General features: G+C 37.4%; 2 protein-coding genes across 5 annotated transcripts; one reads left to right on the top strand and one right to left on the bottom strand.

Annotated features, from left to right (window-relative positions):
- Positions 1–34,803: 34,803 nt before the first annotated feature.
- PSPC1 (paraspeckle component 1) lies at positions 34,804–92,810 on the top strand. Of its 4 annotated transcripts, XR_008435940.1 has the most exons (12): positions 34,804–35,246; positions 36,862–37,163; positions 39,662–39,757; positions 40,752–40,948; positions 44,539–44,623; positions 45,523–45,631; positions 62,054–62,111; positions 66,143–66,312; positions 87,998–88,099; positions 90,960–91,067; positions 91,320–91,598; positions 92,193–92,810. XR_008435940.1 is itself a non-coding variant. In XM_053971596.1 (9 exons), the coding sequence occupies exons 1-9, from the start codon at positions 34,866–34,868 to the stop codon at positions 69,665–69,667; spliced, it is 1,584 nt and encodes a 527-aa protein (XP_053827571.1). In that variant the 5' UTR covers positions 34,804–34,865; the 3' UTR covers positions 69,668–69,952. The 4 variants fall into 4 exon arrangements, 1 of the variants encoding a protein (XP_053827571.1); XR_008435942.1 differs by lacking the exons at positions 62,054–62,111; positions 66,143–66,312; XM_053971596.1 differs by lacking the exons at positions 87,998–88,099; positions 90,960–91,067; positions 91,320–91,598; positions 92,193–92,810 and adding an exon at positions 69,482–69,952.
- A 3,746-nt stretch (positions 92,811–96,556) lies between these two features.
- Positions 96,557–118,515, bottom strand: MPHOSPH8 (M-phase phosphoprotein 8). Its single transcript, XM_053971595.1, has 13 exons — positions 118,196–118,515; positions 114,310–114,465; positions 112,627–113,463; positions 109,601–109,697; positions 107,782–107,907; positions 107,606–107,694; positions 106,370–106,510; positions 105,480–105,566; positions 103,364–103,518; positions 99,869–100,023; positions 98,457–98,584; positions 97,741–97,824; positions 96,557–96,866 (listed from the first exon to the last, which is right to left on the bottom strand). Exons 1-13 carry the CDS (start codon positions 118,457–118,459, stop codon positions 96,825–96,827), a joined length of 2,361 nt encoding a protein of 786 aa, XP_053827570.1. The 5' UTR covers positions 118,460–118,515; the 3' UTR covers positions 96,557–96,824.
- Positions 118,516–130,946: the final 12,431 nt, after the last annotated feature.

Raw genomic sequence — 130,946 nt, 5'->3', positions numbered from 1 at the left:
GGAGGGCGCCTGATCCGCGTCCCCGCAGCTTGCCCCGCCGAGCAGCGCCTCCTCAGCCGAGGACGCCTTGCTGCCCCCGCCTGCCGCGGGGGAGGGCGCCATATCAGCCGCCGATATGGCTCCTGGAGGAGATGGTGGTGGTGGTGGTGGTGGCAGTAGTGGTGGCGTCCTCCATTTTGTAGGAAGCCGCTGAGGGTACCAATTCGAACCAACATGAGGCGCAGCGGGGCGTCCATTTGGACAGCCTCCGTCTGGCTTCCCCACGGGAAAAGGAGCCGGCTACCCCCGGCAGTGCCGCGGGGTGGGGACGACTGCTCCGGCCAGGCGCCGGGAGCCAACTCTCCGCCCGCCCTTCGCCAAAATGGAGGATGCGCGCTTCACTTGCGCGGCTCCTTCCCCCGCGCTGGCCGTGGCACCAGCGCCCGCTCCTTCGAGGACCGGGGGAGCGCAGCCGCCCGTCTGGCGCGCTGGACCCGCTCTTCTCCATCTACCCATCCTCCTCTGCCCAGAAGAGGGAGAGAGAGAGCGCAACACCCGCCCTGCCTCTTCTAGCCAGGATCAATCCGTGGCAACCACGCGCAGCAGCGTCCCCCGGCGGGAGAGAGGCTCTTGTGTGCGCAAGGCGCTGGGTTTCACCGGCTGGCGCCATTTCCAGGCGGGAGCTGGAACCTCCCGCGGGATCAGCCTGAGGGACAGCCTTCCTCACGGGCGGCGCAGGAGTCATTGGAGGGATGTCTCCTCTCTCCACCACCTCTGATGTGTTTGGCTAATAATTTTCATGTGTGGGAGAGACGAGAAATTTTCTATCATCCATTGTCACAACAATACATCTAGTTACATCCCAATATACATCCCAATGATGCCACCCAGAAACACTGGCTCAAATCAACAACTCAAGCCAAAAGCTTATCCAGCACTGTTACTCTATGTTGTTGAATGGAATTAATGTGGGTTTTGTTTTTTTGGTTTTGGGGTTTTTTTTTTCAAGACATACTGCTCATCAGATGAAGCTTGGAAGGGCTACTTGGTGTGGAGGGACAGTTCCCTCAGGGCTAGCAGCAGCTTGCTCATGCCTGCAAAAACTTGTGAGCTGATGGCAAAACATCTCTAATACAACCATTGCCAAGGAGGAAAGTGCCATATCTGCATGCACCCATTTTGAAGGTATCAAAGTTGCCCTATAAATTGATATATATTTGATCTGCAGTATCACACTACCAAACTAATTATGTAACCAGAAAGCTGTTGAAATTTCAACATTGAATCCCATTCACTCCATCAAGTCAGCTAGCTCCTGACCATCTTCATCATTAGCCTGGAATATCATTTAGGTTGGTAAAATTCAAAGCTGTTTTAAGTTGTCCTCCATATTACATATTTACCAACATTCCTAGTCATATGTCTCGGGAAGACGATTTTGTTCTACAACAGTGCTTATCCATAAGTATTTCAGTTCTCATGGAGTTCAGAAAGAAATTCAAGAGGACTGAAGCACTAGAAATGGATGGTAGAAAACAAGTGTTTTTCTAATTAAGAACACATTAAGAGAAACCTATCACTCTTAGTATTCTGGAGTACTAAAAGTAACTGGAGAATACTTTGCATCTTACCACTGCATTAGCAAGAGACATTACCTAACTGTGTTATCTAAGACTGTTGCGTAGCAATAGAACATTTTCATTAATGTTTTAGATTATACAGGTCAAACAAAATTTAATGGTTTTGCTTGCACTTTTGGAACCATATGAAATGTTTCTATATAATAAAGTTTATCATTCCAGAGAACTGTTGTCCCCCTATAGACATGTAACCTCAGTTTTAAATTCATGTGTTGAAATATAGCCAAAAATAATTAAATACACCATAATTTTTCCTTTATTTTTTCAACTGACATCAGGAAAAGGGACAAAAAGTTCAGGCAACCATGTAAATTCCTCTTCCTCTATAGAACCATGTATAATTCAGATTACTTTTAAGAATAATTCATATAGAGTAATTCTTTTTATGGTTTGAAAGAGTTAGCATTAACTCAAACGCTAAGCAGCAAAATCTCTTCACGAGCACCAGAGAACTGAAGCATATATAATTTATAAGCTTCACACCACTTCTTTCATGGACAGGCCTGATGTCAGTAAAAATGTCAAATGTATTGACTGGGAGTAGATAAATTCAACAAAGCTGAGCCAACAGTTTGTTTATCACCTTATAAGAAGAGTGACATCCTTCTGGCTGTCATGGAGGACTATTTTCTCAAAAACCAGTCACCTGTATTTGAACTGAGAAGGAGTAATCTGATATATTTTGGAAAGTTTATGTTTGAGCAGAAATCTTAAAAGCACTTACCAAGGCAACCTTCAAGTGATGCACATTGTATTGTAATAACAGGATGAACATAGTTTAAAGCTACCTCCTGCTGTCAGCATTATTTATCTATGATATAGTCGCATTTATTCCAGGCTTAGAACAACTTTTCTTTTTTCTCCTACCATTTCTTCCAATATTTCTCTTACTTTTCTGTCCTTAATCTCACTTCTTTATCTACTTATCCTCAATCCCTCTCAGCCATCACAAAGAAGAAAGATGTGAACAAAGTGTATAGGTTGATGGAACATGTGTTCTCATAGTCATGGCATAATGGAATTGTGGTCTACTAGTGTTTGGTCAATACAACTTCAAGAAATAGTAGTGGATGGAAAAGAAATTAAAAACACAAAATCAAAACAAAATAAAGCAGAATCTTAAAACATCTATGATCAGTAACAGCTTCATCATTTTGGTTTTACTTCCTCTGATTTTTGAGTTTCATCAGGCATAGCAGTTATTCTTTGTAGACTAAAGCTCTTAATGAAAAGATACTTAGGAAAAAACTCTTCACTATGAGGATTCTGAGGCTCTGGAACAGGTTGCCCAGAGAAGCTGTGGATGCCCCATCTCCAGCCATGTTCAAGGCCAGGTTCAATGGAGCTTTGAGCAACCTGGTAATGGAAGGTGTCCCTGCCCATGCTACAGGGGTTCGAACCAGATGGTCTTCAAGGTCCCCTCCCAACCCAAATCAATCTATGATTCCATTATACCATATCTGTGTATTTTTACTCTGCATAACAGAACCCATAGAATTTTTCTAAATTACAAAAAAATGCTTTGTATAGAACATTACCTGTGGTTTTCATTATGGTTGTTGGACTATGCATGCATTTTGTAATATTTATAAATAAATCACTACATGTCTATAAGCAGATTGTGTAATTTGCAGTTTAATTAACCAAAAGTGATCTTTCCAATGGTTGAATAAGGAAACAATATATCCTATCCTATAAGATTATCATTCATTGCATAATATAATATGTCTTCAAATTACCTTTATGCTGCATCCCATATTTAAGTTTTGGAACAGTAAATAACAATTTGTGATCTGATCTGGGCAACTTCCCCACAGAAGACATTCCCATACTGAAAGAATAAGATTCCTACCAACTGTTCTTCTGTAATAATTTTAAGGGGGTTTACAATAAACAACATAATCTTTACTTGCAAAGTAATTTTTATTAATTTTTAAACATTTGAGGGTTTCAGTTGGATTGGTCTCTCGTGTTAATGGAGAAATGGTATTACAAAACAGAAGGTAGGATCTTAAAACTGAAAGAGACTGCTTAGGTCACTGAGTCCACTATCTTGCTATTAGAGGAAACTGTGTCATATAATCCCTTGCAGAAACTTTTCAAGCCCCATCTTAATAGTAGCTCCATCTGATATGTTTACCCCCTTCTTCTGTCACAAATCTGTTCCAGAACTTCATTGTTTTGGTGGTTAGAAACTTCTTTCTAATTTTCAGACTAAATTTATTCAAGAATCCATTTGTTTTTGTGCCAGTATTCATCCTTTGGCTTAAATAGCTCTTCTCCTTTCCTGGTGTTTAGTCCTGATATATTTATAGACAGCCATCATATTCCCTCTCAGCCTTCCTTTTGCTAGACTAAATACAGATTTTTTTAGTCTCTTCTTTCTCAACAGATCTTCAGTTCACTGTTCATTCTATTAGGCTTTATTGCTACGCATCCCAGTCTGAACTCATCTGTCTGAATGCAACTTCAAATTCTCATAATAATCCATTTTAGGCTAAATTACTACATTGTACAGTAGATCAATATTTCCATATCTCCATGAAATATTACAGTCTTGTGTGTGTAGTTGCGTTTTTGCGTAAGTACATTAGGTAACCACCTAGTGATACCTGTGTTCTTTTCTACCACTCAGTTACTGGGAAGGTTTTTCATTAACAGCAAAATTTTTGCTAGCCTCCAAGTGCATGACCTTGCATTTTGTATTATAGCAGTTTGTTTTGTTTCCATTAGTTCAGTCATCAAGGTCATTCATTGTTTTTCCATATGACATCCTACTGCAGCTCTGTTAATGATGCTGCCTAGTTTTGTGAAACCAGCCACTACAATAAACTCATTTTCTTTTCTTTGCCAAAAAATAAGATCAATCCCAAGAATAATTCCCAAAGAAAACTACTAGAAGACACTATTTATTTTGGTACTCTCCTGTTTGATACTACCTGCTGCCATTTCCTTCATTCTGCTCTGGAAAATATTACCTTATCTCTGGGATTCTCAATGTGTAGCAAAACTCTTCTGCTACTCAGTTCCTCTTTCCCCAAAAACACTCTACTTAATGATCCTTTTTATGAACTGTCTTAGCACCTGCCCCTTTAAGAAAGGGCAAATAATTTTAATTTCAAACTTCTGAGCTGCTCCATTCACTTGACTTGATTAACTAGGTCATAGTTTACCAAAATTTGCCTTTTGAAATCAAGGGCTTTAGATACAGACCTGCTTTTGTCTTCTTTCCATACAATTTACACAATATCAACTTTTAAGGTCATTTTCTACAACCAGTTTTCCTATACTGTCCTGTCCAAGTCTAAAGTAGTATGATTTCGTGTTGGTTTAGTGACATTTTGCTGAGAAAAGCTGTCAGCTATGAAATTCAGCTATTTTTGGGGCCCTGCCACCATTAATAACATTTGTTCTCCAACCTACTAAATCAATTAAGTAAAAAAAAAGGTGAATAGCTTTTTACCACCTTAGTGAGTTGAAGTGACTTATGTGTCAACCAGGTACCAAAGCCCCCACAAAGAAAGCACAGAAGAGTGTGCAGCCTGAAAGAGGAGAGAATGACTCCATTTCAGCAGGAGGGAGTTGTTGCATGAACCTAGCTTCTCATCTTACCATAACCTATCTTTGGAGCAGCATCTGTGTATGTATTCCTATATATAAAGAAAATTCCCTATCCTTTCTAAGTCCTATTTCTTTTAGATTTTCACTTGTGGATCTCAAAAACTATTTGATCACAGGTACTAATCAAGTACTGGATTTGGTAAGTTAAACCTTTTCTAGTTTCCTAAACAAGATCTTTCTATATAAGAGGTTGAAGATCTCCTCCTGTGGGGTGTGTAAGAACAGCGCTGAATGAAAGAGCTTCTATGTACCTTCAGCTTTGTTTCTTTCCATTGTTTCTTTCCATTAAATCTGGCTGATTTTATATATATATATATATATATATATTTTTTTTTTTTTTTTTTTTAATTTTTTTTTTCCCCCCCGGGTATTTCTCTTACTGAAGAACTTGAATAAGATCAGGCTCCATGGTTTCTCCACAGGCATGATAAAGCTGCCAAAAGTAGCAGTCCTATCCTCTTCTCAATGAGTAACTATAAATTTATGTCACCTTTCTATGGTGACATGAGCATTCTTGCAGATGAAAATTGGCCAATTTTCAGTTGGACCAACACGTTGATCTTTCTGTATGTGCAATCAGATGAGTGATAGTGCCTGATAAGAGGGTGCAGTGGAAAGCACAGGGGAATAATGTATATCCCATTTTTGAAATAGCACTACTAGGCTGCAGAAGTGGAAGTGATGCTACATATATATAATGGAATGACTCGTTTTTGCCTGATGACCTGGCTTCTGCTTTATCTCAGTAAGATGCACAATGTAGTTTTTAATTGGTTATTATGTTTGTTTAGAGCTGTCTGAGAGAAAAAAACAAACTTGAAAAATATTAAATTCTCAAGTGAATTTTATTTCATAATGCCTAAATTTGGTCTGTTTTAAAAGCATTCTTGAATATATTTCTTGTAATAAATTTAATTTTAAAATCAAATTATTAAAAATCATAAGAAGATTCTCTTACTGCAAATCAGTGTGACAATAGTTTGGCAATATTTTGACATGTGCTTCATAGACAAAACCTGGAAAAAAAAGTAACTTTTTTGTGAACTTTCTCATTTTCAAAGCAAAGCTATTTTTCTTCCATTTCATTTAGTGTCTGAACAATGAACAAAGTTGCTTTTTTAGGCAACTTGTCCTTTCCTGTTGGATGAGGACTGTGCCATAGTCAACAGGACCGTCAGGTTGGATTAATGCACTGCTCTTTTATATTCTAAAAGGCCATTTGGAAAAATTAGTTAGGGCAGGACACAGTCACACAGTCGTGGCATTTACTAGAGCATCTTTCCACAATGGCTTTGTTAAACTGTAAGGTGGATGGGTGAATATTCTAAACAGCAGAGTCCCTTCCTTGCCATGAGACTCAGAATATGTCCTGCACAGAGCCTTGCAAGTGGGAAGACTCCAGCCCTACTTCCTACAAAGAGAAGATTTTGTGATGACACTTTCATAAGACTCCTGACTGACCCAACCATTTATTCCTTTAAAAAGACTACAGACTTGGACTTTGACTTGTGACCCAAAACCCAGAATTCTTGCTCTTTAAACATCTGTCATCATGGTGCTGCCTCTTTTTCACATAAACACTAACAGTGCTTTATCCTCAATTTCAGATCTCTCACAAGTGCATCATCACCCCCAGAGCTGAATCTGTTGTGGTCTTTTTATTTTTGTGATCTTTCAAAAGTCCATAATTTTCTTCCAGCTTTCTAGTGTCTCTTAAGGTACCTTCCATTAAATCTCTTGCTCTTACTCTAAAACTATAATTTCTTTCACAAACTTTTCTTCGTTTAGTTCTAAACCATTCTTGCTCATCATAAATAAGTGTGTTATACATGAAAAAGTAATTGAAGTAATAGAAACTTTGCAAAGTCTAATGCCTGCAGATTAGGAAGTGCAATATTCCCTACATCCCCATTTAACTTCAGTTCTAAAAGGCCAGCTGTGAAAATCACAATGAATTTGTGACATGGCTTTTAAGAACTGCCTTCCATACTCTCTGCTCTCTGGAGCTGCTGTCTCCAATCCTTGTGTCCCACTGCCTATGTTCAGCTCAACAGGCAGTTCCTCGTCCAACTTCGTCAGCTTATGGTGATTCCGACTCAAAAATCCTCACCCTGTGATCCCACCTTCAAGCTGCATTGGAATAAATTCAGATTGGATACTAAAAATTTCTTCACTGAGAGGGTGGTCAAGCTCTCCAAGGAAGTGCTCCAAGCCTGTAGGTGTTCAAGAAGGGTTTGAACAAAACTCTCATATATATGATTTAAGTTTTCCTGTGTGCAGTCAGAAGTTGAACTTTATGATCCTCATGGATCCCTGCCAACTCAGGATATTTTATGATTCCACAGTTCTTTTGACATTTATCACTAGCACATGACAGTTTCACAAACATTAATGCATTTATCCCCATGTTATACACAGAGACCGTACAGTTAGTATCAAAAATATGTGTTATTTGGCTGCCTGTTTTGGATGGTTACATTTGTCAATGATACAGAATTTATTTCTACACTTTATTTGGCAATCCATCTGACATCAACTTTGTTTGCAGTTGAGAAGTCTTCACAGCATGAGGCTGGGTGCCCAGAAAGTGAAAAATACCTATTTCTCATCACCTGTCCCAAAACTGAATTAAATGAGATTCAGCCTCACACAGTATCCATTGAAACAAGACAATGAGATAATCCAGTTGTTCAGGAAACATTCTTCTGCCCAAAGAACACACTTTTTCTTCATGAAACCAGGTGCCTCAGTCACTGTACTATGTAGCTTTTGTACTAGAAAAGGTAAATTCAAAGAGTTATACAATCAGCAGGCTACTTCATGTCTTCTCCCTACTCTGAACACTAGATATCTTGTGTTCTGAAATAAGTAAGGAATGGCCTGTGGTTCAAACATGTAATCTCTCACAGATAAAAGACTGTATCTTCCAGGAGTTTGAATTAAGTTTCACAAGTAACCTGAGTTCAAGTGCTCTCTATTTTTTGTATATTTTAATGTCTGTATTCTTAAAACTTCCCAAATTACTTTTAGGAGTTAACTTATCTAGAAAAACAACCATCAGAAATTCTGTCTTGTTAAAGCAAATTTATATCCCTGGGGCTCATACAAAAAGTTCAAAACTCACAAGTCTATAGAACAAATTCTGGCGACATAAGCCAATAGCAAATGAAAGCAGGAGAAAAATATAATCCCTGAATTCTGTGTAGCTCGATCATTTGGCTAAAATGTTAGGTAGTCTCTTTACCAGCTAATTCAGGAATCCTGGACCCTGAGCTATGTTCAAAAGGACTATACATTCCCTTTTCTTCTGCACCACTACGTGCCCTGCAGCCTATGTCTCAGTCTTCCATTTTCTCACATCTTAACTTCCAGTTTGAAGATGCACATCCTGGCACATTTGAGGCTTATATCCTAGTCCCCTATTGCTTTGAAGTGTTGTTCCAGCTCCCATTCTTTCCTTATGTCAGTAATCATTCAGTCCCTTTGAGCATATCTTTTCACATTTATGTATTCCAGCACCACTTCCTTACTCTCAGTTCTTGGCATTGTAGCAAGCTATTCAGGAATAATGTCAGAATTTGGACCTCAGACTGCTGGAGCATGTCAGTGTGTATGTAATCAAGAATTTATCAATTACAAGCTAACTTGTACAAACAGAGATTTTTCAAACTTACAGGAACATAAAAACATAAAAGCAGTCAAACCAAAGGTTTGTTTAGCCCAAGATCCCATCTGTCACAGTGGCCAGTGGTGGACATCTAGAGAACAGCAGAAGACAGCAGTACAGTGATATGTCCCAAATATTCTCTCAGCCTTCATCTTACCACTTTTGCAAATATAGGTCAGTGAACAGAAATCAAGAGGGAGAGAGGTAGAAAACAGGTTGCATATATTATTGTGGATCATAGTTGTTAAATACATTGGTTTCAAGGTTTCTTTTGGAACAAACAGGACATTTTTGTGGGTTTCTCTGAGCTCTGCCCCATGGCTTTTGGTTAACATTATGTCACATTTTAAATATTTGAGATTTCAGGATGCCTAACCTTGATCATATTATCAAAACAACCTACCCAGCCCAAAGTCACTGTTCTGCTGGAGAACAGTTTACTCACTGAGATAAGTGGCTTGTTTTTCTACTCAATTAGATACAATTTCATTTCTAGACAAGGAATCGTAGAATCATAGAATAGAATAATAGAATATCTTGAGTTGGAAGGGTCCCAGAAGAATCATTGAGTCCAACTTCTGGCCATTGTGGAAAATGGACTGACTAGCTGGTTATATCAAAATAGAGAGATGCTGTGAGACAGTGGAGAATTGATGAGGCTGATTCAGCAAAACCACAAGCTAGGCCACTTCCTCATTTTGTGCCTGGGCTTGAGCAAGGCTTAACAACTGCATGTTGCCTGGGTGAAGCAGAGACCCCAGAGCCCTGTGTTGTCTCAGTGAAGTGCAGAAGCACCCATGTCTCTGTGCCAGCCCTCAGCCTCACTGCCCCTTCACTGTGCACAACAAGCCCTGGTTTAGATCTGTTCCTCTGAGGAGACAATGATGGGAGTAAAGACCTGGTGAAGGTCAGATGGCCACCACTGCTGCCTCAAGCGTGTGGAGGAGCACACTGATGTACCACACTTCTGTGCTGTCTATGTTTCAACTAAATAAATTTTGTTTGTACCTTCAGTCAAACTGCAAACTCAGTTTATCCCCTTATTTACATATTAAAACCACACTCTAATTGGTCATAAATCAGAAATTAAGCTCAGCCACACCAAGCCTTTCTGATGTCTAAGGACTACTCAGAATGCAAGGGGGTTTATTTTCTGCCAAATTTCATATACTTACTGCAATAACTGTGCACAGGACAACCCCAAGGATCACACCATGTGCCTGGGAGAATTGTTCAAGCAATTCTTGAACTGTGTCGGGCTTGGTGCTGTGACCACTTCCCTGGGGAGCCTGTTCCACTGCCCAACCATCCTCTGGGTGAAGAGTCTTTTCCTAATGTCCAACTCAAACCTCCCCTGACACAGCTTCATGCTGTTCCCTTCATTTCTATCACTGGTCACCAGAGAGAAGAGATTGGCACTGTGAGACAGTCTTTCCTCAGTCTCAGGAGGAGGTAGAACTTTGATGTAGTACATAGAAGAGGAAGCTTAAAACCATGTAACCTACAGGAGAAAGTTTCATCTGAACTTAAAATATCATTTCTGAGAAATCCCTTTATAACAATATCAAATGCCACAGATTTTAACTCTCTACAGTGTAGAGATCTTTAATGTAGTGGAAAAGTGGCAACAGATACATTTTACTGATTGAAAAAATTGAGTATGAGGCTCACTCTCTAATTACATTGGTAAAACAGAAGTAAAAGTGTGGAACAAGTAAAACTGTGAACACACCTATGAGGAAAGATCCTAGGCTGGAAACTGTTCTACAAAGACACTCTTCAGCACACACAATGTAAAATGGCTGGAGATAATTAGTGGAAAATCCCTATTGTGAAGAGCTATTCATCAGGAGATGACTAGGGAATCAGAAATTAATGTAATAATGTGTTTCATAAAATCTGGGAATGGGAAAGAAATGAGTTTCAGGATTTTCTTTACTCTGTACCTGATGGGCTACTGATAATAGCAGCAAAATTTATGATGGCATAATTTACAGAAACTCTTGCTTTAACTTTTGTAGGGACCCAAATATGAGATGAGAAGTCACTTTCCACTGTATACAGAAGCAGCACATGTGATCCAGTAAGACATTTATAAAATGCAATTGGAGGTCTTCCCTGGTTTTGACTGTAAGCCACTTTGTTAATGCTGCTATTCTGTAAGTACATGTCACTCTCAAAATGATACAATCATTTAGTAAGAGAGTGCAAGGAACAAACAGACATTTGAATATTTCTACATGCAAACTCATCAGCTGGGAAGAAATTTTACCATCTTTAGAGTCCAGGTGCTCTGTTCTGGCCAGGGTTAACTGGGTCACAGTGAAATATGATTCTTCAGCACAGTTTTGTAGGCAAGAGGGCCTTAAATGCATAAAGAATAATATATTAAGAGGTTGTAGGGAAGTTATATTACAGCTGTAGTTGCCAAAGTTGTGGACTAGTACTGAAGTGACCACTGACTGTTTAGAATAGTTGGTTTATTAATTGTAAACACCCAACTTTTGGATGTCATGAAGCCAATCTGTAGTACAGAAACCATTGTACTGAGAAGCTCAGGTGATTTTAGCTTTGTATGAATCCTAACTTTACTTAACATTTCTCCCATGGGAAACTTATGTTTGGTAGAACCAGAGCACCTTGCTCCTTGTTTTAATGTGGAGGTTAAGATAGAACAACAACAACAAAAAAGACACAGGCTGCACAGGAACTACTTATCAAGGCTTGATATGGATTCTTCATCACTACAACTGTTTTAATAATTTTTTCCCCTAAAAGTTGTACTATAACTCACATGGGAAATAATTCTGAGAAAGTCTTTCATTCTATGTTGTTCAGGCACCCGAAGGTCTATTCTGGAATCAATCAGCAGAGGAGAGACAACAGCCCTTCCTGTCCTTCTGTCAGTAAAGTCAACCTGGATATCCTTTTTTTTTTTTTTCAATAATATGGCCCAGGCAGTTTAGCTAGAATTAAGAATTAAGAAGACAAATGGAAAAATGTCCTGTAAGACTTAAAATACATGAGGTCTAATCAGTTCTTCAGAGGAACACTGATGAGTATCATGTTACTGTTTACTTAGATGTGATTATCATAAGTAGAATGCACATCAAGGAACAGCTGAAAAATTCAGAATGTAGAACTGCTAAAGAAGAGCTACAATCACGTTCTTCTGCTACAAAAGAAAAACTAATTTTTTTTGTATATTCCTCAGAATATGTATATTTTTATTTCTTTGGAAATAAGTGGGATTGTGTCAAGAAATAACTGACAGTGTTACCTGTTTTTCGTCAGGAGGAAACAAATCAACACCCAAAGTTATTGGGAAACCCACTGTCTAAACAGAGGTATTGTATTTTCCTCTAAGCGGCTTTCTGTTGCTGGTCTTGTTGTTTGTAGCAATTGCTAATTGTGGAGAGCTTTTCAAGCATGATTAAATTCTAAGAGAAAGATAGCAGGAAAAAACTTATGATTTACTTATAAAGATCAGTTAATAACTGTTGACCAGTTATTTCTCCCGAATTGGGTTGCATTTCTTAATTCTAATTTTCCTCCAACAGCAAACAGCAAAGGGCTTAACTTACTTTACAGTTACCTAGATGCAAGTTCAGATAGATATTTTAAATTAATAATTACCTTGTTGTCAATGTCTATATTTGCTAGACAAAATAATCTGATTCAGACATTTTTGTGTGGATTAATGGATGCATTAAGATTTCACTGCAGTTCTGTATCAAGTTTGTCACTGCTGTGAATATCATAATCACAGTAAACGTATAAATCCAATGTGATGCTTTCAGAATTAAAATGAAACTATTTTACTAGAGCTAGAAGTAGAGAGGTAAACAGGAATTTGTATAACAGAAATGAAATTCATGTCAAAACCTTTATTTGTTTATTGTAAGGTGTGCACTTTTGTAATAAACATTTCTTGCTGTATGGAATGGAATTTCAAAGTGCTTTAATTTTCTTTCTTTCACTGATACAGAGGTGGGTTCAGAAGCTTCACAGAATTCCTACCCCTCCCAATTCCTTCAGTTCTAAAAACTCTAAAGCAGGTGTTTCTCAGGCATTGATGACTTTCAAATTTCAGACTACATGTGATTCATGTAAAAAAATAGAGAGAAACTACAGCATTTTCCTGTTTTAGTGTTTTCACTTTCCAATTGTCACTTAGAAGCTGATGTACTGAATATTCCCAGTCATATACCAGCTGAGGTAGTGGTTTTCTTGTAGCAGTTTTCTTTAGCAGTGGCCCAGGGAACCATGATTACTCTTTGCAATGAAATGAAGGAATTACATACTGTTTGATAATAATGATTGTGAAATATTCAACCATGTTCATAATTTACAAAAATATTCCAGAGAAAAAAGGGAATTAGCTAACCTTTTTTGAAAAAATCACTATGAAATTTTCTGCATAGCACAGGATTTTTAAATGCAGGAATGGAATATTGTTAATCCAGTGTATTTTGCATTATAGAGAAAGAAACATAAAAGTTAAGTGCTTGGACAGTACTCATTTTATATGCAAGGTTAATAATACTGTCTTGAGATTAACCTTCTTTCCCTAAAATACTCGATGTCTTTTCTTTACTAGCTGTTGACAAGCTTTATTCCAAGATGAGTCTAGCCAAAGTCAATGGATACTGAATGTAGAATTTGTAAATTAAAACACTTAAAATAATATATATATATATATATATATATATATATATATATATATATATATATATATATATTTTAATATTTGAAAATATTTCTACATACTATTTCTTAACAAGCAGTAGAACATGCAAACAGGCCACAGCAAAACCCACAGGTTTTCACTGTAAGTAAAGACACTGAACTCAGGAAGACAGAACTGTCAAAGGATTTAACACATTAAGTAGTCAGTCAAGTGTATGTCCACTAACAAAGCTAAAAAGAACCAAAGGAAGTTCTAGTGCATGCAGAGGACGGCGTGAATTGGTCAAAAACAAGTGCCACTAACGGAGTGGCAGGGAAACAATACCGGAGCAGAAAGCAGATGTCAAGAATACCAGTAAGTGCTCAAGAACAAAAGCCAGGAGCATGATTACAACTTAAATGCAAAGAGCAGCAAAGAATTACAGTGCTCATTAAATGTATGGGGTGGATCTCCTGCAAAAACAGAGACAAAGCTCTGGGATCAGCTTCTAACTTGTCCACTTGTCAGGACTTGATGTGATTAGCTACAGGGCTGTTAGCCCAGGAAGTAACTCCCAGAGCAATCTGACTGGAGGATACAAAAGGATGTGAGCCGGAACACTACAATGTTACTTGGATGTCTCAGTGGCACAAGTGAGCAACAGCACCTCTCAGCTCCACAATGTACTTTGCAGCTGAGCGTGATTTTAGAGGGAACGGAGTAAAGAGTTTAAAACCAAACAAAGTAGAAATTCTACTGTGGACTTGTGGCAATATTTCCACTTGAATATGAGGAAGAACTTTTTTACAGTTCACCTACACTTTGTGCAGGTGGCCAAGCCCTGGAACAGATTGCCCAGAGTGGTTGTGGAGTCTCCCTCACTGCAGATATTCAAGAAAAACCCTGTGCTATGTGCTCTAGGATGACCCTGCCTGAGCACAGAGTTTGCATCAGATGACCCACTGCAGTCCCTTTCAACCTTACCTATTTTATGATTCTGTGAATACCACTTAAAAGGTTAATTCCATAACTGCTTTTAGACATTTTGACTATATAGTATGATTTGCTAAAGTTTGTTTCTGGCAATTGTAGTCGTTGGAGCAGCTCCATTGCCTAACACTGGGTCAAAATAGCTGCATTCAAATGACACGTTAAGCAGCAGAGAAGTGAGTTGATCTCAACAGACCAAAATTTTCGGTTGTCATTACATTTTTATAATCTGAAATGATCCTTTAATATCATAGTACATATTTGCACATAACTTGTCATCCTCCTCTAGAGACAAGAAAAGTAATATTTTTAAATATCTTAGGACGATATTGAACGCTTTAATATTTTAACTCTTTACCTGTGTAGAACAAGTCCATATGTACATGGACAAGATGTTCTGAGAACTGGAAAAGTGTCACCAGTATGGGTATGGACAGCAACTTACTTCACCAGAGGTAACATCTACAGATTTTAATTTCCATTGTTGGAGACAGCTCCTTTGTTGATCGACAGTTGCATCCAGATGAGCTCTTTTATCCACCACGTGACAGAAAGAGTGCCCCTCAGCAGGGGTGCGAATGTGAGAGTGGGTGAGCAGCTTGGGAGGGGTTCAACAGGGTTCCACCCTTCTTTGTAATTGAAAAAAGGGATACCTGAAATGGCAAGTGTCCCACTAGAGAAACAAATGTTTTCAAAGATTTGATGATAGAGAGATAAAAAGTAATGACCAGCAGAGTAGTGGACTTCTCACATTTTTATCAGCGATGGCAGGCGAGATTATCAAGATACACAACTAGAAGTGGCTCATCTGTTGTGCATGGGCCAAACGGAATCCTGTGAATCCTGTGGAAACAAAGAGATGCAACATGAAATCAGAAGTGTAATAGTGCCGGCTTGAGAAAAATGACTTGCTTAAGTGGAAGTGAACCAATTACTCCATCTTTATTTGCTTAAAATTACAGTTTAGAATATACAAAAGAAAGTGTAAAGTACCAAAACAGTTATTCCTAGCAAACTTTCCACTGTGAGTAGTAAAAATGACAGTCATTACAGAAGTAGTGTATTATCTTCTGCAAATAGAAATGATAAAGTCAAGGAGAATTACATCAGCAAGAACTGTCTGGCACCTTTGGGAATGGGTAATTACTCTGCAGCAGTCTGTGCACACTGAGTGATCAGAAGGGGTCAGCATGTGACAATGTGCCATACCAGCTCTGTTTAGAACTTCAGACAAATATTCTGGCACTTTCCAGATACTGATCAGAGAATGAATAATTAATTCCATTTCAACTACTGTGCTGTGTCTTTAGGTGCAAAAGGTCTAAAATAAACTTTAAGTATTCTATGCAATGAACTGTAAATTGTGAAAGTAATAAGGCCCACAAAGAGTAATTCCCTGAACAGACAAGTTGCAGTGGCTCAGTTCACATATGAATAGTTCCAGCTGCTTTTTGAGGAAATGGTATCAAAGTGACACATCAGCCTCTTACCCTTCTGCCATAAATGGATTAGTGAAACGATTCATTCAGCTGTTTAAGAAAGCAATCTGTGCTCCATTCCTGCATGGTATTAAGCTAGCTAGCTCAAGCTAGTTACCAGCACAATAATCTTCTGTCTGTAGAAAGGCACTCTGGCACTACCCTTTGTAGGACTTAATTTAAGACCTCACCGGGATGTTCTAATCCTTAATGTGCAGAAGGATACTGAAAATAAATATTATGACTGAATAGTTACAGCTAAAAACATCAGAGCTTTCATGTTACAAAAAAAACAAACAAACAAAAAAACCACAAAAACCAAAACAAACAAACAATAACAACCCCAACAAAACAAACAAACAAACAAAACTCCTACAAAACAAACAACCAAACCAAAACAAAAAAACAAAGGATATTATGGAAGCATTTGGAAAGGTGGAGTAATTAGGACAGAGAGTGATCCCATCCTCTGCTTCACTAAGCTGAAATCTCATAGAACTAATTAGGTTGGGAAGAAGACATGGAATCTTAAGGCTGAAAGAGATCTCTCAACGTCATGTAGCCCATTGCTTTGGCCCAAAGCAAAATAAATTCTATCTTTATCATCCCCAAATTGCTCTTTAAAATTTTAGTTAGCTTGGTTTTAAACAACCTCTACAGACTCATGAGTTTTATTCCAACACTTTAACACCTGAAACATTCAAAAGTTTTTTCTAACATCCAATTTGAATACTTATTGCTTTTTCAGAACAAATATAAACGCACTATATACCTAATTTCTTCCAGTCCTTACTTTCTACAACCCTTGTCATTCTTTTGGTTTTTTCTGGACTTGTGCTAGTTAATAGATGACTTTGTTCAGAGCCTTAAATTGAACATGACATTGCATTAGATGAGTCTTCAGAGTCATATATATGTGTCTATTTCCTGTGTCAAGTAGACTGTATTACTGTGCATCCACTCCACTATTGCTGGGGTGTTTGTAACACCACTGTATGTTGGCAATACACCAGGAGTCCCACATCCTTCTTAGCAGAACAGTCACCTAAGCACTTTATTGTTCTCCATCCTATATTTTATTATTTTTGCCTGAAGGTAGCATCTTTTCCCTGTTTTTTTCCCTTCAGATGATTTCTCTGATTTAATTTTTTGAATGCTAATTCTGACTAAACACAGCTAAAATCTCTCCCATTTTTGTGCAAAGTTGAATTTCTATTTAATTACTCAAATACCTTTTGAAACAGGGAATCATACTGAGCACTGACCTTGCAGGACTCCAGTTAATATGCTGTCCAAACAGTCAATAAAGTCTCTATTAGTACAGTTTTGCATTACAGTAGTTTCATCCAGGGCATCTTTCTCCAGGTTATTTATTAGTCTTTAACATACAGGAATATCAAACCCATTACTTAAGTCAGTATACAAAACATCAACCAGTTCTTCATCTGTAAAACCAATTAATCTGATACAGAGAACAATTAAACTAGCTTGCTATGATTTGTTTTATGCTGGCTATAACTTCTGTTCTTTCTGATTCTCACAAGTCGTTTGTTCCAGCATTTTTACAGGAAAAGACTGATTGGTTTATCATTTTGTGATTTATCTTTCCCCATTTTAAATGCTTTCCCATTTCTAATCTCTTGATACTTTTTAGAATTTGTCAAAGCTAGCTACTAACTACTTCACTCATATCCTAGACAGAGGTTTCTGGAGTTCAAACAGTTTAAGGGTTCAATTTCAAAGTATTTTCTAGTCTGCTCGTGCTTATTCTTGGCTGAATACTTAATCCTTTAGCTATGGGTCTTGTGCTACCATCTGCTTGCAACTGACCTTGATGGTAAAAGCTGATGCAAAAGAAAAGGCATAAAACTATCAGGTCTGTTAACAACTTCCTTGTGTATTGATCAGTGGGCTAATTATTTTCTTAGCATCGTATTGCAAATGTATTAAAATATTTTTTGTGGGCTTTGGCCTTTCTGATTTTTGTACCTTTATATTTATGCTATATATATATTTATTTCTTCTTTGATAATTTGACCTGTTTTGCACTTTCTCTGTGTTTCCTTGTTGTTTAAGAATTCATTGTTTAACCAGGTTGATCTCTGTACATTTATTGTCTCTCCTACACAACAAAACAGTTCACATTTCTGTACATACATTATTGAGGTATCTTGCCCCCAGTTTCTGACTGCTTTAACTTCCAAAAAATCTGGATTTCTTATTTTGTATTCCCTCCTTCCTAGGTGTCCCCCTAACTTCACATTTTCAACCAGTTCCTCAGTTGGTTAAAAGTATAATGTAGAAGATTCCTTTAAGGCGCTTTCTCCTGCTGCATGAAAAATTTTTCACAGCCTGGACAGTTTGTGTCCCATTGTGTTATTTTCCCAACAAATAACAAGCATAATTAATAATCTACTTTATTATCAAATAGTGGCTCTTAACCACTTGTCTACATGACCACAATTAGTTACAACTTTTGGTTTGCTGGCCTGTCCTAGGTTCCCACAGTGGTAACACCTATATTTCCTTTATTCTTTGTCCAGAGATCTTCAGCATAAGATGTCCCTCTAACAAATGCAGATCATAGCAAAGATAAGTCTTTGCTTACTTCATTATCTATGTGATATAACAACAGATTTTTACACCATTCTAGTTCCCTGAAAAATAATACAATCTCTAACTCCAATTTTATGATCATTTGAATAATGTGATAGGATTTAAAGGTCTTTAGACACAGTTGTATTTGAGTGGAGAAGTGAGAAAAGGGGGTGTTCATCTTCTAGACATCAAGTGGAGACTTAAGCTTCATGACTGCTTATACTAAGCATGAACTGTCAGGGGTTCAGTTTATTTTACGATATCCTCACCATCCTGTAAATTTTTATCCTGCAAAAACTCAGAGGATTTCCTCTGATTCAATGCTAGAATGGGGGTCAGCATGTTCTCAGTTTAAAAGACCTGTGTGACTAATCCCAGTGCACCATCCATAAATGTGTGCAGCATCATCTCCTAGCCCTTGAAGCAGTCTATGGACTCAGGTATATCATGACAGGGGATTCCAGCTTTGCTGTGGGCTCTCTGCTGGAGTAGTGGTGGCAGGAGCAGCCTTCTCCACTATCCTGGCAAGAACAGTATCACAGAATCATCCGAATATCCTGAATTGGAAGGGACACACAAGGATCATTGAAGTCTAACTGCTGGCCTCAACAGGTCACGCCCAAGAGTCATACACGTGCCTGAGCACCCTCTGTTATCTACTCCCAGACACACCTCAGGGGGTGACTCCACTCAGGAACAAAGAACTGACTAGAGGAATCTCCATTTCTCCTCGGAGCAGAAGCTGGAAGAGATATACATAGATAGCACTCCTTTATAGCCAAGCTGTTCATGTGCCTTAGTATGGAAGAAGTCATCTGTGAATTCTTTTGTCCACATAGTTCTTTCACTAAGTGTTTGTTTCTGCTCACAGTTCACATTTCTTGTTTAGGCTTAGAGATTACACACCCTCAGTCAGTCACACCTAATTTATGATTGCAGTATTTCCTTCAGAGCCACATGACTGGACATTTGCTTTTTAAGTTTTAAATACAAATCCGAGGTTTTTTAAAGAACATTTTTGCAGGAAGTATACAGCAGTCCCTAGGATATAGTATCTATGCTTTAATCCTACCCTAGATAAAGTTAGCTCTCAGTATCCCAGAAAAACTCTGAAATGCTTTATTCAGATCAGGTAGATTTTCTCTCATCTTGTTAGGCTAAGAATGAGATTCTAAGATAGACATTGAATAACCAACTGATTTTCAAACGTGACACCTGATAGTTCCTAATGAACTTACAGGCAGCTCCTAATTACTCTTGCCAAAAATGAAACTTTGCATTTAGAAAAATAAATATGGATAGAAGATGCTAATTTATATTTCCATTAGAAAACCAACAGTTTTTAAGGAGCTATAATGCAAGTAACAATCAGTTACCACACACCAAAAACTTATCTTGCACCCTAAGATTACATAATGAACTTTCCATGTACCATGTTCTATTATGAGAAGGAAAATTTACTTGAAACTGTCCCTATTTAAGTAATTTTCCCAGTGCACCAGCTCAGAAAGATTCTGGTTTCTTTAATCTTTCTCAGTCTTTATACAGTGCAGCTGGAATTGTTACTCAGGTGCTCCAATTAAAAGCAAACCCAAGCAAACCCAACCAAACCGTGCAAATTAAATGCATTAGGTGATTTCTGAAGACGTGCTTCCTCTGCTTGATTGTCAATGGATGCAGAGAGCCCAGGCCCAACTTCTGACCTTTAAAGACATTCTACACGAGAAGAGGTGCTAGGCTTCCTGAAGTTAGTACCTCTCTTTGGAGTGTTTGCAGGCTTTTATACAAGTGACAGCAAAGAAAAAGTTGCACAAAACTTGTTCATTGATCACCTTGACCAATGCATTTCTGCACATGCTCCAGCTGTTCACTACATAGAGGCAATCTGATAACAGCATGTCAAGGTTGGTTCCTCTCAGGGGTGTAATTTTTATCAAGGTAATTAATCTTTAGTTATCTTCGGACAACCTTGCTCTCTTCTCCCCATTCTCCCTAGACAGGAGGTGATGCATCTCTGGCATTAACACACCCTTGTAATTCTCGCGGTACCTTGCTGTGATTCTCCACTTTGAGGACCACAATAAACATTGAAGCCAGGTAATGCAAAGTCCTGAGCTCACACAAACCTACTCCAAAACTTCAAGTGTGTGTAAAAAATATGAAGGTGGACTCTGTCCTAGAGGATTTGAGACTGGATCAGGTATTATCAAGCTACTTTTGACTTCTTGCTGGATCAAGCATACTTTGGCCTCCTATAGACAGTATGAAAAATTATAGCATTATAAAAGAGGCTGTATCAAGTGCTATGGTGTGTGATGGAAATGCAGTGCTTTGTTCATGCTTGATCTATATTAAATCTGAACTGAAAGGTGATCCACTATGCACAAATTTGGAACCAGGTATCCCTTTCATTATTTTTCCCAGGACTTTTAAGGGTAGAAGATAAGATAGAAATAGATCCTTCTGAACTAGTGGATCTAGATACTACAAGGTATTTGGCTATCACATTATTGTGGCTATATAACTTGAATATTTTGTGTTGAAGCAATTTTAAACCGTATGTCAGTTCTGCACAACATTAGGGTTTTTTCTCCATCACCTGGAATTAGAACTAGTCTACCCAACTTTTCGAGTCAAACAAATTAACTAAAATAAAAAATACAGGGAATTTTGATAAAAGCTTAATTGTTCTGAAAAGAGTTATACAACAGTAGGAGATTGAACCAATTAAATTGCATATTTAACTACAGTAAAAAACCAGTGTATTCTAGTGAAATAATCACAATATTAGAAGACATGCCCCAGCTTCAGCTGAGTAAATGAAGATGCAATATTTTGCCACTTAACAATCAAGTAAGTGACCACAGTTACTTTTTACTTTACAGTTACTCCCAGTCAGTATCTGGAAGGTGAGTAGAAATAGATTTGTAATTGTGTAACTACGAAGGAATGTGGAACTTTAAAAAATACATTGTCTAGAACGGCTGGTATTTGGGATACTAGGTACATTGACCACAGTGTCTTTGTGGGTAGATAGATAGTTTTGTGACCAGTTCCATACAGATCTTTAAACCTGCTGAACTGGGACAAATGCAAAGGCAGGACACATACTCCTATAAAAGCAGCAGCAGCAGCTCCAGCCTCTAAGAAAAAACAGGTTGATGAATGTTCTTCCTTCACCATTATTTCACTGTGCAGCACAAGTAGCTGACTGTCTAGTGATGATCTCCAAACCACTTTTTACTGTAATTCCTGTCATTCTACATCAAATAACTCTGCATATCCAGAAGGCCTCTGTAATTTTTGAAGACATTTTTTCACTGAGACTTCATTCAAGCTTGATCTCTCTATGCCATTCACCATTCATTTAAGCTACCCCAGAGAGCAAGTTTCTATTGCTTTCCACAAGTTTAGAGAAAGAATAAGAGTTGTCTTTGACGGCTTTCCTGCATTTCTTTGTATAATACAGGCTTTTCCCACACTTCTACAATGTGCTGTTTTCCTCTCTGCTCTATTTATTCCTCTGATCCTCAAACATATGTTGGAAGAAGTAGCATATTCATACAAGAATATGGAATATATATTTCTTGATTAACCAAAACTTTTATCACGCTTTCAAAATTATTTGCATCTGAAGAAGCTGGGATAGGTTTCCCTGGAGTGATTCTGAAATACACAAAGAATATTTTATAACAGTAAATACAGTTCTTCTCACAGGCAACTCTTCTCTAGGTTAAACATTCACACTCTCTGGACAGACTGCAGTCTATGTTCACAGATTTATGTGCATTTTTCACCCATTTTGCACAGTATGGTCTTCTGAAAGTTCACTTGGCAAGAAACAGTTTTTGCTAAGAATAAACTGTGAAATCTGGCAAAAAAGATTTAAATTATACCCAGCATTTTTCAGCCTACATTCTGACAACTGCTATCTTACTAAACAGTATCAGTTTCTAGCCAGAATCTAGAATGCCAGAATGCCATGTCCACCACCAATTTTTCAGAGCAACATACAACCACTGAGATACCAGTTATCACAAGGCAACAAGGATGGGCAAGGATGACTACAACACCTCTATTGAAGATATGGTGAATGTGACCTGGAAGAAAGAATAAATTGAAAAAGAATGAGTAAAATGACATTATTGTATTTCAAATGCATTGCCTGTTGGATAAGTGTTTTGGGGGAATCCTGGCCAAGCTGCCATTCAGATAAGTGATGCTCAGTCCTGTTGGCAGAAGGGATTCTGTCTTGGGAGACTGTTCTCAGCCCTGACATTTCCAGCTGTGAACAGATGGATCAGTGTAGACTGAACCTCTTTACTATATATATCAAAAAGATAATATACTTCTGAGTATATTATCTTATTGAGTACAAATCAGTTACAGGATTGTGTAAATAAATTACTAGCTGACAAGTTAGAACTGATTGTGTTGAAAGTTATTTATACAATGTGTAGCCTTAGACTCCTAACTTTTTTTGTAATATGGAAAGGAGGTGGATCATTCAGGCTCAGGCACTGTTGAAAACCACTGGGACCTCCAGCTGCATTCTTCCAGCGTCACATACGGGGCTGTGCTCCGTCAATGGCCATTTCCCAGTACTCCCAGAGGCGAAGACGCGCCCTCTGCAGAGGGCAAAGCCACAGTGTACCAGCACTCTCCTTAAAAATAACACCAATTCCCATAGTTCTCAAAGGGAATGAAGCTACTGTTGCCCCCAGGACTCTATTTTGACAATTTTGTGGCCCTTGGGTGGGCTAGGCCTGCCCCTGTTGTAGGGTGGTGAGCTCAGTTCATTGGGAAAAGCAGCACGGACCTGGGAAACGGCAGATCAAAACAAATCAGCCTGGACTCTCAGGAAGACCAGGGCATGCTGGCATTGTGGAAGGGATCAGTTATTCAATAAGTTCCTCACAGGTGACTTTATGTACTTATGCCTCTGCTAAGCCTCCAATTATAGCGGAAAATAAAGTGATTAAGCAAGGAGTTTGATTATTGGTGCTAAATAAGCATTTTAAAAGGCAACCTATGGAAGCATATTTGCTAAAAGATTTGAGATTAGGATAAGAGAGATGCAATTATATGTGAGGCTATAGGGATATAGAATAAATGAGAGACTTGTCATATACATAAGAAAAAGTATGTGTGTTTCACACACTTGGAAAGGAATTTCCACTTCAACCTGGCCACTTACTGCAAGTGCAGCTAGATCTCTTTCTGTTTGTGTAACCCAGCTCCTTCTCCCAGCTCAACCTGCTACTCGCTCAAATACAGCCAATTTTTTGTGCTGATGGAAGCATTTTTTCCTTTTAACACTGTTCATCCTTCTGTCTTTCATGAGAACATACACTGACGTGAATGGTGTGGAGGATACTAGCGTACAACACATGCCAGAGATAATAGCTTCAGCCCTCAGTGTATTTTGGTATTTTGACCAGCTATCTCCTCATCATCCAAGCACTCTGCCTCAGACATGTCCACAAACAGCAGAAGCATGAAGCAGTGATGGTGATATTGCTGTTGAATGAAGGCTTTCATCTTGCCAGTGCACTTGCTCTGCAGGTTGGCACATCCTAGTTCCTCACAGATTATGTTGCATTTGGTTTTCTATCATCTGTGTTCTAGACTTGGCCTTATTTGTCTTGATGGGTGAGCTGGATGTCACTATTCTCCAGCTATTTTCCTTTTTGTTCCTATTGTTGATCTGTATCTGGATCCGTTGCTTCCTTACATTACCTGTATGACAATGCAGCTTGGAAAGGTTGCTATTCTTCAGTGTAATAAAGTGATGGTTGCACTCATCAAATGCTTAATTGTGTGTCCCTAATATCAGGTCTTTTGTTTTACTATAGCAGAAAATCTCCTTTGCATTATCTTATCTTAATTTAAACATAATATTCCTTGTTCTTTTTCTATTCTTAATTGAAAACAGAGACTCTATTCTCTAGTCAATCAATTGCTTACCAAACCAAAGCCAATCAAAGCTAATCAGTTTAGTTCCTGAAACAATATACATTGATGGCCCAAAATTGATTAACAGCACTCCAGGTCTCAACTTTTGATACTCAGTCTTGCAGCTGTCTGTATGGCCAATTTTACCTGTGCTCAAATTCTTTCCAGTGCAAATCCATTTACATTCCACTGATATGCATGGTAGTACCTTGTGTAAGTGTGGCCACCAGACAAGTTTAGGTAGCCTAGTTCAGGACCAAATCATATGAAGATCCCACTTGGTTAAATAAGAAAGTAAAAGTAAAAATAAACCTGAGGAGGTGATTTTAATTTTTTTTTTTTTTGAGACATGAGAAATACTGAGAAAGAATATATTTTTTGACACAGAGAGCTCAGGCAAAAGTAACCAGGTTATTGAGATATTCTAAGCAAACTTCTCTCACCAGGTCTATTTTCTATACACAGGCTCAGAGATCCCTTCACAGTTGGGCCCCAGCCAGTCTATTCTCTCTTCCCCAGACTGGCCTCTCTATTTTAGGGCTTCACTGAAACCTGATGTGTCTTTGAAAGTGTGTGCACATGTCTGAGGATGCTCTCCTCACTGTGTTCTGCATTCATCACACTCAGCATAGTGTGTCATGATTGGGCTAGTTTGAGAAAAAGTATCTCAAGTATTCTGGTTGCAGTTCTCCATTGAGTATCCACAAAGTAAGTTAATCTGCAAAAAGTTGAATTAGTGAGCTTTTGTGACCTTATAGTTCCAGGTTTGATTATGTCCAGAGGAACTGGACACAGGACTTAGGACATTCCAGGACCCTGGATTCCAGGTGCTTCTGCATCATCATAGTTTTTTCAAACGTCATGCCATTTCCCATATGTACTAACAGAGGCACTCATCCCTAGCCTAGCTAGGCTCAGGCACGTGGGTCCCACTGTGCAAACACTGTAGGCTGCTGGGTTTGCTCATGGTCTGCTTTGTACATTGTACATGGCAAAGTAGGTTGCATGCAGGATGCCTCTGTGAGCGCCAGGTGATCATGTGAGCAGATTTGCAGAGTTGTTGTATGGGTATCTGGCTTTAAGGTTGGATTTGACTTTCTAGTCCTGTTCCTACAAGGAGTACATTTGGTCCTTTGCCTTATAAAAAAAATTACCACAGTGTCCCAGTTTTTCTCAGAATTGGAACATCTAATGAACATCACTTGCTTTGGGGATTTGTCCTGCTCACATTTCTGTCATAGGAAATGTGTTGTAAGCACTTAAGGCTTCTACTGATTTTAGCCTCTAGCTTTTGTCACCAGCTTTGGAAAATACTGACTTAAATAAATTGCACCTGCATCGCAGTGTTAAATGTGTTAAACGTGTTCACATCAAGTATCTGCCTTTGGTCTGACATTCAAAGAGAAACCCTTCTTAAATTCCCTTTACAGTCATTAATATTAGGAAAAAATATACCAGGAAAACAAAACAAAACAAAACAAAACAAACAAACAAACACCCCAAAAAAACCCCAAAACCAAAACCAAACCCAAACAAAAAACAAACCACCACAACCCAAATCAAAAAGGATCTCATATATGTGTCTCATCTAGAAGCCGATAAGATGTATGGTTGTATTAAATTTCTCTATGGGAGAGTACAATTTCTAACAAATTTCTTTATTGCTGGGCAACAAAGCAATCTTGCTATGCTACAGATTTAACCAATGGCTTGCAGGAACTGTCACACAGTGTGGGAAGCACCACCAGGACCTGTGGGAGCACCTTATTCCAGTCTGTAACTACTCAGTCACTGGTGCCAGGAAGCACTCAAGGGAGCAGTTCCCTGCTACTAGGCTTAAATGGGATTCCAGCAGGAATAGAAGCTGGCTGGCTGCAGGAGGGTTGTTTTTAAGTGCAAGAGGTTTTCTCTGAGATCACGCTATTACTGCAAGGCTGCCTGACCTTCAGGCATGTATAGCAGTTTTCTGTATTTGTTTGCTGAATGAGCTAAACTGACCTTGCATTTACTAATCTCTCTTGCTTGAGAGATTAACTGGGGAGCTGTGGCTTTCTTTATTTTGGTCTGAAAAGAGATAAAATGGACTATACCATACAACTTTGGACTACAACTTTGGGCAAAAAAGTGAGTCTATATTTAAAGTTTTTTGCTCAAATTTTTTTGTTAATTTTACTATCATGATTCAGTGTGTGGCATTCATCAACTACCTGCTTGGTAGCTGAGCTATTCCCTTGACAAGGTAACTTTACCTTAATCTAAAGATGAGCTGGGAGCAAGAAATACATGGTCAGGTCTCATTTACTCCAACCTAGTATTTCAGCTCAAGTCCACTTTAATGAACAGTGTACTGGATAGCTGGCAACACTTGCCTGAAAGATGGCTGGCATAGGGATAGAAAAACTTTAAGCTGTAGCAGCATCTTATGAAATGCCTTAGGTGAGGATTTTACAGGGACATACACTTTGTCATGCTCATGAAGGTTGATACCTCCAAATTCCAGACATGGAGGGAGCTAGTACTTCAAGGAGTGTTTCTTTCCTAACAGGTACCAGGAAGCCTCTGTCAGGTGCTCTTTGAGATGAGGCTGGAATGGTAATACCACACTTATTAACCGCCAATGCTTGCTTAAACAACTTTTCACTTGCTCCTCTTCTCCCTCTCCCTTTATTTTTTCAGCTGGATTAGTTCCCCATCTCATTCACATGTGACTGTAAAAGCAGCAGAATAATATGTCAAAAAAATGCTGCAGTAAGAAACAAGACACTGTCAGTAAAAAATGTCAGATGAAAGAATGGAGCAGAGACTCTACAGAGCAGCATAAATGGAGCTGCTGGGCATGGCCACACTCACAAAAATTAGATTCTCAGAGCTTTGGGGAGAAAAAAAAAAGTAAAAATGTTTAAAATCTGATCTATGTGTGGTATAATTTTACGCATGCACCTGAATTTACAAATACTGAATAGCAACTATTAGCAAGTTAAAACCAGCTAAATGCCTTGTTACATAACGTGAAGTTAGACTTAATTTTCTGGTATCAATTTTAATGTATCAATTTAGGGATTATATATCTTGCATTATTTTTGTTGATTTTTTTTAACAGTAAAACTGCACATCTGCTTCCTACATTTACTTCCTAGACAGATCAACACTTTTCCCTTAAACATTTGGCATCAACTGTCAAAAATAGTATGATTAATAAGACAGGCCTTGAGGTTTCTCTAATATGGCAGTTCCTGAATTTCTGTGTGCTACACTACAGACAAACCACATTACACCTTAAAAAAAATCAAATTTAACTATTCAAAAAAGTGTCAAAACAATATTCCAATTTATTTTTTCATTATTTCCTAATTTTTTGTTAGGTAAAATTTTCAAGTTTTTGAGTTTTCAGGATGGTAAAATATTTTGAGCTGTAAAAAACTTTCAAAGATTATAAATACTATTTATTCTCTAGCTGTAAGAGTGATTGACAGATATGAGTGAAATCAAAGAGGTTTAGGTAAAAGTATTAGATAAACTCCTGAAAATTGAATTCACAAATTCCTAATTCAGTTTAAATTTCTTCCCTTGACAAATACAAAATTCAATCCTGGAACTGGAAAGCAAAAGTAAAGACCACAGAGAAATGTTTTATACCTTTCCAGATCACAGTCACTGTTCAGATTACAGAACATTTTCAGTCCCAGTGGCACCGTGGAAGAGTAAATCAATTCACAGAGAAATATCCTTATGCCCCAATTTGAAAGGAAAACCAAAAGAAAAAAAAATAGTGAACAAATAAGAAGAATGTAAGAAAATTCACAGAATACATTAGCTTAATTGCAGAGGATACAAATAATCAAATGCAAGAAATACATTTTGCTACAGATTGTAAAAGAAATTATTTGGAATAAAAGAGAACAAAACCCCCAACCATTGGCCATCTACCATATTCTACTGGATCCCCAAGTGAAGCCCTACAGCCTGATGTGCTGACAGGATACCAAATGGTTATTTAGATATAAATTAAGGGCTGAATATATTTGGGAAATGCTTCCTTAAATCTCTAAATTCCTGCTTGCCTTAGTACTTTACTGTCACTCATCTACAGAAGAGGTAAAGACAATATGCTGAAAAATATTCAAAAAGGAGTGCACTGTATGCATTGATTTTATTAGTGGAGAAAGTAGCTTTGGTAAGCTCAGGTAACATTTGTTGAGCCTATATGTCCATCTGACAAAGACCTTCACAAACACATATATTTTCATATATTTTCAATCCTTGTTTCCTTGAGACCAATGTTGTTTCAAAGAATAATAGTGACTATTCAAACATGGATAATTCCAAAATACAGGTCTTCATTCACATTAAAATAGCTATTGATGTGGCATGAATTTAGGTGACTATTAACCATATTAGGTTAGGTTGTACAGATTTTATACATGTGATTCATGTACATTTCAATCCATGTAAAAACAATGAAAGAATGTTGCTGAATTCTGCTAGTGTTAAGAAAATAAAACAGGAAAAGGCAGCCTTCCCATCAAGTTTAAAAATAGAAAATCCAATAGAATCATCCAACTTTAAAAATAGAAAATCCAAATGTGCTGTCCATCTGGGACCACAGAGATGGCATTATTGTAGGTTTGTCATGTTTATTTCCACTTGAATTATTCCATTAAAGTGATAATTCCAGTATTTGTCACCAGATGGCACTGCAACGACATGCTCCCGTAACCTCTCCTCGTACTCCATTAGTGGCGTCCTGCGGTCATCCCCAGGCAATCACAAAGAATGAATCGCTGTTTCAGATTGCATTAAGCCCCTCCTCCTCCACTCCCTTATGTTTACCACATCAGGCTTGCTGGCACAGCTATGACAGTTTTTAATGCTCCTAGCCAACTGGACTTGGTAAGAAAAGCTCGGTAGTGGAGACCAATATCTGCCTAAAGTTAATTTGCCCAGATATCGATTGCCATGAGCAATACTGAAGGCAAACGCTGTCTCTAATGGCAAGAGATGAAGGTTCCGCCTGTGTCAGGTCATGTACAGAGATTTGCATCTGTTCCCTGGCCTTGCAATTCTGAGTAGGATCCCAGCCTCAGGCTGTCAACCTATCTGCCTATCTCATTCCCTACTTTTTCAGTGCAGAATTTTGTGTTTTCCCCTGTTTCCTTTCTCCTCTTGAATAGAGCATCCTGTTCCATGCCCTAATTTGCCTCTCAATTCTAGAGCTCCCTAATAAATTCTGTCATGGCCTACCACTGCAGCTTGAATTACAAGTACTGATTCTGTGACTCAATGCAGATTTTAGGAAGTAAAAGGAAATAAACCTTAGAGTCCAGAGATGTTTTGAGCACTAAGCTACAGTTGCCTTTTGAGAAGTCAGTTTCAGCGCTATCACCACTGTCATCACTGGAGTGCTGGCATCTGAACAGTCACATTGAAGTAGTGTCAGATTTTTATTTGCAGATCAAGATGTGTAGCATTTTCAAGATTGCAGCATAAAAAGCTCTCGTGGTTTCCTTTTAGAAGACTGGTGCATTACTGGTATTCAGCAGGATGCTGATATTTGGTAAGAAAGTGATGCTATGACACAGAAAATGAAAGGCTAGGACAGTTCCTTCTGACTGTCTAATATGGCACATGGCTGGATGATGTGTATTTTGGAAATACAGCCAAATCTCTTGATGAGCACTTCAGCATACACCAAACATAACCTGTCTCTGTAGCAGACAAAATGAAAAATATGAAAAATACTGCTGATTTTCACAATTCTGCTCCCTTTTTCTTTTTTTTTTTTTTTTTTTTTTTTTTTTTTTTTTTTGCTAATAGATGTTCTTCTCAATAGTGATTGTACTATAGATACTCATATATATGCAGAATATCGTATTTATGGTAGTAAATTTAAATACAAAACTACTGGTGAGATGATAATCCAAAACAATACCTGAGTAAGAAAAGAGAGTCTGGCAGTACACGTAAAGACAGAAATGAAATTAAATCAAATGAAATTAAAAGACAGGAAAGGAAATATAATGACATTAAATGAAATTGCAAAACCCTAAAATTCCTAAATGAAGTGAAAACAATTAAATGGAATTGGAATGACAGGAATGAGCTGAAACTTCACAAACTAATTTGTCATTGAAATCTTGATATTTATTTTCATGAAATGAAGGACTTTCATCATATCAGGGTACCAAGATTGCTCTCTTCTCACTTTTTGAATCCGGTCCAGCCACAGTCTATGGATCTCAGCAGCAGCGACAAGCTAAGCTCAGGTTAGGGCTCAGAGAGCTGCAGAGCCTACAGCTCCTGGGACAGAGACACTCAAAAAGGCAGTGCAAGGGCATCAGGGCAGGGTGGCAACATTGCTGACTCAACACTTTTTAGTCTGTGCCACCTGTGGAGATGAGGACCTCTGCCACAGTGCCAAGCTGTCATTAGGGTTAGGGCTGTTGTTAGGGTTAGGGTTGAGAGAGCAAAAGAGCTTACAGCTTCAGGAACACGGGAGCTGGAGAAGTCCTGCCAAGCCTGTTCCAGCACTGGCCCCACCATTGTTGCTCTTTCATCTTTTCAATCTGGACCACCCATGGTGATGGGCATCTCAGCTCCAGCCTGGGCCATCAGGCTTAGAGTTAGGGTGGAGAGAGGAAAAGATCCTCCAGCTCCAGGAACACTGGGGATGGAAAACACATGCCAAGAGGATCATGGCAGAGCACAACATTTCTGCCTCAACAACTTTTAGGGCCATGCATGGTGACGGGCACCTCAGCTGCAGCCCCAAGCTTGTTAAAAGGTTTGTGTGAAAAAATAAGAAAATTCTGAAATGAAATGAAAACAATTAAATAGAATACAATGAAATGAAGTGCAGTGAAATGAGCCAAAACTTCATTAAATGGTATTGCTTGAAATCTTGAGGTTTCATTCCCTTTCATGAAATGAAGGATTATCATTTCATGAAAAGAAATTAAATGAGAAATCAAGGAATGATGGGAAATTAAAAGACAGGAAAGAAAATATAATGACATGAAATGAAATTGAAAAAAACCAAAAATTCTGAAATTATGTAAAAACAATTGAATGGAATGGAAAGAAAGGAAGTACAATGAAATGGGTTGAATCTTTGCGAAATTATTTTCATTGAAATCTTGAGATTTCATTTCCTTTCATGAAGTGAAGTCATGACTGTTTTAAGCTCTTAAAATAAAATCCAAGTCAAACTAAATTTTGTTAGTCAAAATCAGGGCTGTCTGTTGTGGCCTTTTGAATGCCAAGTTGAGTAAATTCAGGCTTCCATAAAACCCTTCAAGAATGACAAGAATCAATGTCAATTACCATGTGATTATAACTGTTTATCCCCCACTCTTCTGAATTCACTTTCATGTAGTTCAACTACATTCTAAATATTAAATATAACAATACCAGACTAAGGGAGAGTGGCTGGAACAGCCTAGGATACCTCTTTCAATGATATGAATTTGATTTAGTAAGCCACAAAGATTTCAGTGGATGTTTATAGCTAAAGGAAAACACTGGGACATGAGCATTAAGAGACCCTTTTTTTCTCCTTTCAAAATATTTTTTGGTTAACTGCTGTCAGTGGCAAGGTGTAGAAGTCACCAAGCCACCAAGACTCTAGGCACTTGGGGAGATAAACTGTCTGGGGCTCTTCTGATGAATGAGTAAATTATTGTGAAGTGATGTGTAAATGAAGGTGAGGAAGTGACTGAACGCAGCAGATATAAGGTTCTTTTTGTATGTTACCTTTAAATGCTTGACCATAGGGCATGTGCAAATAGCTCCTTCTCAAAAAAGCTAAAACAAGTGCAAGCATTATGGTTATACTGTGAATCTGACTAATCAAGAGAATGTATGTGTCCATGAGCACATTAAGTATATATATTTTTTTCAGATATATTTCCTTGTTTCTGAAAGGTGGAATTTTGTTGCTCTATTTTACTGAGGTATATTTTTTTTATTGAGATATTGCTATAGTTAAGGAAAAGTAAGAATAGTACGGAATTTGTAAACACTCCTTTCTCTTCCTATTTACAATTTTATAGTACACAGGAAATTGTGGTTACAATTTAAATGGTTGCAGCTTTTACTACTAACCCGATTTGGAAATCTCTGTTTGAAAACCATGACAATTTTATTACACCACATTGGTAAAAACTTAACAGCCAGACTACCTTGCATCTCCTTTTTCCCATCTACTGATAAGTACACATCTACAGTGTATAGTTACATCATTTCTAACATATATTTCACTCCCTTTTTCATGCTTTATTTATAAAGTTATTGGTTTGGTGTAAGTTGCTTCCTTTTTTAAACACGTATGTCTTAACACTTGTTATTGAATCCTAAATATACTGCAAAGAATTTTTCTTTGGACAGTCAAGATGATTAGGCTTTAGGGATCCCATACTGCTACTCTAATGCCTCCATCATGTACCTATGCTGCCTGACTTCCTGCCTTTTCTATGAGTAGATATCCTTCCTCTATCATCTGTATTTTCTGAATTTCAGAGGTTAAAATCTGCATTTAGCTTGATGCCCTACACCCACAAGTCTGCTTCAGAAAGAGGTGGATTGATAAAGCTGGGAACTTGTGTCTTCTCAAGCTCCTTGAATAAGCTCAGAGATAGGAAGAAAGGGACAGATCTTTGTTGTACCTCAAGTGCTACAAGACAGAGGAACTTAAAATATTCCACAACAGACAAAGTAACCCCCAAGCAACACATTCATGCATGTTGTAGATCTTGAATATCATGCTTGATATTGCTTTTTCCAAACAGCAGTGTATGCCACACACTAGCTGAAGTAACTACTGACCTCATAAGATGGTCTGGACTTAAATTAATGAAATAAATAATTCTGAGAAACCATGCTCCAGTTGTACTACTGGTCAAAGCACATGAACCAAGCCAAGCAGCTACAAATCTGGCAGGAGAGCAAACCACAGTCTGGTGCTGCAGATGAGGGACATCCACAGTCTTTGCTACAAGAAGGTGTGCCCGAGGAAGGAAATACTCGACTTCACACCTCTCAGAAGAAAGTCACCCCTTTATAACGAAAACTGTTGCTCTGTAAGAAGTTGTCCTGGAAGCAGTGTAACAAGGCCTCTCTTCACTCAGATTTGTCTCCCACATCTGCCTCGGTGAATGTTTTTTGTGCCCTGTCTGTTCAAAGGTCCTCCCATGCTGCACAGCAGTGCCTGGACAGCCCCTCCTGGCCTGCATCAGCACTGGTGTGGCCAGCAGGACCAGGGCAGTGACCGTCCCCCTGTACTCAGCACTCGTGAGGTGGCACCTCGAGTGCTGTGTCAAGTTTTGGGCCTCTCAATTCAGGAATTATGCTGATAAGCTGGAACTAGTCCAGAGAAGGGCAATGGAGCTGGGGAAGGGTCTGGAGCACAAGTCCTGTGAGGAGCAGCTGAGGGAGCTGGGGGTGTTCAGCCTGGAGAAAAGGAGGCTCAGGGGGACCTCATCACTCTCTACAGCTGCCTGAAAGGAGGGTGCAGCCAAGTTGGAGTTGGCCTCTTCTCCCAGGCAACAGCTCATAGGACAAGAGGACATAGCCTCGAGCTGCATCAGGGCAGCTTTAGGCTGGACATCAAGAAAAATCTCATCAGAGAAAGGGTAATTAGACATTGGAATGGGCTGCCCAGCGTGATGGTGGAATTACTTTCCCTGGAGGTGTTTAAGGAAAGACGACGTGGCACTCAGTGCCGTGGTCTGGTTGACATAGCTGCGTTCAGCCACAGGTTGGAGATTCGATGACCTCAAGAGGTGTTTTCCAACCTGATTGATTCTGTGGTTTTGTGACTCCCCCGGCTGTCCCCGCCGCCGCCGCCTCAGCGTCTCTTGTGTCACGCCTGCCTCCCTCTCTCGCAGCGACCAGACGCCCCCGGGCATCCCGCCCAGCTGCCTTTCCCTGGAGAGACCCCAGCGAGGGGCTCCTCTGCCTGGGCACGGGCTGAGAACACCACTGCTCTAACACGACGCGGCAGCGCAGCCGCGGACGCACATCTGTCTCTAGCTGGGGAAAGACGGATCACCGCGGGCCCGGGGCAGGTGCGGCCGTGTGCCGGAGCTGAGGGGGAGCGGCGGCGGCGGCGCGGCCGTGAGGGGGAGCGGGGCCGGGGCGGGGCTTCCCGCGGGGACGGCACAACTCGCCGGGGTTGGCGGCGGCGCCATTTTGAATTGGCTGAGGGTCGGAGGCACGGCTGCTGAGCAGGGATCCGCGTCCCCCGAGGGAGAACCCGCGAGGAAGAAGTGGATATGGCCGCGAATAGGAACTTGAAGCAAGTGCGGATCGAAAACAGCTCCCCAGCGGTGCCGCTGGGCATGGTGGGGGGCGGCGGCGGCGGCAACCTGAAAGGATTGCGCGGCCTAGAAGCGGAGAATGAGGCGGCGGCGGCCATGGCTCTGGTGCCGAGCAAAGAAGGTGGCGGAGATGAGGAACAGGAGGTTGGGTTCACTATCGATATCAAGAGCTTTCTCAAACCTGGCGAGAAGAGCTACACGCAGCGTTGCCGGCTGTTCGTGGGGAATCTGCCTACTGATATCACCGAGGAGGATTTCAAGCGCCTTTTCGAGCGCTACGGGGAGCCCAGCGAGGTCTTCATCAATCGAGACCGTGGCTTCGGCTTCATCCGCCTGGTGAGGATCCGGGCGGGCCCCTGGGCCTGCCCCGTCACCCTGGCGCTGTCTCTGAAAGCGGGAGGCTTCGGTCTCTTGCCCCCTGCCCCCTTCCCCTCCATTTCGGCGGGTGTAAAAAAAGGCACCATCTGCCTCTCTTCCTCCTCTCTGCTAGCACTGGTCCCTCCCGCCTCTTCTTCCCTTTTTCCCCTCCCGTGTTCGCCTTTACACATCCATGCCAGACCTCTGTATTCAGAGTAGTCCTCCCAGCCCCTGGCGTTTCGGTCCCCGCCTCGCCCCATGGCACTTAATACAGTTAATTTTAAAGAATGGACAGGATTGCTTCGAAATACATCTGCTCGCACATCGTAACACGGAACATAAAATCACGGAATTGAAAAGGTTGCGGACCGCGGGTTGTTTAAATTACTTGTGCCCAGATAAGACGAGATTTTTAGGGTAATACAGTATTTGATTAAACGTGCTCGAGTTAAGTATGCAGAAAAAACCGAATCATTCGAAAAGTTTATGATACTGTATTTAAATGGTAATTTAGTATGCGAGATTAGTTTTCACGATTGCTCTGTTTAAAATGCACAGATTTTTATCATTCTGGGATTAGCTTTAGAGTGCTTTAGGTATCTAGTCATTATTTTCCCATATCTTTTACTGGTTAGGTTTTTTTTTTCTCCTAAAATACTTGCGGCATTCTGCCATGCATCTTGTACCCTGAGAATTCCCCGGCCTCAAATAGCAATTTTATGGAGGAAGTGAGATATACGTACATCTCGTTACTCGTTTTTGTGTGTAATAGAAATTAAAGTTTTTATGTGAACTTCCCTTTCTCATTACGTTTAGGGAATAGCTATATATATATATTATAATAGCTTGCCTAGGCAGTTGAACTGTGAAGAAATATGTAAAGAATTTTCTTAAATGTCAGGGATTGCAGGTATCAAACGTGGTAAATATTTTTGAAGTGAGAAAAAAAGGTAGTTGTTGATTTACAACAACTGTCTTATGGATGTGGGTGCAGAAAGCCCATTAATGTGAGACAAATGACTAGATGAGCAAAGCAGGTAATTTCATAATTTGTTGATGAATGTTGAGTTGGACATCCATTGAGAGTAAGTGCGATATTTTCACTTATTTGAAAGCAAAACAAAACCCCAACCCAAAATACCTTAGATCCTGTAGTGTAATGTTTGAATATCGTTCCCTGCTGCTGTGAGCTAGCGATGCAGAATATAAACATTTGAGTAGGTAAACGTCAAAAGCATCAACTTTCCAGCTCTACTCAAAACCTTAATAGAGCAGCAGCATCATGATGAGAATTTGTTAAATCCTCTAATGTGCAACAAAAAAAATTTACTCCTGTGTTGGTTTTAGAACAAACCATAAGGGGTAACAAATGCTTTTTTTTTTTCAGTTAGAGGACAGAGGCCTTGTTGGGATTTTTTGTTGTTGTTGGTGTGTTTTGTTTTTTTTGATTGGGGGGAAACAAGTTGAATGATACTGGAGCCAATATGCTCAAGTGAAGGAAAATAACTTTTCTACTTTTCGGGGAGGGCACACAAAAGTGATACTTACTGTCTTTGAAAATGAAATATATAAAATATTTTATATCTTTATAAAGGAATCTAGGACCCTGGCTGAAATAGCAAAGGCAGAACTTGATGGTACTATTTTGAAGAGCAGACCACTTCGAATTCGATTTGCTACCCATGGAGCTGCCTTAACAGTGAAGAATCTGTCGCCTGTGGTTTCCAACGAGCTGCTGGAGCAAGCATTCTCGCAATTCGGGCCCGTGGAAAGAGCGGTTGTTGTAGTAGATGATCGCGGCAGAGCTACGGGGAAGGGCTTTGTAGAGTTTGCAGCAAAACCTCCAGCACGGAAAGCTCTAGAAAGATGCAGTGATGGGGCATTCTTGCTTACAACGTAAGTTCACAGGTTTTTGTTTGATTTTGTGAGTATATCTTCCCGATGTGAGCAAAAATTGCATTCATGGTATTCCCTAGTTCTTATTTTGTTTTCAAATTCTGAAAGCCAATGAGGGTAGAAATTTAAGTGTTTTGCATGAATACCACAAATACTCTTGATTTTTTTTTTTTTAAAGAAAACCGTCTTTCTCTGGTAACTTTATAAGATTTCTTATTACCACATGAAAGTCTGAGAGCAAAATTCTGGATTTTTTTCTTGTTCATATACAATATTACTTTTCCTTCTCTATTTAGTAAGGCATTTTCTGTTGAGACTTTATTTTAATTGATTGCACTCTTCCTGATCCCAGTAACAAAATAATATTCCTTTGTTTCTTAACAAATCAGTGCGTCACATTGCTGATGTTTCTGTAGACTAAAGAAAGTGTTTATATCCCAAAAATTATCTGTGGCTTGTAAGGCCAGGATTGTCTCACTGTTTTAAAATGAAGACTGAGATTCTGAAGAGGTTTATACTCTTGATGTTTAGAAAACAATCTATTTCAAGGACAACCAAGCTTGCAAATAGCAGCTCTTCTCTTGCATCTCCTATTTCTGTACTTGCCAAAGAGAGTTGTTAATTGCTGTACTTTACACAGTCACAAATGCCATTTTTAAACTCTTTCTTAAAAACGGTGTGAAATGATACATATTTATGATTTCTTTTTATTTCCGTGATTCTCATTGGGAAAGTAAGGCTGTGGTTTCACAGTTCTTTTCCTGCCCTGGCTGTGCTATTCTTGAACTTCATGACACTTCCATGAGCCACTTGTGCTTGCTAGAACAACAGAAAATTATTCATTTCTATGGGGGGCCATTGCAGTCTGTCCAAGCTCAGGAAGGTGCTTGCTAATGTCAGGTCCAGCAGAGAATAAGGCAGGAGAAAATGTTGCCAGGAGGAGTTGGCAGGTGAGTAAGGGGTCTGGAACTCCAATTCTTGTGTGCTACTGAACTGCTTTGATGGTTACATAGTAAATTTAATGTGAATACATCTTTACTGTTACTTGGAGGTGCCAGCAATTTGTTCTTATTCCCTGGTTTTTTTTTGCATTAGTAACGGAATAGAAGCCTGGTGAGCCAAACAAGGGAAGTAATGTAGTTCAGTGTTACATTAGTGCTATTCTTGGCATGAGAGATGTGGCAGGGAAAAAGAAGCTGGGATATGAGGGGAGGGTATTCTTGTTTTGCCAGCTGGATCGATCAGTTGTATTGAAATGACCATCTAACCATGGCCTGAGTGAATAAAAAGCACTTGATCGCTTACTTGCTTAGGTGACATGTTCCCTAATGCACAGATAATTAGCATGAATCTGCTGCCATCTACTTTGATGTTTTGCTTCAGAGTCTAACGTTTTACCTTTTAACTGAAAACTCTCATCTTAATCAGAATATCTTCCAGTTCCTGTTTTTAAATGTATCAAAACTAGACATTCAAAACATTAGTGTTTTAACATTGTTGTTTTACATCATAACTTGTTAGCACCGGTTCAGTTGCATTTAAATAGCAGAACTGTCAGCAATTGCCTTGCAGATGGCATCAGAAAAAACAGTTGCTGAGTTGTGGCCTTTGATTCTGGACTTAATCTTTTCAGTGTGAACTTGGTGCACAGAGTAAAATATATTGGGGGTCGTCGCTTAGGTTTGGTTTTGGTTGGTGTTTTTTTTTTTTTTTTTCCTGGTGAGAGACTGGGGCAGTAGGGGAAGATCTACAAAGTGAAAAAAAGGCATGGAACACAATAAACAAGTACTGGTGTTTTGAAAATAATGTCTCTAGTGCTCTGTGTTTTGTAAACTCTGCTCCCAAGACTGATGCAAAGAGCTTTTTATGCAATTCAGAGTTTTTACACTGCTCTCTTTGGCTCATACTTACCTCTGGTTACTACATATCAAGGAAGCTGTTTTCAACTTTTCAATTAGGATTCTGATTTGTGAGTATGTGGTTGTTCAAATAATGGATTTTAAATAACTTAAACAGAAATGTTTTTCTAATTATCGCTGTAATATTAATACCAAATTATCAAGCTGTTTTCAGTTGTAGAGTAACTTGCAGAACTAAGTTGTACAAATCAGTAGAAATATGAATAGGTTGTGCTGCTCTGTTTTGGGTTTGCTGCTTTCCCAGTACGATCATGGCCTCTGTGGTGCTTCTGACAAAAACAGAAAGGTAGTTCCTTCCTAGATATTTTGTAATTATTGGTAGGTGTTTTTGCTATTTTAAAAAAGCAAGCAGAACTATATCAAGTAAGTTGTGGTTTCTAGGCAGAATAGCTGGATTTCGGCATAAAAACAATTATTTTCTCAAGGTAGTTCTTAAGATTGGGATTCATTGGAATTCTGAGATTTAAGACAAGACACAGGAATTACATGTTAGCTTTCTGGAGTATTTATTCAAAATGCTAAAATAAGTTGTAACTACTTCTTTAATGATTCAGTTATTAAATTGAAAATGTTTTTCAGAACACCTCGACCTGTTGTTGTAGAACCAATGGAGCAATTTGATGATGAGGATGGACTCCCTGAGAAGCTAATGCAAAAAACACAACAGTACCACAAGTAAGTTGTGGTTAGCCTTTTTTAATAAAACATTATTTACGTATTTAGTTATCTTTGTAAATACACACTGAGTTTTATTTTGAGTTTGTGTAGCAGGAAGTAGTGCTTTTTGTATGTTGTGCTGTTTTGTGTCAAAGGATTAAACAGGACCTTCCCAAATTTCCTAATCATTGTAAAATTCAGATTTGGCTTTTTAGTCTAACATTCTGTACATTTAGTGTAGTAGAGAGATTCTTGGCCTACACTGCAGTCAGTAGGAGCTTGTTGCCATGGATCCATGTTATGGATTAGGGGTGTGGTCTAATCCTATAGAAATTTTGAATGCCCACAGATCTTTATGTTCTCTGAATAGCCCCTTAACTGTTGGCAGCCTCCCTGGTGTGTAAATCTTTGTAGCTTCCACTGTTGAGCTAAAATTTTGAGCATGATGTGAGAAAGTGAATAATGAGATAGAAGTCCCCTAATCTGAAAATACTAATTTTTAATATTGTCATTTGCCATTCATGTTGCTTGAATCTAAAATGTTTATTTTTATAAGATTGTAGAATACTACTTCTTAACAATCTGTAACTGTTAGATACAATATTAGTGTTAGAATGGGAAATGCGGGCTCATTTTAATGGTTACAGATCCTGGCTAATATTCTGGGCTGTCTAGCAGGCATTGACACTTATTTAAATAATTGGTTTAGTGAATTGACTGATTTAGAAGGCTGAACACTTAATCTAGTGTTGCAGCTTAGTATTTTGTATTGATGTCAATACAAATTTTTATCTTAAATAAATTGAATTTTTATTTGGGCAGTTTTTGGAAAATTGTCATTATTTATCGTAATGTCTGATTTAAGCTTTGTCTGGTTTAGAATATATTCATCTGACAGGTTGATAAAAAGCTAGATCTACACTTGAAGTGATTGTGTGTATGTTCTCTGGCCGTTACAGCTGTTGATCTAAACGTGTCCCTCTGTACATTTTTACTGCAAAATTTTTATTAGGGAAAGAGAACAGCCTCCACGCTTTGCTCAGCCTGGAACATTTGAGTTTGAGTATGCTTCACGGTGGAAAGCTCTTGATGAGATGGAAAAGCAGCAGCGTGAACAGGTTGATAGGAACATTAGAGAAGCCAAAGAGAAACTTGAGGCAGAAATGGAAGCAGCTAGACACGAGCATCAGCTAATGCTGATGAGGCAAGGTAAAACCAGATAATCTACCAGTATTGAATTGTTTTGTCACATTTTTTTTTTTTTGTATAGCATATTGAGCTGTATACCTGGACATTTTGCTGGTCACCATTTAATTAAGTGCATTTAACTGAGAAAAAGGAAGGAATACTTCTCTGTGCACATATTTCTTGATGATTTGCAGAAATTAATTAAGAATCTGATAAAGAGGTGATTGTCTAAGTCTGTTTACTTCACTTCCTAAATTTAGCTTTAGTAAAAAGTTTACTTGGCCTGTTTTTCCTGAATAGGCACATGTGCTCCCAGTGTGGAGCCATGCTGTTTTTATAAGGTCTTGTACAGAGTAGAAGGTCTTATGCAGAAGATAATAACATAAAAGCGTACCTATATAATAAATGAAAGGCGTAAGGTCTTATACAGATTGTAATAGCATAGAAAACTGCTTTGAAATGCCAAATAGTTGCTGCAGCACCTGAAATGACAACTGTTTCTTGGTTAATTTTCCAAGAAAAACTGTTGAAGCATTAAGTTTCCTTGTAAGCACAGGTGTATATTAGAGGTGAGGAATGTGCATGTTAATATGATCCAAGAATGCTGCTGACAATACACAGTACAGCCCTCCCTCGGCAGTTAGACACACATTGTAATTTTGTGTGTATGCGTGACTGAGATTTGTAAAGATGGTTTGGTGCTTAAGTTACAAGTTGGCTAAATCTACTGTTGACTTATCTAATTGTTAATATTTAACAATGCTAATAGTCCAGTTCCAAAACTCATGCTCTTTAATTTCATTTGAATTTATTCACCTGTTGCCTGTACTTGAGGGCAAGATTAGAGATTACTTTCTCTTAAATTCACGTCTTAATTATGGATTAAACTGAGACAAGATTACGGTGGCCTCTTCTTTAAGATAGAAAAGCACTTAATGGAAAACATCAAGTTCAGTGTGTTTTTGGATAGTAGGGGTTTTTTTAAGGACAACATGAAGGAAAATATATTCTGCTTTTTGAATATTTGTTTAATGCCAGTTTTATATGAAAAAAGAGAGAATTATTCCTGCCATTAAATAGCCACTAAAACATGAAAGCATGTGGTGCTACTATTCTAGTGAGAAAATATGTTTTTTTTAGTGTATGAGGAGGGCTTTTCCCCCTCACAGTTTGGTTAGCAGAGTACCTCTTTGGTACCAGATAACTCAGAATTTTCTTAAGACAGTTAGATTTCTTCTTAGTTACCTGCCAATAGTTGATTTTCAGAGCTCTAGAGATTAGTAAGTATTCCTTCTGTTTTAATCTTCTCAATTCTTCAGCTTCACTATGCATGAAAATAAGGTGGTAATTTCACTTGTATTTATTTTCAAAGATTAGCTTCCTCTTATTGCTCTGAACAGTGTGGGTCTAAGTTCATGCCATGCCAAGAATATTGATTATATTAATTGCATCACAGGATTGTGTAGAAAGATGCAATGAAGTTTCTAAGCCACCAGAACCTAGAATTAATACTTTTGTATCCCTGGTGCATGAAGTCAAATTTAAAGATGTATTGAAGTCATTATGAAATACGAAATAACATGTACAATGTCATGTTTTAGTTGTGTAGGAGTTAAAAAGAAGACAGGATGAAGGATGAGCTTACTGGTCCATGTACTCTAGCAGGTGAAGGTTGTCTTAAAACTGCTCTGTGAGAGCTAGTAGGACTGGAAATCTAGAACACATTGATTTGAGTACTCAGGTTTTTGTGCTGTGATAGTAATTCTGAAGGTAGATTTAATTCTTTTAGTATGTGTAATTTTTCACTTTGAAGTGTCATATTTTGACAGACTGAGTCAGAAGTAATTTGTAAAGCAGAATACATGTTTCCATGTGTAAGTAAATTGCATGGTATTTCTGATGTATGTACTGCTGGTATGCATCAAACATTTGTAAATATTCTCTCATAATTATGGTTAAATAGATTATGAAAATACTGGAAAAGGTGACTGAATTTAAACAGAGCTTAATTTTGTATCAATTATATGGAAGCTTGGCATTTGTTTTTCATCTTTAGAACATGAAAAATCAGCAGCTAAAACTGCTTAAAAGTCTTTGTGGAGTTGGTATTCCAGCTTGTAGGATTAACTTCTGAGGTGAGAGAGCACCTTCACCTTCTGCTGTCTGCTGTGTAGGAGGTTGAAGGTAAAACAAAGCCCTTGCCCTTTTATAAGCACAAGAAAGTGGAGAGGCTAATAATAATGCTCTCTGTTTGTTTTCTTTTTTTCCCCACAGCTGCTTTAGTGCAGATTTTTTCTGTTCAGAGAAAGGGTCTGTCAATCAAGAATTACCATCATTACAGGTCTTTTAATATGAATGGCCCTTGTGTGGAGTTTGAACCTCTATATCTGTGTTTTCATCTGGCTTAATAAGGCTTTCTGCCAAGATATGGCAGTTGTCAAATTATACTGAATCATAATTTGCTATGTTGTACTTTTAACATACTAACAATTTCCAGAAAGGCAATAAACTATGCTATGGAGAAAAATGAGGAGAACAGTGAGAAAAGTAGAGTGATACACCTTAAGAACAAAGGACAGAAAATGATAGCGGTAGAGAGAAATTAGGATATCCTGGTCCTGTGTGCACAAGAAATAGGGAATGCTGTATAAATTTGGAAGAACAAAGAACTGAAAAGGAAACAACTTATCCCACAGTGGACAGTGTTGTGTACAAGTTTGATGAAACTGATTTGCATAACTAAAAAGATATTTTAATTAGTATAGTGGAGAAATGCGTAGAGAAAATGTGCAGAACAGTTGAACTAAAGCATAAAAGGCATTTAATGGATGGTATGGGAAAATGTTGCTTGTGGTAGTATCATGTTGCCAATATCCTATGTAGTTAAACAATAAAAAAACCTACTTTTTAACAAATGGTAAAATTATTATTAATTGAAGAAAGCATAAATTTCCAGGTAGAAATCAATAATGTGACTGGTCAGCAAAAGTAATTACTGTGAGTTATACCCTGCTTTTTAAGGGCATTTTAAGTGCTTCATAGGAGGCTATGGCTGTACCTTTTTTGTGAGGTTAGAAGACATTTGCAAGTTGCAGTAAGCAGTCATGACAGATCTTTATGGAGGTTCAGACTTCATGCACCTGAAGTTCATATGACTTCTCTTTCTCTGATGTGTGCCATGTAGGGGTCTGCAGCAGGTAGTGGAGAGCATGAAAGTCCATAAATATTGTAGTGGTTTTCTTAGTAGTGTGACTTCAGCAGTGTACAGCGTTGTGAGAAAATTGATGCTGTATCCTAGTTGTAAAACCAGGATATGATTTAAGGGATTGAGAGAGTTTTTTCCCTTTGCTTTGAGAGCTTGAAACTTCTGTTTTGTAACCTTCTTTGGGGGCTTTGCCTATTTTGTACCTTTCTATGTTTGTAAGCCACAGATCCAGTGTTTTTTTCAAGTACTATACTTAGCTTTATGGAAACAGATGAGTTAAATGCATTGAAAATTTGCTTTAAAAACTTGAATGTTAGAACTGTAATCTGACAGTAATAACAATTTTTGTGTTGCCACATGATTGATTGACAGCTTTTATATTTAAATGCACTTTTAATCCTGCTAGATCTCATGCGTCGTCAGGAAGAATTGAGGCGTTTGGAAGAACTTCGAAACCAAGAACTTCAAAAACGCAAGCAGATACAATTGAGGTATTTTGTCTTCTACTGTACAGAGGTGTGGCCACTGTAGGTCTGCATTAATTTAGATATGTTAGCTAAACTTGCTTCTCAAAAGCATAATGTGTGATGTTTCTGATAATATAATGCAATATAAAAGATTGATTTTGAGTGTTGCTTGATTTTTTTTTTCACTTATTTCAGGTCTGCTAATTTTGTTGTAAATTTCTGAGATTTCTAAATAGTATAGAAATGTCTTAGCCTATTTTTTTGTTTCATATTTATTTTAACATGACTGAAGCATTGCTGTAATAGACAGAAACATGCTTCTAAATTTTATGGGCGGGTGATCTGCATGTAGAATCATAGCATTGCAATCTTATAGTCTGACATGGAATTTTGGAAGTTTTTTCACTTGATATTCTAGTATGTTGAAAACAATTTTTCTTTTAGGATTTGATTCATGCAAATAATTGTTTTAATGCCTCTTCTAAAGTTTAAGAAAATAGACATAGTCTCATCATATTGATTTACACTTTTTGTTAAATATCACAATAAAGGTCAATAAGATAAAAGGAGCAGCACAAACACATCTCAGAATTAAAATTGTGTCTTTTGGCACTGTTGAAATGTTTTAATCCATAGTGGTTTCTTAAAAACTGGTATATTTTAACCTGTTTACTGATATATAGCTGGAAGAGTAGGTATAGAATTGTATCGGTTTTGAAATTACTTGTATTCCAGTAAACAACAAACAAACCAAAACTTCAAAAGTACTCAAACTCATCAAGTTGAGCAGATTAGTGCCTTGCACTATATAAAAAATAAATCATGGCCAGTTTTGTTTATACGCTTGATCTTACCTCTGAGGCTGAATGCAAGCCTGAACAGGTCAAGAGACTTAGCTGACATAATTTTGAAAAATATCCTAGACATGAAGAAGAGCACAGACGTCGTGAAGAAGAAATGCTGCGCCAGAGGGAACAGGAGGAATTACGACGACAGCAGGAAGGAGGATTTAAGCCAAATTTCATGGACAATGTAAGTACAATTCTATGGTGAAAGTCCAAATTGCAAAACAATTTTTTCATTACATTATTTTTATACTAGTTATTGAACTGCCATCTTCGTGTTGGCTGTTTTCACTTCACTGTTTTCATTGTTCCCCTGTGAGTGAATTGCTACGTACTCAGTAGTGTAGTTACTCTTTTGTATGATGACATCACTCTTACTTTTCCTACAAGCTGGTGATGTAAGGCTTCTGTTAAGTGAAGGTGTTCAGATACTAATTTTTTTTACTTGGGAATTGAAATGTTTCAGTAAAATAGTTTTTCTAAGTGGGAGGTGATTAGAATCACCCATCCTGGTGTGCCTTACTCAGACTGAAGGTTTAAATTTTAAACCAGTTCATGCTGCTAAGCTTGTTTGAATTACTGGTTTTGGTTTGTGCTTAACTTACTAAGAAAGTTTTCAGAAACAAAAAGGGCAATATTAATTTCATATGGAGCCTAAAATCACTCTCCTTTTTGACCTTGTGTAAAATGAGGAGAACATCCAAATCATTACTAAAGGAGACTGAAAGATTATGAAGGTGAGGGAAAATTTGTCCTCACTATAATCTGTACATTTTTAATATTAGTAATTTAGGTATGCTCTGCCTCTGAAGACGCATCCTGCAGGACTAACAAAATGGTGCTATCAGAGGAATCATATTCTAAATTTTTTTGGTCAAAGGGTATGACTTTTATTCTACTGACCAGATCAGTTCCGTGAATGCAAACTATGTTGCAAATGCTTAATTTTCTCTTGAGTAGGATACCTTTTACTAGTGCAGCTATTCCTAGTGAGGAAATAATGAATAAGCAATTCACACAATGCTCTTTTACATTATTAACACAACTGTAGTGTGCAGGAGGGGATTTTGCTCCCCTTCACAGGTGCAACTTCACACATCAATCAGAAATGAACTGCTGGTTTCTCAGCTATTCCTGTGAAAGGAAAACCTCTGGTTTACATTCTATACCATGAAATTTTCTGTAGGGTTGCAAAGAATTTATTATGTATGTTCTGAGACATCCTGAGAGATGTTAGAAAATAAATGATTTTATGTTCTCAGCAGGACATTTTTCCCCTCGTCTGCCCCTTAGTGTTTTTAGTAAAGATGGGGAGGAAGCAAAATAGTTCCTTTGATTTTATTAAGAGGTGTAATTTGTTTTTGCTCACTGTGTTTTGAGGGACTCACATCCAAAAGCAGATGGTAATTTATTTCCATATGTTCTCACTCTAAAAGAAAACTGCTTTCAGAACATCTTTTCTTCAGGGAAATGAAGAACAAGAATTCAGAATTCATACTGTCCTTTAGTGTGTTCCAAATATTATTAAACATAATTGGGGAAATAGCATGTTACAGTCGTCTCATAAAATTTCATATTTAGAAATAGCACTTAGTGATGACTTCTGTAGTGCCAAATGTGAAATTTCATATCATTTAATGTAGCATCTTTTGGGGTTGCCTGACTTTCTGACCCTTTAAGCTGCTTGTCATAACCTCCTGGCTCCTCTGAGACCCATGCTTCTTGCTGCAGAGAGCTGCAGTAATAGCAAGCTGGGGAGCCAACCCAAAGCCCCGGGATGGCTGTAGCTCCCTCAGATTCCATTGCCGTTAGGAAGTTGTGGCCTGTATTCTGTAGCTTGGAGTGGGGAAAAACTAGATAATGTTGGCCACCACAGCCTTTACTGGTTTATTCTTACATCTGTCTTTGAGATAAGAGTATTTAGTTTTTGTGCTTAAATTGCTTACCACAGTTTGGCCATCCTTGTTGCTTATCTACATTTTAAATTCCAAACCCTATATGAATAGAAACTGTTAAAGTTGTTGTGCTGGACTTGGCAAAAACGTAGGATGAGAAAGGAAGAAGAGTGGTTCAAATGGAAAGCATTTCAGTCACTATGCATAATTTTTATGACTTTTATACATCAAATTTTTTGGAGGTGAAAGGTGGAAGTCTGCTTTGGAAGAGTGTAGCTTTCCCACTCTGATGCATTACTGAAATTGTGTTCATCTGGACCTAGTTAATACGCTGCAAGAATATATAGATAAAGTTTTGCAGTAACAGCCCTACCAAAAACATTTTAACTTATATATAAAGGACTATATAGTACAGGTGTTGTTTTTTAAACATCATATGAAATTGAAGTGGCATATACAATGATACATGAAAATATGTAGCCTCAAGACTAGTCTTTAGTATTCTGGTTATGTCTTGACTTAGGTTTTACTTTTAATGCTCTTTAAATCTTCAAAGAGGAAAAATTGAAACAAAATGGCGAGTGATGTGTTTACTTTCTTTAGCAACTGTTTCTAATCAGGGTAGCTGTGTGACTAAGCATGCCTATCATTTTATAGATGCTTGTTTTAAGATGTTTTTAGAGAACTGTAGTTATATAGTGTGAATGGGAATTGAAAAAGCCTTTGCATTTTGCAGCAGAGCAAAACTGTAAGGCTGTTCTGGAGATTGCAAAATGACACATGAAATCTGATTTCAACTTAGAATATCTTGTACAACTAATTAGTTTTTATTTGTTTTTACTAATACTCATTTACTGTGAACAGATTCCATCTTGCACTTACTTCTACTCTCAGATTACCACTGTACATATACTGAGAAAGTTATTCTCTATTTTCAGAGGTTGAAAGTTGACTCTTGGTGAGAATTGCATTTTTTGATACTGTTGGATACTTTTTTACCATATCAAGTCTTGATAAACTCTTCTGGCATTATACTTACAACATATTAAAGTCTTCTGCCAAAAATGTATTTAGAAGGACAATAATAATTGTTTCTAATCATTGTTTTTGTTTCTTAAAAGCTTTGAAAAGTAAGCTTCCTTCACTTATACCCTATCACTTTTTACTGGTCAGTCTTAAAACAGGAAGATAAATGGTAAGTGCAATAGCAACCACAATTGGACCCTCTCATGTAAGACTGCAGTATTAGGCTTTCCCATTGAAAGTTTCTATCTGTATCTTTTCCCTAACTCATTAAACTTAGGATTTTTAAAAAATATAACTACTTTTGAAAAACATCTTGTAATCAAGTTTAATGGAGCTAGCAGTTAGTTGATTTTGTTACAGATGATAAAAATATTTTCTGTGAGAGGATTTCTTTTCCTGAAGCATTATTGTTGCTGGTGATGATGAACATTAGAAATTTGATTGCATTGATTGTTAATCTAATGGGCAGCCTGATGATGCCTAAACAATTTCTTAATCTAGTTGTGTGATCTCTACTAGATAAATTATGAATAAACACTTTCATACTGTTTAGGGTTTTGCCCTTCCTTTCTAAAAGTGAGTTAGTTGCAATGTGCTGTTATAGCTCAATAATTTATATGCATTCTGATTTCACAGTAGCTTAATTGGGAAACTAATTTTCCAGTAGTCTTTTGCTAATTTTTATTTTGCATACATTCTTCCAGCTGAAAGAGGAACTTGATGATGGTGATTTATTTTGCAAAAGCAGAAATATTTTTAAATAGAAAATACTTCTGAGTGCCAGTAATACATTAATTACTCAAACATGCAGTGGTTATTATGCAGTTATGGATGGCTTGCTTTGATTTACATTGTTGAATCTCAATCAGAGGCGTTCTACAAAATAATTCCTATTCCAAGACCTGCTTTTATTTGTGTCAGCAACTTAATGGTTTGGATTTAGTGTATTAAAATAGTTTCTATGTGTCTAAAACAGAGACCAAAAATATGTAGGAGTTGTAGTCCTCCTTTTGTGTGGACGGATTTATTTTTGTAGTAACACTGTGAAATAGTGTTGGGTGGGTATTGTACTTAGTGAAACAATAGCTGCAATACCAGCCTTAAACTTACCTCTCTCCTAACTGGTAGTTTAGAGAGGGAATGGGGTTTTTGGACATCCTTGCCCACTTCCCTCCAAGGAAAACCCCTTTTTGAATGTGTAAGGGGCTGTTTCCTGAGAATTCATCAGTTTCAATTTCTGAATGCTTTTTTCATGTTTTTTTCATGTAAGACTTTGTATATTAAATACTTTTCTTTTGAATCTAGTAGTCTTTTCAGGAATTATTTCTAGATGTTGTTTTGCTTTCCTTTAGGTTTTCTTGCAGAAGCACTGCTCTCAAGTATGTTGAGTAATTACCAGCATAAAGTGTCAGCTGCTAAAGCAGTAGAGATGCTTCAGCAGCAGGGATTGTAGTGGACTTGGATCAAAAGCTGAGAACAAGAAAGTAAAAAAGCACATTGCAAAACAGCAGTGACGTTTATAACTTCAGGGATGCCATCACAACATAGTTTTTGTTCTAAGAGATTGGTCCTTTGGAGCAGTTTATAAATGTAGTTTTCAATTTCTTACTGTTTGGAGCCCTATTGAGACATGTCTTATCCCTCACTTCTAAGTTCACTTGCAAGTTAAGCATTAGGCATGTTTAAACAAGACTGTCAGTTAGATTTCCTTGAACTTCAGTAATTCAGGACTAGATTTTTGCACTTCTTGCCTGTTTAAGTTAATAGAACTCTATTTTGATCCTGTCTCCTCATAGCATTGTGCTCAAAAGCTCCAGTAATGTAAGCAGTTAGAATTTTTACTGAATGATAAATTGTTTCTTACCTAACTCAAAACTAAACTAAGACAGATGCCCAATAATAAATTAATGAAACATTTCTAAGAATCTTTTCAAATTTGATAAGTTTCCTAACAATTAATGTTGGTTATTTTATCCTGACAGCCTCGTATACTTAATGAAGCTAACAGTGGTGAAGTTTGTGAGTTCGTATGAAAAAAATCTCAGTTTCTTGCTGCTTTATAAAAGCTTTTCTGTAGAGCATGATTGGACGAGATGAATTGGAATGCAATTCTGGCATACATAGTTCATGTGTGACACCTTAAAGGCTTTTTAAGGTAAAACTGGCTTGGAAAAGACAAATCATAAACACACCAACCTGACAAAATTCTTTTCTTGGCAGTGGTTTTACTAAAGTGATCAAGTTTCTTCCTATGCATAAATCAACAAAGGATAGGCCTTTGAGCAAGCATTCTATAAATACACAGTTTGTGTTTTTGTGGGCAGTCCTAGTTCTGGCAGTAGCAGTAAATTATGTTTATTTTTTCATAAGTGTTATACATCAGTAGACAGATTCTTAAATCATGCATTTCTTCTGTTTCTTGGTGTTTCAGATACTAAATTTGTTGCTTTGGGCAAGAATAGTACTTCCTTAACAAGCCTTAAATTATTCAATTTATATTATTTTCAGGAACTAAATAAATTATTTTCAGCTTTTAATTACATTGTCAGGTAGAAAAAACTATTTAATTGTCATATCTGCTTTTAGTATGAAAAGACATTGCATGAAAATTAATGCAGATCTTCAGCTTCCCTTTTTGTAACATATTATATATAACATATATGTGCTTATATACATTAAATGAAGGTGTTTGTGGAATGAGTTCTTTTGGTTGTAAGTATTTCATTACTATTTTAGGATGGTTCATAATTGATTTTCTAGGTCATGTTTTTATGTATGCCAAGGATCCTACTTAAAGTAATCTTTCAGTAACAGAAAGTAATTGTTACAATCATATATTTCATTTATAACTATATTTCTGTATGTGTGAACTGTGAGTATTTAAGCAATGTAATATTTTTGTATTATATTTAGGAGACTAATCTTTTGCTCTGTTGCAGTCATCTTCTAACGTTTGCACAAAGTGCTTTGGAAAATACTAATGTGCTTTATGTGAACTCGCAAATAGATCAAGTGACTATTCACAAGTAATTTTTATACTTCAGTGTGCTGTCACATGTGTGATAATCTCCAATATGAATTTAGGTGTTGTGGTACTGCTTTTAAGCTTCCCAAATTTGTTCTTTTCTACAGTAATTGATAGAGAATTTTCTATCCATATTCTTTAGATTATCTGGTTTTGTTTTTAACCTTACTTTCTCTTAGTAATGATGATCAAGAAGCTAAAATAACACTTTCCAGATGCTGCTTATGTAATGGCAAAATGACATCAGTTGTTGTCCATCTCAGTGTTTCATGAGGCCTCAGCTGCAGCAGATGCCATTTTTATTTAATTATTGATCGAAGGACCTCAAATGCATCTGTGCTTGTTTATAGAATACTCCATTTGCGTACTTAACTTTTGCTGTTTTATGGATAAAAATGAAAAAATCTAATCAAGAACAGATTTTATATGTCTATTTTCTATATTTTACTATTATTTCTGAAAATTGTTGCTGCTCACAATTTAAATGAAATCTTATTCAACTTAAATTGCTCAAATAGAGTTCTTCAGTTTTTCATATTCTGACAAGCAAGACTATTTAGAAATTATATATAACTTAAAAAATTCTTTATTGGTGTGTTTGATAAATGCCGTATATATTTGAAGAAGCTAAAATTAATGTTTGCCTTAATAATTTTCATTTTTTCTTCCTCAGCTACTGGAGTTAAGTTTGACTTGGAGTTTGTACACGTATTTACCCAGACTAAGAAGAAACTAACTTTCAGTTTCAGTTGTCTGCTTGGTACCTATTTTGGACTCATCCACCTCTCTAAATCCTGAGATCTTGCTTGGTGGCACTGAGACTTGCAACCAAAATAAGTTCCTCTGCTTAGAACAGCTTGTCTTTTCTCAAGGGATCTGTGTTTAAAGAAAGAATGAAACACCCAAGAAGCAATAAGTGAGATTCCTGTAGAAATAGTATTTTTGCATGTGAGTAAACCTGTTAATGGGTCTGTTGTATAGTGTGAAGGAAGCCTGTTTAGTGACCTGGTTTCTGTCTCTCAAGCCAGCACTTTCCAAGAAGTTTTTCTTCTTAAATGTGACCTTTTGATTAGCCTCTAGCATTTTGCTTCAGTAGCTCTCACAGAGCAGAAAATGTTAATAGTGATAATGCAGTAAACTGATAGAAATAGAAATAAATGTAAATTAACATAGTGCTGTTGCATATCTGTTGATACCAAGGTGTTATTTTTTAAATTAAAATATTTATTATTTTTCTTGTGAATATTTCACAAACCTCCTTGTCAAAGTAGTTTTCTCTTATTACTGGAGGTAGTGCTTGTTTTGGGTTATTAAATCTTCCATGAGGAAAATGGAGTTTAAATCTGATACTTCTGTCTTCCATCAAGTACATTATAATTAAGCAAAGATTGGGTATTACTTTCCAATTAATTAGCACTTTTAACATATAGTATGTTTTGGTAAGAAGATGAGTTTCGGTAGAGCTGTTTTGTAACTGTTCAGGTGGGGAGTCCAGTAGAAACTGAAGCCTAAAGAGTCAATTAAATATATCTGTGGTTTGCTATTCAAAGATGTTTCTGCCTGAACATAATCTTAAAATCATAGCATGGTTTGGTTTGGAAGGGGCCATTAAAGGCCATCTAGTTTATTGCCTCCTGCAATGAGCAGGGACATCTTAAGCTACTTGAGGTTGCTCAGAGCCCCATCCAGTCCTTAATGTTTCCAGGGATGGGGCATCCACCACCTGTCTGGGCAACTTGTTCCAGTATTTCTTTGCCATCATTGTAAAAAATTTCTTCCTTTCACCTAATTGGAATACCCACTATTAGTTTAAAACTATCACCCTGTGTCCTGTCACAGGCCCTACTAAAACATTGTCACTGATATGATTTCCTGCAGTGGCTAGTGGCTCGTTAATTTAGGCTTAGAACTGTGTAGGATGAAAGAGTGTTTGTATCAGTTTTGTTCTGTACATGACATGAAGCTCTTACTACAGGTCCCAAATGCAGTTTGGGTTATCCGCTTGTGATAGGATAGCTGGTAGTTGTCTGTTCTAAGAAAAAGACAATATGATGTTGAAATTCGGTTCTTCAGGCTTTCTCTTCCTACATGCTTCTGGGTTTTATAATACTTTTGAAATTTTATTTACTTAGAGTCTTCCTGTTTGTTTCCCCCACCATTTCTGAATTATTAAACATTCGTTTTAACTATAGGGGAGCTTCTGAGTTTAAATAAGAACCAGCTATTCATGTTTGTCCCTATTGATAGGGTGCTCTCCACTGAGTCCCTGTCATAATTCTGACCTTTGGGTCTATTGTATGTAAATAAAATAGTAGTTTTTGTTGGATGGTTTTGATGAAACCAGACAGTGTAGCTTAAGGGTGTGTGGACTTGGATTAGGGTATTTAGCTAGAAAGCAGTGTTTCTCAATCTGTTTGGATTTATTCAGATGACCAGTTTTTTTCATTTTTGATGGAAATACTTGAATTTTCTGATAGAATGTATTTTCATCAGTCAGGACTTTGTTCAAATGACAAGCATCTTCCTCACTCGAGTCTGCCTCATGTTGCTCCAGTTTTACAGGAAATGGCCTACAAGTTGTGTAAAATAACTGCAGAGCTTGGCTTCCTGCAGAAAGTTTCACTGATGTTTCTCTATTTATATTTTCTTATGTTTTAGTGTGCTGTATGTGTGTACAGGCCATAAGTTAATTGGAGAAATTTTAGACATTGAACTATTCTGGTTGTAAGCGCCATCCATAACATCTATAAAAGACACTATATGGGTGCTGGAAGTTTCTCCTACGGGACCTCTTGGTAGGATTGAAAGACTTTGGCTTTCAACTTCCTTTTAACAAATATTCTTGCATATTCTATTTACTTTGTAACTCAAATTAATTATGAGTTAAAAACTACAGTTGGACTGGCTTTTTTGTTATAATTTATTTGGCATATGTAATACCTAGTTGGTGAGGAAAAATTTATAATAGAGAAGTCTGGCAAAGGGTCATATGTAGTGCACTGTGGCTATAATTAGTGGTGCTTTAAGTTGATTTTGCAATCTTATAGTTGACACTTCAACTAAGAAGTAGATTTTCACTTAAATATAAAGGGTATTCTTGGCTGATTAATTTCTCTTCTAAGTAAACATTGATGACTTTCACTACATTTTATCATTGAATCTTGCATTTGGGGAAAACTTTTTTTGACTCCATCTAGTGTTCACTCTTTTAAATATTTGTAGAGATTTGGGGTTTGTACAGGGAAGACGTAACAATTTGGGAAATCTAAAATGCAGCATTGTTCCATAACACCTGATTTTCAGTTTAGTATTTTAGTGCATTTCTGCATGAGGGTAGAGTTAGCCTAGTTTTTGCTACCAGTTAAACAGCCCTTCGAGTCCACCCCTGCCCATGGTAAATAGTGGAGTGCATCTTAAATCATTTGCAGCCTGCCAGGTTGTCTGTTTTGATACTTATCCACTCTTTTGACATTTCTTCAGCTCGTATAAAACCAGAATCATTCTAAGATGAAATTCTCTAATGTGCCTCTGAAGATGTGAATATATTGTGAATGTAGTGTAATTGTTACATGTCTCAGTCGTGAACTTGGTGATATGCTGTATATTTCTTCTAAAAAGTACTTTAGTGGGTAAGTAAACAGTAAAGTGCCTTTGAAAAAATATTTGTATTATGTTCAGCTGTTGATCTGTATTTAATTTATATTTTTAATTTTTTTTAACTGTTACTGAAAAAAGGAAGCTAACAGAAATGGGAGAATTTTTTTAATATTTTGGTTCCATAAATCTAAGGTGGCTCCTAACTACAGTAGAACCAGATTAATTGGCAGAATTGAAAAAGTTGCTATTAAGGGAATTGATATAATGGGATCTCATTTTTCAAAGGATTTCCAAATCTTTTGAAGGTGGTTATCTTCTCTTTGTCTTGTGAAAATTATTTCTGGATTTTAGCTTAAAATATTTGAGAAGCAGATTTTTACCTCTCTTGTGAGGCTTAGTTGTTATATCAAGGGGAAAATTTGCCAGAATACCTCTGTGCTTGTTTTCTCTCAAATCATCAACAACAAAGGCATTTGGAAAAGTATCCTTCTTTGCAGTTACATCCTCACAGAGTGCTTCATATACAGTGAAGGGATATGGTAGGATTTTTCTTTACGTGAACAGCTGATGTAATGAAGATTGGAGGCATGGAATTAAAATATTCTGATTTTGTTCCTAGCTGCTGTATATGTATGCAGGTTGTTTAGAGCCTGATTATCTCAGGTTATGAGAAAATGAAATAAATTTTTGTCAGTTTTATAGATCTTGTATATACAATGTTTTACTGTATTTTAACAAATGGAAATAAGGGAGGTGGGAGAAAATCTCACAAATTATATTAATGCAGTGGCTTAAATGCAATATTAAAATTCAGTGAAGGAGCAAGTAAGTACAAGACAAAATAATGAAGCAGAAAAGATATAAATTGCAATATGGAACCAAGTTCTGTAATCAACATAATAGGTTCCATGGTATATCTTAGCTCCTTTTAGACTATTTTATTTCTTCACTTGTTAACAAGTTAGACTGTAATTTGAATTTTGAGCTGTAATATATTCTGAAGGTATGAGTTCTTGTGTAAAACAAAGCTGTTACTTTGGTGTGTATTAAATAGTATTGTCTTTAACCTTTAGAATTAACATTTTCTTTAATCTTTAGGACTATTAAATGTTGCTGGTTAGTGATGTATCCCCTAAAGGTGTTGCTATTGAGAATCATGTTAGTGCAATTAAACTGCTTTCTTCTCCAAAACTGTCAGTTTAGACCTGACTTAAATGTCATGTGAGGATTGATGTATTGAAAGGGAGCTAACTTCAGTTCAGATTGGGTTTTGCATCCAGCTGTAAGAGAATGACAAAACGAAAACATTCTGGGAGGTTCACAGTGGTTTAACAGTTTACCGTAGAAGTATTTTTAAATAATGACTTCAATTTACATTGCTAAATACATTTGAGGAGTTTTAATTGGGTGTTTTTTGTCTGAGGACTTTCCTTAGCAACTGATGCAGAAGGAAAATGAGATCCCACAGGAGCTGAAGACTTTTTGTTTCAGAACTAAAAGAAGAGAACAAAGATGTAGTGCATAGAGGTTTTTCACAAATACATCCCTATACTTTTGCTGTAAGTTTTGAAAGAAATTCCCCTCTTCAAATAAAATTAATACTTCCTATGCAATCTTACTGAAATGACAGGAATACTTAAGAAATATGCTGGAATAGTAATAATTTTTTTCTGTAATTGTAGTTTTTGCTACCATTGGGAGCATTTTTCCAATTTGTAGCATTTATTGGAATATGTCTGTCTTTATTTCATGCAACATGTATTCCTGATTTTACCTATGTGATACTTTTTTAATGTTGAGGGTTTTTAGTGTTGGAACTTAATAGCCTTCTTAGTATGATTTTTCAAAGATTGAGTCCTGGAGACAGCTATTAAACCTAAAGAAAATTCTTTTCATTGGGATTGCTATTTAAAAACAGGACTCTATAGTTTACTGCATGCTGTATGTTTCATAGCTACGTTTACTATAGTTGTTATCTAGTTTTATGTATTTGTGTAGATTTGTGTGAAGTAAGAGAGTTTATATTTTTTTAGACTCTTGAGTGAGTGCTATCACTCACTTCCTAGAGTTTTGAGTAGTTTAGGCTGGAAGACATTTTTGGAATCATCTAGGATGATGCCCACCTCAGAGTAGGGATCAGCTCTGAATTTAGACTTCAGTGCTCAAGAGCACATACAAATCTTGGATTTTAAAAGATCAATATTTTTCATGTGAAATTACTTACTGCTATTGTATATGAACTGTGTGGGGATATTGTAACTTTTGGATCTTACATGGAGATCTTAATTGAGGAACAAACCATACAGGGAAGGGTGACAAGAAGGGGTGAATGGAAGAGAAACCTTTTATTACTTTAACTTCTTACTGCCACTTAACTTCCAGTGCACTTGTCATTGGAGTAAGAGTGGACTATTCTGAGGAAAGAACGAATAATGCATAATCAAAAGTATCAAGATTCTACTTCTAACTAACTGCTAATTCTGCTAATTAGCAGCTTTAATAACTTGTATGATTTATGTCATTAAAATATAGATGTCTTTCACTAAGTTACAATTCAAGTAAGGTTTAAGGGCCTTATGCCTCATTAAGAGGTCTTTGGAAATAATTTTTCTTTTCTAGAAGGAACTTAATGAAATAAACCACAGTAGAAGGGAGTAATGAATTCTCGTAAGAGGTACAGAAATGTCATACCTGTTTTGACAAATATATAGTCTGTTAGAGAATAAAGTTCAGTTTTCATGTTAATGAAAAAAGTAAGAATCAGCAGCACTGTTAATTACATTTTGCTCTACATACACAACCTAGATAAAGTGCTAATTAAACTGTTAATTTTCAAGTTTATGGGGAAAGTGTTCTTTTATTGCTAAGGCATTTTTTGGATGCCATGTCTTGACATTATTGTGGTTACTATACTATGAAAGGTAAGTAAATAGTTGCATGTTCTTCTGGCCACAAACCATTGAAAACTGTATGGTCTGCCATCATAACGTTTCTGAGATATCTTACTTTTTTGCTGTTCTAAAATTTTCCATGCCATATTCTGTTCATGCCATCATTTTTAACAGTTTTGTTACCGTGAATATTGCATCACTTGGAAACAAGATTAATTTTTGCTGGGTTGCTGCAATTGCAAGGGCTATTTTTAAGGAAAAAAGTAGCACTGGTTTGTCAGTTTAAAAAGTCAGGTTTATGACTATTTTTATTTTTACTTGCAGTGTGACCTGTATAAATTCTTAGGTGTTTTTCAAACAATTTAGTTTCATGGTTTTGTAGAACATTTAAAAATAATGTAATATATTTAACAATCTCAGAAGAATCATCTTGGTTGTTCTCTGTATATTTAGACTGATGTATCAGTGGTGATAAGAGGTGTAAGAACATAGCACATGATACATCTCAAATACTTTGGAAAACTGCTTTCAAGTACTTGGTAAAAAGGGGAGAATCTATACTATATTGAATGTTAAGTACATATTTTGAAAACTGAGTGTATTCATTATTTTGGTGTAGACCTACTTTTTACATTTGACATTAAAATTAGTTGGCATTGTGAGAAATACAATTTTTAAGGCTTCTGTCTGTAATTAGTAAGTATAATCCTATAGTTGCCATCATAGCAATTTTTCTAAAAGATTACTCATGTGCATTGGACCTTTTTGAAGGTTGTCTGTCTGCTTTAGTGAGTTCTGAAGCATTTTACAAGAATCCTGGCAACAAATAGTTTGGAAAGGTTTGAGTTGTGTAAACAGTGCTTTTACAATTGGACATTTTTTGTTTTTTTGTCTTTTTGATAATGTTTTTTTCTGATTTTTACGAAGTTTAACTTATTATGCTTTCCTGCACATTCTTTGTCTTATGGCTTTCTTTTCTCCCTGTAATAGCATATCATCCAATTTTCTTGTTCTCTTCCTGTTAAGATCGTTTTCCCAGGTATGGGTGACTTCAGAGGCTCCTAATCATGCTACATATTTCTCTTTTAAGAGTTTAGCCCTATTCTTGTGCTGCTCAGTTTTAACTCCCTGTTGTGGGTAGTTACGGGTGGCTTTGGGGAAGGGGCTGAAGCAGGCTGCTACTGAACAGAAGAATGGGAAGTCATATAGTGAGGAAAAGAAGCTTTGAGAAGGTAACACTATCATTGTTAAGCTCTGCAAAAGGCTTGAGTATCTGAAAATAAACTTCTCAGGTGGGCTGGAATTACCAGCCAGCAGTGGTTCAGATATTGTGTCAAACTGCCTGTTGGTATTCCTTTCTGTTATGTTTTGGGCAAAACCCATGGACTAGTTGATCTAGCTTACCTATAGTAGCATGTGTATGCTCACATAGTAAAGAGCTGTCTAGGACCTGATTTGTGTGTGACAGGACTGAATTTTTGTTACCACCCAGGACTCCTCCAGATGGAATTTTTGAATACATCAAACATCTAATGGCATATATGATATATACTGGAGGTTAATGTTTGAAATTGAGTATTTTCTCTGACAGGAAGTGTAAAGTTGCTAATTCTGTGTTACAAGTACGGAAGCATTTTCCTGTGCTGAAAAGTCAACATGATATGTTTTGTACATGCGACCGTAGGAATAATTATAAGCAGCAGCAGCATCTTAATCTTGCAGACGTGTTGATAAAGTAATAGGCAGCAGAGACCTTAAGGCACATTTATGGGTCTTGATTCTATACCTGAAATGTTTTTTATACTGTAATAATTCAACACTGAAGTTAAAGCTAAAAAATGGCAAATAATTACGTAATGTTTTTTTCTTACAAATGTTAAACTAGACTAAACAAAAGTAGGTTCTACCCATCTTTGCTGTACTTCAGTTAACTGAAGACTGGTAGCATTTCAAGAGAGGGAAAAATGGTTGATTGCTAGGAGGAAGGCTAGTGTGTTTTTTAAAGAAAGTCTACATCAGAGCTTGCATATGCTTCTGTCCTTTACAAAGAAAACAAGTAAAGTTCTAGTAACTAGTCCAGCTTTACAGCTCTGTACTTAACCTAGCCAGTATAGTACTTAGCCTTGCCTTATGGCACTTGTCACATTAAAAAAACAAATACCAGCCCACTTGCCGTTGAACCTTAGATGAATCAAGGAAGGTTTGTGCCTACTGTAAAGTCTGGTGCTTTGCTTTGCAATGAAAAAGTTTCTCACAACTGTTCATGGCATGTCTGCTTTTCACACAAAGCATGTAGGCATGCACCTGTGCACAGAATCTGACTAGTATAAACTGATAGCCACAGTGTTTCCCTATCCTTTTGGGCTAGGGACTGACAGTAGGGATCATATACCACTATCCCTTCTGCTTCCTGATGTCAAGGCTGAGGTGTACAAGCAGACTAATAATCAACATGGTTGTATGCTGATTTGTGACTAACTCATGTCAAGTTTATGGATATGGTTCATCCCCGTGGGGCTGCTGATTTTACTTAAAATGTCAATTGATGTTACTGTGAAAGGCCTGTCAGAGTAGCTGCATGTTCTCTAATAAATTTTTAACGTGGGTTCTAGGTCAGAAGAAGAGATCCTCCTTAGTGCTCCATCAATGGCCTTTTTAGCTGGACTTTTTAAAACCTGCCTGTGTCTTTTAGTTACCAGACCTTATTTTTCTGCTCCAGATTAAGCCATATTCTTTTGAAAACAGTGATGTACTCTTCTTATGTTAAGTAGTTTTTATAGGTTAATATGAGTTATTACAAAGAAAGTTGTTGAGTTGAGAGCTCTTTATGATATATCTCATGGCAATTTCCTATAGTAGGATATTTTGGTAAAACTGTTGGTTCTGTTCTGTCAAATAGTGGTGTCTGCTGCTTCAAGTGGCTGAAGATAGAAGACTCATATTTGGCATCCCAAATATGATTGACCAAACCAGACTTTTGTGAACCTGTACAAATGAGATTAATGTATTTTGATTTATTATTGTTTCCATGTAAAAGTTGCTTATAGACTGATTTAGTTGCCTAGTATGTGGATTTCTTTTCAAAGTGCATCTGAACTTAGACCTAAATCATAAGTGGAATCATAAGTGGATGATTAAATCATAAGTGGAATGGTTTTTCACAGTGAGGTAAATTTTTGAATTTTCTTATTTTTAGCACATGTGTGTTTGTTTTCTCAAGAGCAGAATACTTGTTAATATTTGTGTAGAAAATTAAGGAGAATTTTTAAAATAAATTTCATTAGGTTTTGTTTTGAACTGTGAATCTGTTTCTATTTAATCTTTTTGATGTAAACAGTAATCAAAAAGTCCTTTGGAATTGTCTCTGATAGAGTATTTTGTTTTCCCGTAAGTGATGATTTTTTTGCCTTTCTGGGTATCCTTTGAGTATTGTTTCACAGCAGGCCGGGATTCTTGTTTAGTAATGTAAGAAATCTTTTGCTGTTGGGTGACTGACCATCAGTTGAATCTGGATCAATTTGATGTGTTGTCTGTTTAGTGTGAATGCATGTTACAGCTTCTGGTGACACTACAGTTTTATGCTGGTTTTAAAAGGATGGTCAGTATCTGAACTAACGTCAATAGCAAAGTATAGTTCATTAAAAAAATATACCTCCATCAAGTTAAGTCAAAACTATTTGAACAATGATTAATTGGTAGGTTGAATTTATATACTGTAATATAATACATCAGAGCTTGGTTTTCAATCAACACAAGTATTTTTGAGTCAGGAAATCAGGTTGAGTATTATTGAACCACTTGGCCTTTAGGCAAGTATTGTAATAAGACCTGTTTGTTTACAGGTAAAATAGAAACACATTTATTTATTAAAAACACTCCATAAAGATGAATTCATTTGTGGTTGATCACATAACTATTTGGGAGTTTTAGACTGCTGATAAATGAAACTTGGGATATTTAATCTTTATTATACAAAAATGTACAGCATTGTTACATTGAACTTATTCATCCCTTTGATGCTATAAAAACCAGGAGTGTAATTAATGTCTTTCCTTGCACTGTTTTAATCAATGGAAACTTTTGAAACTTTAACATTTTTATTTTCATGGAGTAAATAGGAATGTTTTAAGTTCTAAGAATGATAGGTTGACCATGAAAACTATGTTTACTTTCAGAGAGAACAGGAAATGAGAATGGGTGATATGGGTCCTCGTGGAGCAATAAACATGGGAGGTAGGGATCTGAAGGAAAAAGGCTTCTCTAATGTACATTTTTTTTTCTTTGGGACTGTACATATTACTCAAGCATTACTAAATAGTGACAACTGGTAAAAAAGGAGTAAGCAATATTAGGAAATAAAAAAACCCCAACATATATCTTGCTTTCAAGTAGCTTTCCCCCACCCTGTATCTTTATTTTACTGCTTTGACTATACATGGCAAAAAAAATGACGTGCAAGTTTAGAGAGACAAAAATCAGGGACAAGTGATGCTCTGGGAGTTGTCTGCTACAAAAGAAGAATTTTATGTTAAAAAAAAATTTGGCATTATTTTGGAGGGACTAGCTATTTGAAGACATTATGACTGTAATTGCATGCAGTAAAATGATGTAGAGGTTAAAATTGGCGAGTTCTTCATGTACTTGGTGTGGTAAATGAATAGTTCTACCAATTTCCTCCGAGTCTCTTACTGTGTAATCTACTACTAAAAACTGGTACTGTGTAATAGAAAAGTATAATAATTAGTGCTTGCTCCATCTGTGCAAACTGAAACAGTTTGGAATCTTACTTACCCAGAATATCTGCTTTTAAACAAGACTGAAACTTAAAATATTTCTTCAAAACCACCAAATCTAACTAAACTGTGTGAACTGTTAATCTATTGGAAACTTCCTAATGGTAGTTTAAAATAAATTAAGGTGGTAATTAAAAGAAAAATAATAAAACTGTTTTCCCATATATTTTAAAATTGAAAGTGCATACAAAACTCAGTAATTTCACTTGACCTTTTGAGTAATGTGAATTTATAGAGTAAGAAATCTGCTTCAGATTTTGAAACACATTATTCACAATTTCCTTGCATTTATTGAGACACATTTATAGCTGAAAAATAGAAATAGGCTTGTGCTTTCAGGGATGTTGAAAATTATTTACAAATGATTCTGAAGAAGGACACCGTGAAATTATCTACAAATATTAAACTGAAGCATAAATTGAGGCTTAATTTCCTTATTTTATAGTTGTACTTTTGCATATGATTGCATCATACTTGAAAATTTCATTTAATTTGAAGACTTTGTAAATATTGATACTGTGTCAGTTGTCCAGATCCACAGAATACACTTTCTGTATGGACATTTAAAATGTTTATTTACTGCAGTTCTTAACAGTGATGTTACTGGTTTTGCTTTCTGAGTTTTATGTTACAACTTGATTTTAAATTTTGTAATCCCAAAAAAAAGTTACAACAACACTGAACTGCTACTTTAAAATATCCATAGCAAATAAGTATAGCATTTATTTCTGCAGAAGCTGGATTTTACGTTCATGCATTATAGAGATTTTGGTTTTTTTCCAGTGTATTAACGCCATTAGTACAACCGAAACAATTGACCCCAAAACCCTACAGTAGACCTTTAAATAGTAGAACTTTAGTTGTTGACAGTAACATCCTTTCTTAAAATTTCTGTTGGAATTGTAACTTTATTTTTAATTTACCTTTACCTGTGCCATTTGTGACTTTTTATAATGTGGGACAGAGAGAGCTGGAATATTTCCAGTAACTGAAATACCTGAATGATAATTTTCTTAGAAAGCAGAGTACCTCTGTGACGGATTTAATAAGTGCTGACATGTGCAGAACTGCTCATTTTTACAGCTTTCTGTGACAAACAAGTTCTGAGAGAAGTATGTATACCTCATCAGAGCATTTAATTGGATCTTTAGTGCTAAGTGTAGACTATAAGATTAAAAATGGAAAAAAAGGGGCTTTTTTGGGGAACTGTCTCTGCATTGATGAAGATTATTGACTTTTTTGTTGATGCATTTCAGACATTTAGAGTGGATTTTTTCAGCCCTTCAGTTTGCAGAAAAAGACTTTTTTTTAGTGTCTGCATTGTAGCATGAACACTAATGACTGCTTTCCATCTGTTGCTGAACATGGTCCTGTAAATGAACTCCTCACATCAGTGCCCCACCAAAAGGAAAGGACAATCAAGTGGTTAGCTCTTAGAGTCTGCTTTGGAGATAGAAGGATTTTGGAGGACCTCTGAGTTACAGCTAATCTATTGTAGTGACCTCTTGCTGAAAGTATGCAGGGCCTCACTCTCTCCTTGCATTATACTCTGTAGTTTTGCTCCTTTCAGATGTGACTCTGCCTGAAACAGCATCAGAATTCTAGAGGTTTGATAGTATGAGTTGCTATCTGCTACCCTGGTACATTTGTATGATATGGAGCATGAGAACTTTGTGGCAGTTGACAGATAAGTGACAGTTCCTGTAAGACAGTGAGTACCTGGCTCAGTTTAATTAGGCTGATGAGCAAACCAATAGCAAGTAATTAAGCATTTAGCTAATGACACTACTACATGCACTAAGTGCTGTTATGTCATGATAGTCCTGCAGAGTGCCTCTAGACTCTGAGAATAAAGGTTTCTCCTTATACTGGCAGCTTAGACTTCTTTTCCTCCTGTATCTAACTGAATGGGCGACAGTAAAAAACCATTTTAGAGCATATGCTACTGTAATTTTCTTGAATTGTAGCCCAGTCTTCTACCTGGTACATGAACTGACCATGTGTATGGATAGGTAAGAAACATCCAACATGAGTGTACCTTTGCTTTGACTTAATGTTATAGGGAGAGGTCTAGGAGTTGCTTCATTACTAAGCTCAAAGACTTCTGCTTTTCAAAATTATGGAATTTCTCTCACTTGTAGTAAAGCTGTTTAGCACTTCTCATGTGCTACTATGTAGCATGCATTGTTTTTGGTAAGGAGTTTGTGATTGGCCTAATGTATATATGATCAAAACCAGGTCTTCAATTTTAGCAGCAATATCTTGAATGCCATGGTTTCACTGGCTGCTGTGACGTGGTGTTCTCAAGGCAAATAATGGAGGTGTAATTGTGCATGCCTGCTGATAGTCACAGTACTGTATCTGTGTGAAGTGGCCTCCTTTGAATGATGTGTATTTATATATTCATTATTTAAAAAGTGCAGTTGTGGTGAGAAGTGAGAGGGTTTATCTTTAAAATATAAACAACAGGCTTATTAGTCTAGCAACATATCAGATTTCTTTATATTATGAAAGTATATACTTAAAGTGTACACTAAATGACAGAGGTATGCTTTCTTCCATTATCAAATTTGGATGCATACTTTGGGCTGCAGAGAATGGATTTTTGTGGGGAATGGGAGGAATGCATCACCACCAGCCTTGAAGTTGATATTTCATAGTAGTAAGGTGTGGGGTAGATAATCAGACTGTTTTTTCAAAGAAACACACAAAACTACTATGAGGGCATTTTTATCTATGTGTTCAGTACGTTATTGAGTACTGGCAGAGTGATGCTTCTTAGTGTAATATTACAGCTAAATTATCTCCTCAGAATATGTTTCAAGATTTTCTTCTACCTCTTTGATTCAGACATTTGGAGGAGATTGTTCTGTCATTTCTAGTTCTAACAAAACTACTTAGTTTTCTGGTACTTACACTGTAAGAAATTGTAACTAAATGCAAGATTTTATTTATTCTATATTGCAAATAATTTATTGTGAAATTGAGTACCATCTCTGTTGTTGCTGTTAGACCTTAGACTAATCTACTGTACACTATATCAATTAACATACTACTGGTAGAAGACTTCTTGCAAATGTACATTTCATCTGCGAAGATCCCTAAAGAGCCAAGTTGCCTTTTAGCTGCCAATATCTGTAAAATCACTTGAGATTTTTGCAAATTTGTGGTGTGCATACTCCATATAGATGCAATATGAATGTTTTGGTTCCTGCACAGAAACTGTACAGCTATATTTAGCTGTAAAGATTGGGATTTTCAAATACATGAGGCAAATTATGTAATACAGAATAATAGAGATTATTTAAAATCTGTTTAAAAGCAGATGATTGAGATAAATGTACAGTCTCAAAGAATATTTTTTCAAGTATTTGAAGTCTTGTACATTTGGCTTTTTGAATATTGTAAATTGTTTGTTTGTTCTTGTAAAATTAAGATAGGACAGCTCTAAGTATAGATTGTTTTGCATAGATGCGTTTAGCCCAGCACCTGCTGGTAACCAAGGCCCTCCTCCAATGATGGGTATGAATATGAACAACAGAGGAACTTTACCTGGCCCTGCAATGGGTCCTGGTCCTTCCATGGGACCAGAAGGAGCTGCAAATATGGGAACATCAATGATGCCAGATAATGGAACAGTGGTAATGTATCACAAATTTAATTCCTTTGAATAGCTGTCATGTCTCATGGCCCATTTTTCTTACCAAAGGTATTTTCACGCTGAATAAGAATGTGTTCCATATTTTGGATCTGTTAAAAGTAATTGATAAAACAAACCTTTTCATGCAAATAATTTACAACCCGAAAAAGAAATATTTTTTTGATATTACTGTGAAAATCCTACTTCCCTTAGGAATGAAAATCTGTAAATCTAGACTTTTGCTGTTCTTTTCTTTAGTAAAACTAAATTCTGTGAATTAGCTTGTTGGGGGTTTTGATGAACAGTTAAATGTTGGAAGATGCAAAGTGTGAAGATACCTTTGTGTAAACTATTTAATTTTTAAAGCAACTTCAGTGTTCTTTGTATTTCTTTTCTAACATTGTTAAACGCATGAGATTGACAGTAATAGTACCACTTAGAAAATCAGTAGCCAACAGCTATTGATAACTATTATATCAATACAGGAAAAATAATATTGCCCAATTGCCATGGGTCATAGGGAATGTCTTTTATGTCTGGCATTTTTAATCAAGAGCAAATAGGCCATTGGGAGGCAGTTAAAGTGTTAGCCATTCTTGCTTTATTCTCATAGCCAGTCACTTTTCCTAGCTGTAATGTCTTATGTAGAGAAACAACTATATAATTTGAAATCTGACTTTTACATATTTTTTCAGTACTGTTCTGTTACTAGATTAGTGGTGGTGTGATATAAAGGAATATATAGTATTAACAGTTATTCAGTTACAGTTTTATTGGAACACAGAAGCATTTTGTAGCTGTGTGTTTTAAAATACACCTTCTCAACAGTGTGTGTCTGTGATTGAGCCATCTGTATAATGAAGTCAGAACAAAATCCTTTGTTCCATAGAAGAAAAGGAGATTTCAATTTTGCACAAAATACACTGTGGGTCTGGTCTTTACCAGATAAAAAGGAGAGGTCTTATTTCACATCATAGGAGCCAACTCTTTTTATCAGTTGTGTCATTTCTCACAAAGTAGGGAGGATGCTATTTACAAAATACAGGATTTGGAAATTTTTGCTGGAGACCACTGTGTTACAGGTCGCCTTGAGAACCTTCTCTTGTGATTATATAGACACTGAGAAAGAGGTGTGTGGAAAAGAACGTAGTATCATAAATCACAGTATGTAACTTAAAACTGTTGTTTTTCTACAAAAAGTCATTCCAGGTATGGAAATGTAGGAAATATACTGACACTTCAAAATGCATGTTTTAAAAAGAATATTTTTCCTTTCATTTTCCAATGCATGCTTCTGAAGGATAAATTAGATTTTAATTTTTTCTTCGTTTTGGTCTTTGAAGGTTTTTAACTTGGGAGGTCAGGCCCCTACAGAAAGGCATAGCCTTATTGTATTATTGCTGTTGTTAGAAAGACTCTTTAAAGATCCTTTGAAGGCTATCTACTATAACACTGTAACAGTTATTTTCCACTGAGGGAAACGAAGAGTATGCTTTATAAATTACAAATTTAATGTTTTTAATTGGATGTTTGTCTGAAGTCTTGAAGGGAAAGTTGTAGCAATCTCCCTTTTGTTTCACTGCAGTCTTTTGAAACCTGGATTGTCTTTGAACATAACATTTTAAAGGTAGCTTCCCCGACTTAACTAATGTAGGTAGTTAATTACAGCAGTTTTTCTTGTTAGCTGGAAAGAGGGTCCTTATTGGAAAGAGGACTTGACTTTTTGTCCAAAAGTCAAATGGTAAAAGGGGTCAGGAGTATGTGATAGCTTATTGCTGAAGTTCATATCCATTGCTAACAAGCTGGCATGCATTAAAATAAATTTAAAACAGTTTTTACCCAGTGCTACAGATTTAAAGGTGCTTTAGCTGAGTAGTAGATCTTTATGCAGCTCTTGAAGTAACGTTTCTCTTATACAATGTTACACTTGAAATAATGCACATATGTACAGCCATGATCTAGGTTGCATGTACTTCATATAAAAGATAAAATGCTGGGGTTTTAGTTTTTTATATATATATATATATGTATGAATTAGCAGACTCCAGAGCTGCTGAGCTCTACTACTGTTACTGGAGTTAAGCTTTCAGAAGCATTCTTTTCTGATTCAGGCATATAAATAAAGTGTTGGTCTTAAATGTCATTATTGAATTCTGAGTACTTGGGGATTTGATGTAGATCTCTGTACAGAAGGAATTTCTTCTGAAAGCATAACTGTCCTTAACTGGTGAATGATGAGTTATTTCCACATCTGATTGTACCATGTATCTATGCTTTTAATGGTTTATGTTGAGTTTAAATTTCTCCATGTGGGGTTCTGTTTTTAAGCACTTACATAAATACTGAACTGTAAGTGCTCAGATGGATGGTTTTTTTTGCTTAGAAACGAAGCAAATAAATCTGTATAAGGATATATACCCTTATTAATATTAAGCATAGAGCTAAGGAAAGTAATTATGGACTATTGATTGGATTTTTGTCTCATACTGATATTTGAGAATGAGCCTTAGTTACATACAGAGTTTTGTATAAACTAGGAATAGTCCAAAAATATGAATTTTCTCACTAATGCAGAATTTCAGAATTTGAAAAGCCTTAACGAAAGATCTCTTAAGTTCTTGAAAGTATTTTAAAGATCTCTTAAGTCATACAAAAAGCTAACTGGAGGTAGCATGGACTTGAAATATCTGTAGGTATGTGGGTATAGAAGTCTTAAGGCTATTAAAAGAATAAATGCAGTTTCTAGAAATACAAAAGCTGATTTCCTCCCCTCCTAGTTTGACAATGTTTTTCTAATTTATTTAAGGGAGAAGCTTTGTAGTTTTTATGTAAGGCACAGTAGGGCTCTGATATAAAACTGTTTGCTGTCTCCTCTGTTACATAGGAATATGTATTGCTTCAGATGTGCCTATAAGGATGAAGTTACATTCAGCATCAGAGTCGGTCTTAAGTATTGTTTTTGATTTTTAATTTACTTTACAAAGTTGGAGCATAACATTAGCACTCTTTAATTTCCAGCTCTTTTTCCATAATAACTAATTGAATTGCTCCTTTCTTCCTTCTATGTGTGATCCTGATTCTGCTGGACTCTCTGCTGAACTCCATGACAACATCACTTGTGGTTTTTGTTGTAACTCACATTTGGCATGTTCCAAATGGACTTGTGGTAGCATAATGAGAGATTCCCTCAAGGAGGCCCATCCCAGATGGGTTCACCTCTGGTTAGTAGAACGGGCTCTGAAACTCCTCAGCCTCCAATGAGTGGTGTAGGTGCCGTGAGTGGTGGACCTGGTGGCTTTGGTAGAGGAAACCCAGGGGGCAGCTTTGAAGGACCTAACAAGCGTCGCAGATACTAAATCTTAATTCATTCCTTACTGTTTTAGAAATTCCAGTAAAATTATACAGTGATATGCCTTTACAATTTTAGCTGTTATCTGGAAACGGTTCTATTGTTATTGTAGTCTTTAAATCAGTTTCTTTTGTAAAACTTTTTTTGTATTCAGTTATAGGCTTTGTAGTATAGAGCAGAAATGATGCGGATCATTATGTAAGGCAATGTGTTTGTGACTCTAGCAAAATGCAATGTGTGACTATGCTGTAAAACGTGCAGTTATCTGATTACAATAAAAATCACGAAAGGATTTTGGGAATGTTATTACTAATACTGAGTAAGAATAATTTTATGTTTAATTATAAGTGGCATCATTTTCATTTTTATGTAGTTTCTACTATGTGTCAGGAAAGTTCCATTCTTAATAGTGTTTAGCTGAACTGCATGATGCAGTACATACTATGAAAAACTTAAAACACAACTGCTTTTGTTTTGACTTTCAAAGAGCATAAAATTTTATACAAAGTGTTCTCCAAGATGCTGTGTCCTTCCATCTCAATCCATCATTGCAAACTTAGTCACAGTAGGCTTATCAACAGAGGTTATCTGTCAGACAAATTATTAGAAAATTTAACGTGGGGAGGGAAAAAAACAACTTTGGAAAGGAATCTCTATGTATGCTATATTCACAACAGTGTGAGTGAATTTACCTAAACCATATTTATAGAGGAGAAAATTGGTTGTGACATCTGTGTGTTCTGCTGATGGTTAAAGTATCTTCCATTGCAAGGAAGGAGACATTTCTGCACGCTGGTCGAAAGCTTTCCTCTGTGTTTGCACATCATTATTAAGTATACATTTTCCCTAGTGGTTGGTTTGAATAAAAACATGTCTGTTTTCAATGAGTAACTGTTTAATTAGGAAGCAAATACATGTTTTCCAGCGAAAATAAACGTTCACTTACAGTTAAGTAATACGCATTTAGAAGGATTGCACATGAGTATTCTTCAGAAAGGTTTACAGAACAAGGAATTTGGAAAATGCCCATTTACAGCACAACTCAGGGTAGATTTGCTGATTGAGTTTTAAGATAAAACTTGGTAGTAAAGTTATTAGGAAGCTTTTTATGGTTTTGTTTTGTCAGTCTTGGAAGATGATGGAAAAGACCTATTGGTTCTATTCCTGTAATGACAAATAAGTAGGGATATTGGTTGGTTACCACTACTCTTTTTCCTGTGCAAAATAGTTGTAAAATAGTGCTGTTCTTTTTTATCAGTTCACATACATTTTCAGAGGTAGATATAACTAAATTTTGTCTGCATGAATTGTGATGCTATATTGATTTAAAACTGATTTGAAATAACCTGGTGCCCTAATAACATCCAGATGGTATATACATAGCTCAGCATGGGATGCAAGTAGCAGAGAGGGCTTGTGTGTTACTTGTTAATGTGACAGTGATTGGCTTGGTGGATTGAATTTTGAGCAAATGGTTAACAAGAAACTTGCTATATCGCTGTCATTTTGGAATTACACTGTTACTTAAATTGCCTGTGTTACATGGCTTAAGATACTGTTTTCATACAATCCAGGAGTTACCTTAGTGTATCTAAGTATGTAGGTCCTCACTTCTCTCACATCTCTACCTGCTAAGCATTTTCCTTTAGATTGTCTTTAATGTTGCCATTTTTTGCTTGACTTAATACATGCCACACTTTGTAATACAATACTGAGTTACCTTTAGTCTGGAATACTCTTTCCCCATGATATATGTATCACATTATAGCACTCATTCTTAAAGTAAAATGCAACCAAACTGCAAATGGTTTTCCTTTACACACTGGTCCTAAACCTCAAGATTTGGGAAAATTACTGTTTTTTCACTGCTATAAACTAGTGCTTGCATATAGCAACTAGTTAAGCTCTCTTCTCTAGTGTCCTTTATGCAGTTGAAAATGCAGTTTACATTGGTATCTAGTAAGGTGTCCAAATATGAGGTTACTTTTTTCCTAACATTTTCTGCCCTTGTACATGACTTTTTTAGGGGATTGAGGACGTAATGGTGTAAATTGGCAGATCTTAACTGTAAAGCTGTACAGGGAACAAGTTTTAAATACAAATTAAACTAGATTCAAAAGGTTGGTTCATTTTCTTCAAAGGAATAGGCTGTGTTGTTCAGGCCTTTTAGCTAGCTCCTGTATATTTATTTAGCTATGTAAACTCTCCTCCTTGTAGTATCTGAGTGTGTTTCAGAAGAACATTACATATACTAAATCTACAGAAGTTGTTCATACTTTCCATGCCAGCTTCATGCTATTTTAAGTGCATGCTTGTTTCACTGTATTTTGGTAGCAAGTGGAGGTATGCATGTATTTGAAAGTTATTGTAGATTTTATTTAATATTAGTGATTGGGCAGTTGTGACCTGCCCTTCCTGTAATCCTCTGACTTGGATGGCTCTGCTGCATAGTAGCAGTAGATTTGTCAGCTGTCCTTACTGCAGAAAATAATTTAATCTATTTTTAAATGTCCGTGAACCAAGTCCTAACAAATAAATACTGAAATGTATTTTTGGGCAGATTGTAAGGAGTTAATGAAGAATGCCTTTTGTAGCTGATGACATGCTGCTAAGTTTAGCTCTTAAAAGTTTTCTTTGGGTTGCTTGGCTCAACTCTAGAAGCAGTGCTTCTCAATTTGCCAAATGTGGTAGTAACTGATCTAGCTATACAATAAACACCTAATTTTGTTAAAAAAGGAATGGTCCCAAATTGTTTCTTAAAAATGTGTAGATGTGGCCAACCAGTGTTTTTGCCTGCAGGTTCTGCCCTTCTGCTAAAGTGATTAATTTTTCTTGATCCTCACCTGGTGAAGCAGTTTATAATTTTTACTGTGTATACATGTACTCAAATTTTTAACTACGTTTGCACTGTTTGACTGGAAAGCACAGTGAAGTCCTGGCACTCTGCTGTATGCTATGCTGAAACAAGTAGGCTTGGAATATATGTCAATCTACCAACTACAGTGCACTTACTTTTGTAATGTACTTACTGAGCTTTTACATTATTCCTGGAGTTTCATATTCCTAAAATGCCTAATTTTCCTGTGAGATACAATTTCGGTACTTAAAGATAACACAAAGCTTTACTATTCCATTTAAGTTCTGACCAATGTGCTCATTAGATAAAGCACGTTGATACCTTGGGAAACTTTGTGGCGATCCTAATATACTTTACTGTATTTATTTCCTAAGAAAATTGTGAACTACTGTGGATTACCTAGAAAGAAAATTCCTGGCGGGCAGTTGTTTTATTTGTTGTCCACAGTTTTTTATGCAGTTGTACATAAAGATATAATAAGCTGGAGATTTTTAATAGAACAAAATTTAAAAGAGATGGCAAGAAGATAGTATGAACTAAATACTTAATTTAATTTTAAGCATAAACCAGTAGGATTTTATAGTACGCATTCTTTGAGGAGCATTCTGATATAAAGTATGCTGCCATATTCACCACATTCATTTCCCTCTTTTCCACTTTTGATTTCAGATATAGAATAATTTGTAATTACAAATAGTTTGACAGGTACTAAACACAAACACAGTGACATTTATGAACTATGTCTTGTTAAACAGTTGCAATCTAATTTGAGATAACTTGGCTCAAAAATGCTGAAATAACCAATCTAAAGGTAGATTCTCAAATGAAAACCAAAACCCTATAAGCCTTTTTGGAGGGAGAAAATATGCTTGGAGGTGAGATGTTCAGCAATTAACTGGTGTGCTCTGGTGGCATGAAGTTCATTTTACTTAAGTATGTTGCAGAAACAAATTTTTTTGCATACTTCCTAATTTATCTATTTTTATAAGAAGTTGGATCATGATTTTTCCCTTCCTAAATCAAATTAAAGTGTAATTGAACTACTAAAATGGCACGGAAGGCAGGGTAGCAACTAGAGCCAGTTTATGTTGGACCACAGATGTGAAGGGGTTCTAAATCCCATTCCCGAGACTTGGAAGAGTTGCATATCCATGGGTTGTTTTAGAGTCTGCATGCAGCATCTTATGTTAGCATGTGCTTGTGACCAGGAATGGGAGACTTCAGAGAGCACATACTTCCAATGCAATCTAATTGTCTTCTCAGGAGCCCTCAAATTATTAACATAATAACATAATAGTTGTTAATATAAGTAACAGCACTGTGCTGTTATTAAGATGCTCATCTTGAAGTTTGGTGCTTTCCATGGGCTGTTAACTCACTCCTAGCATGAGGGAATATCAATCCAAACTTTCCTGACTCATCAGTGGTAAGGAGGGAATGGGTGTGGCCTATGAGAAATGCAAATCCAGTACTTTAGATTATTGGCTACTCCGTGCTAGTTTGGTGGCAAATGTTGAACTGTAGTAACCTGAAAGCATTTGCTTTATTAAAAATTCACTTACTGAAATGTAAGAACTTAGTAACAATAAAAGGATTGAATAAAAATTTGGAATACCTAATGTCAAATACAATTTTTCCCATTGGATTGTTTTTATGTTACCTTTTTTTACATTCCTAGATATACTGTAAAGTAGTTTCAGCAATCTCATAAGTTTAGTGTGTTTTGTTGATAGTTTTGGGTGCCTTCCCATAAAGTATTTTAAAAATCATAGCTGTAGGCATTTCAGGTGTATTTTCACAGTAATTCATGAAATACTGCAGCTAGTTATAAAATTGTCTAAAATGTTACTTGTAGAATAAATAAACTGAACATGAAATTTTCATGAAAACAGTACTTTTTGTGTTTTTAAATGCATGGAAACAAACCCTCAATGTGTTAATTTTCAGTGGGATAGATTTTAATAGGTCTTTTCCATCTTGAACTTCCTTAAGATACTATGAAAGTTAATATAATTGAAATGTGGAGGCATCCTTATTAATGATCTTAGCCTCACTTTAAAAAGCAGTGCGAGAAGTTTCTTCTGTTTGGAACAGCAGCCCTTTTTTCCTAATTAAAGGAGCTATTCAGAAAACCATTCAGAGATAAGCACAGCATACTTACAGGTAAAACTATTAAAAAGACCCTCTGCTCTAATGTAATGATTATTATACACACAAGTCACATTGAAAGAAAAAAAAGCAACTTTGTAAATGTGGGTAAAAAGCCAAGTGATTTATATGTGGTCACTTGAGTGGAGAATAAAATGCTCATAATAACAGGTATGAGATTCAAAAGGATTGGACTGTGTAATTACATACACATGTGGATAAGGTTTCTCCATTTGTTTAGGTAAATGATTTGTCTAGAGCTTCCATTGTTCCTAGATTTACTAGTGTGCTTTTATGTCTCAATTTCTGTAGAGTAAAGTATAATTTGATTGAATTTACATGCTAATTGTATGCGGGACATTAAGTGCTTGAATTTAAAGAATTGCAGTGAGAATAAAGATACTGTTCTTGACTTTAAGTAAAAACTGCGTAGATCCTTGAACAGGAATAAGTGTGGAGCATCCTGTATGTAAATTGAACAAAAAAAAATGGGAGAGAGGGAATAAAGTAACGTAATAAAAGTGAGAAAAGTGTGGTTTAATTTTATATTAAAATAAGTATAACTTAAAGTCTTGTTCTACATGAAAACCACAAACCAACTAATTTGTAATAGAAGAGATGGAAATACCAGTTACATTCATATCTTGGATTTTTTGAACTGAATTCAGTTTTGTGTAGGTGGCCAAGGAATAGCAGAAAAACTGAAATGAATTAATGTTCTAAAAATATTTTGAAACTCTTGGGTTGTAGGGTGGGATCACTGCAGTTGGATATATCTCTTCTGTGTGGTTGTTTGTTTTTTTTTTTTTTTTTTTTGAAATTGATGTGTAGGACTTCATTTTGTGGCTGAATACAGCAACTGTATACAGCATACACACACCATGTAAGTATGTAACAGATGATTTTAAGGTTGCTAGCCTCTCATCAAACCAGTGAGAATCCAGTCTTAAACCTGAGTGCATCATAGACAGAGAAGCACCAAACAGAAGACCATGGTAAAGGAAAATGAAATCGTACATATCTGTTAGTAGTACTGGGATGGGATTAAGGTATTTTTGTTGATTTTTTGCCTTAATTCACTGTAATAATTTTTTTGTGTGTGTGACAGGGAAACTCATTATCAGTTAAAGATAAAGAAAGAAAGAAAAAAATCTCCAACAAAACACCTCTCCCAAAGAAATCCCCAAACCCTAAATACCTCAGTGTACAACCCAACCCCAAGCAAAATGTGTTTTCCCACTTTAAATAAAAAGGTATACTTAAGCAAGGTGAAAGAGAAAATAAATCTAAAAATATGTAAAAAACTAAAAGGGTTTACTGTAATTCTTTTTGCATCTGTTAGCTCTTGATGTTCTGGTCATTTTAAAGTATTGCTTTTAAAAAAAAAGAAGCTCCATTACTGTTCATTATTTATTATAAAAGGATTTATTCTACTAGATTTATTTATTGTTACTAAGTTTTCAATATTTCTATATAGAGTAAAATGGCATGAAAAAACACTGCATAAGCCAGCTATTGCAGTACTGTAGAATGCAGTCTTTGAACTGCTAGCTGAATTGATCTTCCAGGCTGCTTACAAATGTTTTAAATATTTGTATGCTAATGGGAATTTGAAATATTTGTGAGCATATTTAAAATAATCCAGTCCATGCCTTACTGCAGATATGAATAGCCTTTTTCCCTCCTTGCTGCTTGGTCCTGCTTCCTCTGTGTCCCCAGGCAGTGAGCAGGAGACCCAGGTAAAGGCAGGTAAAGGAGACTCTGTGAGAATTATTGATTCTGCTCATTTCAGTGTGGAAGGAAAGAAGAGCAAGAAGGGGCAGTAGAACAAGACTCTTCATAGCTGTGCATACATAGGGTAATCTGCAGAAGGTAGTTTAATAGGTGTTCTCATTAAGTGACTTTGGAAGAAATACATAGCCTAAAACAAATGGGTAAGAAGCGTGTTGAGGGCTTTAGATGTCTGAATAACATGGTTATGGTTTACATTCTTGGTGATAGTTGGGCCAAGAGGGCAAGTATTTCAAGCAGTGAAGAAAAAAATGTCCACTAAAATGTTGAGCCAATTTTATGTGAGCTTGATCTGTCTGTTCACTTTCTGCAGTTACCAAGAAGGTTACATGCAAGCCAGTAAAAAAATGGGAAATAGTGTTCTTCGTGATTTCTCCAGGAGAGATGATATACACAGTTGCTTTAAAAAGAAGCAAGACTATTCACATGTACTTTTTGTTGGAAGAAAATATATAAACTGCCATTACAAAGATGGGAAATACTGTCTTTTAAAATGCTAACATTCTTCATTCTTTGGCGTGATAGCACTGTGTTGTTCCATATATTATGTTCTGCTTTTAAGGGAAAGAGCATGTGAAAGGTAAGCCACAGCTGCAGTTTTAATCAACTTCAAATAAAAAGCTTTTCCCAGAAGACACACCTGTAATAATGAAGCAGTAGTTCACCTTCAGTTTTGTTTCAGTGTGGAACATTGTGTTTCTAGAACTTACAGCATTGTACCAGTACCAATTCCACATTTGACATTTTCAGAAACAGAGTTGTGCCAAATCATACAAATAAAGTTTTTGCCTTAGTGTATGAAGAGTGCAATTACTGCAATTCAAAAACTGAATGTTCAAGTGTTTTGTAAGAAAATGTATGGAAGAATTGTCATCTATTGAAATGCTGGTTTAAAAGTGAAAATTGTCAACTTGGCGGCAAGGATGGCTGTACTTCTAAAATTATTTTAGGCTATGTGTCAGTTTGTTATTGCCATGTTGTACTTTGTGTAGTTTTTGTAATACCACTTAATGCATGTTTGACATTTTTCTTCCATCACACTTGTGTAGTTTCATATATTATTCACACTGATGAATACAACTGTTTGTAGATGGGGAGGTACCATAGCATTTGTTTAGTATTATATAACTTGTTTAGGAGAGTTTTTCATTGATAAGCTTGTTTTCTGTCTTGTGTTTACTCTGGATGTTTTGAGCAAAATACACTTTTTCTACTTTATGTGGGGAAAAAGTAGCAAGTAATGAAAAAGTAGTTATTAGGAAAGTAAATGGAAGTCCTGGATGCTTCTTAGGGTTTCTAAAATGACAGCTGACTCAGGAGAATAAAATCACTTGGTATACTTTCTACATGATTATTCTAGACTTTTTCCTGCTTACAGCACACTTCAGGATCATTATTCAAGGTTAAAAACCAAACATTTAATTTCTGTCTGGTTTTAATCCTCAGTGTGTTTACAAGACAGTAAATTAAACACAAATATCTCGATGTTTGCTCTGAATAGTACTCTTTAACTCCTCAAGTTGTATTAAACAAAGAAAAATAATTTGAGTTTCATAGTTTTTAAATACTGAATTAGCCAGTCCCCTGGGGGTGCAGTGGAGGTGGAGGAAGCACAGATTTGTGGAGAAATCATACTCTTGTTTTCAGTTGCATTATGTTCCTGGGCATGCATTTTTTACTCTTTACATGGGGCCCATTTGTTACAAATATTAAAAAGATGTATCATCACTCGTATTTAATCAATTACAAGTATTAGTTCATTGCTACATTGTAAAAATAGAATTGGTTCATTTAGGCACATTTACTTTACTGGAGATCATGGCATGTAGTATAAATATCAGAAATAGGGTAATTCAAGTGTTGGTAGCAGCCGATGATATGTTGTTGTGCCTTTAAGCCTGGTTGGATAAAAGCTGATACATATTGAGCATAACAATGTCTTAAAACTCGGTGCCCAGAACTGTGATGCTGCACTTGCATTTCAGCCTTATTGTTGTGGTAATCACAGAAATACTCACAGGTTTGAAAGTGTTCATCTAGATATACAGAGGAGGGTAAAGGATTGATTATTGTATGTTGCTTGGTTTTGAGGTCTTGTGTATTGTAGAATTTTCTTATATGATTGCTTAAAAATCTACTGGTTTTTAAAAAATTGTCTTGTATATTTAAAACTGTTCCATATGAAGGAAGCCAAATGGTGTATCTTTAAAGAATGTTTAATTTACTTTACTAGAGGTCTTACTTGAGCTCTTAAATCATTTACTGATTTGACACTGAAGACTTGGTGTCTTAACTTGAACCTTACACTACAATTATATTGAAAATTGTGCAAGCTTCTGCCAAGTTTTAGAAGTGACGTGAGGATTAAGGCGACATACTGACTGTAGGACTGGGCCAAATCATTCGTATTTGATGCTTGTTACTGGCCTGCTCTGGTTATCCTAATCAATTCATTTTAGCATTTTGTTTCCTTTTCTGTACTCTAGGTTTTCTTTTGTTGTAAAAGGCTTTATGTTTTCCTTATGATATGGAAGATATGAGCTGTATGAAACTTTATTTGGGGGTTCTAACACTAAACTTGATGGAAATGGTTTAAAGCAATGGAAAGATGTCAGATGCACAGTAAAAACCAGTTAATTTCTATGATTTGATAAGTTGTTACATACCTCTTCATATGTGTTTTGTTAGTGTATATCATGTATGTATTCTTAACCTGTTGTGCCTTTAAAAAGGATTTATGTCTCTTTGTAAGGGGGGCAAAAAATTTTGTTCTGGATTAATTTAATTTCATTGTTTCTCCTTTGTGTAGTTAAACAATAATGAAGTGACAGAGCGTACATGAGAATTTAATAGATAGTTACCCTTCCTGAACTCACAGATGTGTGCAAATACTAATACAGAAAATAAAAGTAGATAAATGTTCTTCATGGATTTACAGATGAGGGAGATATTATTGTGGAAAAGCAGGAAAATGTGGCTTTATCTCATCTTCCACTTTGCAGCTTTTAATAATTTGGGAACTACCATAGAATTAAAATCCCCAAATACAACTCTTATAAACTTCTAAAATTCTTAAATGTTGTTTCACAGTTCTGCTATAAACAAAACTAGTTCAGTGTAAACATTCAAATAAAATACATGCTTTAATGGAACAAATAATTCCGAAAGCCTGCGTTTTATTAAGATGAGTCATGTTATTGGGAAGTTAGGTATATTTTCTCGTATTTTTACTTTTTGACTACGTAACCTTAAAGGAATAGAGGTGAAATTAATGAGATGCAGAGAAAGGTTAAATATACAGGACAAAATTTCCTGGGAAAGGACTGAAGTTCAAATATGTGTAACTTAAGTACCAGTGCTTCCAGTAGGGGACTTCTGTCACGAGTTTAGAGAGCTCCTGCTTAGAAACAGGGGATGCCAAATCTGGTCCTGCTTTTATGGCAGGAAAATGTCATCTTTACCTTGATTGTGACAAACCAAGAATAGGATTATCAGGATTTAAGTTTATGAAGAACATAGTTATCTTGCTACAGTGATGAATTTGAATGGCTGAAGAGTCAGCATCTTAGGTAAGTTTGTCTGATGAGCTGGTATATGTACAGCTGCATGATTGTCACAGCCTTCCCAGGACTTGGAATATGGTAGTGCCTTTGGTTGTTTCAGCAGTTGCTTCATGTGCCTCAGTTAATGAAGTTCATTTATGGTTGCACAGATGCTTTTCAAAGTCATCTTTTCTGCTTAGCAAATTCTCTTGGGTAGTGACAGCCACTGCAGTTGTGGGTTGAGAGCGGTGCCGTCATGGGGTGCTTAAATCAGCAATTGCTCCTATCTGCTGCAGTTGGCTTAGTTTATACCTGTTGGTCATTACAGTGCACTTCCAAATACTATTTTTCATTAATGAAAGTTGTGTTCTCAATGAGGTATTGATCTGAGCAAGTTTGAGTAGAGACTTAAGAAAGTATAAACTTATATTTGTAAGAAAATACAGTTACATCTGTACTGTCAATGAGACAAATTCCTTTAATAATTCCAGGTGTTACAGAAAATTTGTTTCTTGGATGGTTCTGATTCCCTAAGTTTGTAATAAAGGCACTTGGATTTTGTTCTACCTCTGTTTTCTGAGGTTCATCTTTAAACTGTTTGGACATCTGCATTTATTTTAGCTTTCATAGCATGGGTGTAAACTAGAGTCCTTCAAACTTTATGCATAAATGTACCCTGTCAGGGCATACTCATCAGTCAGGTGCTGGTCAGATGCAAGATTTTGCAGAATCCAAAAAGTAAGTGTGCAAGTTGTTAAATAAGATGCAAGTAAATGTATAAGTTGTTAAATAAGATGGAAGTAAAGTTATGAGAAGACCAGAACAAGACCGAGCAGAATAGGAGAGCAAGCTGCTCTGAAGGTGGTCTGTAAAAAACAGTGTGAAAGACTCTGGTAACAAGTACATGTTCTGTTAATCGTTCAAAGAAATGGATGCATTAGGATATAGAACTTCCATTTGAAATGCAGACTTCTTTGGAGAAGCTGCTGCTTGCTTAAGTGGAGTTTCTTATTCAAGACGTTGCAAGTAATGTTTGTAGTGTATTAGAATGGATGTTTTTTACTTGTGTACATCAAAAGTGACAATTAGGTAACTGAAGACCTTTTAGACTGTGTGTGTGTAACCATTTTCTCATTAATGTGTTGATATTTACAAACTTGGCACCTGAGATAATTTTGATAGCTTGTTTATAAATCAGTATCTTTAATGTGAGAATTATAGTGCAAGCTGGCATCTTGAAATCTGAATGAGCTATGATGAAAAACAGTACCAACAATCAGTCTCTTTGATTAAAAATATTTAGTTTGAATATGATGCCAAGTTACTGCCTTTGTATATAAGATGATATCAAAAGGGAGTTCCTCACTTCTCACACTCTGCTCTTGGCCTAGTCCTGTGCAAAGGAGTGTCATCATTGAGGCCTTTACTTTGCTCTCAATTGAAGAAAATGGTAACCAACTGGAGTGACTTTATGGTGGAATGATTAATACTATTCCTAACACTCACTAAGATGCCTGATCTGTTATTCAGACTTGAAATTATTTCTAAAGTGCTTTTCAGTCTTCTTTGCCACATGTTAGTAGGCGTTTGCTTTGCTCTACATATGACAGCTGAGCTCAAAGCTTTTTTAAAATGTTTGATATTAATTTAGAAAGCTATTTCATTTTGGGTAGGAAGAATAGCTTTATCTTGCAGATAGTAGTGACTTCTACTAAAATTAGGAATGCTGTACATAAAATTTACAGCATTCTATGGTACTATAAAGCTGAAATAAATCCTGATAGTGTGGCATCAGCAATATGTCCAGTTGTGCAAGGAAAGGACAAAGAGCTGAGTTTGAGTCCCAGCTTGCCAGACAGTACAAGAGCAGCAAATAGAGAAATAGTTCCTTTATTCAACATTGCTTTGTGGGTTTTTTCAGAAACTTACTTTCAGGTAAGTCTATGTCAGTATACCAATAAGGGGTAGAACATTTGCAGGATACCCTGTAGTTTATAACGCTGTTTGTTGTCTTTGTCTTGAAATACAGATTCCATTTCCTGTGTATTTCAAATCTAATGTAAGATTTTCTGTTTTCTACCGAATACAATTGTATTATGGTGGAAGCTGGAAGTTGGTATTCTGCATTTGTTATAGAGTAATCTGAGATGGAAGTTGTCACCCAGTAGAGTTAGTACAGGAAGGAAATTCCTTGATTGCACAAAGACTCACAAATCTTTTGACAGGACCAGAGTACACACAGAAACACAGGGGGTTACTTCTGAGCATCAGGAAACATTTTTAGTGTGAGGGGTGACCAAGCACTGGCACAAGCTGCCCATAGAGGTTGTGGAGTCTCCATTCTTGGTGATGCCACAAGCCATCTGGATGTGGTCCTGGGCACTGGCTCTAGGTGGCCCTGCCTGAGCTGAGGAGTTGGACCAGATGATCTCTAGAGATCCCTTCTGACATTAACATGTCCATGATTCTCTTGTCTAAGCAAAACTTTGATTTTATTAAACTTTACAGGAATGAATTAACAGTTAAACCCTATTACATGCTTAGGTATTTGAATACTTCCTTACTAGGTTTCATTTCAATGTAGATGTATGTACTGGGTAGTATTGTTAAATTTTACATTTTCAAATGAAGCATGTCAAAGATGAAAGCTCATGGAGTGAATGAGTTGTTGTTAATGAAGACTGTGTGACCATGTCTTGCCCTGCCCTTACCCCAGCACAGTCTTACTGCTTCAGAGATTTTAGCCCCACAAAGATAATCAGTTCTGCTGTCATTATTTTGGAAGAGGAGGTTAGGACACTGGCCTAACTTGGCACCTGCTGCAAAATGACAGGTAAGGAACCTTACAGGAGGGAATGGGGAACATTGTGTGAAATTCTGTAAAGCAGAATTGCAAACACTTCAGAAGCTGTGTTTTAGTGAGTTTCACAATTCCTTAGGAATACTGTTGGGTTGTTTTTGTTTTTTTTTTTAACTAGAGAAAATTGGACTATGCACAGTATAGGAAGTTTTGTGTGAAACTAGATTCCCTCTTAGATTTTGGAAGATACAAGATGTCCTCAAACTAGTGAGGTCATCACTATTATAAGAATTTTTCAGTAATACAAAGCTTATGCTGATTTTCTGCAGTCTTAAAACTAAGATACAAAAAAACCTGTCTCTTAGGCTTTGCATATGCACATTTTTGCTACTTTAAAACAATTTTAAATTTTTTTGAAAAAAAATGAGTCTCAATAGAAGTATGCCTATTTAAACATCCCTAAAATCTTAGGGGTTCTATTCATTCCTTGTATAAGAGTATATTTGTTTGCATTGTGTGTAGCACAATGGTATCCTGACTTCTGTTAAAGTAGTAGAGCTGTACTGATCCTACTTAACTCTGTGCTAGCTGTGCTGGTTTAACGATACCTGGTTTACAGCAGACTTTTCTAAATCTGTGTCTGTGATAGGTGACCTCAGAGTTTCCAGAACCTGGCATAACTGTGAAATTGTAACTGTAGCTTCCACTTCTAAGTGCAGCATTTTCAGATGCTTTTCATCTGTCAGGTTTCTTAAGTTTTCTTTGTGAAGTAACATCTATACATCATTATTTCTAGGTGAAAGAGATGATGAGGGTTAAAGGTTATTCTCTTCTTCCTTCAACAGTTTGTACTTTTTATCTGTTCATGATAAAGTATCACAAAATGCTCAGAACTTCACATCTGTGAAACCTGTCACATGAGTTCTGAATGGAGAAAATAACACCGTTACTTGGACATTTTTCCAAGTTGCTCAGCATGAACACAGTCATTGAAAGTAAAAATCTGAACATTGAAAGATACTTCTGCTGCTTCAGTGACAACATTTTTTAAGTGGGTAATTATGAAAATCACTGATGAGCCAGCTATTCTGGTGCTGCAGGTTCCTCAACTTGAAATGGGAATGTCATAGAGGGGAGGGGGCTGTATTAAAAAATACAGGATTTAGTTGTTGTTACATACAGATTATTGTAATGACTTGGGCTACTGTCTCACAATGCACAAAATTTTGCAAAAAATATAATGTTTGTGTCTTGCATCTAGGAATGTAATGACTTGCAAATGAACAATTTTTATTACTTTTACAAAGTGCTTACAAATTTTAGTATCTTTGAATTCAGACCTTGCTGAAGCTGTACAGATGAAAACTTTTGTGTCTTCTGTTTGAATACTTTCAGACATGCTCATCACTCCCTAAATACTGAAGAAATCATCTAATTTCTTTATGGTGAAGATCTGCAATCCAAGCAAAACAGAAACAAATGTCCCTTGATAGCAGATTGTCACTGGCATGTGTTCATTGCCTGGCCACTAGTAACTGCCACCATTTGTTCTTTTTTGAAATCTGATCCCAGAAGAGGAATATTACTGCATTTGCATTCCTCATTCTGTGTAAGATGCTAACTTCAGGTACCCTACACCTTGTGACTTGAAAGTTGTGAAATTGGTGTTAAATATTTTTAATGATCTTACAAAGGAAATTGAATGCCTTGTTGGTGTAGCTCAAGTAGTATTTTCCCTTTTGTTTCTAGAAACTTAATTTTTCTTTTGAGCTCTAATTTGGTAAATATTTTTCCCCTTAAATGCTTGCTTGCTTCTACTTCTCTGCAAGTATATGCACTTATTAAGAGAATTTGACAAACACAAGATTGGGAAAAATTGTGTTGGCAGTTTGTCTCCTATAATCCCTGGCAGCTGTACAGTGGTGCCAGGTAACAATTGATTTAGTCTCTGATGGTTTTATTGTCCTCAGCAGGGAGTACTCATAATTAAGATGAGCAGGTTTGGCCAGACTAAAGTTAAAACTAAGAGAAGAATGGGGAAGATAAGATTGCCTGACCATTTAAGAATGTCTAGCACTGTATCTTCTGTTAGTATGTCAGCAGCCAACATTGTTATCTCTTACCTTTTGATAGGTAAGCCTGAACAAATGCAAACATGAACACAGCTCTGCGGATCATCTCGGGTTCCCTTTGGAAACCCCTAATAAATGGCCACAAGGGATTGTGTGTTTTCCTGAGAACAGCTCGTCATTGGAGTTCTTCTTTCTGTGTGCTGGATAGTGGTTCTGCTACTCTCAAAATCATACCTGTGCCTGCTGGTGCAAAAAGCCATATGGTCACTTCAGTGGAAATCAAAATTTACCTGTGCTGCTCTTGTGTGTTGCTAGGTAATTTTTAAAGTAGACCTAAAATAAAGGGGGAAACTTACAGTTACAGTAGCCACCAAAAATCCTATTAATTAGAAAAATGAAAACCAAAAACCTCTTAACCAAACCACAGAACCTGTTCTGTCAGTCAAGCCAGTGAAGCTGCCACGCATCCGTGTGCAAGGTAAATGTGCAGTGTCCTTCGGTGTTGTAGTGTCACAGCTGTTCCTGCTCTGAATTAGCACTGGCAGCCTGGAGCTTGTCCTGTACAGCCCATCTCTGCTGGAGATATCCTGCTAAGCTGAGTATACATTACTTGAGATAGGTGCACTTAGGAGTTGGTTTTCAGTTTTCCTTCATAATGGCACAATATATGCACAGTATCGCTCAGTTTGTGTGTGATGCCTCTCCTCCAGAACAGGCATATTTATCATGCTGTTAGCCTTTTAGACTAGTTCAGATTCATTTTGTTTACCGTATCCACTTTGAGCTTTAATTTAAAGAAGGGCTTTATCATATGAATGAAAATTCAGTCTCTTACTTTGAAAACAACTTTCTCTTGTGTTCCAGCTCACTCTTAGAAATCACTTTTTTAATCGCTGGCTGCTTGGATGCATTCAGCTCTAACAAAGTAATTACTGCTAATCATAAACAGTAGAGTTTTTATAGGTTTATATAGGGTAGAGAGGTTGAATCATCTTAGAAGAGGGAAAATTGTGAATAAATCATGCAGAGGCACATTCCTATTAAAAGCTACACACATTTTAACACTCCCACCAGTCTTACTGGGTGGTTTTAGAGCCTGTCATTAAAAATAGATGATACTTATTTGGCTACAACTTTGTCACTAGTATCTACTGTTTGCCAAGAATATGGCTCACTGCTTTCTCTTCAGTAAATCTGGGTGGCCAGGAAAGAGAAAGTAATATTCATTGTCAGTTACAGAAACTGGAGAGACTGTATTAGGCCTTGGTGCTTTAGCTTTCTTGATGGGGGGAAAAAAGAGATAAAGTAATTATTGGGTTTTGTTCATAATAAAATACAGACTGAAAACTGTGCAGTGTGTAATTTTAGCCTTCCTGTTAGATGGGTACATACCTAGAGGTAATGTCTCAGGATGCTAACACTTGTCCAGATGACAGTTCCAGCCAGCTCCCTATGACTGGCAGCTCATCAGTACAGCTATTACTGCATTTGACTCGCTAAATGATTGTTAGTATCAACACTTGCAAAGTTACAGCTCTAGTTAGAAAGGGTTAGTGGGCTGTGCTCTCTCATTTGTGCTTTAGGAAGAAAGTATCTATGTTGCTGAATGTCTGGTACAGAATAGATAACTGAACTTTTGAAATCTGATAGATAGCAAGCTTCACCATGTGTGAAGTGGGAGGGGAGATAAAAAGCAACCAAATGGGAGAATTGATTTAATAGGACTCTGCCATTAAATCATGCCAACTTTAAAATGGTATTTATTTTGAGCTGCAAGTCTCAGCCTGTTTTCAGCTGTGTCTGATAAGGTAAATGTTACCTTTATTGTGTTTGTGGTTGTGTGTTGTAATTTATACGTATGTCACTTCTTGAGTTGCTTTTTGGGACTGCTCCTAAAGTGAAGCTAGCCTGAAAGGTGCAAGCTGCATGTGGCTTTCCAAAGGAATTCTTTCTGTAATAAATACTTTGCAGGGTGTGCTAAGTTTTATGATCATCAAAACCGGACCTCAAGATGTTGGAAAATAATTTTAACAAGTCTTTACTTGAGAGTATGGGGAGTTCTTCACTTTGTGCTGTTGTAATGAGGACCTTTCCAGGCAGTCTTCTCTGTAGACATTTCATTAGGGCTCTCAGGCTCTGCAGCACGTTTCTGTGCCTGAGTAAGGGATTATGCTAAGCCTGTCAAACATCACAGTGCTCATATCTTACTTCAAGTCTGAGGCATTTATGGAGAAGAGGTGATTTTAATTCTGGGGGGAAGGGAATGTGTCTACAGGTGAAAGCTGTTTTGAAGCCTGAATGGCTGGGGCATGGAGCTGTTGAATTTTAAACACTTTGGATAGTTGTTTTGCATGTGTACCCTATGAGAAGACACTGTGCAAGATGGATACCACTTACTGCAAATACAAGCCAATTGATTGCAGAAGTTGTAAAATTACGGCAGTCCTAAACTTTTGCATCAATTTCTAATGCTTGCAGTATTAAACTGTATTTTAATGATACTTTTTTGCAGTTCTGTTGTGAGATGGTTTTTTATTCCAGCTCAGTTCAGGCATATTATTTTGAAAGATAACTTTGCCCCTAATTAATAATGTCTGTACAACAACACACTGCAGAAAGAGGAAGAGACTGCAGTGAGAGCTGTTAGTTCTCAAGTGTCACTCAGTGTTGTGTGCAGGGATCCCGCTCATTTTACTGGCACTGACATTAGAAGGATGAAATGCCATTTTCGCCACGTGCCTTGGCAGGCTTAAAGTGTCTAGAATGTCTTCTGTCACATGAAATACATACGTTTTAGAAAACCTCCAAAGATAAATGACTTGGGGCTCTTTGGAGAAGAACTGCAGTTAATCTACTCCAAATAGAAATATGAAAATCTAGGAACTTTTTAATGTTCTTGGAACAGCTGTTGCTTAACTGCTGAGGTAGTAAAAATTTAAATAAAATACGTGGAGAAACAACTAAGTGGTAAGAATGGGTAGAGAATAAATGGATTTTTTTCTGGGAAGTTTGGGAAGTTTTATTATGGTTTATTGCCCCATATATAATGGGTTTTTGAAAAGAGAAGCTACTGTGTATTCCGTTTTGCTTGGAATGTCAGTTATTTACTGTCTCTTTATTTTTTTAGGTTACTATTAAAATCTTAAAAATGCAGATGACTGGCTTGTGCAGAATCCTTTTGCTATCTTATGCAGACAAAAGGGAATCCTAAACCAGGTTTTAGTACAAGGTACGTATATTAAGGTATATGACTTTATCCAGCAGTTACTGAAATCAGTACCCCACTTTTTGTTCAGATTTGTGATTTGATGTAGTTGTGCTTCTGCACTTCAATTAATACTTGATTTCAGATAATGTAATTCCTGGCATAATTCCTGCCCATGTGTTATGTTTTTAAAGGACTTCAAGCATATGCACACAGCCTCTAGCAGTCAGCTCAAGCTCTGGCCAGCCATCCAAACCCCATAGTGCCACATTAATATGATGCCATGTCTGAGCTGCTGGATGTTATTGATACATTGCACTCAGACTCCTGATTGTTTGTACAACCAACACAGTAGTTACTGATCCTGAACAGTCTTTGGCATTAATCAGAGGGCTCTGGTATGGAAGGCAGTGTCCATGCACTCTGGGAAGCCTGGGGCAGAGTTTGATTTGTGTGCACGCAGGTGTGTAGTGCCATCTGCCCTGACTGTGGACAGCATCTTAATGGGGCTGACAGATAGCAAGGTTTTAAAGGGAGTTCTATGCAGCTAAGTTCAATAGTTCTGGTAATTCCAAAATACCAATTATTTTTATAAAGTAAAAATAAATTCAAACACTGGTGGGATTTGACCAAGATGTGTAAGTAAAGCAAGAGAAGCTTGTGTTAATTCTTCTGTGTTTGTTTGGCTTAGCAAAAGGACTCAGAGCTGTCTCTGTAGTTGTGTTAACAGTAAATAAGAGAACTGGAAATATGAAGGCCCAGAACAATTTATCTGTTTTGTAATCACATGTAAAAGGTATCCCTGTCCATGGCAGGGGTTCAGACCAGATGATCATCTTTCTCCATGTGCTGGCAACTTTCTTTGTAAAGCAGGATGCCATTTGGAAGCCTTTGTGGCCAGGTTGCGCTCTTTGCTCAGGGTGGTTCTTGGACTTGGTGTTCACCAGGGCCACCATGTCCTTACCTGCAAAGGGGCGCTCCAGCCAGCTGGCCTCCAGCCTGTCCTGATGTCTGGGATTATTTCTCCCCAGGTGCAGGATTTGGCATTTCCTTCTGTTGAATTTCATGAGATCCTGTAAGCCCATTTCTCCAGCCTGTCGAGGGATCACTGGATGGTGGCATGACACTATGGCCTTTGCAGCCATTCCTCTCAGCTTTGTGTTACCTGCAGACTTGCTGAGGACATGTTGTCCCATCAACCAGGGCAGAAATGAACATCCTGAAAAGGACTGGCCTCAGTACAGGGATACTCTGCTAGTCATTCAAATCCAAGAGGACTTCATGCCACCAACAACCTTCTAAGCCTGTCTCTTCAGACAGTTTTTAGTCCACCTCATGGTCCACTTACTGAAACTATCAGTAGTCTGTCAGTATCATGACAGGATCAAAATGGTAACTGGAGATACTATGGCAGTGTCAAAAGATTTCCTAAGCCAAGGCAGACAATATCCACTGCTCTCCCCATGTCCACTGAACTGGTCACCTCACCAGAGAGTCTCTCCAGTTGGGAGTCTTAAGAATTTGCAAATGACCTCATTGTAAATACATACTGACTGCTGCCACTTACCTTCTTGCCCTTCTTGGTCTGGAAATGGTTTTTGGAGTAGTTGCTCCATCACCTTCTGAGGGCTTGTAGTTCCCCACATCCTCTTTCTTGCCCTTCTTGAAGACTGGAGTGACTTCTGCTTTCCCCTGGTCCTTGCACACCTCTCCCAGTTGCCACACTGTCAGCAATGCAGTGTGGCCTTGCAAGGCCAGCAGCCAGCTCCTTCAGCACTCATGGGAGCATCCTATCAAGCTCAGCACGTGTGACTTGTCCAGTTTGTGTTCCGTAACCTGGACCCTGTCATGTTCTTGGTACTGGGAGGGGCACTGACGAGGTGGGAAAGTTGTTGCACACCTCTTTTTGTGGTTCTGCTTTTGCCCTTTACTAAGGTGTCACATTAGTTTCCAGTTGTAGTAAAATCACAGTATAAAAATTGTCACACAATTATTCACAATATAAACCAGACTTCTGAAGTAAGCAAGCTACAACCATTTACTCACAAAATCTAAAAAAGACAAGCAGCTAAAGCTCTTTCTCAGAAAAGTAGTAGTAAAACAGAAAATGCCTGTTTTTTCAGAGTTTGATTCAATTGTGGGTTTTTTTTGTTTTGGTTTGGTTTGGTTTTTTTTGGGTTTTTTGGGGGGTTTTTTTTGGGGGGGTTGTGGGTTTTTTTTGTTTGGTTTTTTGGGTTTTTTTATCTAGAGGACATTTTGTCTTGACCATGTAGCCATTGGAATTCAGTCTTGCTTGTCACTGCATATGAGAGTGCTACTGTGCATGAGAGCCATTTGGGAACCTCTGTGTTTGGCAGGTTTCCCAGGCATCTCAGAATTTTTCTGTCAGTTTACAGTTTCCTTCCTGTGAAGGGAAAAAAGGATGGTCAAGGTTCCTTGGAGATACAAGTGTCCCTTTTACTGGCTAAATAACAACTCCTTGTCTCAATGAAGTGGTAAATGTACCTTTCTTTCTCTTCCCCCATTCCTCACGTGTGTTTGGACTCAGACTGCAGAGTGAACCTGGCTGACAAAGTGTAATGGCCTAATGAAATTGTGTTAAGTATTGTGCCAGGCTGCCTGCTCCTGAGCTTCCTGAACAGAGGGAGCTCCAGCTGCCTTGCAGGGGCAGAGCTGTCTGAAAAATTGCTGGCATTTCTCAGCTCTTGATCCAGCTGTATTTGCTGATGTGTTGCTCTGTTATTTGCCATCTGAGTCTTCTTAAGTGCTCTACTTTGATGACAAAAGCACACTTGCGAGGAAGTTATCACTCAAGTGTCTTTTAACTCCTCAGCCTGAATCATACTTACTTCTTGGAAATGTTCCTCTCCATTGAATGCATTAGGTTTCAATGGAAGCTGCTGGTGGCTGCCCATCCTCAGAACTGAGGCTGTTACATTGTGATGATGTGCAAAATGCTGCTCTGCACCTTGGAGTTACAAGGACCATCCAGGTGAGAATATAGTCATGTTGTCACTTGTTAAAACTCCTGTAGGTAAATTTTGCACTCAGTTTTCAGTTTGTTAGTACTATTTTTGTGCTTAATCCATGAATGTTTTTTTTCCCCTTTTATCTCTCTGTGCTCTTGGGCAAACAAATAATGCGTTACTTAATAAAACAGTAACTACATCTCTCACACCTGGCTGAAGGTAGGAGGAGGACAAACTGATCATTCTCAGTTAAGCTGTTTCCTCTCTGCTTGCAGACAGGCCAGATCTGTGAGACCTGAGGGAAAAGGGCTGTTTGAAATGATAAAAAAGAACCCAGCCTGGAGGTGGTGTGTCCCCCACCAATACCTCAGCTTGGAAAAGACATGAGAAGAATGTGAATACATCTGCTTGTGAGCTCCAAGTCCTCTTCCTACATGAGGAGACAAGTTACAGCTTTTTTGATGTTAATGTCTTCAGCCTTTGGCACAGAAGGTGGTTCCAGTCCAGCATTTCATAGTAAAGCTGATGTTGGCCTACTTTGATGTGTAACTGAGGTACTGATGCCCTTTTCATCTAAACTGCACTCAGCAGATTTTCTTCCTAGAAATAGCAGTGTTACGGGAAGTCGGTGTCACTAAAATGATTAAGTTTGTACATTCTACAAGATTAATAACAGTAAATGATATATTAAATGACTGCTCCTTGGTTTAAATTATTGCTGTTGGACTTTATATGACAAAAAATAGGTAAGTGGTAGGGTTTAAAGAAAAAGCAGTAATGTGGATTGTGTTTATGCTGCGGTAGTTTAGAAGACTACAAAAGTATTAATTACCTAGAGAAAAATTGTATGAGCCAGTGACAGCTGAAAAGAACTGGAAGGAAATGTTAATCATAGGGGAGATTACAGCTGCAGTAAGCTGTCTGTGCTGTTGAGTAGGAAGTTATGCTACAAAAGCCTGCTGTCATAATGTAGCTCAATAAAAAGATGAGAAAACATGAAGAATGAAAAATTAATTTTATGTGATGTGATTTGAACACTGGCCTATTACATACTACAAGGGTTTTAAAAAAAATTCTATATAGCGATTGTAAAGCTGTTTCAAATTAAATGAGTAACAGGATGTTTATTTTTTATTTCCTGAAATTAGCAAGGCAGTGGACATGAATTGAAGGCTTGACAGGAACCTCACGCAGTTAAATCCTACAGTGGGAACTGAACTAAGCTGATGCAGTTGTAGATCCTGGGCACAGACTGATGGCGAAGCAGCTTTGTGGAAGCTGATCTGGGGTCCTGAGGGACAAGTGAAGATGAAGGTGTCCATCCCCATACTGGGGGCTCCATTAAAAGATCATGGCTGAGCAGGGGCCAGAAGAGCAATCTCTCTGCTCAGCACTTCTGAGACTGCAGCTGAAACACTGTGCCCAGTAATGGGCTCTTGAAGACAAGGAGATGTGGGAACGAATCCCATGGAAGCCATTGGGCCATCAGAAGGCTAAGGAGCACAAGAGTCATGGGGCCAGGCAACAGGGGTTTTTCCAGCTGGAGAACAGGAGATGGAGGTGGTTAAGAGATCCTGATAATCCAGCTGTGTAAGAGAAGTGCATAGAGGAGGTGGAGCCAGGCTCATGGCAGTGGTGCACAGTACGGTGGGAGTTTTGTACCATTGTTTCAGTGCATGGAAGTGTTGCACCGTACCACTAATAAAAACAGTGCAAGGCAGCACTGTGTGGCTGTACTTACCTGGACTGCCTGCACTGTGGAACCATTGGGGGCTTCCTGGTAATCATTTGGTTTCAGGAAGGGTAGATGCAGAGGACCTGGTCTGGAGGTTCATTTGTGGGTTTAGGCATCTTAACCCTGCTATTCACTGAAAGAACACTCTGATACTGACACAGTAGAGCTGACAGATCTATAAAGGTGAGGGAATGCCCAAAGCCTTTAAATCTCCTGTGCAAACTTTTTCATACAGGTTGTCTCACGCAACCTTGTAAAGTCTTTTGTCAGCACAACCTTTACGGGGGGGGGGGGGGCTGGGACAGTATCTTGCCCCCTCCCCCACTGGAGGGCTATATTCAGTGTAAGACATGCAGCTGCTGTAACAGGCCTAACAGGGCTTTCTTCCCAAATTCATCTCTCTGTTCTTGGTTAGGGGAAGTCCATACAAGAGTAACAGCTCCAGGGCGCAAGACTCCTCATCAGGAAGTGGGAGAGAGTCTGTGCTGAAGATTGAGATGTCACCACATGGGTAATCCTGTTCCCTCAAGCTCTGCTGGCCCATGCCCACACAGTTGCAGTGTTTCAGAACAGGCCCTCATCTCCCTGGGTATGTGACAATGTCTTCAGTTCCCATACACATGGTTTGGGTGTCTCAGCAGCAGAGCTGTGCCTTCCCTTAAGAGCAAGAGGCACAGCAGCGGAGGGAGACAATGGGAAGGTCTGACCCCTCTGCTATAGCTGCACCAGTGCCACCAGTAACTGATCAGAGTTCCTTACACTTTAGAGAATGTAGGAAGTATTACAGACATTCTGGAAAAAGATTCATGATAGGTGAGACTTTGCTGTGGAAAAACAGGTGACCTGAAATCAAAAAGAACCATCTTCTGCCTGGTCTCTTCCTGCTGGCCTGCTGTATTTGAGATATCTGGGATTTGAGAGACCCTTTTAAAGCTTAATTTTTCCTGCTGCCTCAGTTCTGCTCAAATTTGTAGTGTGTAGTGTCTTTTTCAGGCAGTTTTTTCCAAACTTGTTGTTGTCCCACACTCAAACATTTTAAGACATGTTCAGAAAGTGAAAAATATTTTCCTTGTTTACATGGGACACAGAAAACCAGGAATTTTGAAGTGTCAGGATTCAGTGATAGGCTTGCACTGAATGCCCATGCTGCAGTAGCTTAGAAACACATGGCCTTTATAGTTCTCTTGCCTTCTTAAAAGACAAAGCTACAGCAAAACTAAACACACTGCTACAGGAATGGATCCTGCAGGGTCATCACTGTTCCCATGATCCTGGGCAATCACCACTTTGAGAGACTAACTTAAGGAAAGACATGTTACAGCAGCTGCTTTCCAGTACCATATGGAAAGGCACATAGTGGTAACAGAACTACAGCAGGGGCAGAGAAGCAGAACATTTTGGGACAGCTTCTGTGCACCTGGAGCAGCCCTGGCTGGCTAAAACGGCAGCAGAATGCTGCCCTGTCTCCTCCCCATATTGGAACTTTCTTAAATTCAGACTGATCAAAACACATCTTGTTTTTGCAAATGGGTGCAGAAAGCACAGAAGACCTGTGATGTGGTCAGCTGCATCACCCACCAACCTTCAGCTCCTGTGAAAGAAGCCGGCAACAGCAGGACTGGTGCTGGAGCAGTGAAGGTAAGAACCCTGAACCTTCAGAAACATCTGCTACCACTGCCGTTCATGGGAACTGCAGCTGCAGCCCTTGCTGGTGGCAGCAAGAAGAAACTGAGCAAGTACTTCACAGGTATTTCTCCACAGTGCCTAAATAATTGTTTTTTATTGTAGCTACTTTCTCTTCATCCTTTGTCCACCAAAACCTTTTTCAGCAATCAGACAAAACCCATACAATAAAAACGGACAAAACCCAGCTTCAAACAGCTTTTCATACACTTCTTATGCATCTTCAATAGGGATTCTGAATTCATACTGCCAGCTAAAAACAAAAGATGGCTGCAAAATATCCATCCCTAATAAAAGCATAATGAAACCCAGATTTTATTCCCATGTTCTGTAGAACTCCTCCCTCTCTCCCAAGTGCCTCAAGATAAAAAACAACCCCCCAACTCAACAGCCTTTGACAAACTACTTGCTCTATCAACTCTTGGAGCATTACTAGACATTTTTAGGTTAGACTGTACAACAGTATCTAAATAACATCTCTATTATTTGGACATTTGTTCAAAACACCTTTTATCCCCGCCTGGAGTAGCTCCAGCATTTCCCACTGGCAGGTGCTGTACAGAGCTTGTCCCACACACACTGCACTGTCACACATCCTGCACCAGAGTGACTGCAAGGGGCAGCCACATAGATGAAACCTGGCACTCCAGCATAAGGAAACATGAGTGTCCCCTTTCCTTATGCATCATCCAGGGTTATGCACAGTGACTAAAATTTCAGCTGTGAAAGTCCCAAGTGTTGGCAGTGACATACCTGATTCTCAGCCAGTGCTTTTCATGCATCTCAGGTGTTCACACTTAGCAAAGTGAGGTATCTAACATATTTCAGAGAGGTGGAGGTAAAAAGTCTGTTCAAAACCCATATTTGTTAAGATTTCATCAATACTGTGCAAAAACATAAGCAACTATTCTAAATCAAAACAGAAATGAGTATTTCTATGTCATGCTGCTGTTCTAGTTTTATATAGCTTAATGTGACATTCCACAAAAATTGTGTCCTTTGTTACTCATTTGACATTGCTTAAATATGAAAGATTTAAAACTTCAAGAACCAAAAATTAAAAAATGGTTAACTGAACTTTATATTAAAAAATCACAGTTTTTAAAAGGATACTTCATACAGCTGCACCATTCTGATGGTGAGCAGTCAAAATCATCAAGAATTTATGGACAATAGTTTTGCTAATAATATAGGCACACAATGGCATGTAAACTACACATTACAACTAGAACAGCAAAGGCACGATCTGGTTTGGTTTTTCCTACCTTTCAAGATGTTGGTTAATTTACAAAGGAAAATATTCTATACTCCATGCAGAAGTATTACTTTTATATTTTACAGCACAGGACCATTACAAAACTGCTGTCATCCAATAAAATGGGTCATTTAAATAAAATAATAATATAATAATAATAAAAGAAAAAGATAGCAGCTTTTTGCACTGAGGAACTGAATTTCTGAAGTAAAGGACAACACATGTTCTGTCATCTGTCAGGCTGAGGACATCTGAAATTCTCTGTGTATCTTCTTGTCTACAAAAAGCACTGCCTAGACACTGAAGGTAGCTACAAGTTTTCTGGTTTGCTATTTTCAGCTTGTGTCTGTTTTTCCAGATGTCACCCAAGACCTCAAAAGTTAAGATGTCTGCAAAACTACCACTGCTTCTCTAATACCAAAGCAGGTTTAAGCAGAGATTTAACTGGGAACCTGACTGTGACCCTTCTGTGAATTGAGCCTGTTCAGATGCCTTTGTTCACACCTGCAGACTGAACTCTGTTAGTTTAAAGGGAGCACTCTAAGCATAACTGGTGTCTCATTGAGAGACAGGAACAGGAGTAGTTTTAAACCAGAACACAGCCCTCAGCAACTTAAAAGTTAAACGTAATGCAGTCATTTTAAAGTGTAATTTCTGCCCATGGCTCCAATAAGATGACAGTTCTGCATTTCGCATAGAAACATTAGAGTAAGTAGAAAACTTTAGTTTACAAATGAAGATCTTTAAAAAAGACATTTCATGTAATTACCTTAAATAGTTCTTATATGAACCATTCCACATTGTGGAAAAGCTGAAATATGCAGTCTGGACTCCACAAGTTAAAGAAAAACAGAGTTAAATGTATTGGCACAAATACTTACATCTACATCTGTACAAAGTAAAAAAAGCTGACAACCCCGTCCCACCAATGCAGCGTATTCAACTGCTCTCCAATACACACTTCCTGTGACTGCCAACAAGTGGCGAGCTGGGAATTGAGTCTTCAGAATGTGATGCCAAAAAGTTCCAAACTGCTTTGTCAGTCTCTGAACAGAGGAATCAGAAGTATATCCAAAAAAGTGTCAGTCCACTTGGCATGCTCAGAGGTCACTGCAGCTGCACTCTGTAAGCTCCTATGAGCAGCTTTACCTGTGAAAGAAAACAAAAGCTTCCATAATAATGCTGGCCACAGGTGATCACTGTGTTAAGCGCTCCTAATGTAGGCATGGCACAAGAAAAGGCACACAATTGCTACTGACTAAGAAAGGAAAAAAGAGGAATTACAAAGTCCTTAATAAAATCAGTTTATAATAGCTCTACTGAAAGATGGATGGCTTGTTAAAGGACTCCAGTAGAATACTGCAGCATCAGGTGGTGTTTGAACAAGTTAGCCCCAAATCTGAACCAGACAAACATATACTTCCATATGGATACACCTTTTTCCACTTAAAAAAGAAATTAAAAGAAAGTGCAATAAAACATTTAAGACTATAACTTCAGTGCAACTTTTAAATCTAAAGATCTGGAAAATATACCGTTATATGTTTCTAGGATAAAATAAATGCTACCAGAACCAGAACAGGATTCATCTTGCAACATGTAGTGGGGAATATTGCCCAAACCACCTGTAAAATGCAACAGACTATTTAAAAGCAGAGTGCATACTCCAGTAAATATTTCCAACACACAAGCAAAAACATCTGTATGCAAAAAAAAGGTGGCCACTCCATGTATCTTTCAGTCATGAAATTCACAATCTACATGGAGAAGATGTTTAGCTGGAACTAGTGTATGAATTATTCTGACTGCAACATAAAAATGTTTAATTATAACAGAACTAACACATAGCAATGTTCCCAAGTTCTGGCAATGTCACAGGCTGTAACTGTAACTGATGGAAACTGGGATGTGGAGACAGGAAGATCCTTAAGTTTTGTATTTGCAACATAGAGCTAGAAGCATTCAGACTATGGAAGAGTACAACAGATGACCACACACATTTAATTTTGAGAACATTTTGTACCTTGGCAGTAGGAACTTCTGCCAACCGTATGAAAAGCTTGTTAAGGCCTGCAGTAGGGCTGAAGGAATAAATAAAGTGACTGTCCTACAAGGAAAAAGAAAATGGACAAAGTTAATGGTAGGTTATGGCTGAAAGAGCTGTGTAAGAGGACTAATACAACATTTTCAATATACTTTTTTTGAAAGAACATTGTGTATGAACCTTTGATGCAATGACTGGGAAAACAAGAAGACTTCAAAATTGTGCAGAGTGATTCATTAAATAGATTAAAAGAAAACAAACTAGAAATTAATTATTAAAACTTTGAGGTAGGTTGTTAAGAAAATATTAAAGAACTTACTTGGGTCAAAAATGTGAGAGGCTTGGTCAATTAGAGAAGAAGCCTCAGTTCCAGAATCACAGAAAGTTGGAGGCTGGAGAAGACCTCTCCAGGCCATGTAATCCAACCCCCTGCTTAAGCAGGGCCACCTAGAACCAGGTTGTCCAGCACTATGTCCTGAACTTTTAAGTCATAAATTTTTCTGGAACTTAGTACAAGAAAAGTTTATAGTTCTCTCCATATCCAAAGTTTCATTTTAGAAAAACATCATCATGATAAAAAGTATGCTTCATCACAATATTGTAAATTCAAATTATGGCACTGAGATTTCCCAGGCTGCTGTATAAAGACTTTATGAAGTAGTTTTACAGTAAATCAGTTATATGAAAAGATTTACCAAAAATATGGGAAGTTGGAATTTGTCGTTTAAAACCACAGCTTGTACACTGCATGGTCCACAGAGCCGAGCAACAACTTCTTTACCAAAGAAATTTGCATGGAAAACAAAGAGAAGAATTCCAGATCCTGAAAGGGAAGACAATTCTGTTACGTGAATTTGAAATTAGATCCATCATCTAGAACTGTGTACATTGGACCTTTGAAGACAGGTGCAAATACATATAAATAAAAACCATTATATGGTGTGTATGTATATATATATATATATATATATATATATATATATATATATATAAATAAACAACCCAACATGCAAAAATCCCATTTCCTAAGCCAGTGGATCCAGAAAACAACTGGCTTGGTCACCAAGTTAAGGACTTTTTACAGCAATAAGGTTATGTGTCTATTAGAAAGGAATGCAAAATGGAAACATCAATCCTTAGCACAGTTTACTTCTGTGGTTTCAGGTTTACCCAAAGAGTGTTACGGAATTTAGTGTGGTTGGGTCTAGTCAAGGGAACAGACAACTGAGACCAGACATTATAGATCTTTATGAACTGCACTGAAATTCAACAAGCAGCAACTTCAACTACCCACAAATGCTTCATTTTAATACATAAACTTGCATTAAGTTTCTTAATTTTAAATACAGGGTATCTATAAGAACTGGAAGAATTATCCAACAACTCTGAACAACCAGAAAACTGAGCAGACATACCCACTTTTAATTTCAGTTTAAGTGGATTCTAATAGTCACACTGATTTATCACTTTAAGAAAGATCAGTATCAATAGATATTTCCCTGATGTACTCATCAAAAATGACTTAGCTAAGCCAAGCAGCAGAGAATAGCATCTCAATTCCTGGAGGAATATTGAAACATTCCCAAATACCTTGGGAATGGTTTGTGGGCAAAACAAAGTTGACTGCAGCTGCTTCCTTTTCCTAGTATTTCTAGACTGCATTTGTCTCAGGGCACTGCTGGGACTACATTCCAAGCCTTCAGCATGTGACCTACTGTCCATGAAAACAAAAGGATCCACTACAAGATCTTCTCTAGTAATCTAGTAAGCCTAGATTTTCCTGAATCATTAATTCTAAGCTAAAGGTAAAACCACTCATTTCGTACAGTGCCTGTCACTGAGCTAATGTAACCCATGACCAGAAAGAAGTTGACACTCTGTATGAGGTAATTAAAAAGTCTTTAAAAAAAAAATACAAACCCTACCCATAATACATCAAAATATAATTGCTCTCCCTGTGTTCCACAATCAGAGCGTTCTTAATGTGATGTACTGCAAAATCATACAAAAATAATTTTGCATAGGAGATAATTTAAGACATGCTTTAAACATATTGTTCTATCTTTTTTAAACAATGCCCTCACCACAACAACAAACCCCTCCCTACCTTCTGGCACATTTTGTGGAGGTTTATAGTTAAAATCCAAAGAAAAGTCTGGCCCTTCGCAGAGGCGATGACACGCAATTGGGAACACTGGCTCCAGCAAAGCAAGGCGAGTTTCAAAATAATTCCTGATGGTATCTTCTGCTACTTTTGAGAGCCTGAAAGACCAAACAAATGAGGCCTGTGCTTCACCCAGTGAATTTTTTTACCAGACACAGGCTTGGTGAGAGCTGACACACACACACACACACACACACATGCAAAAAAAAAGGACTCTAGATCACCTTTTTAGATTCCTGATTTTCAGGAGTGAATGCCTTCCTCACTAGCATTTATGCATAGATGAACCACAGATCTCAATACTTAGTTAATAAAATATTTCATTAGCAATCTGATCATGAAATTCAACTACTGGGTCCAAAAAAAGAAAACATTAATATAAATGCACTGCAGTAGTTTAATAAAAAGGATCTTACTAGCCACATATTTTGAAGGCTTTATATACAGAAAGATATCCCAGAAACATCAATATATACTTGGTGGCTAAACAGACATCCCTACTTTCCCAGCCCAACTTAATTATCAATCTGCCTGCAAGTAAAAATAAAAAGTACATCCCTGTATTACTGGCAATACTACTAGAAAAATGCAGTTCCTAGTTAAACTGTGAATGAAACAGTGCAAAAGTAGCCATTCTACCACTAAAAGGCAGGTAAAGTGGGGTTTTGTTTGGTTTTTTTGGAGGGTTAGGGAGGCAGGTGGAGTGGCAGCCTGGCCTTCAAAGAGAGACCACATTAGCACAGCAGAGGTCCTACCTCTGGCAGCTTTATGGCTTTTTCAGTTATCATTCAGAACACACTTCCCCACCCTGCTAACTGAGACTATCGTCTGCAGAATCTAAAACTTCAATGTTTCACTGGAAAGAAACCACAAGAACTGCCCTGCCTAAGCAAGCTGCAAAGCCCATGTAGCCTATTTTCCAGATGCTTGACAAAGCCATATTAAATATGAGAAATTAAACAGTCATTCTTTTTTGATACACTGTCCTATTTTCTAGCAATCTGATTAAGAGTCATTCAAAACTAGAAACTGCAGCCAAATCCCATCTCCTTAGATCTACTTAATCCTTCTAAAATCCCCTGTATTTGTGACCACAACATTCTGCAAAAATGACATCCATGATTCAGTTTTGCTGTGCAAAAATATTTTTCCACTTCAAACCTATCACAAGATCATTTAGTAGGATGGCCTGCAGAACCTGTCTCATGGCCTTGCGTTATTTTCTGTTGTTGTTTCCTGATTTCGCATTTTGACATTTTAATAATTTTATTTTCAGCTTCACTACTACTATATTGTCCTCCTTTCTGACTGACAAAAAGCACTGAGCTGGTATTTTCAGGTAGTGAGTCTAAAAGCTTTCCAAATTAGCAAGAGCTGTGATATTCCCTATACAGTTCACATCAGCACAGTGATACCCCTAGGCACCACTTTGCAATCATCAATATTTAATTTCAACTGCAACTTCACTGGCAAAATCACATGGTCAACATCTTCCAAAACTCATTATTTAGATTAGCCAAAACCAAAGGTGGCAGGTGTCAAATAGGAAACAAACTGGAAAGGCATCAAATAGCAAATGAGTGACTCACTACATTGAACAGCAGATACCAGATCACTGATCTATTCTGCATGCTTGCTGTTGCCTTCAAAATCTTAATTAACAAGTTAAGAATCACCTCAAAAGGTGATTTGCTTCCCTAGGCAAGAATCAGCATACTCCATTCACCCACTTCAGCTGCCCCTGCTCACTTTAACAGGTTTCTAATTTCTGAAAAATAATTATTAGCTTTTATGCTTTTAGCACTTTTCCTTTTAGCATTCTACAAGAGAAAAATATTCCTTATAGTGTTCATCTGCTCAGGACATAAGTTTGATACGGTGATCTACAGTATCTCAGACAAACTTTACAGGGCACTAAAAACAGTGGCATCACAATACTTTCCTCCTGGTATGAAACTGGATCCAAACATGTTACTTCAGCAAAAATCAGTAGCACAAAATCTAGTTGGAAACCAATCACTGCTGGTGCACCCTGAGATCAATACTGGGTCTGGTCCTGTTCAACAGCTTCATTAATGACCTGGCAGGTGGTGCAGCAAGTCCTCAGCACTTTGGCAGATGAGACAAAACTGGGAGGAGTGGCTGATAGCCTCTGGTGTATTTCTGTCATCCACAAGAGACTCCAACAGGCTTGACAGGTGGGCTAAGAGAAATCTCATGGTGTCCAGATACCTTCAGAAAGTTTCCAAAGACCTGACAACCTCTCTGAGCAGCCTGTGCCAGTGCTGCATGACCCTCAAAAGGAAAAATGTATTTCCTGATGCGTAGAGGTAGCCTCCTGTGTTCCAGTTGGTGTCCATTGCCCCTTGTCCAGTCACTGGGAACCACTAAAAACAACCTGACTGCATCCCCTTTACCTTATCACTTCAGGTGTTTTTTGATTGATACACATTGACCATTACAAGGCAGTTTCTGTAAAGACAGACTTAAGAAGTCAGCTGATGGGAAACACAAGAGATATGAGGCAAAAACCAGCCAGGGCTTTCAGTAAGTTTGGATTACAAACTACTTGACAGAGTGTCTTAGACTACATAGATGAATCACTAGGACTACATAACCATGAAACAAGAAAAAAACCTTGCACTGAGACAGTGTTCTTCCAGCACTAACTATGGATTCATGACAAAACCTCACCTGCTGCAGAAGCCCTAAGACCCTCCCTGAGTCTTCCCCAAGTTTAGAGATTGCTGGTTATAATTTTCTGCCCATATACATTAACTACATTATTCCTCCAAATGGATATTTGAAGAGCTTGCTCCTTCTCTGTATGTTTGTCTCAGTTTAGCTCAGTATATTTTTACATGACCATATGACATCAACACTTTGCATGTCACATACACTGCACTGCTATTCAGTCATTCTGCTGCATGATAATGATGATGATTTCCATCATCTATTGACATGAAAGCTTTATGTCTGGCACTTTCAGCTCATAGCTAACATTTAAAGGTCCAACAACACCATAACCACCTGCACAGACTTTTCATAGTGTTTCTGCTTGGTGTTCTTTTGTTTGAATTTTTCCTATGCTTTCTAGCAAGGTATTTTATTTGGCATGCCCTAGTAAGAGCTTACATTCAATGCTCCAGTGCTTATACACTTCTAAGTTTTCATGATTGCTGAATCTTAAGTTAAAGGAATCTTTCTCTTCTAGGAATTACCTTTTCCTCCTTTCCATGCTTTTACTCAGCGTTTGATCAAGTGTATGCCAATTCTGCTAGCTCACATAATTTTGATTTCACATGATTCATTAGTTAGCTTTCTGCCTAAATCAGATCGGTTTTCTTTCCTGACATTTTCCTTGACTTAAACCGGAATTATGCCATGCCTAGCACTGCAAACTTCAGCAGAACAAACTTCCAAGTACATTTTACTCACGTTTCCAAGTGGCTCTTGAGCTGCTCATACACCAGTACGTTATTGCACTGTTTAGCAAAATGCATGGCACTGTTCTGATGCTTGGACAAAATGTTGCAGTCAGCTCCACTTTCAATCATGAGCCGCACTATATCAGAATTCCCTCTTTTACAAGCCTGGGTGGGAAGGGAGAAGATGGAAGGACAGAAAACAATGACAAACCCGTCAGAACAGAGCATACATGAGAGTAAGCAGAAGTGCAGAAGTGAATTAAAATCCAAAAGTAGTTACAATTCAGAACTTTAATTATTCGCTCTGTGAATGGTAACACAGCTTGAAACTCAGGAACACACTCCATAAATATTTTATCTTTATCTGGGCAATACTACAGACCCAGTCCTACAGAAGAAGCAACAGTCGGGATTACCAAGCAGATATAATTAGGGGAAAAAAAAAAAAGAAAGCAAATCCCAGAAGTTCTGTGGAAACATCTGATCTGCTGGAGTTCAGTAACTGTAAATTTTCTTGCAATTGTTTACCTGAGTAAATATGTTTCTGTAGAACTATTTAGAAATTATAGAAGTAACATTTCCAAGTGCCTGTTTTTCTATGCATCTCAGTTTAAAATGGTACTTTGGGTATGCAGTAAATTTACAGAATTTGTCTCAGACTGGTACATAGCTATGTCAGAAAGCCACTGTTATCCTCTGCATAGATATTCAAGGCTGTTCACTGTTACAGCAAGAATTTCAGGGCACATCAACTATAAATTTCACAAAAGCACAGGAAAATCTAAAAAAAGTCTTACTTTGAAGAAAGCAAACACATGCTCTTGGTCACTTGTTTTCAAACACTTCACTCAGATAAATTAGGAAAAGACACAAGAGATACAATATTTTTATCGCTGTAAGACCTTTCAGAAGACAGCTTCTGAAATTTCTCTCTGCTCTGAACTTTTATCTGTGCCTTCAATCCATCATCTGCCATAAACAGAACAACCCACCTGCCTTCCTCAAACCAGAAAGACCAGAAAAATCTCACACCACCTGACATAAAGGAATCGAGTGCTGAGATCTTTTTTGTCTACTAGGAAAAGTATGATCAAACTCCTAAGGTCTAGTAAGAGTGACTTGATAAACACATTGATAGGTTATCCACAGAGGGCTAGCTTTGTCCCAGTAAGTTACTGGAAATGAAGATCCTATTCTTTGTATCTGCATCGCAAAACAAACGCCCGGAATAAGTCACTGTAGGTTGCTAATTGGTTTGTATAGCTGTGCATCAAAGACTAATAAAAACTTTAAAGAAGGTCAAGACTGAGGTTCATGGAAGAAGCCAAATTATGAAGAGATTTTGGATTGAAGTGGCTGAGGAAACCACAAGTGAGTTGTTGTCTTCAGAGAAAATATGAAATCCCCACTTGTTAAACCTCACAGAGGCCAGAACAGAAACAATAACACATTGTCTGGGCAGGAAAGCTTCTGTAACCTCTTTGGCAAACAAACTATACAAACAGCCTACAGATAAATACAGCAACTTCATCCAAAGGGGAACTTTGGTGAAATTCATCCACATAAATAAAAAATATTAAAAGCACAGACTGTTTTAAGAGTATTAGAATTTTAAGAGTATTAAAATTTTTAATTAGAATTACAAAAAAAGAAATGTTTAAAAAAATCAGGATTTCCTTTGTGACCGGGGGAGTAATGGGACAGAAGAGGCACTGGGAATCAGACTGTAAATCTGCTGTTTTATTTCTGGCCTGCAATAAAACAGCAAGTGCCAATCACAGCAACACCTAAGTGAAAGGTTTTTCTTTCTGGAATTTTTCTCTTCCTGCTGACAATCTGATTATCTCAGCTGGAAGACCACATCTGCATTTCTTTGAGCCAAACAACAGAAGAAGATGATGACCCACATTTAGCACTGCATGCTGAAGGCATCTCTGTTTCTTGTTTAGATATTACAGTACATTAAAGAAATGGATCAGAACTCTGCTTAGAGTAACTACGAATGCTATTTTTATTTCAAATAAGAGATGTGTTCCTGAAATGAATTCTACAAATACATTTTTATGTTTTACTAGTTTGACAAAAGTATTCCTATTGAACTATGTAAGGATAAACACAGAATTTACCTTCATTAAGGCAGTCTCACCACTGCTCTGCTGCATGTTCACATATGCTCCAGCTTCCAGAAGAATAGCTACTGTTGTTAGAAAATTCTGGGGAAAAAAACAAACCAAACCCATAACAAAAGTAAGTAAAAATACTCTGGTTTTGTTTCAGAATATAAAATGTCATTTACTTAAAATTCATCCATAGAATTCAAAACATGAGTCATGGCACAATTAATACTGTTCGCTCCCATGGCTAACAAAGAGCATTTCAGACTTAGGCAAGTGCATAGCCCTAATTATTTACAATTCTTACTTTTTTTCTAAATCCTGCAATAATAAACATCACAGGAAGGAAGCAGTGTATTTGCATCTGCCACCAAACTGGAAAGAGGCTCCCTACTGGCTTGCTATCTACTGTACATGGGAAAGCACATGGACCCACCTGAACAGAAGAGTTCACCCATGAAACCCTGACTTGCTCTAACTTACTGCTTTAGCTGGTCTTATCTTGGGAAGAGCTTGCCACTGTGTCCATTGCCCAATTGCTTTAAAATACCAAATCCTGTTTAATCAGAGATTTTCTTTCCAAGTGTTTCTAGTTTGGATCCTGTGTAGCCAGATATCATAAAAAGCAATTCTACTACAAGAACTTCAGCTCTCAGACAAAAACATTCAGAGATACCCTCTTCCTCCACTTTTCCTCCTATGATATTCTCTGCTCAGGGTGGGGTTTGTGATCAGAACTTATTTATACTACAATAACCACAGCTGCTGAAATTATTATTAGACACCCTGCTGTATCTTGCTAACTACTTTTTAGGCACCATCCAAAGGTAAAAAATTGTGTACCACCTTTAAACATAAGTAAAAGAGCCCAGAACCACAAACAGAACAATAACCAAGCCAACCTTTTCAGCTGCATGTATCAATGCAGTTGTTCCATTTTTCTGTCTACCATTAACTTTAGCTCCTTTCCTGATTAGCACCCGCAGAAGGTCATCATGCCCTCCGGCAGCAGCAAGCATTACCAGGGTCATTCCACTTGGGTCCTGGAAAAAAAATCATTGCCATTACAAAAAATAATAACAACAAAAAGAAATACTTCAAGATAAATCAAAGCTGCAAGACAAAAATTTCAAGCACATCAACATGTTTCACAAAGATTTCCCTCCCTGGCAGAAGAATTCACACATACATGGCTGCCAGATACCAGCAAATTATCACCTCCCACTTCTCTGGTCCGCAGGTCTCACACTCTGAGCTCCATAATCTGCAAAACCCGTAACATTCTGAGGATCAGAACAAGAAGCAGGAAAACCAGAATGAACCAGGAAGAAAGGCTGTAAGGTATTTGAGGGTGGGAAGACCACAAGACTTTTCAGCACCCATGGAGAAAAACCACTATGGCTCAAGTCAGCTGCTCCCACAACATTACTTTTTGATTTTATCAGAGTGTCTTCGTGACCAGCCAGTCTCCTCGCTCATTCCTGCATTTTTCACCAGACCTTACAACTCACAGAACACATGCTGGCCTCAGGAGTTCAATACAACACCTCAGAAGTCTTAGCATAATGTGGAGTTCTCAAAATGCTACATAACACAACTACACAAGATCACCAGTAAAAATACCAGTATTGGAGATTTTAAAATTCAAAAATGGAACTACAGTCCTATTCAATGGGAAAATAGATCCTTGAAAGTAAACCCAGTAAGAACACAGCTGATGACAAACTGTCAGAACACTAATTATGAAGTGGTCCCAGTATGTCAAACAACTTGCAGGTTTTTGGAGCTTTTCAGAGTTTTGTTTCCCATGTACAATGTTTTACACAGTTTAGCCACTTGTACTGATGGTTATTGTTCCTAATAGCATGCAAAGTTCCACATTTAGTCAGTTAAATACACTGGGCAAGTTGGCTGGAAAGCTACTGGGATGGTTCTATCAAACTTCATTTTTTCTTGGAAGAAATCAATAACAAATACTGAAACTTCCAAGTTTGTAGTCCTTTTTGATACCTTGTGCTTTTTTTACTTAGGTGAGATGGAAATCTGCTACAGCATAAGAGGGAAAAGCTTTTCAAAAAGTCAAAATTTGTTTTCTTCCCTCCTACTGTCTTCCAATACTTCTACTGCACAAAAATTACCTCTTGATCCAAATTATATTCCTCATTTGAAGAAAGGGCCATTTTCACTGTCATGTAGTCTCCACTTTTAACAGCATCTCTCAGGAGAGCTAGAAAATAAATTCAATGTTGTTATAGGATATTTCCCTTTGAAATGTCAGCTAAGAAACACCCCTTCTTGCCAGAAAAATACTCACCACTTGATATTGGTTCTGTTGATACATTATTCTCATCTTCTCCATCAAGATGCTTCTGGAATTCTTCTAGTGTCAGCCATTCTAACTGCATGTCCATACCCAAACTCAGGACTTGCTGCTTGCCATCTATCATGTATTTAATTTTGCGGAAGGAAAAAAAAAAAAAGTAAAATAAGTAACAAATTGTAAACTTTCAAGCTAATGAATGCTTGCCCTTGTTTCAATGATTAGCAGCTTAACAAACGACTACTGCTACTTTTCATTCAAGTAAACCCTGGCAGTCAGTATGGAATGTTTCTCAGCAGCAAAGGCTACATTAGAAACATTAAAAGCTTTTACTTGAAAGAAACTGCTAATTTGTTGTAATAAATAAGGCTAAAGTGATTATGGGAAGGTGACCACTCCATCACTGTAGTAGCAGAAGCAATGGAAACACACTGAAAAGATACCAGTAAGTTTCAGAAGAGAACTTCTTTTCAGCCCCCTGCAGAGACAAGAACTGGAGCACTAGAAATGCAAGCAGGAATGGAGAAAATCTCAACTACCAGTGTTCTCCATTTGACACACATCCAGTACTTCTCAGTCACATTCTGCAGCAATGCAAGTCCATGTGTTTGCTTCATCTCTTATATTTCTCCTTTCCTTGTACACCTTGCTCTTTTAATTCTTCTATGAATTTCTATTCTAGCAAAGATTCTTCTCTTTTGCAGTTATTCTCATAATATTCACTTTTTTTTTCTTCTGAAGCGACATTAAACTACTCAAATGCACTTTTGATGACCTTAAAGCCTAGAATATTGAGACAGTTACCAAGAGTGACTACTTGAGCCACTAAATACTATTATGTAACAAAATTTAACTAAAAGACCAGCATCAATTTAGAAAAGATTTGTTCTCTTTCTGTAAGGTATTTGAGAACAGGAGCAAGCTTAACATAAGACCAAAGTCAGGAGAACTAGTCCACCTCCACCTACCCTGCCAAGTCTGAGTTCTGACTGCTTTCAACATGGTACCATCTTCCTTTTAAGAAATGCAGTTTAGAATTGTGCATAAATTACTACTTCTGAAGTACAGTTCAGTATCTGTGATGACCAGACAAAGGACAAGTGCTGCACAGAAACAATCATTAATCATTCTGCTTCTTACTACTTTTCTTAAGCACTGTAAGCATCTACGCTACTTTCAGAAAAAGGTGTTTCTCTAGTGAAGGAATTTATCCTGAAAAAAGTAAACCAGGGTTGTTCCAAGATGAAGAGCAGTAACAGTAATAATCAATTATACTATTAGGAACAGAAACAGAGCCTAGACATTTTTTGCTGTGTATTTAATCATCCAGGGTTGTATAACATAACCTGTCTCTGTGGCTAAAGCAGGAGGCAAGCTGTTTGTCTGATGGGAACCCCTACTAATTTTTCTAACTATAAAAGGTATATATGCATAATGTCATCAGAACACTTCTGAAAATAGTCAATAGTTGGATGAATTCCTCTAAAAAAAAAGTTACTATTACATGCCAGAGAAGCACAGTTGTCAATATTAAATAGGGCAAAATCTTGACTTGTCTACAAAAATGTCAAGAGACTTCTATATACTTCTGTGCTTCATACATGAAGCATATATTAACATTCTCATGAAGCATGTATTAACAAAGCCATTAAACACAAGACTTTTGCTTCCTAAAATAAAAACAGAATTCCTTATTTCTAGGGGGTGTGTGCACATGTGTGTTACAAAATGACACAATATCTGCCCTTGTAGAAATAAGAAGAGAATGCTCTGAAGGGTCATTCCTTCTCTGTTTCAAGAAGTTAGCACTTACTTTTTAGGACCTTCTGTTCTTTTCTGGTTTTTTCTTCTTTTTCAGGCTCCTTTTTTTGAGATTTTTCTTTAATTTCAGTTTTCTTTACTTCTCTTTCCTAAAATTGAAAACAAAGATCAAATTTTAGTGGTAGAGGAAAAATGGAAAATAAACTCCTTTCACCACTCCAAACATAAAGCATATTTACAATTAATACTACTGAAACCTGTATACAATGGGTTTCAGTAGTATTAATTGTAGACTTGTAGACATTCCTAAGAATTAAACAGGTGAGTCAGGAGTTAAGTCTGTGAAGGCTTCTTTCCTAACAGCAGAGGTATTATTTCCTGAACATAGTAATTTCAATTCATATTTTTACTGCATCCCAGCCATTCAAGTCGCTTTATGGAAGAGCTGCAGATATGACAAAACCAGCATTTTGAAGGCAATTCAAAATTAGGAACTTTTTGTTTGTTCCAAATAGTACACCTGAATATAATGTAATTATTTCAGAGTATTTAACAATTTTGTAGCACTGTATTCGAAGCATTATGATATCATTGAGTTGAACCTCAACCGAGAAAACTTGACAGTTGGACACAAAAGGTTCCAAGCCTTGCAATTTACACAGACAGAACATTATGGCAACAGTTATTTGTGAAAAACAGACACTCAGCAAAATCCAGCCAAACTCATGATATCCCTGCAGAAGTCCAAGCTCAGTAACAGTAGCTTATTAACAGTATCTAATATCAGTTATTGTAGATGTAGATATATAATCAAATTTGCCAAAATGGAATTCAGCTTTCTCTACCAAGGTTTGCCTTTCTCCTCCTGTAATCTTCTCTCTCCACTCAGCAAATTCACTGCAGAGTAGGTTGGACAAGGCTCCTTGGCATGGCTTTTTATCAGCCTCTGACACTAACCTGGCACAGGGAGTAGCACTATCTTTCTGAAAAACTGCCCCAAAAGAAGTCCTCACAAAAATTTAAATATATGCTACCATGTGACACAGCAAAAACCTTAATTAAACCAGATTAATTTGGTGTATCATTATGTATTAGTAGAGCTGAGACATTTAATTGCTTTCCTCTTTGTCCCCCTTCCCTCCACAAAACTTGGCTTTTGATCATGGATGTGATTAATGCTAACACAGGCAGCTCTTCATCCTGCCAGATGCTGGGTATTTAAGAGGAAATCCATAACTTTCTAAAGAGACTACCAGATATTTGCTACAGTGGGGCTGTTAAAATCAGTAACCGTGAATTCTATTCCAGATTTCTAATGCTGATCAGATGCAGAACATACCCATTTATTTTTGGAGGCAAATGAAATGGAAGGAATGGTTCACCATGCAAACTGACCCTAAACAGAAAATACTGTGTTATAAATTGACATGACTGGTGTTCTATAAGCAGAGTTACATAGGAAAGACAGGTACCTGAAATATACGTGATGACTTTCTTTGAAAGGTATCATCTCTCTGGGCCAACAATTTAGTGAACAAAAAAAAACCCTGCAGAATTCTCCACCAAACCCACCCATGCAAGTCCACAGCTGCTCCAGAGAATAATTAGCCAGTTACAGAAAACACTGTTTAAGCCTTCTACACTCAAGAGAAGCAAAGAGCAGAACACCTTCCATACATTGCTGGTACCTTGGAGCGTGACTTTCCTTGGAGCACGACCGTGAGAGAAGCATAGAAACAACTCACTGAGAATGCTGAAGAGCCACGAGCAAACTCACTGTCCTCTGTTGTTGATTTATCCATGGTCAAGGTGACAGGATTTTTATACCATTGGTAAATAGAACAGAATTCCCAAGATTTTTCCTATTCTTGTCTCTCTCTCACAAACATTATAGCCATGAACTGTACGCAAAACATTTGGGTAATAAAGGACCGTATCACTTCAACTAATTAAATAGCCTTCTGAAACTGGCCTATGCCTCAGAGTAATTCCATGTTTTCCAGAACTTTCAACACTAAGATCCTGCAAACACACTCTTTTGTCTAGCTCTACTCTGAGATTATGACACATAATTCTCTATCCCCAGAATAACTTATTTAAGGTGACCTACTCCATAAACAGAACAATCACAAGCAGAGAAACACTGCTGAACCTGCAGAAGAAACTTTGCACCATGGAATTATCGTCTCAGAAGTGGGATATATCCAGTAAGTATCAATGTGTTTTGGCTGCAATCTTGTTAAATCAGAACATGGCTGCTCTTAGCAGACAATGTTTTATGAACTGCAAACTGTATTAGAACAGGCTGAAGCAGATGAAAGAAATTATATTCCCAGAAACATTGCAAAAAATATTTATTTTTGTCATAATTTTCTTCTTTTGCCTTTACAATTTCTGCTTCTCTTAAAGCATTACTGTATTAAATAAGGAACAATAAACATCCTGGTATTTGCTTAGTTCATTTCTTACAACAGGTACAGCACTTCTATTTCTATTTAATATGAAACCATGTCATTAAACTAAGCATTTGCTGTAAGCACTGCAGGAATTCTAACAAGACAAGCCTGCTACACAATTATCTGGGAGACCTGGGCTTTAGAAGTGATTTCAGCATTCCAGTTCTCAGGTAGGTGCCACCACATGTAAGCCCTGATGGAATGGCTGGTGTCTGAGAGAGCAAGTGTTGCTCAACACTGTTCTGCCTTACTACACAAGTAGAAGAAAGTCAAATGAGGAAACTCTTGAAGGTGGGCATGAACAAAGCTAAAAACAACAGCATGCCTTGCAAGAACAGGAAATTTCATTCTAAAAAGACATAGTAAATGGGAGAAATGTATCCTTTCACATTTATGCTTTCCTTTCCTAAAGCATTCCCCCCCTTCAGAGTGTTCAGAATCCTGAAACTACCCAGTCTCTGTTACACATTGTGCAGTGGGTGGTTCTTTAAGTTCATGCAGCTCAGTACCTTTCCAGTTTGTACTTTTCTCTTTGCCATCACAAACAGTCATGGTTTGAGGTATCTGTACCTCAAAGATACAGACTGATTTTACCCCCAGCCTCCACCCTAACTGTGCTTACCTCCCCAGGGGAATCCATGGGTTTGCACACCCTTTCATCAGTACTCAATTTCAAACCCTTCTGCACTGGTGAAGGAGCAGGTGACACTTTCTCCAACTCTCCTGGTACTTTTTCTAGACCTGTTTGCTTTTTGTGCATGCTCTTCTCTAAATGAGTATCCTGAATTTCTACTTTTCCACCTTCTTCTCTACAGTCTTCTGCTTTAGGAATTTTTTTCTTCTTTCTTTTAGCCCTAGTATCAATACCGTCATCTTCATTACTTGCTGATCCATCAAGATATTTATCAGTAATAGCACCTTTTTCATCAATTTCTTGTTCCAATCTCTCTTCTCCACTTATTACCTTTTGCTTTTCATCTTTATTTTCAGAATTTATGTTTGAACTTTCATTATCAGTTCCCTGAGAAATTGAATCATCCACAGTGCTTGATTCTGAGTCCAACTGAACATCTCCATGCTTCTCCTTCTGTGATTTTTTATTTTCTTTAGAATCTTCTTTAGATTTTATTTTTAAATCTTCTCCTTTCTTTTTCTTGATTTCTTTAGTATCTTCTTTCCTTTGCTTCTTTGGGTCCTTTGAATCCTCCTTAGTTTCTAAAGTCCTTTTTTTTGGCTTTGAATCTAAAACCAAAGTATCTGAGGAATTTTCACATTCTGTTCTGGGTTTTTCCTTGGGTTTTGCAGACTTAGATTTTTTCTTCTTCAGGTCATCTGGACTTTTATCCTCTCCCTCTTTTGACTTCTTCTTTTTCTTCTTTGGTGAAACATCATCTTTTGTTTCACTCTGCCAGTCGCTGTCAGACTCTGCTTCAAATATATCATCATTTAGAGGTGGTTTCTAAAAGGTAAAGGAAAAAAATTAGAAGTTTTTCCTTCCCCAATAAACTATCACTTTGGTACAAAGTATACAAAAATGGTAGTGGTCGTGCTTGGGAAAAATAATTTTTTAAGCACTTCAATCTTTTGATCCCTGCCAAGATCATTCCTCATTGCCAAATTGCAAACATGCTTACTTACTTAAATTACACTATGAACTGCTTGGATGAGAATCAATACACAAACAATTCAAGTAAACCAATTACACATCCAACAACCACATTCCAGAACAGAACTTAATCTGAGCTATTTTACATCAAAAACAATTGATCTGATTTTGCAGGATTTACCTACAGGTTTCCCAGAAGCACTGTACCAGTTTTCAAAAAGGACTGTTAAGTGTAACAACAGTGCTTTTTCAAGCTGAGCCTTTAAAAAAAAGAAAAGAAAAAGCCATATTCTGCCCTCTGGCATCTAATCTTTCTGTATTCCTCTCTTGCCAAAAGTCATTGATCTCCTACAGAAAGCAGGAGGGTGATTGGAACATTGTGCCCAGCTTCAGTGACAATATGCATATGGGCAGGGAAAGGGGGTTATTTATGTTGTCAAACGAAAATGACCGTACATTACTTACATAGTTCCATTAGAAATGGAATTGAAGTTTAGATGGATTCAATCTACAAGCAAACTTGTCAACAAAAAAAAATCCATACCACAGAACAGCAACAATATTAAGTTTCACAAGAAACAAAAACGTTTTGGATGAGATTCCTTAATTCTATGTTTCAAATGCCTTCTCCCCTCCTCTCGTTAGTAGTCTAGATAGGGATTATGTCTCCAGTGTAAGATACTGGAAGTTGAAACACACCTGTATGTCTTTTTTAACAGGTTTAGGCTTATTATCCACAATCTTTTTTCTGAATTCAAGAAGCACTTCTTTGCAGTCTTCCAAGTGAGCCTCTGGTTCCCAGGTATCATCATCAGAGGTGTATCCTTTCCACCGGACTTTATAGAGAGTTTTACCCTGTAAGAAAAACCCACAACATTTAATACAATATAGCACAGTATTGCATCAGCTAGTCAATTCTTGAGGATGTCACTGGATATACAATTTTGTGTATATAAAAATCAGTATTTCTGTAGTTGGAATAGTTTTATCCAAAATACTTCCAGTATCTAACATCTATTCAGAACCACAGCTACAATGTATGTATCATAAATTCCCAGTCAGATTATCAAAATTGGTTTTCTGACACTTATGAAATAATTTCTTTTCAAGTTTTAATATTTCTTCCATAAAAATTTCAAGCTTGACTGTTTTCTCTTTGTTGAATAACTTGATATAAACCCTTAAGACTTCTAATGGATTAACACCATTCACCAGATTTCATATTGGAATTTATAACTTATGCTATATTTGTAATCAAGTCTATTTTTGATAAACTGAAATACCAACAGTTAGGAAAAAATCCTCATCAATGAAATCAAGTTAAACCTAGACAAAAATCTGAGTGTGTGCATCTCAGTGGAGTTAGTTACAAAGATTTTGGTAGATTACATACAAAAATCTGAACTTGAATTTTTTCAAGAGTATTGAACTTCACTGAGGGATAAAATTGCACCTTGTAGTCTCTATCTAGTTTTTTCTACTAAAGTACAAAGTTCTTTACCATTAAAAAATTAATTTTTTAGCAAATGTACTTAGGAAAGCACCTTTGGAGAGGCAAAATAGTACCTCTCACTTTCAAGCATGGACTGATAATGCTCTGAAAGACCTTACAGTGCTAACCAAGCCTGGAGAAAGAAAGCTTCAGAAGAATTGCCATTTGGCACTTACTGTTAAATGTCTATGCTTAAATTTTTGCCTGAGCATAATTAACCTTTGACCAAGTGTATATACATGCCACTAAACTTCAGCAACCAACTAACCAACTCTATTTACAATCTTCTGTATTTTGCTTCACAGATATCTAAATAAATAAATAGCCTATATTCAAACACCTTAGTTTAAGATTTCTCTTAGAATTTAGCTTAATTCTTAAATCAAGAGAGATGGTTAAGTTTCCAAAATCATATTCCCCTCTCCCCTTTCTTTCTTCTGTTGGGTTACTTACAAAACAAGCCACCAGTAACTTCCTCATTACAGTCACAGAGTGTGTTATGTTATAAAGGATCTCCAGAACTAACAAGTAAAATGCCCTCTCAAAGCAGGACTGCTTACATCAGACTGCTCAGATATCTGCCCAGTCAGTGTATTTATGCAGATTTCCCTGTCTTCCAGCTTGTGTCCTCTGTCTCATCCTTTCCCTGGTTTTTGGTTTCCCTCATTTTTTCCCTGATTTTTGATCTCCCCTGATTCTTCTCTTCTTATAGCAAAGCAAATCGAGCTCTCAGCTTCCTGACTGTTTTCATTACCCTTCTCTCTGGTATGTACATGTCTTTCTGTCCTGGGGAGCTCAGAACTTCACACAGTACTCGGGATGCCCCTCAGCAGTCTGAGAAGAGAGAATGAAGCATCTCTTGATCTTCTGGCTACACTCCTGGACGCTGCTGTCCTTCTTTGCTGCACGAACTGCTGACTCATGTTCACCTTACTTGCCTGTGGGGACTCCCACCTCCTTTCTTGCAAATCTGCATCCTAGCCAGCTGGACTCTCACCTGCCTGGTGGCACACGGTTATTCCCTTTCAGATGCAGGACTTCTGCTAGCTGCAGAGTTAGGAACATCCTTGTAACTCAGGTACCAAATAAGCCACAAGTCCTTTTTTCATTAATTGAGAAAGCTGCATAAAAGAAAGTCTAATGCAAATGCAAAACCATTTGGCTGCTGTACAGCTACATTCCATACATGGAGAGTGACAGAAAAATGCAGCTGAGGATAGTTTTATAAAATTCAGCTTAAGTGAAGGCAGAAGATTGATTCTCACACTTAAGAGACATGGTCTTACTCACCTATCAACTCACCTATCAACACTCTTTCACTCAGTATTGATATTTTTCCCCCTCTGTTATCACTTAGAAAAAACAGAATTATTCCAAGCATTTTTATACTGCTCTAGTTTCTGTGAGAACTAGTCATGAGCTAGAACCAATTCATACGGAAAAGGGTACCACCATATCATTAAACAGCAGAGTTAAAATTTCCCATTTCCACTGGGGACCACCAGATTTGCACCAAACTAAACTGTTGTTTTAGTATAACTGAGATGCAGTACGAAAAGCTTTATAGATATACTGATAGACTACATTTCCAAACTTTCACTGCTTGTCCTCTTTAAGTAGGTCACGTTAATGTTTTATTTATCCACAGGTCTAACTCCCCAGCCCAATCCCAATCCAGAAGTGCTGTCTCTCATCCTACTGTAACTGCCAGGCCCAGCAACACCAGTACTGTGTGTGGGAAGAGCATCTCTGTGCAGGACTCTCCAGCTGTCACACTTCTGTTCTGTGACACACAACACCCCGACCTGCCTCATGCCACGCTGCACAGTGGCTGACTTGCTCTGTGGTGACACATGGCTCTTCCCAGCCATTCTGGAAGTTACACCTCAGTATGAGCTCCTGCCTTGCCCTGCACTTGTGGAGCCCAGGAGCACAGGCCCTGCAGCAGAGCAACTGAGAGGGCACCTGATGCGTTTGGAGCTCATGCCACCAAGCCACAAGCACCATGTGCGGGTACATCCACGCGCTGAAGCTCACTGCGCTGACCCAGCCTGGAAAACTCAGGCACACAGAGCTCAGAACGTGCTGCAGAACGGGCTGCTTGGAGTGGGATGGAAAAGAGACACCCTGTTACCAGCACGTGCCAATGACATTTTTAAGAGATGGTACTTGATGTATCCCAGTACTCTTCAATGTCTCACTATCACGACCACCTACAGATTTCAGGTTCCATCCCTTGGGGGTGGGTGGTAAGAAAAGGCAAAAAAAAAACCAAAAAAACTAATCCTCTTGTTTTCAAGCCTGACTTATGTTGACCAACACTTCGTACGGGCAAAGCTATAAATACTGTATTACCCTGAAAGCATAACATAATCTGAAGACATAAACACATTTCAGCTAAGGTGCTGTCGGAACATCACAAATATTGAAAAAAATATTGCTTTGAAGGCTCTCCAGCCTAAGGGTTTCAAGACTGATCTTTTACATGAAATTGACAGAATTTTATAATGTCATGTACCTGACTGAAGCCTAAAATAAAAATCATCAATTAGTTAAAATAAAAATCTTTCAGGCACAAAATAATTTAAAAAACCCTGTGTTAATTATTTTTTTTTATTTGAGGTTTAAGAAAATTTTTAAAGAACTCCAACCAGTCTAGGTTGCTTTCAAATAAACAAATCAAGTTCTGGTATTTCAGTTTAAACAATTCAAGATCACTACAGCTTATTATTTTAATTAGGAGAAGACGCTCTTATTTTAGGAAGTCTTCCCCCGTTTTGTCTGTGAACGTGGACCTTGGCAACATACCTTGAAAACGCCTCTAAGTTCTCAGCTACATTCAGCCCTGCCCATCTCTGCGCTAAAACATTTCACATCAAAATAGTACCGCAGTTCAGCGCCAGGAGCAGTTTAACAATGCAGACAAAACCAAACAACTTAGTAAAGGCTTATCTTTGGCTGAAGAGATTGAATCCGGAATAAGGCACAAAAAGCCTCCTCGCACACCCGTGCACAGCGCGGTTCACATTGCAACTCTAACGGGATTATCTTTTCACGTGCTCCTCGGCCGGTGTAAGAGACCCGCGCACTCACCCCCTCGTTCTTCATGTCAAGGATCTTTTCCACCTCGAACACGTCCTCCCCCTCCTCCTCCTCGTCCTCTTCGCTCTCGCCGCCGCCAGCCTCCCCGCCGGCTCCTGCCGCAGCACCCGTCGCTTTGCCCGCCCTGCCGCCGTCTCCTTTCCCGTCCTCTTCATCCTCCGCCGCCGCGGCCGCCGCCGTCTCCTCCTCTCGCCGTGCCCCCTCCAGCCTGGCCGCCGCCGCCGCCTCGGCCCCGCTCCCGGCCGCCGCCGCCATCTTGGGCCGCGTTTCAAACGACAAGGGCGCACAGCGGCTGCGACATCCGCGGCCGGGCGCGGGGGGCGGGGCGGCGGCCGCTCCAGCCAATGGCCGCGCGCGCAGTCCGTGGCGCACGGGGCCGCGTGCCTTCCGCGCGGCCGCCGCTGGGCGGGGCTTGGGCGGGACAGTCCCGGTGCAACGTCCCGTGGCGGGGGACAGCTCCGCCCGTGGATAGGGACAGCGCCCACGGCAGCGGCGTGCTCCGAGCAACCCCGACCCGGCCTTGGGCACCTCCGGGCGTGGGGCAGCCACAGCTTCTCTGGGCAACCTGTGTCAGTGCCTCACCGCCCTCACAGGGACGAATTCCTCCCTGACATCTAAGCTAAATCTCTTCTCTGTAGTTTAAAAGCATCCCCCCATGGCCTATCGCTATCTGCCCGTCACTCTTCCTCTTTTTTGTAATCCCCCTCTAGGTACTGGAAAGTTCTACGAACAAACCCGACCCTCAGCCTATCTTAAGAGAGGTTCTCCCTCTAATCATCCTGATGTCCCTCCTCTGTACTCGCTCCAGCAGGTCCCTGTTCTCCCTGTGCTGGGACCCCAGAGCTGATGCAGCCCTGCAGGTGGGGGCTGAGCAGAGCAGAGGGGCAGAATCCCCTCCCTGGCCCTGCTGCCCACCAGTGGATGCAGCCCAGGACACGTTTGGCTTTCTGTGGAAGTGAGAGCTCATTGACAGCTCATGTCCAGCTTCTCATCCACCAGCACCCCCAAGTCCTTCTCAGCAGGGCTGCTCTCAGTGAGCTCTTCTCCCATGCTTGGGATCGCCCCAAACCAAATGCAGGATCTTCCACTTGGACTTGTTGGATCAAAGCTATTCTTTGCCCTCAGCTGGACAAGGTTTTGGAGAAATGCACAAGAAAGATATACATGGACATCTCAGGACAAGATCCTGCTGTGGCATTCATAGGGTTTCTTACTAAGGAAAAAGAACTGTTTTTAATTTCATAGTATTTTGCATGTTAAAGAACTTGGCAAGTGTAGCTTTTTTTATGTAACATGTAGGAGGAAGGAAAAAGAAGTCTTGTAAGAAAAAGCAAATAAATCATGCCCTATTTGCTTATTCCACTGCCTTTTGATAGAGCCAGAGTGTTAGTATATTGGATCTCAGAAACAGATCCTTAGGGAATATACATCACTGAACAAAGCTTGGGTTTTAGTGTGAATCTGTATCTTCCAAATACACATGCCCATGTGGGATGTATTGCTGCAAGAGTGACAGATGTACTGAAGAAAAAAAAAAATCCTATTTTTGCCAGTACTTTGCCAGCTTTCTAAAGTTACTCTAGTAATGGAGCAATTGACCATGCAAAGACTGAACAGCAGATTTGGAAGCTAGTTTGTCTCTATTAAGGAGTCTTTCTAGTTTTTAAGAAACCCATACCCTAGCTTTTCTCATAGTGTAGTACAACTATTTCCTTTCTATTTTTACTAAAAAAGAGCCAGTGTCTTCCATCTTGAGAACAAGGATTCAGAGCAACCTAGAAACAGAAGGACATTGGGATATCCCTCCTGACAAGGTCCTCTACAGGTTCAAGTGTATCCACTCCACACTTAGCCTGTTTGCTTAAATTCTCAGGAAAACCTCTATGAGAAAGGTTCTGCACTTTCCTTAGTAACCTCTTAGTTCGGTATAACTGCTGAGAGCATTCTTCATTTGCAAGGGCAGTATCAGGCATTACCTATGGTTCTGTTGAATCACCTGCTTCTGAATATTTTCAAAGGATGGACAACCAAGTGTGGCATATGCTCCATACCCAGTGATCCCTCAGTGCAAGCCATTGTGCTGTCTCCAACTACATTTTGTCAGATCACAAAGTACCAAAGCACTGTTCTGTGCAGCTCCTTAATTTAGAAGATGTATTGTGTTCAAAGACCTGTGAAAAGCCCATTAAATTAAAATAAATGTTAGTCTGGTTTTATTATTAGGCTACAGTGTTTGGTCTGGTGTAAAATAAAATAAATTAATCAGCATAAAATCAGAATACAGAGTAAGGACAGGAAAGAAAGAGAGAACTTTCCTCCTAACAAAACTGAGCTATGTATTCACAAATAAAAATGATCAGTAAGAAAAGCAGTGCAGTAGAAAAATATCTATTCTGCTGTTTGCATTGCGGGTCACACTGTAGGAATTGCAAAACCACCCAATTAAGAACACTGATATGTTATAAAGATATTTATTAGTTCCTTGTTAATCACACTCTTGTATCTGCCAAAACATCTGCCATACTTCACTGAATTGCTACATGATGCTTTCTTTACTGTGCCATCTAAGTACATAAGATTTTAGCAGAAATCAAAACAAAGATATTATAAAAGTACTTTACAATGTGCAATGAAACAGAAATTAGCATAAAATTAAATATTAATGTATTTTAAACAGTTAGAGGCAAGTAAAATATGACATGTATGTAAAAACAACACTTAATTACTGTAAGATACTTTGTTTCCATACCTTAAAGTGTGTGACTGTGAAAGTTATTATTTAGCAACAATATAAGATAAAATGTCCTCAACTTAAACATTGTATGTAAAACTGCAAGGAAAGCTAACTCTGTTATTATCTTGAAGAATGATATCATTGAATATTTTATGCAGAAGGATATTTCATGTTAGATAAACTTGATATCCATTACCTTCTTGAATCCCAGTCTTTCCCAAGTTCAGATTGATAGCAAATAGATGGAAATTGACTTCTTAGCAATTCTATTGCTTTCTTCATCAACACAAAAGCCCAATTACATTATAGTGAGTAGAAATGAAGTTTCATTAAAATAAAATCTTATAAGTCCACCAAAGGAGAAAGAAAAAATAATTTCTTCTAATGATATTTATTTTAAAGACAAAATTTTCTATAGTATGATGATCCAGCATGTATAAAATATCATCTGATGTAGAATGAGTAATATGATTCCTCAAAAGAGGAAGGAAGATTTCCAGCGCTCTCCTGACTGTTTCTGTATCCTTTTCCTACATGCCCAGTAAAGTATGGAGTGTATATATCTTCCCCTTTTGGCACAAGGAATCTATTATATGTTGGTTATAATATTCTTTAATATAGCCATTGAATCTCCACGATGATACTAGTCTTTGTCTGTTGGGAGGATTTATAGATAAGACTTTTTTTAAAAGCACACCTTCAATTAGATGAATCTTCTAATTTCATTAGTGTTTTGAAAACAATCCCTTTCAATTCCTTTGTGCATCGTATGAACTGTAGCACAAGAACGGTAGCAATCAATGGCAGTAGCTTTTCTTTTCCATTTCGAACGAAGGAAGAAGAAAAGGGAAGCAACATTACTGTTCAAATGATTTCTTGACAACAATAAAGGTACTTTCTGCAAAGGCCTTTAAGCCAGCATTTGCCTAATGCCAGTTAATTGTTTCACCAGGCAACCACTGCTAGGGAGAGAATTCACAGTAGTGGTTTGTCAAACATGCTCCTGGGTTTCACACCAACCTTGGTAATGGGTGGTTGGGAATTTTGCAATTTGTGTTTGCTTAGGTTCTAATCTACTTCTGGCACAGACGAAACACAGCACTAACCAAAACCTCCTGCCCTAAGTAGTCTACATCTGATCCTTTGGTGGCAAAAGCATTTTCCTTTTCACTGAATGCTCTTTGGTCTAAGTGCACCCTTCAGTTATAAATTACAGATTCCCAGAAGGAAGGAAGCATTTTCTGCTATGAGCAAGCAATGAGAAGTATGAGACTCCAAAATATATATTTAGGGGGACATAATAGTCAGACGTGACTGTGCTTGTTATTAGGGCAAATTTACTTCAAATAGACTAAATTACAGAAAAATCTTAAAAGCTGGCCTAAAGGAAAAAAAATAAAGTTGCATGTTAGAGTCTTGCACTGATAATCATTCCACACAAAAAGCATTCTTGAGAATATAACCAAAGTGACTTACTTAGTGTAGTAAACCCCTTCAGTAGTGCCAAATCATGTATGATGTTCATTGAAAAGAAAGAAAATTCAGTGAAATCCATGAGTAAAGACTGATTTTAAGACCATTAAAATATTAAGCATGGAGCAACAATATGGAAACACAAGCTTAAGATTTACGACTGGAATATCAGAACAGAAGTATTACAAACTGCCACACATTCCTGCTCATGGTTCAGTGTGTTTTGCTGGTTTGATAATAACAATGTGCATAAAATTAAGCCATGACAAGAAAGTAACAGCTGGCTCTTGGGTAAAAAGGAAATAGAGGAACTAGTCTGTGCCAAATTGTATTCATTCTTTCTCTGAAAAAAAAAATCCAAAACATGTAAAGCAATTGGCTTTGCTTGGTGTAGAGCTGAGCCTGCCATAGAATTTGAGCAATATATTAAAATAATAATTTTATTGGACAACTGCTTTTCAAATGTTGTTTCAAACTGTGGTTGAAACAGAAGCATGCAAACTTACAGGAAGAAAAGCAAAATCATCAGGGCAGTGGACAAATACTATTTCATTACAAGTGTACCCAAACATCTTCATTATTCTTATTTTGGAATAAGAGCAGAATATAGCTATATTTCAGAGTTTTAACAAATATATATGTCATTTACTTCTAATGCCTGAAAAGTGAAAATTCTCTGTCCTTTACCTATATCCCAGGTATCACATGAAAAACTGAAAAAGGTATTTTGTGATTTCATGTTCTTATCCAATTTATTCTTCTGCAAACAGCACTGATTCTAAATCTTAAAAAAATCACAGATATAATCTTTTAGTCATCACTGCCACCATCAGTTTTTGAGAAGTACTAGAATTAAAAAGAATATGTGAACCAGAAGTGCATACTGTCCTTGATAAGAACAGAGATGCTATAAAAAACAAAGGTTTTCAAAAATGGAACAATGAAATGCCTGAAGAACTAAAGTGTTTCCACTAGGGAAGGAAAGGTTTGCATAAATAGGAATCACTTTCTTTTTCCTTTCCTTAAGGGAGTTGCTGTCATGAGAAAGAAATCCCAAAACTCATACATTTAAACTAAGCAACACTGATGAAAAGGAAGAATAAGAAAAGACATCGTGGTTGGAAAGGAAATATTATCTGTCATCTCACTTATTTTAATCAATTTCAACAGTGGATGGACAGATTAGTCATGTGAAGACTTTGCCTTTTACCTTTTACCTCTGCAACATTTTATCTTATGTAAGGAAAAAATATATATCAAAAGGAGCTCAAAATAACTAAAAGTGTCAGGGACTTCATAAATGTGTGTGACAGTAATAACCTGGAATCACATATTTTAAGATATTCTCTTGAGTTTTAAGTGCATTTCTCAGGCAAGGAGTTTCTGTGAGTGAAAGTAAGAGCGGTTGAATTGCTATCTCCTTTCCTACCTAACCTTTTATTAATTATTTTCCAGGGCTGATACAGAGCTTATCTGTGACACGGTCATTCCTGAATTCTGTTTGTGGGTGCTTCAGAGTGCTAGAAGTGCCACCTATGTCTTTTTCACTTTTTAGTGAAAAATATTCAAATACCTTGGAGAAAAATCACTGCAGCAGACTATAGCAGAATGCAAGATCTAGGAAGGCCAAATGTCTTAGAACAAAATACTGACAGTTTCTATAAATACTTCTGTGTAAATTATAAATACAGTCCTAAAAATGTAATGGTTTAATAATTTGTTTATATTTAATTAGTGTAGAAATTACATGACTAATAGATTCCACTTAGTTCCAGCCTCAGCTGTGACTTGTCTGTTCACATCCACTGCTCCAAAAGCAACATCTGTATCAAACACTGTAGTCACATTTCTAGGAAATACAAACAGCAGCACAACAGTTGGGAAAAAATTGTGATTTAACAGAAATTATTGGATACTGTGTTGGAAAGTTTTACTGGTATAAGGCAAAGGATAAAAAAATTTCAAAATATTCTGTGTGACTGAAAAGAAAATTAATTAAGCATTCTGAGAATGCTCAGCTTAGGAAAACAAATCAAAATGCATTCTCTTACATGATGTGAAATACTCATCAAAACTAAGCTGTTCATGTTTATGATGTTTTAGCATATTCATTGTTACATCATGAACAGTACAAGTTATGCATTATATCTCTCATTTTGTTGGATGCTTCTCTACCCACTTTTGAGGTAGGTACACCTGAGAAATCTAGATATTCAGAACAAAGCCTCATTAACAAATTTAATTACAGCCTGGCAGTTTGTCCTAGAAGAGGAAAAAAAAACCACTTAAATATTTATTTAATAACAAGATAGTGAATATTAATTCTTTTGTAACGACAGAGAATGACAACAGTAGATTTAATAGAGGTAGTTCCCAAGGCCTGTTCCCAAAAAGGTTTTAGAAAGTCTACAAGGTACAGTTTCCATTTACATTTTATGTTCTTTAAAATATCATTCATTTTCCCCAGTGTGTTTTTAAATAGGAAGATAAACCAGAAAGGCTTCAAGCACAACAGAAATTTTCAGCTGAGAAGAACAGAGAACCAAGCTGCTTGCAGAATGAACAGTAATGTCGAAGAGATGAGACACAAGTGTTTTCTAGGATAAAACTTCCATTTTAAATACACAAAAGAACTTCCAAGGCAGAAGCATGGCTACAGTGAAATTAATTTACCTCTGTCTGTACAGCTGTTTATGTTTTTGGATAGTATGTCAGTTGGATGGTATGTCAATATCCATATCCATGAAAAATCCACTAAATAAAGAGGAAAAAAAAAAAACATGAATGGCGCTCCTCCTTTTTAAGTCTTTAAACAAAAGTGGGGAATACCAAACTTGTTAGACAAATTTTTGTTCCTAAGCTACCCAAAGAATAACCACATTGATTCATTATGGGTATTCATAGCTTAAAAGGCTAGAAAGGATCAAGAGGTCATTTGGCATGATCTCCTCTATAACACATTACATTTATTTTCTAAAGCAAAGCATAACTGCTAGCCAGACTGGATTTCAAAGAAGGCGAGTTCATCATTTTTCCTGGCTAACTGTTCAAAACCTCACTAGTAAAACTGCATGTCTTTTTTTTTTTTCTTTTTTAGCTTTAATTTGCAGACCTTGCTTCTTAGTTTACTTCCACAATAGCATTAAAAAAGCAATTTGATAGGTTTAATAATACAATCAAGATACAAAAAAGACCCAAGATACCACATATACCACATGATGTTGTAGAATCACCTCCCATTTCGCAGACAGAGGTCAATATGTGCAGGCCAAAGGAGAAACAGCAGCACAGACACAGCAGATAACTCAAAAAGGAGATGTGCCAACACAACTCAACTTTCCAAGTCCTCCAGGAGCAAGTACATCCTCAGAGACAGTTACAAGGCCTTCTACCAATCACAGCAAGCCTAAGTTTATGGTTTAGTTGCTTTATGACATGAATGAATCCAAACAATTATCCTCTAACAAAAGAGGAGAAATTGAAGGGAAAATAATCATAAGCTTATTTAAGTCTCTTGTGTAACTACATTCCTCCAGGCATGGAACTTTTGCTTCTTAACAAGAGGTTATTTTAAGACTGTATTTTAACAAACCTGCATATTTTCATTCAATGCTTTGTCCTGTTGCCACAGTGACACACAAGCTGGCAAATGAAAGGAGCTACAGCCATTCTGAAAACTCAGTGCAGTGACATAGGTGATTAGATCACAGCTGTAGAACATGAAGATTAACTTCCAACACTTTTTACAAAAATATTGTAAGAAAACCCCAAAACAAAAACCAGAAACAAGATTTAATGATCTCATTAAAGCCCATGTTTTCCAAAACAATAATCTAATTAGTGTTTAGAGGCACTGAAACTAAAAGCTAAACCAGAAACTACTATTTGTTTTTGATGAAGCATTAAATTGATAATAACAATATAAAATCTCAAACTTTTCATAATTCCTTCATTTCTGGCAAAACCTGATGAATGGTATCAAATGTGTGGTCTAAATAAGTTCTATTCCCAATAAAGACACGACTCAGCAAGGAGTCTGTAACAGGACAATTGTTAATTTTCTGGTAGGCACTAAGCCACAATATTCAACACACTGGTGCATTTTGGTCCATCTGCTAAGCTCCATCACCCTGACTGATAGCTTTTTGATATTACCTATTCTTTTGATTCACCACTCTTTTCTTTAACCTATGAAAGATTTTCCCAAAAGAAGTAATTTAATCTCTATAGACAGAAAACTTAGTCAATATTCTCTTAAATGACATGACTAATGACTACAGTGAAATACTGCTAAATGGCAACAACAAAAGACGTGAGAGATTTAAGAAACTAAGATTAGCATTGTACATCTTCATTACTAATTAAGTGGTTTCAGGTCTTGAGATTGAAGGAACTACATCAAAGGCAAAGTACAACAATATTTTATCTCTCCAGTGACGAGTTTTCCATTGATAAAAGCTTCAAATCCATAAACAGCAGCTTTATCATCCAAAGGAAATATATATTTAGCTTCAATTGATTTACTGTTTTAATTGGTGTAAGGCTGTAACATTACTACCTGAAATGAGTATTTTTTGTGCAATATTTAAATTGTGATTAAAACATCAACACTTTCAGTGTAATACTGCTTTTCACTACAAAATGTCAATCAGCATGCCACAATTAGAACTTCTATTTATACTTTAGAAATGAAGGTATAATATTCAGCAGTGCTTGAAAAATAGACATCTCCAGAAATATATAAGGAGTTGTAGAATTTTAATCTCTAAATCATTAATCAAATCTCTTCCAGAGGAAGAGGAAAACATGGCCTTCTAAAGGTCATTTGATACACTGGCAGAGCTGGAGGTGTCAAGCTATTGCCTACAAAAGAAGTCACCACTGCAGTATATCTATAATAGTACAAAAACCATTATGTGCTTTTGTGAGGCTGCTTTGGCACTGAAACCTCTTGAATACAGATTCTTGTGCAGAGACATGTGATAGATTTGGTGAAGCCACAGCTCCAGCATGATGAGACTGCGTGGGGCAGGATGCAGGTGGAAGGGGAAGAGATTGTGGAATTAGGTTGCAGGATTGGAAAAGACTTGTGACTTGACAGAATGCGTTCTTAGGGAATATGTACTAAAAACCAAGTTAGCCTGCTTGGCTAACTTTTATTAGCTTATTTTCAGGTTAGAATAGCAACTTCTTCTGGAGTGACTGATATTTTACTTGTAACAGCTAACTTAGGTTGTCTAACCAGAGCCAAAATCAAAACACCAATACATTTCCGGAAAACTTTTATCATCCTAGGTATTCCTCATGGATTACAGTTCAGCCAAGGAGGTCTTTTAAAGAGGACAGAATGTGTATGCTACTGTAGAAAGCTTCTCCACAACAGTCACTTGATTACACATAGACAGAAAACAGACTTGAAAATAGAGCCAAACCTTTCACTGACCTAAGAACTTTAGGTATTTGTTTGACTATACATCTCTAAGAATAAAAACTATTTCTACTCTGTTTCAGGACTTGTCTTCATTTAGAGATTGAATTGCATCCCCCTTTAAAAGAAAAAAAAATATTTAACTGAATACTAAATAGCATTTTTACTAGCTTAACAATAGCTTAACAAATAGATTATTTTTTCAGGGCTGAGTTATGGAAAAGGACAGTAAATAGCATACTCTATCTGGGCTACAAAGACTATTATCCTTGCCATAAAATAAACACCTTCCAAAGGGAATGCATTTCCCAATCTGTCCTGAAGACTAATTTTTACAAGATTTGAAAGATTTGCATTTGCTAATGCGTAGGCTAAATAAAGAGTTTATGAAAGATTAAAAAGCTATTTTTTGAAATATGCACTTGGGAAGAATGATTGAAACTGATCCTCTATCAATGGCCCACATTCATTCATGAGGTTCAGAACACAAAAGTAACACTCTGTTTCTGTGGTGAAAACCTGTGTTGTGCAGTGCTGAGCTGTAGGCTGTCTATCAAAGGGATCATAAGTTCAGGATGGCTCTTTAAGCTTTACAAGGTCTTTGTTTAGAGCCTCGCATTTGAATTATTTAAAGACCATTTGATGATTTATGTAGAAGTACTTCCTTTGCTTCTCTTGAAACACACTGTGGCAGGACTGCAACTGCTGCTGGTAATTATGCCTGTAGGAAATCTGTTAAACAGATGCTACACAGATGTCACATGGTAACCACTAATTTGGTAACATCAGCAAACAAACGACAAATTACTTTTTATTATGTTAGCTTCAAACAAGTACTCAAAAAAGGGTTCTGATAAGCATTTATGAAGCTCAAGGGGCATGTCAATATACAAACAGAAAAAAAAATTCTTACTTGCATACTGTAAATGACATTGTAAATGTAAAATGACAATGACTCTGTGTCATTGCCTAATTGTAGACTGAAATGGTTTTATTTGATTGTCAGCAAGGCAAGACTTCTGGATATCCTTTGCCAAAAATAAATCCTCTGGCAGGATCTATGGACTTTATATTATAATTGCATTAAAAGAGGGAAATTTCTGTTTGCTCTGTACTTACAAGAATGATGTAGCTGTTAGAATTCTGACTGTCACCTCTCCAGAGGGCCTGGTGGCTTGGGCTTAGTGCCAGCCTTGTCAGCACAGCTGTGGAGCCTTGAAAGACTGCTGTGAGAAGACTGAAAATTCCTGCCTGTCCTTTGCTCATGTGCCTTTGACCTTAGTCTCTTACCCATGGTCTCTCAGCTGAACTATGTTGTCAATATGTTTGCATCCAGCCTTGCACCTCCCTGGTTCTGTCCCAGATCCTCGTGGACTCAAGTTCCTGGTTTGATCTGGACCTGCAGACGAGCCACCATGAGGAGGCCAAAAGACTGACCGTGGCTACTGTCACCAGCAGTGACGGCCACCTGCTCTATCTTCCTATTTGGGTGCTGCTCGGCAAGAGCTGCTGCCAGTCCCCCCAGCAGGCTGAGCACTTCCCTGCTAGTGTCTGCAAACATGAGGCAATGGGCTGACTTGCAGCACAGTAACAGATCTCCTGACTGACTGAACTCCTACCCAGCTTAAAAATGAAGGAACTGACACAGAAGATGAGGGGGAGTTCCTTGGAGACTGCCCTAGGCAGACCAGCTGTGCTTAGGTTAGGTGTTACCTGTCTAGATATGCTGGCTAATTCTTGCTCTGACAATCCAGGCAGTCCAAGGAACTCCCCTGAGTAGTTTATGCTGTAGGCGAAGGAGGAGACCAATATGTACATGGATTGGTAATTTTAAATAATCTCTGGAAACTGTTCTGGCATATGCAGGAAAGGAAAGGGTACACAGAACAGTCTATGCATGTAGGCACAACAGATCAGATATATTTTTGCATATAGTTGAAGATAATCAAGAGAAATTTATTATGTATATGCTGGAGTACTTGTTAGGGTCAGCTGAAGGATGATGATAACAGTTCCCTGATTCTCCTTTGATCCAGCTGAAGATGCTCTCACAATTATTACAATGGAAACTCTTATCAACATTTAGAGAGCCACTGGTCTTCCTGATGAAAGCACTGAATTCCCCCCATGAGTGTTACTCTAATAATAAGATTCCAATAAATTGATTTGTTTTAAACTTACAGCCTGTGACTTTGCCAGTTATGCAAAATATCCTGTCAATTTATCTAGTATGGTCAGAACTGGTGTGTAGCACAGTTTTTACAAGCAATATGGAAAGGTTATCTGACACAGGTCAAATTTTCTAGATAACAACTTTTTGGAAACTATGTACTCTATTTCAGTTTGGTGACATCTAACTTGATAGAACTCCATCAGCATCTTTTATAGTGCCTCATCACCTATTCCTTCACCTAGGTGCATTTTTAACTTGGAGTAAAATACCTTCTGCTTTGCTCACCTTTAAATGAAGAGACTGATAAACTGAGAGCTATTGCAAAATTGCAGAAAGAGCACAAAGCAACAAATACTGAAAATGGATCATTTAATTCCATTAAATAAAACTTTAACTCTTGCTAGTGCAATCTCCATGAAATATATTATTGCAGTTAGAATAGGAAAACAGTATTTAGCAGTTGGATATTATTCTGCCCTCATCCTGGGCTATGTGCAAAGTACCTCAAGCAGAGTTTAGAGACAGTAAAATAACCTCCCTGAAATAAAATGGAATATAAATTAGATTGAAAGAGAACAACATTGTGTTGATTCACATTGCTAGCTTTAATGTATTGATGAAATAACATAAAGAAGATAATAAATTTCTTTCTAAACATTTAAGTGCACCACATGATCCTAAAACAATCAGTAGAAGTCTTAGTTATAAAGCGCAACCTACAGATGAAACGACAGTAATGAATGTTCTATTATTTTGTCCTCTCAAGGCAAGTGGAAAAAGGCAAAATGCTCTTTAATTTACATGAACTACAGGCAACATCTAGTAGAATATTGACATAAGAGGCTGCAGAGCAATGTCTTACTGCAGTTCAGTATTGATCCAAGAACTAGTCTCTGTCTCTCAAATGCCTTTGGGACAAAATGAAAGGTTAATC

Source organism: Vidua macroura, chromosome 2, assembly GCF_024509145.1.
Source record: "Vidua macroura isolate BioBank_ID:100142 chromosome 2, ASM2450914v1, whole genome shotgun sequence".
NCBI lineage: Eukaryota > Metazoa > Chordata > Aves > Passeriformes > Viduidae > Vidua > Vidua macroura.
This window is presented reverse-complemented; position numbering and strand designations above follow the sequence as displayed.

Coding starts and splice junctions, on each gene's coding strand:
- PSPC1 (XM_053971596.1), top strand. CDS start 34,866: ATGGCCGCGAATAGGAACTTGAAGCAAGTGCGGATCGAAAACAGCTCC. Junction 62,112..66,142: donor TGGAGCAATAAACATGGGAG/GTAGGGATCTGA, acceptor TGTTTTGCATAG/ATGCGTTTAGCCCAGCACCT. Junction 66,313..69,481: donor TGCCAGATAATGGAACAGTG/GTAATGTATCAC, acceptor GACTTGTGGTAG/CATAATGAGAGATTCCCTCA.
- MPHOSPH8 (XM_053971595.1), bottom strand. CDS start 118,459: ATGGCGGCGGCGGCCGGGAGCGGGGCCGAGGCGGCGGCGGCGGCCAGG. Junction 100,024..103,363: donor CTCAAGAGCCACTTGGAAAC/GTGAGTAAAATG, acceptor TTGGTCTTTCAG/GCTCTCAAAAGTAGCAGAAG. Junction 96,867..97,740: donor CAGAAGTTCCTACTGCCAAG/GTACAAAATGTT, acceptor TTTCTTTCACAG/GTAAAGCTGCTCATAGGAGC.